At 35.6% G+C, this 144,179-nt stretch overlaps 1 protein-coding gene across 4 annotated transcripts; it reads left to right on the top strand.

The window, feature by feature from the left end:
* Positions 1-66,179: 66,179 nt before the first annotated feature.
* LOC149547986 (DNA polymerase delta small subunit-like) lies at positions 66,180-119,049 on the top strand. Of its 4 annotated transcripts, none has more exons than XM_089792015.1 (13): positions 66,185-66,452; positions 66,654-66,740; positions 115,839-115,965; positions 116,068-116,169; positions 116,626-116,738; positions 116,848-116,931; positions 117,079-117,147; positions 117,367-117,438; positions 117,586-117,677; positions 117,785-117,912; positions 118,168-118,269; positions 118,363-118,430; positions 118,614-119,049. In XM_089792015.1, exons 2-13 carry the CDS (start codon positions 66,672-66,674, stop codon positions 118,674-118,676), a joined length of 1,089 nt encoding a protein of 362 aa, XP_089648141.1. In that variant the 5' UTR covers positions 66,185-66,452; positions 66,654-66,671; the 3' UTR covers positions 118,677-119,049. The 4 variants fall into 4 exon arrangements, 3 of the variants coding, with proteins under 3 accessions (XP_089648141.1, XP_089648142.1, XP_089648143.1); XM_089792016.1 differs by having other exon boundaries at positions 66,185-66,456; XM_089792017.1 differs by lacking the exon at positions 66,654-66,740.
* The last annotated feature ends 25,130 nt before the right edge of the window (positions 119,050-144,179 follow it).

Here is a 144,179-nt window from a genome sequence, read left to right as displayed (position 1 = left end):
CATGACCAACTATAAAGAAGACAATTACACCAGTTAGAAACAACTTATATATATTGATGATGGATAAGAATTGTTAAATTACAAAAAAAAACTTATAATTACATATCACCCTCCTCAATCTACCTTTCCCTGTCAGGTACTCCCCTTTGAATTTTTCATTACAATTGGGATCCCAAATGCAATCTACATGGATACCTGCTGCAAACTTTGGAAGATATTCACTGATATACACCATGGTCTGGTATATCATATATCCCTCTATCATATAACCCTTAGGATGTGATCTTTGTCGAACCAAGCCCTTCATAAATTTCAAGTGCCTCTCAACCATCCACATTGATCTAGCTTGTACAGGTCCACACAATTCAATCTCCTCAACTTGATGTATGAGGTAGTGTTCTTGAGCATTGAAAAATGTTGGAAGTAAACACTTTTTCATTTCACACATAAGCTATGGAATTTTTGTCTTTCAATATTTTATATCTTTTTTATCAATTTCTTTAGATGATAACCACCTAAAAGAGATTCAACACGCAAAAACACATAGAGGAGATTTCAAATAAAAAGCTACAAATCTAAGAAAAAACCACTCTTCTAACCTCATTTATTTTCCAAGATCATATATAACTTGTTTAATACTATTGTCAAACTGTTGTGGAAGGGATAGAGGTAGGATGAACTGCAATCATTAAAAAATGATCATTTTAATATATTATTAAATAATGCAACTGGTACTACATTCAATCTTACAAATATATTGTAAATAGAAAACATGACTTACCTTGAGGAAGGTATGCCAATCATGTGTCTTCAACCCTGGCCCAAAATCACCTTTCTTTGATAGAAGAGTGCTTATATTTGCAGCAAATCCTGTTGGAAATTTTGTTTTTTTTATGACTTCTTTTAATGCATCACTTTGTTGCTCTGTTAATAACTAAGGAAGGGCACTTGTATTAATGTGGTCCCCATTCCTATTTGATTCAATGAAAACTTTTAGTGCATGATTAGATTCATGAATGTCAGTACAAATTTTAGCAATTTGTTCTCTATCACACCTTCCATCCAACATTTTCCATAGTGTCTCTGTTACATTCTTTCCAATACGCATAGCATCAAACAAATGAGGGATTGGGAGATCCTTGTAGTATGGTAACCTACTAAATTGAGTAGGATAACTTTTCATTCCTCTAGGAAGTTGGTCATTGATGCCTTGACGACCTTCACGAGCATCAGTTATAGCATTAGTAAATATAAGACAATATCAAAATACAAATTGTAAACTTTGAACGATCAGTTGGACATTACCTTGACAATTTAGTCAATCGTATTCCAACTTCCATAAATGAGGTGTCATTCTTCATGGCCTTGATGATGTCTTTTCTTTCCCATTGAAAAGATGTTTTTTGGCAATTCAATACTTATGATTATGGTGGAGAAAGTGTCTAAACTCATCAAACACTTGCTTTTCTAAACTTCTCAAATGACGACATTTCATCTTCGGACCACAAACTGGACATGCAAATTTTCCTTTTTTCTGAAGACTTAAAAGATCATGTATAATTGGATCATGTACAATGATCACGCACAACTTAAGCATTCGATAGTAATGTGTAACCACTATAACATACCAAAAATATGTGATCTTAACAATATAACATACCACAAAAATGAGTTAGCCCAAGGGCATCATGTATTGTCCATACAAGCATTGCATGGAATTGAAATTGTCGATGTCCTATCAGTCCATAGATTTCATACATAGTGATGCCATTCCATAACTTCAACAACTCATCAATTAGGGGCTCAATATACACATTCATATCTTTAACTTGGTATTTACCTAGCAATTGAATGAACATAAACATTACGTAATTATTATAACCATTTTCATGCACTATTTATAAATTAATTTAGATAACTATAAAATAAAATAAAAACTTGGCACAATCATTGACAACATTATGTGCTCCCTCTTTATGGACATCCAAGGAGGAATGTTATTGTTAATAACAAAAATAGGCCATACTGAGTAAACAGATCTCATATCTCCATATGGATTGACATCGTCCACTGCCAGTGAAAGTTTTAGATTACGAGGTTCTTCTTTAAATTGTGACCATGTTTGTTCTATCTCTTTAAATGCAGAACCATCGGTAGGCATTTGCATAATGTCATCCTAACTTCTATTATGTGCATGGTAATCCATAAATTGTGCCAAGCTAGTGCACTTGAATAACCGTTCAAGATGTGGAATAATGGGAATGTACCGAAGAACCTTGTGAGTCACTTTTTTTGTTATTTGATCTAACCGATATCTACTAACATGACAATCAGGGCATTCTGTTGCAAATTCATGTTGTTTATGATATAGAATGTGATCATTGGGACATGCATGTATTGTCTGATACTTCATTCCAATCTGATCCATAATGTTAGATAATTCTCGGTATGAACAAGGCAAAATGTTTGATGGTGGTAACAAAAACTCACTAATCAACCTACAACAACAAATATGCATTGTTAATATAATGAATAGTAATTGTATGCTAACATTGAAGATGAAAAAAATGACATACCTTAGCATACGTGACATTGCTACATTGGATATACTATTCATAACCTTTAAGTTCACCAACAACATTATAGCCGACAGTAGAGTTGTTTGGGAGCCTTCGTATAAGGGCTCGTGTGCCTTCTCAAGTAAAGGTATATCAAGACCATCTTCATCATTATTATCAGATTTGCTAGTACCATCATTGTGAGCCTCTTCATCACTTGCCTCAATACCATCTTCTTCAATCATGTCCTCTGGCACATTATCATCTTCTTCCATGGGAGTGTTATCCTCAGCTTGGATATTCACACCTCCATGTTCCTCCAGTAGGAAATCCACATTCAGCAATGGATGAAAATTGTGGCCTTCTTCAACATGACCATATTGCCTACAATGACTCTGGGCTATTGTGATTAGAATTCTTTGATTCTTTAAGCCCTTACACTTTTTGCGAGGACAATAACATTTATCAGGTTTTCTTCGGAACTGATTCCACAACGTAGCCATTGTCTCATTATTTTTTTCTGGGTTCATATTGTCAGGCATGGTCTTTCTTCACAAGAAAATATACCTACAAATAAATTGGACATGTTGTGATTAATGTTTATATCTGCACATATGGTTTCTATTAATTAATGTTTTCAAATGTAACTAAAATGATTACAAACATATCAAAAAGGACTTTCACAGGGTCTTATTACATCAATTGTTCTAACATGGTCATGTTGTTTATCTTGAGACCTTAATTTCTTCTCATGCCTTCAACCTTGACCTTGATGCTCCTCCATCATTCTCCCAAGGATCAAGGAAAGTTAGATCATCATGGAATTGAGTAGGCAGACATTCTAGGAAGTTGCAATACTTCAACCTTGTAAGTGTCACGTCAATGCAATGGGTACTAAACAAACAATTCAAGTTGATGAGAAATAGTTGTTATGAATTCAAATTGTAAGCATCACCTCAATGCATTGGGTATTAAACAAACAATTCAAGCTGATGAGTATGGGTTTTTATGAACCACAACTCATGAAATATGCATTAAGTCCATACCTATTGTTTACAATGAGTATGGGTTATTTTTCTAAGAACATACCTATTGTTTATAGTCAGTAAGTTTCTATATCCTCTAAGAAATTTATTATGTCAAATCAACATACCCAACATCTAGCAGATAAATGTGCAATACAATTTGTGTGCTATTCACATTAAATTGTACAAAAATGATCCCTCAATTGAGGACAAAGTATCTTTTAATGAGTACATTAGATATGTTGGTCTGATATTTTGCGAATCAAATTTTCTTAGGATCATAAAAAAAATTAGATGAGAATTTTTTGATAAGTCATAGGGCTTTAGGTTTTGGCATAGTATATTTCGATACCTTTGAAAAATCTGTGAAAAGCTTTAGGTATGTCCTTTTAAGTTTTTCCTAGCATGAAAACTTTTTTTTTAAAAAGAAAAAACAAACAACAAGGAGTGAATATTCTTGAGCGAATATTCTTGTCCCGCATGCTTGATCGCCATTGTTAAGTCTTTTGAAAAAGGGGTTTTAATCTTGTTGTTTGATCTGATTTGAATCTACGGTTGTCGCATGTTCGCTATGGCAAGATGCTCATATGTTATGCATAGCAAGGTAGCGACCATCGGAGAATTATGTGATACTGAAAAGTGGAGTCTGGTGCCACAAAATGTGTTGGCGAGAAGATCTATTGACCATGTATTATGTCCCAGACTAGTCAATTTCAAGAAGAAAGGCATGTGGAAATATTTGCATGTGGTGTCACTGTAGTTTAATTTTATCTGGCAATTCGCCAAGTCGCTAACTGAAAACACTTGCGACTTGTCGGTGGCGATATAGTGAATGCTCGAATTTTCCAAAGATGGCATCTTTCTGAGATAAGAAGTAATTTTGAGGATCTCGAGGAAGATATGCTGCACATTTCACTTTTGTCCCTCTATAGGTTATTGTCTTTTGTAGTTTCTTTTTCTAGGCATTGTTTTTAAAGTGCTTACTGGAACTCGCCATATCGCTAGCCAGATTTGTGGTTTTTATGTCAGTAGCAATGTAGCAATTGCTCGAAAAATGGTAATGTAACTAAAAAATCCTCAAAGGTGGGCCCTGATAAGGCTGAGATATGCAGATCAAATTACATGGTGGCATACTGTTGAAATATCTTTGAGCCGAAAAACTTTGATTCGTTAGAGCTCGCCATGTCGCTAGTCGGGTTGTTGTTTTTTTGCTAGTAGCAACATAGAAACCCACTTGAAAGTCATAAACAAGGCAAGGCCCAAGACATGTGATGTCATCAAGAGATTTAAAATATATATATATGTGCCAGCATGTTGAGCCAGCTCAGCAACAGTGGTATCATGGACCCACTTCCCGTATATAAAGTACAAAGATTTATGATCATGAGATCGAGCCAAGATCAAAGGCCATCATTAGCTCGCTATGAAGAAGTGCTTGGAAGTTATGTATAGCAAGTTTGTGAGTGGTGGCCCACCACTATTGCAATAAATTATTGATTGCAAGATCAAATCTAGATCGACGATGCTTGTTAACTCGCTATGAGGAGATGTGCAATAAATAAGTATAGCGAGTTAACAAGCAAGGGACCCACCATTATGTTCTTAAAGGTTGTTTCAATTATCTGCCACATGATTAAAGTAAGATCGGTGGTTATCGCTAGCTCACTGTGGAAAGGTGCTCGAGAGTTATGTATAACAAGTCAGCGAGTTGATGACACATGTCTGTGGTCATCCGTGGGCCCAGTTTGAAGCACCAACCTTGAAGGAAAGGTACAGATGGAGGTATTTCATTGGTTTGACTACCAATGTGTTAAGAAGAAAGTTGAGTCAGCCTAGTTGTCATTCCCAGGTCATAGGATTTTTCATGGATCAACGGTGCAAGTTTAAAAAAGGAAATGCGACGTCACTCTATTTTTCTGTCTTGCGCATTTATGATAAATGAAAGCTTCGCGTGTGGAAAAAATAGAGTATAATACAGGAGATTTTCATTAATTCCAGTCCCACGCAAACAAAGATTGCAGATATTCTAAGCATAAGAGCCTATTGATTTCATCATGTTAAGCTTGGTAAGAATGTGAAAACTATTCCTCAGTTGTTCGAGATCAATTACAGAGGTTTAGAGAAGAACAAGTTCAGCAAGTCAAGTAAGTACTCATACTATAACCTCTATGGCATTCCAATTCTCTCAATACTATCAAAATGCCCCTTAAGAAGCCATTTTCTGGGCAAATTAACTATATGGATAGGAGTGTCCATGATGATTTATTAAAATTACTCCCAGAGTCTACTATAGAGCCTGCACAAGTTTAAAATTTGATTTCCTTAAACCCTAGGCTTAAAATTGCGGATGGTTTGTATGACAAGGGGAATTGGGTAAGGGATGCAACAACTACTCAAACTGGTCTTATCTTGTTTAAAAAGGGGTTTTCAAAAAGGAAGTTGTTTGCCTCGCATGCTAATGTCTGGAATTTTGATTTGGGAAAGTTAGTAGTCCCAAGTGTTTTCATGGATTATGATTTGCTTGAAGCCATTGCTAAGAATTATGACCAAGCCATTAGGATTGTAAGAAGAAAGGATGGTGTGCCTATGGTCTTGATTACTCCCAAAGAAATTAGAGAGGTTTTTCACCTGGAACCATTATCAGACTACCATGTGCAAATCAATCTACTAGAATTAGAGAATGAATATAAAGCAAAGAAGGATGTAATCAGGGGAGGTGCACTGAGGGCACATATTTGTATAATAGGAAATTTTCCAGTACTTACTGCAAGCTCTAGAGAGCCTTTTAAGAAGAGTCTTTTTACTTCCAGGGCTATAGAGATATACATGACCTTATGCCGAGTTTTTGGTGAAGATGAGCAAGAACTTATGCCCATTGGTTTCATGTACATGATGGTTTAGATTGCTTCCTTTGGTGTAGATGTTATTTCTGATTTTGCTTCCTTTTTGGCTGAAGAAATTCACATTGGTTTAGTTGGGATTGCGAAGGGCAAGGTGGACAAAACTTTTGGTCACTACTCTCTATTAATGCATATGTTTTTGTTCAAAGGAGTGACATATTTTGGTAATGAGATGGAACTAAACAGAGAGGAGAATGGGGAAACACTGTTAGTCCAGTTGTGGAGTGTAGATATGACCTAGGATGCAAGTAATGCTAGTTTTGTCAGATTTGATAGATATTTTGCTTCTAAGCTAAGGTGCCTTATATTGAGTGACAATCCTAGAATCCCTAAAGCACTAATGAGTCTCATTAGGCCTATGGATAACCCCCATGACTTGAAAGTTTCACATAATTGGGGAGATATCATCCCTGACTCTATTTCCACTATTTTCAGAATATATGGTTTTAAAGGGAGTCCTCATGTTTTGCCTTACCAAGTACCTTTGAAGGTAGGAGTGGCTGAAGTTTTGTGGTAGTTAGGGGGAGTTGAAGAAATGTTTTTGTTGAAAAGGCAATTAGGGTCAATTTTCCCTACCTACACAATGGCCCATCAGTTTGTGATTACAAAAGGGGGATAGCTCTTTTTGCATAAAATTTTGGAGCAGTATATGATGGCTGTCTCTCATCCCTGTTTTTGTGATTCTGAGGGATTTTTCAATCAGATGTTGAGGAATAGAATCAAGTTGGGACCGGTCAAGCACGATTCTTATTATCCAGAGGATATTATAAGGAATGAATTCTCATTGTAGGAGCAGGAAACTAAAAAGGAAAAGTGGAGAGTTTATTCCTGGGTCTTAGAATTCATTCATTGTTTTGATAATAAATATGATCCTTTAGCTAATGCTGTTAAAAAGGCTGACAAAATAAGTAAACTCATGAATACCTTCCCTAAAATAATGGAAGTCATGAATGAAAAGAAACAAATCTTTATTGATTCCTATCTTGATAAGGCCAGAGAGGTCATAAGGAGATTGGCTTTCACCCCAAATGTGGGAGCTGGTAAAATAATTGTACAAAAGAGGCTTGGGTATACTATAATTCAAAATAAAAGGGTTCCTATAGATAAGGGCAAATAAATAAAAGGATCCACTAGTATAGCCCAAGAGGAGAGACCTGATGAGCCTAGTCCTAAGAGGCAGAAGGTAATAACAAAAGAAAGGCCTCAAGTTGAGGAATATTCACCCACTCAGTCCCCTCTGAGGATTCGAGAAGAACATCTCACTGGTGAACAGATCGAACAGATGGGATCACAGGGAGGTATTTTTATTACTCAAGCAGAATTAGATGAGGGTAACCCTCCAGAACCTTCCCTCCCAAGTTTGGATTGAACTGTAGCAGATTATAGTGGCAGGGAATTGGACCTTGTGTTAGAGTAGACAAGTCATACATTTTTGGCTAATGACAGTTTTGTTAAATCTAGGGCTTTTTAGCAGTTCGCATGGAGGGCAAACATGAACATTTTTTAGTAGAAATGTAAAAAGATGAAAACAGAGCATCCAGAAATGGAAGAAACTTCCATTCAGAACCAAACTAAAGAAGAAATGATAAAAGAATTGCAGAATATAAGCCCTGAGGAAGGGAGGAAAATGGTCAAGGCATCTAAAATTTTATTGTTGCCAAATTGGGATATTGCTGATGCTTTAGTTTTTAGTTCTGTTTCAAATAAATTGACTTTGCAAGACCAGAATAAAGAGAACTTTCAAGGCACTGCATTCGTTGAAGATCAAGCTATATTGGTCAATTGGTCACTGAGAAGAGGATCCAGAGCCACATCATCATAGTCAGATGACTCTGGCTTGATGGGAAGCTTAATTGTGAGGAGAGTTGTTGATACCTCACATGTGCAGGCAGCATCTTGGAATGTGGAATCTTCCAAGTTTCTTTTGGAAACTGCAAAGGAGGAACAGGTCATGTCTGAGTTACAAGGTAAATATGAAACACTTCTTGAGGCCTATAATAGGGAGGTAAAAAGGAGAATTGAACTTGAAAACAAGGTAATGGGGAAGTCCACAAGGCCAAGAATAACATACCCCCATCCTCCAGTGGAACCTTTTAAATCCACCCCCCTTGTAGAACTACCAAACACACCTCAAAGGCCAGAATATTATACAGCTGAAGATTTTGAAGAAGAAAAAAATAAGCTATGTGCTTTAGATGTAGAGTTAAATATGCAATATGAGGATAAGCTTAGAAAGGCCCTAATGTATTTGGTAGATAAGATTGAATGGCCCTTGTTTTTTGATCAGTTGGCAAGAGTAATAAGTATATGGGAGCAACTAAAAACCCACGATGAAATCCTCAAGCCTATTGTTAACAAGTGGGGAAAAAGAAATAACCCTTTAATGTTATTCAGTTATAAGGTCTTCAAATGACCATATTGAAAAATTATATGATATTGCTAATGACTTGACAGATTTTGATCACAGGAGAGTTGCTTTGCAACTGAAAATTGTTTCTTATTTGAATAAATACAAGAATAAATTTTTTTATCTATTTCCTTGTGCTTTGGATAGAAAGAACCAATTGAAAAATAAGGATGAATGGAGTAAAGAACTGGATGACCTTTTCTACATAAGGATAAATAAAGTTGTTAATGAAAAGGGGCATGCCTGGTGGGCCACCACGACAGAGGAATTGGTTAAAGTCTGGTTTTTTTTTTATTCTTTGAGGCAAGAATTTGTTGATTTTGAAAAGGAGGTTGATTATTTATTAAAGAAACAAGATGATATCCTGTGGTTCAGCTGGCCGAATGACATACAGTTTAACACCTGGATGGCAGATATTCCTTCGGACCAGCAGTTGGAGGAAGGCAGTTCAGATAATGATAGGGAACAGGAAGATGAGGTTCAAGTCATTGACACATCAGCACCAGAATCGAAGGAAGAAGAAAGTGAAAAGGAAATAGTGTATGCTCAATGTAAAAGCAGTGAAAACCCATAGGAACAAACTGATCTGAAGGCATCACAAGATCACCCCTCATTGGCTAGCCTAGCAGCCACGTATTCTGAGGATCGGGAACAATGAGAGACAAATCAGAAGTTGATAAGTATAGTAGTTACAGGAACGGGCCTACCTAAAAGAATATTTGATACACCTGGCATTCTGTTGTGACCTTTTTGTCTTTTGTGTAATGTTTTGTTCCTCTGACACCTCTCAATCACATTTGCCCTTTGCTTTTTGCAACTCATATCTATATAAATGAGTTTTCAAGGCATTGTGATGGTCTGATACTTGTGTAATTTTTTGTTTTCTTCCAAGAAGAGTACATATACAGTCGGTCCAATAGTATGCAGGGCTTTTGAGTTTGCTTCCATTGTACTTTCTGATAAGCAAATTGAAATGACAGAAATGGCAATTTATTCTCGACATTCAATTGGTTTTCTATTGGTTTTTGTATTAGCCATATGAAAAGGATAATACAACAGGGTATTTACACTATATATGTGTGCTAAAAGGAAGTATTATGTGTATGATCAAGAGTTGTATTCTATTGTTAAAGCCTTGAAGAAGTAGAGACATTATTTGATTCCTAAGGAGTTTATGCGGTATATTGATCATAAAGCTTTATAGTATTTGGGAAGTCAATATATGTTGAATCAAAGACATCTGAAGTGGGTTGAATACTTGCAGATTTTTACATTTGTGATCAAGCATAGGAGTGGAGTTAGTAATCGAGTTGCTAATGCATTGAGCATAAGATGTTCTTTGATGATCGAGATGAAGGTCAAAGTTATTGGTTTTGATGAAATGAAGGAATTTTTTGATACTACCCCTATTTTTCTAAGGTGTGGAGAGAGTCTGGAGCACCAAATCTATAAAATCAAATAAGTAAGTATGATGAGTATTTCATTCAAGAAAGCATATTGTTCAAAGATAATTAGTTGTGTATACCAAGAAGTCCTATGAGAGTTAATTTGATTAACAAAAACATTGTGGTGGTTTGGATGGACATTTTGGAATTGATAAGACATTGAGTTTTCTTTTGCTTAAGGATAAGTTATATCAACAAAATATGTATAATGATGTTTAGAATTTTGTAAGGATTTGTGGAATTTGTCAAGTTGCAAAAGGAGTAAGTTAGAATACTAGTTTTTATATACCTATTTTTCTTCTTGAGAAAGCTTGGAGTGACATTAGTATGAATTTTGTTCTTATATTACCTAAGATAGCAAGAGGGTATGATTCCATATTTGTTGTTTTGGATAGATTTTCTAAGATGGAAAATTTCATACCATGTAAGAAGACATGAGATGTTGTGCATATTGCTAAGATTTTCTTCAAATATATTGTTAGATTGCATGGATTCCCAAAAAGTGTTATTTCTAACAGAGACTGTAAGTTTGTTGGTTACTTTTGGAGGACATTGTGGAAGAAGATGGGTACTGAGTTGAGATTTAGTTCTACATTCCATCTACAGATAGATGGAAAGACAAAGGTTGTAAATAGAAGCTTGGGCAATTTTTTGAGATGTTTATTTGGAGATAAGCCAAGCGATTGGGATATTGTATTGGCACAAGATGAGTTTGCATATAATAATTTTGTGAATAGGAGTAAAAAAAAAACATGTTTTGAGATTGTTATTAGAATGTAACCTAGAGGTATATCAGATTTGAGGGATGTTGCTAGTGAAGAGAAGAGAAAAGGGGAAGAATTTTTTGATTTTATGAAGTCTTTTCATGAAGAAGTGAAGTTGAACTTGGAAAAAAGTAATCAAAAGTATACAATGAATGTTGATAAGTCTAAGAGACATCATGTTTTTGAAGTTGGTGATGAGGTGATGATTCATTTTGTTAAGGTTGTAGCTTCTATCAGATTGATTTGATGGTAAAACATCTTTAAGACAAATATCCTATATATTTTATATGTAATGTAATATATTTTTTATATAATATACATTATATATTATTATATAATAATATAATAACATATTACATATATGCTTAAAGATGAGTTATACATATAGTTATTTATATTATTAATATAATGATGATTAACTATAGAGACATGTCTCCTCCTCTCATATTTATATGAGATCCAAATCTGCATTTTGAAATCATTAATAACATTGGCAATGTTATTACATTTATAGAAAATGATCCATGTTACTCAACATGGTATCAAAGCCTAACTATAAATGCAAGAAAATAAAAGAATACCTTGAATATTCTAAGCATCCTTTCTAGACTTCCCATCCAACTCACAAGTGTGTGAACTCAAGGATGCTTAGGAGTGCTTCACTACAAACTACCTTAAAGGATGTTCAATGCAATATTCTATATGAAGAACAAACCCATTTTTTTCAATACAGATCTCTAATAAATGGATGGATAATGAACCACTTTCTTGTCCCTCTAAGAAGAGGGTTCCTTTAATATATTTTTTAATGAATGATATTGGATCTCTACAATTGAGGTCCACAAAGGTCTATCTCCAACATTTACAAAGAGTATTGTGGCAGCGTTGATGTGTTGCAACTTGACATTATGCATCATAATGTGGGTTAGAAACAAATGAATACTCATACCAAATGAATCCCAGTAGAAGATTGACACCAAATGGATTGCAGTGAAAGACTCTCACCTAATGATCGTGATGGGGTGTGAAATGAATAAGGGATTAACAATATGGTTCTCTGCTAATCACACACACTGGTAGTAGATGTAGATTAACAATATGTAGAGTGGAAAGCAATAAGAATCACTTTAAAAACTCTACAAATTTTCTCTATTCTATATAAACCAAGATGATGCCTCTACATAAAGATTATCATGCTCTCTGATTGAATACGATGCAGAAAATCTTTATTTCATGCACTCCTATCACTCATTTAGATGATGTATTAGTTCCTCCTATATTATGAGAGACACATAAGGATGAATCACTTTACTCTCTGGCTAGTTATAAAATAAGTGACGTTTCATCATTAATCTTTTTAGTAAAGACAAGGGGAGGCCTTCTAACTATAATAATTGATATTGATGGTGAAAATCAAGGCACATTAAGGCACTTGGATTGGACCCATTTAAGGGTTTGGTGTTATATTCACATCATGTACATCATTCAAGTTTGCATGTTTGACTGGTCCTTATCACCTAGAATATAAGCATTCGGGCATATAAATTAAAAAAAGGTAGACCATTCTAAAAGTGATCTAAGTGTATATATGTTAGTAGAAAAGTACACTAGGTGTTTAACTAGGTGGTGTGGTCATACATGAGAAGGAAATAAGTTAGACACATTAAAGGTAGGTAGGTATAAATGCATAATTTATTGCTAATGATCATTCCCATTCCTTATTTCTATTTAAATTTTTGCTAATTCATGTGTGGGAGTATATATATTAACATATATATCTTGTGTTTAATATATTCTATATATTAATGAGAATGGAATATATGCATATCTATTCAAAGTATATATTCTTATTTATGTTTTTGGAAAGATCTTTATTATGCTAGAAATATATAATACTGAGAGGGGGGGTGGTGAATCAATAGTCTACAAACTTTTGCGCACAATGGGATATTGTTAATTACTTTCTAACTTGCATATGGAGGTAAACCATAATTGTTGAATAGTAAATATAAACATGCATATAGAGAATTTGTAACACCATTATTTGTTAACTAGGGAAACCCTGGCCAAGGGAAAACTCTGGTGGGGATGGTACCCACTAGATGATTCACTAAACAATAGGATCCTATTAAGGGTATTGACCCTATTAGGACTCTATGAAGTACATATATTATTTCAAGTCCTTGATAGAGGACTAGGCCTTGTTAGAAGCCTCAACCCTATTAGGAGTTTCTACAACCTTGTTAGGAGTTGGTATAACTATTACACGCAAGAATATCTCACTTCCCTAACATGCAATTATACAATTCAATTCCTTCACAAAATAGGTATACATACAATAGTTTCTTGGCTACTATAACTCAAAATTGCTTCGATCTTACATCAGATTTCACAACACATAAAACTTGTAGATATTTCTCATAATAGTTTGCATGTCACATCTAATCACACAAGTTCCTCCTTCTCTATGCAATATAAGATCTTTACTTATACCTTTCACATTAACAAAACTCTGCACTAGCAACCTTCATGTCTTCACATGCTTGACGTAATATAAAATAACTTATGGAATAATATCCACATAGTCAGCTCAACATAACTTAGTAATTATTTTGTAACCAAAATAATTTCTTAAGTCATACAACTTTGTTTACTGCTATGCTATGTTTTGCACTATTAAATACCCACACTTTTAATCTTACTATAACTTGTGTCGTATTGTTCATACACATCTATGCAATGGAACACATCATCATGATAGTTTCATTAAGCTTTCCTCAACTACACATAAGATAACTCTCAACGCACCATACATACTCTTCAGATCTATTCTCTAAATTGCTGCAAACTATTTAATACTTAAACAATTTCTATCTTTAAATGCATAAATGAAATGTTGAATGTATGTTTCCATAAATGAAAACCATCAAGACATATAGCTGACCATATTTCGAATAATCTCCTCCTTTGGCATCAATAGAAACATTTGGGAAAAAATTTCTAAGTCCCAAAATGATATCATACATAACAAAAACAAATAAAAGTAACTATACAAAAATTGCCTTCAGAACATAACAATTTTAGCTCTCTCTCTCTCTCTCTCTCCTATAATAAAAAACATTGGTTAGATAGTCCTGTGGCTACTTATTTGGCTCTCTTCCTATTCAGTTTATAAATCTAGCAATCGTATTCATCCTATGTCTATGGATAAATGTTAGAAAACCTTAGTACCTTTGGATTAAAGTTATATCCTATCATTAAATTCATTTAAAATATATAAATGATGGAGCTATACCTCTTAATTTATAGGATAGTTATCAATCAATGATAACTGATCCAACTATTAGTGTATTTTGTCTTTCATAGTTAGGTATGTTGAGTTCTCTTCTATTTTTCTATCCAAAGGAAAAATCTGTTTACTAACAAGGTGCAAGCATGAAGCTCAAAGAATGATAAATGTAAGTGGATACTATGCAAAGGTGTAATCTAAGTCATGCCAAGCATTCCTAAGGTTACAAGTCTCCATATTTTCAAGGTTTCAAGTGTTTTGGACCAAAGTTTACAATGTCTTGACAATGTTGAAATTTTTTGACAAGTGTTTGAATATTATCCAAGGTGTAAATTTGCAATTTTTTCTTTATCTTGATTATTGTTTTACACACACACAAGGGACAATAAGACAAGAATAGTTTTACATCACAACCTAGGATTTAAGACTATATATTCCATTGAATTCCCACTTGAACCTAAGTTCATCCATGCTTATCTAGAGTGGACAACTTAGAATCTTGGCACCATAGGCTCTCCCTTATAGTGAACTCACTTCTTGGGGCTACCAAGCTTTGGTTCCCAAGGGGCATTACTTCCCTAGGGACTATTGTCTCTACTAAGGATGTGAGAATATGGGATGTCTTCATGGGCATTAGTGACCCCTTGAGCTAGTGGGTAGAAAGGATTTTGGTCTCTAAAACAAGGTATTTAGTGTGGTCATTTCATTTGGAAAGTGAATGATAAACTTCCTTAGAAGGTCTCCGAGCCCTAAGAACTAGGGTTTGATACACCACACAGATACTAGAGGAGAGCTATCACACAACAATACCATTGACATGACATTAATTGTATCAAGTCTATTATAGTGGTTGGAATGTTGAAACCTAGTTTTGGCCCATCACCACTTCAAGGTCGCTCCCTGGGGCTCACCAAGTGATGAGTCTTGTGTCCAAGATAGGCCTCTCTATAGAAATTGCACAAATTTCTCTTGCACCCAAGATCTATGAATAACGAGGGGAGATGATATGTCTATGCAACTCCTAGGGTTCTAAACAATGCATAAACACCAAGTAGTATAGAAAGTTAATTTTAGTGAACCAAATAAAGTGTTATCTAATCTACAAAAACCATGCATAGAGTTTGAACAAGCACACAAGTCTTCAACAACATCTTGCAAACAAGCATTAGTAGTTTTTCAATGAATGTGTTCTCCCAATGATTGTCACATATTGTAAATAGACCATCAGTAACAAAAAGTCATCTACTCTAGGTCCTAACATGAAATTGAAAACCTAGATGTGAATTTTGATCAAAATAGGTGCTTTCTATGAACCAAATGAGCTCTAATGGAGTAGATTACACCCCAAAAGACCAAAATGACTCAAGATGCCCCCAATTGTGCTTAGACAATTAATATTACATCCATAGTGTAGTTGGGGTCCTAAAGGGTGCAGTTGGTAGTTTTTAGGTGCAATTGGGAGAGTGGAAGTAGGCTATGGGGAAATGGTGTCAAATAAATACCTAGAAACTTAAATCTTGAAGCTTGAATAATTCATCAATTTCTGTCTCCAGTTTATGTGTTTATGTGTTTGTTTACTTTGAAGTCATTTAAATAAGGTTTATTTGGTTGAATGCAGTTTGGATGGGTTGTATGCTAGTTTTATTGTTGCTTTTAATTCAAGCAATTATATAAATGCTTCAGTAAATCAATAGGGCTTATGAGTTCATAAAAGGGATATTGCATAAGAATGGAGATGGGTGATTGTAGTTGATTAATTCTTATACAAGTCATTTGAATTAGATCTCCCACTAATAGTCAATTTCTTGCCCAATGGATAAGGCATTGGTCCTATAAATTAGAAGTAAACAAGGATGAATTCTGCTACTGCATATCAAGTCATCTTATAAAATCAAAATTATTTCATTCCTATTCAAGAATTATGAATGCTGGTCTCAACTAATTTATATCTAATTCCTGAGTCTTAGGTAGCTATTATTTCTAGGAATATTTGTAAATTTTAGAAGAATTGTGACCAAATCTGCTGATAAGGGATGTGTATAAGTTTGAGAGCATTGAAGAATTGAAGTGAGCTGTGTATGTATGTGAAGGTAACAGATGAGAATTAGAATGAAACTAAGATAATTTCATATACAGTTGCATTAGAATTATCCCTAGGTATACCCGCCTTGGTTTAGCAGAGCCAAAAGAGTAGGAAACAATCCTTTGGTTTTGTTTAATTTGGGTTATAGTGATTCATTCATATAGTTGATATTGGGAATTGGCTAATCCCTAGATTGTGTGAGTCATTTCACTATGATATTAAGCATTTTGTTGCTTGATAGTTTTAGCAGTTTGAAACACCAACAAGATACACACTACTTCTAATCATTCAAAGCACAAGCATGAGGGAAAAAATGAATAATTATTTATAGCAGGACTATCTATGAGAGCACAGCTTCAAGAGTATGAGCTGCATCTTTAGCCAGAGATGATAAAGAAAATTGCTTCTTTTCTTCTTCTTTTTTCTCCCACACAAGCATACCCATCTGCACGTCATCTACTAGAATCACTACATTATATTTTCTATTTTGGAGAAACAGTTCCTTAAAATGGTACTTCTAGATTGCACCAAGAAAGCTTCTATAACTTATAACAATGCATCTCGTATAGTTTCCTCATAGTATTTACATTGCTGGGGCTCCAAACTCTACAATGAAGTTCTTTTGAAAACTTGCAAGCTAAGCTTCCTTTCTTCTTTAAATAAAGTAGTGAAAAAGACTCCTGACTCAACAAGGTCATGTTGTGGATGCAAACCATATAGAAAGATGAAAATAAACTACAAGAATCGAGAGGAAAGGAATGCAGATACAAATGTTCTACAATATATCAATCCTCCCAAAGATTGAGTTCTTGTTTAATGTCTTCCAAAGAAATCTACAGTAAAATAGCCACAAACCTATGTGAATGGGTCTGGATCAAATTCTGTCAGAGGTAATGCTGCTAATTTGAGTGAAAAAGAAAATGGGAGCAGCTATGGCATATTACATTCTTTGTTTCCGATCCAGAGTTTTCCAACACCAAGACATCTCAAGATTCCTTGCATGCAAAAGAAATACAAAAAATGAATAGTGCATTATATCATAAATATAAATTTTCCACAGCTTTATCCTTGCACTTAAATATATGCTAACCCTGAACCTAAACATCATCTATAAAACAACTTTGTGACCTGAAAGAATTAACAGTGGCTCTATTTTTTAAATTGTGATGAGTAGAAGAGAAAGATAAAATGTAAAAGCATTGAATAGCTTTGGAATCTGCCTCTGCAACTTTCTAATAGATAACAAACTTGGAATGATATCTAATGACCAGATTCTTACCTCCTTTCTCCTCTCCTGTTGACCATGCACCAAACTCCCACCCATTGCAGTCACGGTGCATTCCAAAACAAAATTAACACGGTCGTGACCTTTTTTCTTATGTTCTGAAGATCAAAATTTAAACAATTTTACCATAGTCAAAATTTGGTCAAAATTTTGACCATATCGGGCCCATTTTTTCAAAAAAATGAATTTAACAACCCAAATAGGCCTTTGGTCAAAAATGGGGGCCTAATGTACTAGTGCTAGAGTGAGATGGTTAAGGCCATTAGGATATGAGATAAATGTGGATGAGGCCTCTATAGAAATCACAACATTACTTGCAGAAGAAGTGGACAAAGAAGCTAAAGCTTTTGGTAACTATGAATTGGCCAAATCTAAAATTGCTATGGAGTTGAAGATGACCTCTGTAATAAAAAAGAAGAACAAATTAATGAAGAAACTGAAAGAGAAATTTGGTGAAGGACTCAAGGAAGAAGAAGAAGCATAGGCTCAAGCACCACTAGCACTAACACAAGGTCAAGGAGAGGATCAATAAGAGGAGAAGATAGAAATTGTAGAAGGTGTTGAGGGAGAAGAAGTCAAGGAAGCACCTACTCCTACTGACAAGAAGAAAAGAAAGGAACCTGCAGTGACAAAACCAAAGAAGGTTACAAAACCAAGTCAACCCAAACCTACAACACCTGCCAGAAGGTCTAGTACAAGAGTCATTGCACAAAAGACTAAAGAGGTAGCCAATACTAAAGAGAAAGAAGGTGGACCACAAAAAAGACTAAGAAGGAAGTATGTTGCTTGGGTTGAATTTGATGAGGAGAAGATTGAATCTGATGATAATAGCCAATTCCAAGTGGTGAGTCATAGCCCCTCCTCAAACTTAGATAACTTATGTGAGAACATTAGAAGCAATGTTGACTTGTCAAGTCTCTCTCACATTGAATTTGATAACCTTGGAAAGATGGAAAAGAATAGAGTAGAGGAGGCAATATATGTCAAGATGCCTACTTTTAAGAAAACTCCTCTAGAAATTTCCAACGCCATACCTAAGAGTTTATATGATAGAGTTTAATAGAAATGACACTATTGTTTAGATACAAAAAAGAAAATTAGGGAGATAGCCCTTGCTCAAGTTATTTCAGAACTTAGCAAGGCACAAATGTCTAAAGCTATAAAGAAATATTCTACAAGATTTGTACCTAAATATAGGGCATTCATCATATTAAAGAACAACATAGAGGATGTTGTACTAAATTCCAAAGAAATGTGGAAGATTACATATGGACTAGCCACAACCAAAGAAGATGAACAAGAACCTATTGAGGTAAAAGATGAGGAGGAATATGACAATATAGAAGACACAATTGAGGGAGGCACTAATATGGATGTTGATAATCAGGCAACAACTGAGGAAGAGTAGCAATCAGATCAGAGTGTACAAGATACACAAATGTCGAGTATCAATCCTCCACAAGTAATAAGTGCAAGTACTAAAACTATAACAATAAAGGATTTTTATGATCCTATTGATCAGAACATTAACCCCCTAACAAAGGAAGATTTGAAAAGAATACTTGATCAATCCACACTACATGCCAAATTATGTGATAATCATGTATTGGTAATTGTTGATGAAATTTAGAAGGCAGAGTCTATGACTATAGGGGAGGAAGTGAAAACACAAGAAACATCTCCAATCACTCCGCAAGTCACAAGTGTACAACCTTCACCACATTTAGTTGTTTATGAAAGGAAGGAGACAATAGGATGCACTGTCAATACACCTACGGATAGCACTCCAGTCTTAGAAAATGCACAAGAACCTAAAAAAGACAAGGTTGAGATAGTTGGAGTAGATAAGATGGAGACACAAGTCAATGGTGAGACACCAAGTCAAATAGGTCAAGTAGATGTACCTGCACTTCTAGCACAAGACCAAGATGCAATTGAAATCAGAGAGGCAGAAAAGGACAAGCCTAGAGAGACAAATCTAGTAACTAAGCCAAAGGACCTAGAAGAAATTCAAGAATTGGTAACATTACCAAAATTAGGAACTCCTTCTATTCAAACTCTTTAGAGGTCGAGCATAGATGCAACACCATTACAATTCTCAGTATTGAGTCCTAGCTCATCTAAGACATAAGAGGTAATAACTTATAGTTATGTTAGCCTAGATGAAGAAATTGTATTGCCTAGTTTTGATTATGTAGCAATAACAATTGAGCATATGGGTATACTTCAAGAGGCCCTAGCTAGAAAGAAACATCAAGAACTGCTCAGAAGGGAGCATAGGCAGAAGCAAGCTTTGATTGAGATCAAAGATATTTTCTTAGATGCATTCAATCTACCTACTCTAGATGAATCAAAGCCAATCATTGAACAATTGACCAACATAGTAGAAAAAGTAAGTAATATAGACCTAAATACTAATGTCAAATTGTTAGAATGGTCTGCAAAGAAGTTTCAAACTAGAGTAAATGAAAAGATATCTAGGGAAATTGCACTCACACAAGTTGCATTGGCAACTAAGATATACCATGTAAAGAAGGTACTAGAGAACATTTTCTCTTTGTACACCAAATTGTGTAATCCTACACTCTTCACACAGGAGATAAGGATTCACATCCTGAGCTTGGAAAGTCAAATGAAGTCATTCAGAGAAAAATTGCCCATGAATCCAGCTCAAAGTGAGAAACATTTTAGGACTCTTGCAAACCTAGAGCCAGTTAGTGACTTTACAAGCAGATGAAGCCAATATTAGGGCTAAATTGATTAGCATCTAGTCTACATTAACTCCTCATATGGACATTCTACACATGGAGTTAGGCTATTTAGAAACTCTTATGAAGAAAGACCCCAATCTTTCTACATTAGATGGCCTAGTACACCTTGTTGTCGAGCTGGCCATTCAAATTAAGTCTTTGGAGGTCGCATGTGATAATTGGGGTGCAACTCTTAAAATAATACTTGATGTTCATAAATCCATTTTTGACAAATATACTATTCATGTATAACCCATTGAATAGAATATAGTACAGAATAGATCAAACAATTTAGCGGGAGTTATAAGATTTTGAGGTATAAGTCATATTGCAAAATTTTGATATTTTGAAATTTTGTATAGAAGCCGAATAGTTATTTATGTTATGCCCATAAGAATAAGAGTATTACTGAATGCTAAAGTGTTTTTGACACTCATGTCAAAGAGGGAGATTGTTGATCTCAGAATGGTTTTGACTAGTGAGTGTCTATACACTTAAGTCATTTACTTAGTTCATGTTGAACAAGTAACATATGTCGAGCACAACATATAAGATTAGAGCATGCCGAGTAAATAGTGAGTGTTGAGTCACTCATATGCCGAATCACTCAATTGTCAAGTAGATAGTATGTGCCAAGTGATTTAGGAGTTAACCAAGCAGTGCATGTTGAGTCATTCAGATGCCAAGTGACAGCATGTGTCGAGCACCAATGACTTCAAAAGCTAAGTAACATAGTTTTATCATAGTTGTTTGTATTGGCACAAACTACTATGTAAACCATTTTTGAGCTAACTTAGAGATTGAATTACAATATTTTGGTGATAAGGATGAATCTTAAGTTAGAATCCCTATGTATAACATGCATCCAATCATGTAAAGGGAAGGTTTAAGTGGAAATATGGATGAATCACAATTGTTGATTCATACCTAACCCTAAGTTAGCTAGATCTTCTTAAGAAGGAAAAACCCTAAACTTTATATGAGTGTGAAAGGGAATGAATGAATGATCAAGGAGAGTTTTTCATGCACAAACCAAGATATTCATGGTGACCAAGATATTATGCTCTGAATTGTATTGCAAAATTAGTTAAAGGAGAACAAAGGAAGGAAACAATGAAAGGCAAAAAGTCATTTGATCAAGAAGGATCAAGTACATAGTAGGATAGAGCTAATTTGTCATCAAGCATCAGAATGCTAACTATAGGATCAATGCAAAGACATTCTAATAGGTGAAATAGTTAAATATTTAACAGAGTAATTGTAACAGGCTATCTTGAAATCCTCTAATAAGGTGCTTACTTAATTATGAGTTGAAGTCCTTTAATTAGGCACACTTCTAATAGGGTGTTGAAATCCTTTAACCTAGGGTGAGACCTAACAGTCTTTTTAAGCCTTTAACAAGGTAGACCTTTCATAGGGTAGATCATGGTTCATGATCAAACATTGTAACCTTCATTGGATATACTTTATTACTGCAGTAGTGAAGATTTGTATGTGTCATCCCCACCCCAATTATACCTTCTCACTAGAGGATTTCTGGGTAATTATATTTGGTGTCATATATGTGTGAATTCTTACTTAAATACATGCTTTAGATGTATACACTTTACATGGTATTTTAGTTTACATGTTGAATATGTGAGATGGATATGTGGTGAATATTTTATGGGTCAAAATTTAAAGGACTGATTCACCCCCCCGCCAAAAGTTTACCTTTCCTATTGTAATTCCAACATCGCATCCTTATTTACTTTCTTTTTTACCTTTTTTAAGGCTAACCCGTCTGTAGGTTGAGTTAAAGGCAAAACCCTAGGGTACTAAAAGAATTGATCATATCTTACAAAAGGCTTAGAATATATTTTTTTGAAATTGTTTTTGCAAGTTTCAAATGGAGCAAAGATGTCTTAGTCTGAAAATCAGATTTTTTATCATTTTTCAGTGGATTATAATTTTACAATGATTTTTCATGAAAAATCTTTGAAAATCTTTTTTTTTTTGCATATCAACAATTTTTTAAGATAAAATTATAGTTTTGGAGATCTAATAATTCTACAAGGGGTTGATTTTTATGTTATTTTTAGTTTGGATGAACAAACATGGCTCAAAATGTCACTTAATGAAAATTGGTCTACTTTGGTAAGTTAGGTTTCTATGAAAAAAATTAAGAGATACTACTAAAATTCTTACATTTTTTGAAAGCTCTATGATTTTTTATTTGGATATCTTCTTTGCATTTCTATTTTTGGGGCCAAAATTATAGCAAACAAATCATATATTGTTAACTAGGTCAGAAACAAAAAAGGTATTTTGTAATGATTTTGTACTTTATTTGCACATAGTTCAATGCATGATAAATCAATTAATTGTGAGTTGTCATTTCATGTGTAGTTATTTTGAATCATATTATTTCTTCAAGATTTTTCACACTTGATTGGATTTTATGAAGGCAACTTGGAGCTCATTGATACAAAGTGCACAACTAGAAAAGTTCAAATAGGCTTTCCCACACTATCACCAAACCAGAAAGCTTCCAAATCCTCAACCTTTGAACAAGGTTATAACAATTATTAATCCTCCAAATTCTGAGAGAAACAATACAACCAACTTCACCAAGAATCCAAGAACAAAGAACAAAGTTCATCCAATGTATGGCTTCTGGACCTAATTCCCACAACTAGGCCAATATGAGAAAAACACCATAAATGTTTTCTCCAAGGGTTCTAAGGTATGAAATGGACTTTGAGCACTTACATAACCCAAACTACACCACTAGTTTGATTCCCAAACTTCCACAATCTATCAAATCCCAATTTCAGCTAGTAACCCTATTCGCCCTATTAGCCCTCCTTAAGAGGTTTATGAAGTATAAATTCCAAAAGTCTCAAAAAATATCTAATTTTTTTTTAGGGTTATAGATACCCTTTTTAGAGTTGTAACAAATCCCAAAGCATTAAGGTTCTACCCCACTCCAACACTCCCTTTCCTTCACTAAGCAACGCAATCCTAATTGGCCAAATTAGGCTTGGTTTACAAAGCAATCATGGAGAAATGGGTTCATGGAAACACACCTAATAATTAGGAATTATTTTATACCCTACTTCAACTTATTCCCAAACACTTAGCTCTCCAACATGTCTCTTTCTCTTGGTATACTCCAAACAACATGCTTATAAGGTTAAATCCTCTTAGGTACTTGACCTAGGACTGGTTAGGAAAAATAGCAATACATCTTGCCTAGTCTTGAAAACTTGGAATCATTTAGAGGAACCAACTAACTTCCATTCCACAAGAGGCTATGAAAAACCAACCATAGGAATCATAGTTATGGGTCCATTTCTTGGAATTTACACAAAATTGTTGTCCTACAAACCCTCTTGCACCAAAATTTGAATAACTCAAGGAAAAATCCACATAAAAGGATGTAACCAAAAGAAATAGAAAGCTAGATCCAAAATATTCTTCATAAAAACATTAGATCAAACCTACCAATCTGTATAGTAAAAACAAAGTACATAAAATAGTGAAAAATGCTTCAAAATTAAAAATTTCTTATTGCAACTTCTCCCAATCTGTACAATATGCCCTTCGTGACCTCACAAATGAGATATTTATCAATCCTACATCTATCCCAATGGTTATAACCATTATTTGAATAGTTATAACTCATTTTCAACCAAGTTGTATTTTTAAGCAACTTTTGCAATTTTGTAATTTTGCACAAAAAGTGCCACTTTTGTAATGTTCACCATATTTCACTTCTAGGACTTGGAAAAGGTTCCAACTTATTCAAAACAAAAAAAAAAAACCTAATCCTAGGCTATCTTGAACAAAAACTCAAAAAGATCCAATTTTGCCTAATTAGCAACTTTTTCTTATAACTTGCACAAAGTGGGCTAGGCATACATGAAGGTGTCTTTTGATTACAACCATGGACTTTTCATCTAAGACTTACTTATTCTAGCCTAATTAGGTAAGAAAAAAAAAATTAAACTAAAACCCACACTAGTGCATTGGTGCTCTACACCATACTCACCAAGTGAAAAGGAACTCAAGTCCCTTGAGTTCGGATATCCTCAAGTCTACTCTGAAGCTTGATGATGTCCTTCTCTGAGAGCCATCTTGCATCCTCTAATGGTTTGTTCCTCCACTTGACTAGATAATGAAAGTACCTTTTCCTCCTTGTCTTTTATGTCTACTATTTTCCCAAAATGGCTTCAATAGTGGGTTTGAAGACTTATGGTAGTTCTTGCAACAAGTTAGCTTGTTCTTGTTGTTGCACTACCTCAACTTCTCCAGTCTCCCTTGGACCTTTGAAAGCATAAATATGTGCTACATTAAATATAGGATAAATCCCTAAATCATTAGGTAGATAAATGTGATAGGCATTGTTGCCATATTTCCTTAAAATTATGAATGGGCCTCTCTTTTTCATCATCAGTTTAGTATATTTCTCCCTAGGCATCCTTTCTTTCCTTAGGTGAATCATGACTAGATCCCCTACTTGAAAATGTAACTCTCTCCACTTTTTATCAGCATGTGCTTTATATTAACTTGCTATAAGGTCCAATCTATCCTTGACCTATCAGTTATCTCTTTTATTACCTCTGCAAAGTCTATAGCTTGGGCACTCCTCTTGTTATTGTCTCCCAAATCTCTCAACTCCAAGACTCTGCTTGGGTGATCTCCATACACAATCTGAAAGGGTGTCAAACATGTACTTGTATTAACTAAATCATTATAGGAGAACTCTACCAGTGGAAGGACAGCATCCCAAGCAACTCCATGCTCCTTAGTTAGATATCTCAATAGGTTTCCCAATAATCTATTAATTGCCTCAGTCTGGCCATCTGATTAGGGATGATATGTTGATAAAAAGGACAATTGTGTACCTAGTATTTTCCACAAAGTTCTCCAAATATGTCCAAGAAATTTGAAGTCCCTATCAGACACAATGTTTAATGGAAATCCATGAAGTCTAACTACTTTCAAAAAAATACCAGCTATATGGGAAGCATCATGAATTTTCTTGCAAGGTAAACAATGAGCTATTTTAGAGAACCTGTCAACACCAACAAATATACTATCAAATACACTCTTAGTCCTAGGTAACCCCATTACAAATTCCATGTTGATGGAGTCTCATGGCTTAGTGGATGTAGGAAAAGGTGTATACAATATAGCATTGGATGACTTTCCCTTGGCTTTCTGACAGACCAAGCAACATTCCACATATCTTCTTACATCTGCTTGCATTTTTGGCCAATAGAAGAGCCTCCTAACCTACTCTAAAGTATTGTCAATTCTAAAGTGTCCTACAAGACTTCCACAATGTTTCTCCTTGACAATATTCTCCTTTACTGATCCCTTAGGAACACAAAGTTGGTTACCTTTAAAAATTAGCCCATCTTGTAAGATAAATTTAGGAAAATCAGTATGATACCTTTCATTCATAGCTTGAGAAACCTCATATGCCTCATTGAAGTCTTCATCTACTGCATACATGCTCTTCATAGCATCCACACCTATGCTACTCATTTGAATTTCTTTGAGTATGCTACCTATTTAAGAAGATAAGAGCTTGATTATCAGTAAAAACAATAAACTCCTTGGGCAATAAATAATGCCTCCATTTTCTCAGAGATTGTACTAAAGCATCCATCTCTAAATCATAGGTAGAATATTTTTGCTTAGCTTCATTTGGTTTTTCACTAAAGAAAGCTATAGGCCTCCCTTCCTAGCTTAATACACCTCCTATTGCCTTGTTGATAGCATCACATTCCACTGTAAAAACCTTGTGGAAATCTAGTAATGCTAAGATAGGTTGTTCTACAACTCTTCTCTTGAGGTATTCAAATGACTTATATGCCTCACTATTCCACGTGAATTTACATTGTCTTCCCTCTTTTATAGTATCAATCATAGGGGCACAAGAACCACTAAAATTATTCACAAATTTTCTATAAAAACTTACAAGGCCATGAATTTTTTTAACCTTTGTGGCAGTCCTAGGTGTAGGCCAATTCAAGATTGCTTCCACCTTGGATGGATCCATCTTCAACTGATTTTTGGAAATAATAAACCCAAAAAACACCAATTCTTCTTACAGAAATGAGCACTTCTCCAAGTTTATCTTCAATTGCTCCTTATGAAACCTTTCAAGGACTAAATCCAAGTGCTTTAGGTGCTCCTCCCTACTCCTACTGAAAAAAAGAATTTCATTCAAATAAACAACACAAAACTTGTTAATAAAAGGTTTTAAAACTTCATTCATGAGTCTCATGAATGTGCTAGGTGCATTAGATAGACCAAATGGCATCACAATACATTCATACAACCCCTTATTTATCTTCAAGTTTATCTTACATTCATCACCTTCCCTTACCTAATGTGATGGTAACCACTCTTTAGGTCCATCTTGGAATAATGACTTGCACCTGCTAAACAATCTAATAGATCCTCAATCCCTGGCATGGGGAAACTATATCTAATAGTTATCGTATTGATGGCCTTGGAATCCATACATAGCCTCTATGTACCTTCCTTTTTAGGAGCTAGTACTATTGGTACAACACAAGGACTAGCACTCTTCCTTATAAAGCCTTTGGCCAACAACTCTTTAATTTGTCTTGTTGACTCTGAATTTTGTTTAGGGGTAAGCTTGTAGGCTACTTTATTGGGTACTATAGCACCTGGTATCAAGTCTATACAATGGCTTATCTCCCTCTATGGTGGAAAAATCTTTAGTTCCCTACCTACAACAACACTTTTATATTGTTCCAATAATTCCCTGACCTCTCTAGGTCCTACTTGATGTTCCACATTCTTGGCTTGGGGAATACTTTTGACTTCTTTCTTAGGTCTGACTATGATGGAAAAGCATGGTGTTTTCTCTTCCATAATGGTCTATAAAAATTCTTTACTTCCAACCATCATGACACTAGTCACCCTATGGCTTCCATCATCATGGAGGGGCCTCGTAGTGAAATTTTCTCCATCCTTAAGTATGCTAGAGACATTTTGTTTCCCATCATGCCTCGCATCTACATCATATTGCCAAGGCCTCTCTAAGAGTAAATGGCATGCATCCATCTTAGTCACATCATACAAAATTTTATCTCTATAATCCCCAATATTAAATTCTACCCATACTTGCTCACAAATTAAGGCATGTTGCTCCTTGTTCAACCAAGATACTCTATAGGGGTAAGGGTGAGGAATTGTTTGCAATCCTAACTTGTCTATCATCTCCCTGGAAGCCAGATTATCATTAGAACTAGAATCATCAATAACTCTACAAACTTTGCCACTTACCTTGCATGTGGTCTGAAACAATGACCTCCTTTGTAGTGATTCCTTATTAGTTGGTACCTTTAAGAGAGTTCTCTTGAGTAGTAGGCACTCTCCTTGCTCTGGATCTGCAATCTTAGCATGAGAGCTTGTGCTTTTCACATATTCATCTATAGAAAGTTGATTCTCCTTTCATTCGTGTGGATAATAGATCCTTGCTTCTCTAGACATCTAGAAGATTGGTGACCCACTTGATTCCAATTATAACATTTCCCTATAAAGACACCAGGACTTCTGACACTAAATCTTCCTCTTCCATTAGGACTTCTTCCTCTAAAGCCTCCTCTACTTCCTGCATCAAATTCTTGCTCAAGACCTCTTGTCTCTCCTTGAGGTTTGAATGAGGTACCTCTTCTTGTAAACCTTCCTCTACCCATAAAGTTTCCTCCCTTGCTCTTACCTTGCTGATCACTTTTCCTCTTTTTTCTTTCTTCCACCTTGAGTGCTAACCATAACACTTGTGAATACTATCAAGTTCAAACAAATTTACTTCACCTTGGATGTTGTATCTTAGTTAATTGAGATACCTTGCCAACTTTTGAGTCTCACTTTCAATCACCTTGGACTTCAACTTTAATTTTTTGAATTCCTCTATATAGGTAGCCACATCAAGGTCCTTTTTCTCAAGTTATGCAACTACTTGTGCACCATAACCTCATAGTTCTATGGTACACATTGCCTCTTCACTTTTGTAGGCATTATCTTCCAACTACTTATATGCCTCTTATTATTCTCTAGCCTTTCATTCTACATGTAATTCCACCAAGGGTTGATCCCTTCATCTTCAACTTTGTAATCTTCAACCTCTCATCATTAGTGGTTTCTTCACAATCAAAATAATTATCTAAGGCCTCTATCTAATCAACAATTCCATCAATATCCATTTTACTTGTCAAGATAGGTAAATATTCCTTATTGTCTCTCTTTCCTACCCTTTCAAGGGCTTCTACGAGTGGCCTCTGATCTACAGGTATCTCTAGCCTTGGGTTCTATTCACCCTTTTCATGTTCAGAGTCTTCAACAACCACCCTCTTGCCTTTCTCCTTCAACTTGGCAATTTCTTCTTCCATTTTTTTTGTTTTTTTCATATGGTCTCGTAAGAGTCTAGATAATTCAACATTAGTGACCTTAGGAGGGACCTCCTCCTCTTCTTCACCCCTTGATATATTGTCGAACTCCAGATCCATTTGTGCTCCAATACCAGCTGATGCAGAGTGCACAACTGGAAAGGTTCAAATGGGCTTTCCACTCTATCATCAAACCAAAAATCTTCCAAATCCTCAACCTTTACACAAGGTTATAACCAGTCTCAATCCTCCAAATGCTAAGAGAAACAAGATGTTGGTGTAAATAAGTATATACTATTTAAACTTTACTTAAGTTTACTTAGGTTAATGCATTATTTAATTATTTTGCATTATTTTATTATTTATTTAGGTGAGACACTTAGGAGTTTGTGTACTTTCATGAGTTGTCATGTTGACAACACAGAAGTATGCAACTCTATTTCAGCACATGGTGTCTACAACACTAGATTTTGCATCATTCACTAAGTTGTCATATAGACAACATGGTTATTCACACTCCTAATTTAGCACATGTTGTCTACAACACTAATTTGTCTGATGCACCATTGTAGGTTTATCCTCACATCACCACACTTACTTTCGTGTTTAATGGAGGATAACCCATATTTGGTGGACATGTACCCGGTTGTATGACTTATCATGATATTGACTTCTATGCACTCTAGAAGCTCTTTAGAGGCCTTTATATATAGGCACTCCTAGTGTACTTGATATGGCATATTGAATGAATATATCATCATTCTGATCATACTCTCTCTTTGGTCTATTGTTGTGCTTGTTTTTGAGTTCCTTGGTCTTGGGTGAATTCTGGCCTAAGCCAAATTCTTACATGGTATCAGAGCTCTCAGGGAGATTCTCTACACATAGCCGTTTGAGATCATTCATGCTTTTGCACCTCAACCTGAATCCAAAGTATCAACACAAATTGGGAGCATTTAAAGCTACATCTGACCTCGCCATTGCATCTGGAGCATTAATTCGTTGAAGATCAACTCTAAATTTGCCTATGCTAGGTGAAAGTTGATCACAAGGCAAAAAAAATTGCAAATTGGAACCTAGAGGCCCCCGATTTGCAGTTCAGGTATGGTCATTTTTAAATCTATTTAATTGTTATTTTCAGATCTAAATCAATTGTATTCTCTGCATTAGTATTTTCAAAAAAAAAATTGGAAATCTTTTATGCCCAAATGGGCTGTCAGAGAAATTTTTTTTGCAGAACCAAGCTGTCAGATCCTGGCCTTACAAATTTGGGAGAATATTTTTTTATTTTGCAAGTATTATTAAATCTAACCATATACATGACTGGTGCCTAGTCTCTCAACTCCCACTAGCTGCTCATTGTAACTGTTTGTGTGGGAGCTAAGTTTTATAAACTATTGAACTCCAACCTGTAGGCAATGTGGGACTAATGTCCCTATCGTAAATTAAATTTGGCATTGTGAAATCAAAGTTCAGCCCCACAAGTTGGAAAATCAGTGTCCCAATCCAATTTTTGGCAATAGAATCTCCAACCTCTGGCCATACACACCAACTATGTCTCCCGCCCAGTGGCCACTATTTTATTTAAACATTGGGCGGTCTTGCTTTTATAAAGCATTGTAACTACTACTCCCACGCATGTGGGATAAAACCCATAATTTCCAGTAAATGTCAAACTAAAACTTAGCACTATGATAATTTTTGGCAATGCCAAAAAGTTTCTCGGCCATGAGAATCAATTCCCCTGCACGTAGGTTGCAACCCTACAACACGCGTCACTCCTGTAATAGGATACATAGCTTCTCTTCTAGTTGGACACATCATCCAAGTCCTACATGTGCACAGTCCATGTGGCACCATTTTATTGGCTCACACAAGCAGACCTCGCCAATGCCAACATGTAGTCCAATCAGTGATCCAGCTTGGTGACAAATAAGTGCACATGGTGGACATAGCATCCAATCTCAGCTTGACACATGGAAAACTGCCACCTGTGTAGTGACACATCATTTTTTTTCCACGCCTATCTGTACAATCGGTATAGTACATTCGTACAGATCCATACATCATGACATCATGCTAATGTCATCACAGGCTGAGTGTATGCTGATGTCATCAATCTATGAGCCTAAATTTGACGATCATCTAACCATCATTCCAAGCCAAATTTGAACTGTTACAATGAACGTATGACTATCAAATTTAACCCCATCTTTTGCTAATGCAACCCCTCTCCAGATTGATTTTTGATTTTGTAGTCAAACTTTGGGAGGTCATATCTCAGTCATCTGGACTCCAAATCAAGTGTTTTTTTTTTTTGAAATTGGGTAGTATTTCCTAAATTTTTTAGTAGTGCAACTTGTTTCTAGTTTTGGTGCACAGATTTGTTAGAATTTGCATTTTTTGGTGACTATATTTGCATAAGCCTGCATTTTGCAACTTCAAACGCTCCGTACGAGCACATCTAGACTCGAAAATAGGTTCCATTTTTTTTGAAAGTGCATTATTTTTTGTCTACTTTCTAGATCTATAGTCAAATTGTAGGGTTGTGTGGACAAAAGTGTCACTTTCAAAAAAAGGGCCTTTCTTTGCTTTGTAATGCTTTAGAATTGTAGCACATTGTAAAATTCCAAATTTGTAATCTAGTAATAGGTTGTAACAAGCAAAATCAAAAGTATGTGAAGGCCAAAATTGGCAAGTGGCCATTGTAATTGCACTACTGATAAAGTGCCCAAAGCATCTCTTTTGGGGGGGTTTTCTTGATTTAGTGAAAGGGGGGGTGTTCTTGGTGTTGTGTTCTCTCTTTTCTGCACTTTTCTTTCATTTTCTGCATTATGGGCAACTTTAAGTTTCCTAAATTAACTCCTCATAACTATGCTACATGGTCCATCAAAATGTGGTATCACTTAATGCATACTGGAGTTTCTCAATATGTAGATGGTACTCTTCCTAAACCAACAGGTGATAAAGTATCAACAAGTGATATTTTAGCTTGGGTAGCAATGGATAGGAAAGCCCTAGGTGATATATGTTTGGGGGTTGATGATAAGATCATGTATCAAATTAAGAAGTGTTCTACATCCAAGGAAGCTTGGGATATCCTCGAAAGCCTATATGGTAAAGTGTCTGAAGAGGATGTTTTCAAAATTGAAGATGAGTTTGTCTCCTTAGATCCTAATTCATTTGATTCTATATAGGATTTCATCATCAAGGTGAATGAACTAAGGACAACACTTACTGATTGTGGGAGTTCTATCAAAGATGACAGATTGATCTATCTCATACATAACAAGCTACCATCGGAGTATTCCACATTTGTATCTTCTTTTAGAAAGTCCCTTTTGATGAATATGGTGATATGTTAGATACAGAAGAAAAGAAGTTGAAATCAATGGGGATTCTCATATCACCTAAGTCTAAAGCATTGTGGCCAACAATGAGGGATCTCAAAATTCAGCTGGACAACTTCAAATAAAGGAAAGGGTAAGAATAAAAAGTAGAAGAAGGACAAATCAAAGGATGTAGAAAAGACAACACCATCATCCAATCAACAAGGCAAGTCTTCCTCAAATTCAAACAAGAAGGGGGACAACAACAATAAGGAGAAGAAAAAGTGTGCTTATTGCAAGAGAATGGGTCATGAAGAGCATGATTGTTATCTAAAGAAGATTGATGAGTTGACCAACATCATGAAAAAATATAATGTTCCATTGCCTAATGCTTATAAGGATAAAGGGTCTTCTTTAGATTCAAAGGGCAAAGGGCAAGCACTCATGGAAAATTCAAACTCTTCAAAGGAATGGATACTTGATTCAGGTGCCTCATATCGCATGGGTTCTTCAAAAGAGGATTTTTCTTCAATGAAGCAATCAAAGGTACCACACATCTTCATGGGAGATGATACCAAAATGGAAGTTGAAGGGAAAGGAAATGTGGAGATGGAAAATGGAGAGTTTCAAGATGTTCTCTATGTTCCAAACCTAAGTTCAAATCTCCTATCAATCTACCAAATCACTTACCTTGGAGATGGACATAGAGTTGAGTTCCTTCCAGACTCAGTAAAGGCGCACAGTCTTAAAGATGATTCATTGATTGCAGTGGGGAAAGTGAATCATAACAAAAGGTTGTACTCTTTCTCCCATTTTGTGCCCAGGTCTCAAAGGCCTTATTATCTCAATCAAATTCAACAATGCAATTATGGCATCAGTGATATGGACATCTTGCCTTTCACTACCTTCAGCAACTTTGCACATACATAATGGTCAAAGGTCTACCTCAAATCAACTTTTCCCATGATGAATGTTCAACAGATTCAGTGGATATGCATCCAGAGGGGAAGTTATAGAGAGGGAAGTCTTCAAGAGCACTATGTGTTCTACAGATGGTTCATGTGGTATTAGTAGGTCCTTATGTAACAAGCCAGGGTCGCTACATACTGACTTTCATTGATGACTTTTCAAGATACACTTGGGTCTACTTTCTTTGTAATAAGAATGAAGTGTTGGACAAATTTCTAGCCTTCAAAACTCATGTTGAACAGAAGTAGAGGAAAGCCATCAAAGTTCTAAGAATGGACAATGGAAGCATGTATGTAAACAAAATACTAAAAGACTTTTTCCAACTTGAGGAAATTGATCTTCAGACCCCACCAACATTCAGTCTGCACAAGATAGATGTTGTAGCACTGAGGATTAGGACTCTCAAATCTATGGCAAGTTGCATGATAGAATCTAAGTCTCTAGATCCATCACTTGAAGTCAAAGAAATTAGTAGTGCCACTCACATTCTTAATAGGTCTCCTCATCCAGCCTTAGATGGAAAGACTCCTTTTGAAGCATGGTGCGGCAGAAAACCTATTATGACACACTTTAGAGTCTTTGGTTGTCCTACATGGGAAAATACATCTTCTAGGGGATGCAAGGCACAATCATCTCAGCCTTGTACTTTCATTGGTAATGAAGATGGTGTGAAGGCATACAGACTATTGGATCTAGAGACACATTAGATTTTTGTGAAGGATGTACATTTTGAGGAAAGTCCACCAAGCTTTTCCTCTAATCCTCTTCGTACATCATACCATGTGGAAACTAATAGTGACACCAGTGATAGTACTTCAACAGATTCAAACACATGGGTTTCTATCAACAATTGCAATGAGAGGTCACTACATCAATTTAGTCCACATGCATATATTGCCACAGTGATAGGTCTAGCATAGCAGGGTACATCCAGTCTTCCAGGTCTAGCATCAGTGATAAATTTGAGGGACAATATTGATGATCTGCCTCTTCTTCTTGATGCAGCTGTACACTCGAAAGTGTCTCACTCTAAACCCTTCTATCCAAACAATTCCATGAGTTGGAATGCTTAGATGCCGGCTTAGAGCTCCCTATCCATGGAGTGCAAGAGAGTATATTTCAAGAATAAAAAGGCTCTCAGATGAGCCTTAGAGATACTCTTCTTGCTAGTAAACCATGCAATGGGAGGTTCCAAAGACAAGATGCAAGAATGCAAATGTCCCAAGGAGTTCCTCAAGGATGCAATGCAAATGAAAATTAAGCTAGAATGAGAATGTCAAATGCAGCTATGCTAGAATATGAATGAGAGTGTTACAATCCAAATATTAAGTTATGTGAGAGATTATTGCAAAATAGAAGCTAAACTAACATGCAACATGAATCTAAGCTAAAATGCCATGGATGAGAGAATGTAGACAAGGAAGAGAAGTTCTCCACAAAGCTCCAAAGAAAACCTATTAGAAAACCTGCAGCATAACAATGTTCAAAAGATGGATTGGATTGAGGGGGAAAGCTCTCTCCCTTTTAAAGATGTATGGACGGTAGAGATCAAGATGAAGATGGTGGATGATCAACGGTGGAATTCGAAAATAGGAGTGATCCATGTGCACACACAAATCAACCAATAGGAGATAAGTTAACTTGTCATATAAGACAAAAGTCACAAAGCCTTTTCTTTTAATTGCAAAATAGAAAAAGGACTTTATGTGTGCACTTTAAGTGGGTTAGAAGAATGGGGTCTTTTATTTAATTAAAAGGGGACATGTTCTTTTAATCAAATAATGAACTTAGGATAGCATAGTCAAACTATAGGTTATAATCAAATAAATTGATTATTTGCAATTTGGCTTAGGTAAGTGATTAAATTAATTTAGCCAAAATGTTGAAAAGGGGGCTAATAGTCTAGATGACCATTTTTAGGTGATTACAGCAGCAACACCTTCTTCAGTTGTCACAAGGGCTCCATCCGACCCTCTTTTTCATTCTCTACATGATTGATCGTCACAGGTTGAAGTGATTATGGATACTTATGATTAGCAATTGCAAAGGTCTTCTTCATTAGTTGAGCAGATAGATAGTTCTTTGAGACAGGTTCTTTAGCCAATTGAGCAGGTTTCAGAGACATCACTTATCAATGGGATTATTTCCACGCACAACAGAAGTGTCTCACTTGTACCTCTAGCCTTGTTTCTTCCTAAGGGGAGGAACACCATTCTATAGTCATGGATCAACTTCTTCATTAGAGCAGTCACTGGCATGCATTCTTCTTTCGAAGGGGGAACCTATCCTATCTCTCTTCCTCTTCTCACCATTCTCTTATGTATATACTAGATGTATGTTGTAATGGGGGGTCTTGATTACTCCATCCATCAATGCATCCCCTTTATCTCTCTTTTTGGTGTAGGGTTTTTCCCTTGAGGTTTTCCCTCTTTCTCCACTTTATGAGAGATTGCATTTCATTATTTCCATGGGTACCTAACATGGCCTAGTAGCTAGGACCCATCATGCATTGCATCCTAGATTTTGTAAGCTTAAGGGCATCCCCCTAAGTTGCACTTAAGGGGGGGTGTTGGCGTAAAAAAGTATTTACTATTTACACTTTACTTAAGTTTACTTAGTTTAATGCATTATTTAATTATTTTGCATTATTTTATTATTTATTTAGGTGAGACACTTAGGAGTTTGTGTACTCTCATGAGTTGTCATGTTGACAATGCAGAAGTATGCAACTTTATTTTAACACATGTTGTCTACAACACTAGAGTTTGCATCATTCACTGAGTTTTCATATAGACAACATAGTTATTTGCACTCCTAATTTAGCACATGTTGTCTACAACACTGATTTGCATGATGCACCATTGTAGGCTTATCCTCACATCATCACACTTACTTCCATGCTTAAAGGAGGATAACCCATATCTGGTGGACATGTGCCTAGTTGTATGACTTATCATGATGTTGACTTCTATGCATTCTAGAAGCTCTCCAAAGGCCTTTATATACAGGCATTCCTAGTGTACTTGATATGGCATATTGAATGAATATATCATCATTCTGATCATACTCTCTCTTTGGTCTACTGTTGTGCTTGTGTTTGAGTTTCTTAGTCTTGGTTTAATTCTAGCCTAAGCCAAATTCTTACACAAGATGACCAACTTCACCAAGAATCCAAGGACAAAGAACAAATTTCACCCAATTTATGGCTTCAAGACCTAATTCCCATAACTAGGCCAATATGAGAAAAAGACCATAAATGTTTGATCCAAGGGTTCTAAGATGTGAAATGGACTTAGAGCTCTTACATAACCCAAACTACACCATTCTTTTGATTCCCACACTTCCACAATCTATCAAACCCCAATTTCACCTGGTAGCCCTATTAGCCCTCCTTAAAGGGTTTATGAGGTCTAACTTCCAAAAGTCTCAAATAAGCCCTAAAAAGAATAAGGGTTCCAAATACCCTTCTTGGAGTTGTAAAAAATCCCAAAGCATCAAGGTTCAATCCCACTCCAGCACTCCCTTTCCTTCACAAAGCGACACAGTCCTAATTGGCCAAATTTGGCTTGGTTTACAAAGCAATCATGGGGAAATGGGCTCATGGAAACACATCTAATACTCAAGAATGATTGTGTACCATACTCCAACTTATTCCCAAATGCTCAGCCCTTCAATGGGTCTCCTTCTTCTGTTATACTCCAAACGACACGCTCATAAGGTCAAATCCTCTTAGGTACTTGACCTAGGGCTGGTTAGGAAAAATAGAAATAAATCTTTCCCAGTCTTGAAACCTTGGAATCATTGAGAGGACCCAACTAACTACCATTCCCCAAGAGTCTATAAAAAACCAATCATAGGAATCACAGTTATGGGTCCATTCTTGGAATTTACACAAAATTGTTTTCTTACAAACCCTCCTACACCGAAATTTGAATAACTCAAGAAAAATTGCACATAAAAGGATGAAACCAAAAGAAATAGAAAGGTAGATCCAAACTCTTTTTCAAAAAAACATTAGATTAAGCCTATCAATCCATATAGTACAAACAAAGTATAGAAAATAGTGAAAATGCTTCAAAATTGAAAATTCCTTTTGCAACTTCTCCCAATCCATACAATATGGCCTTTGTGACCTCACAAATGAGGTATTTATCAATCCTACATCCATCCCAATGGTTATAACCATTATTTGAATAGTTATAACTCCTTTTCAACCCAGTTTCATTTTAAGCAACTTTTGCAATTTTCACCATATTAAGGTTCCAACTTATTCAAAACCAACCAAAAATACCTAATTCTAGGATATCTTGAACAAAAACTCAAAAATACCCAATTTTTCCAAATTAGCAACTTTTGTTATAGCTTGCACAAAGTGGCCTAGGCATACATGAAGGTGTCTTTTGATTACAATCATGGACTTTTCATCTAGGACTTGCTTCTTCTAGCCTGATTAGGTAAGAAACTAAAACCCACACTAGTGCCTTGGTGCACTGCACTACTCATCATGCTAGGGCAAAGTAGCATAAAATAAAATAAAATTGGAAAGATTAAAATTAAGGTGTTGTATACACTTAAAAATGGTCAATTCAATTAATTAAATATTTTAATATTTAATTAATATTCTTCTCATGTTAGCCTTAATAGACTATTTGATTTATTAAGTTAATTCACCTAGGTTATGTTCACTATCCCAAATACACTAATTATTTATATTAAGTGATTTATCTAATCACTTAATTATGCACTCATTTAGGTGACCTTCTCCTAGTCCAACTCACATGACACCTCACATTGGCACCAATAATGAATTTAAATTAATTATTATTTAAGCCTATTTTTCATCACCCATGTGTCATATTCCTAAGGGGTCAAAGAGGGATATGTGTCCTCCAAAGGAATGAATCATAGGGACACTTTCCCTTACATGACTTGGTCTTGAGGACACTTGCCTCTTTGTGAAAGAGTATTTTCCACTTCCCCTACATTCTAGTGGTTGGTCAAGCCACTTTACTTGGTCAAAGGTGACTCATAGGACACTTGTACAAAGAGTCCTAATTGAGAGTAGGGTCTCACAACCTTTCTCCCAATGATCTTTGTGAGACAAATGACATGTGTCTTCCCTCTCCCTATCAAATGCCTTTGTGTGAAGGTGAGAGGAACATGTTCCCTATTCTTCCTCTCACATCCCAACCAATTCCACCTTTCTCTCAACTCTCTCAACCATGACAATCACAACCCTAAACTTTTATAACTTTCACTCTCCATTGTTAGATGGTTCCACCTAGGCCAAGATCTTCCAAAACTCTATGAAAGGAACTCGCATTTCCATTTGCAAGATAATTAGAAACCATAAGCAATTTGATCATTTGAGAATTCTAGCATCTAAGAAATCAATTAGCAAATTTGAGAATGCTAATGGGTGGCATCACTAGGATCATAGTTTTCATCATACACTATCTCATTATTTCATCTAGTTTTTGTAGTATTATAGAATCATTTCATAGAACTAAATTTGGAATTTATAATTCCCCAACACCTTGAAGCAACTTGAAAAAGGGAGTTGGTTCAAATTTGAGAGCTCGCCAATCCAAGAACTCAAACCTAGGAGGACAATGGAGGCACAATGCATTTGGTAAGTTGAGGTAAAAGTCAAGTTTTTATTTTATTTTATTTACAATTCTTGTTTTCGTGTGCGAAATAATTAGATTATATTCAAGTAGTCATGGTCTATTTTGTATTACCACTAATTTTGCATACATATTTGGCACTTTTGTGGGGCCTAGTCCCCAAAATTTATTTTTTCTTTTGAGTTTTGCATGTCCAATTTCTTTTATAGGTTAATTTAGCACAAATGTCCTTTTATTATGCACATACATTGATTCCTCGTGCTTTTGTTTTCTAACACATGTTGGGTGGTCTTTTTGCACATGCATCCAACATAGTTGCACATACATCTTACATAGTTGTGTTTCCTTAACATTATTGCTAAGCATTATTATGTTTTTACACATTTACGTTCCATCTATATATTTGCACATCTCATATTTCTTTTTGCACTTTGGTTAAATATTGTCGTACTTCCATTAAATTTGTGTTTTCACAACATATTGTTGCACATATATTACTTTTGTTGTGCTTTTTCCTTTATTGTGCATTTATATTCTATGGTTACACTTTTATTCTCTATTCATGTGCATCTATCATTATTAATAGTTTTTCTTTTTTAAATCATTTTTTCATTTTGGTTTCTAACATCCTAACTAGTTATTTTTTCTGTTGGTAGTATCCTAGGTTGTTTTGTAGGTCATTGTGTAGAAAGCCCCTAAAAGATATTTATCTAACCTTTTTTTGTAGATTTTTCTAAATGAGGTAGTCAATTTTTTTTTTTAAACCTTCATTTGGCCTTAAATATGACTTCTTTTTTTTCCTTTCATCGATTTTCATTAGATTAGAATAGTTTGTTTGATCTGTCTTTTCTCTTAAAGCATTTTTTAACCCAAAAGTTAGTATAAAAACTATCCTCTCCCCTTACCTCATGGATTTTGAGTTTAAGAAAATTTTGCATAGAATTTTTTTTGGAGAGGCCTTCTTGAACCGAGTTGTAGTAACCCTAAGGAATAAACTTAAGCAATGCTTGCATTCAGTCCATTATAACAAGTGGGATAAGGCCAAAACTAAGTCCTAACCAATATTAGTTCTTATGATACACTACCATATTCAGATGAGGGCATACTCCTTGTGCATTCAAGGGTCTATTAGTTCCCTAGTATGTTTGTTTAGATGCTCATAACGTATTGATTCCCCAAATATTCACTAAAAAAAATTATTTTAGTTTGCCAAAATCCTTCTATCTACTAGTGTTAAGGGTTCCTAAGGACATCCCACACTACTTGTGGCTTTTTGTAGAGATATAGTTTCCTTAGGATTTCATCACTCTTTGATTTTGAAGCTTGGTGTGCCCAAGAAGAGAATGCACTTTAAGGGGAAGCAAGTGCCTCTAAGATTCTAGTATATCTACATTGATTTCATTTTTGTACATTGCATATTAGAATCAATTTAGGAATCATTTAGACCATTTTACATATGTGTATATTTTTCTTGCCAAAAATAAACAAATAAACAAAAAAGTTCAGAAATTTCAAAAATCAAAACAATAGTTTTTAGGAAAAAGTTATAAATCTGCGCATTTATTCAGTACACTTACACTTTTGTTTATTATACCTACACATTTTATGTTCCTACACTTTTATAATCACTAGATCTGCACATTTTTCCTATGTCATTGTGTATTTGCTACTTTGGTCTATGCATTTGTTTCTGCACATTTGCAATAGAGGGAACTTAGAGACATTTTGAGAAAAAAAACAAAAACATAAGTAGATACCCATTAGGGTTTTCTTTCCAATTTTGTCAACATCATAAACTTTTTGATAGTGAAAATAATAGTTTGAACATTGTTCACATTTTCATTCTTGTTATCTATCATATCCAATTCACTTATCAAAATCAAACCTTTAGTGTTGAAAAAAAAAACATCTTATTGAGTTTCCTTATCAAGATCTATCATCCTTAGCCTAGATACCTACTTAGGTCAAGCTTTCATAGTATTTGTCAATGTTATAATGAGTTACCATCTCCTATAGACTTAGATTTTTCATTATCAACCAAACACATTCAACACTTTAGAAATATTCATCTTTTTTCCTACAAGAATTCATTTGATCAACACCATCATCTTTACCTTTTATGGTTGTTCAAACTGTGGCTAAAAAATGTAAAGCACAATAAAAACAAAAATTAACAAATATGGAAGGAACAAGTGACAATGTGAATCCATGGCCAACAGAACTTGTTAGGATCTCAAGGTAATCTATGGATGATGAACCAAGTACAAATGAAATTAAAGATGCCATGAAAGACCTTAGGTTTCAAAATATAGTGGAAAAGATATTGGACCTATACAAAGAAAGGTATTTCCTTACACTTGCACAATAAGGTGTTAAACTACAAATTGATTTTGACATAACTCAACTCAAAAAAACCTTTTCTGACCAATGATCTCTTCAACAAGGTTTAACCCAATAAGGATGTCCTCAACAAGGTTTAACCCAACAAGATACTCTTCAACAAGGTTCAACCTTAGAGGTCCTCAACAAGATCCATTAAAACAAGGGTTTATCGAAAAGGATCAAAATAAATGATATCAAATAAAACAAGGTTCAATCTCACAAGATCCTATTCAACAAGGTTTTACCTCAAAAGGACCTATACAACAAAGTTCGATTTTACAAGGTCCCTTTCAACAAGGTTTAACCTCTTAAGGACTTATACAACAAAGTTCCACTTTACAAGGTCATACTCAAGGTTTGAACATATAAGGTCCTATTTAAAATTCAACTTTACAAGACCCCCTCAACAAGGTTACACCCACAAGGATCTTTTTGACAAGGTATAATCCAACAAGGTCTTATTCAATAAAGTACAACTTCAGATGGTCATTTTCAACAAGAATTAACTTAACAAGGGTTAACTTAACAAAGTCCTACTTAAGGTTATACTCAACAAATTCCTACTTAAGGATTAAACACACAAGAAAATTAATTAATTAACACCCAAGGGTTTAACTTGTAAGGAAACCAAGATTCAACTAATCAAGGAAACATTTGATATGGACCAAATCCAAGTACTTTTTGTTCGAATACTTTTAGAATAACTGAGAGGGGGGGGTGAATCAGTTATCCAAGTTCCAGATGTATAAATAAAACTCTTCACAACTTAGTGAACCCATGAAACATTCATATCCATGCATGCATCCATAAGATTATGCAATCACTAAAACTTGTAGGTTACTATCAAATCAACTTGCTGAAATGTAAAGCATGAAACATAACAGATTCATCAACACACTTGACACAATGATTTACGTGGAAACCCAATTTGGGAAAAACCACCAATAAAATGCTACTTCTTTTCACTCTTCTGAAGTGATGCCCTGTGAAAGGCCAATCCTATTAAGGGTTACAATACACACTATTAAATGTGACCTAGTTAAAGGATTTCAATCACCCTGTTAGAAGTGAGCCTTGTTAGAGGGCTTTAGGCCATTCACTTGGAATGCCACCTAGTTAAAGGATTTACAAATAATTTTTAGGTCAACCTTAATCCAAAGGATTTACCCTAGACTAATACAATTGTTAGAGAGTAACAATAGAGCTTTGATTTGATACAACTTACAACTTCTCTTGCAGATTATAGATCTCTCTTCAGTCCTCAACTTCTCTTACAGATTACATATCTCTGTTTAGTCCTCCATTTTTCTTGGCCTTCATACTTTGTAGTTCTGATAGCTTGTTCACCCTTCAAGCATTCATTTCCTTAAGCCTTCTTGCTTAACAAGCCATTGCAGACACTTCTCTTGGGTCACTTGATGAAGCAAAACCCTTAACTCCTTATTTTCCTTAGGTTCTCGCACATGACAACTTTACTTCATGACCAGACATTCCTATAAATAGGAAATTAGGATATTTTCCCACTCATTTTCCATTATCCAATTTAGGGTTCAGCTGGATTAGGCAGGATACAATGTATCTACCCTATATCTTGTATCTCTTCTAGAAACTTTTCCTAGAATCCATTTTAATTCGCCTAAAAATTGTCTACATCAAATTATGTGACATCAGCTTATCAACCTTATCTTCCTTTTGGTTCACAAGTTTCAAGAAAACAAACTTGTTAGCTTAGATTCAACAAATCTTCGATCTTTAACATAATGCAGCAGCTCGACATTATCAACCTTCCAATGCTCAGCACATACTATGTTGCTCGGCATCTACTATGAAATCACTCGACATAAACTAAAGTTTACTGATGCTTGGCATCAACTAAAGTTTACTCAGCATCAACTACCTTGCTTGACATCCATTAGAATTTGCTATTACTCAGCTCCAATTGACTTTCTACTCGGCTCCAACTGACTTTGCTCGGCTCCTACTATCCACTCGGTCAAGCTTGGTAGACAAATTTTGTGTAACTTGTTCTTCTAAACTTTCTAAGTGTAGCTAATATTTGTAACCTTAAGTAGATTATCAATACATCATGTCATCACTTTCTTAACTGATCCTTGTACTTCATTACATAATCATAACTCAACCTTTCCTCTAGGTGCTTTTGTTACATCTTATTGATCAAATCCTCTTCATCAATCAACTAAGTGATAGTACTTGAATCTTATAAGCAGTTGTCTTACCAGCAAATAATAGGTTTGACATCAGTGACAAAACAATGATTGAAGCACAGTCTTCTTCAACAATCTCCCTCTTTGGTTAATCCATTCTCAACAATGATCTTTTCAATTAGATCTCAACACTTTAACAACAAATCCAAGATATTTAAATTGGATCTTTAACCAAGAGGTACACATTAGAAGACATATGTCCATATCCATTTGAAAAGAACTTTGTGATGGTTCCATTTCCTCCTCACTTTGAGATACCTATATTTGACAAATACAAAGGAAATATGAACCTGAAAGATCATGTTAGATGATTTTTTGTTGCTATATATTAAAGTATCTCACAATGATACTTACCTTATGAGATTATTTCCAAGAAGTTTGGGAGGCCAAACTATAAAATTGTTTTCTCAGCTATCATCTAGTATTCAATCTTTCAATGAGTTGGTTGACAAGTTTGTGAAACAATATTTTCAAAACATTAGACATGAGGTAACATTGTGTGATCTTTACAATGTAAAACAAAAGAATGGGGAACCTTTTCTCACCTTCTTGCAAATATGGAATCACCTTGTATCAAAGTATTCAAGAATCATACCTAAACAAGAAAATATTAGTATCTTTGTATATAACCTCACACCTGAAATAGCTATAAAATATAACTACAATGTCCTCCAAACTTTAAAATTCTCATTATAAATAGTGTCAAAATTGATGAATCTATGGTAAGAAAAGGTGAACTAAAGCTTTATATTAAAGACAATACTAGCTCCTCCAATTCAAACAACAACTCTAATTCCAATACCAAAAATGATAGATCTAAATATTGGAATAAAAATAGAAATATTGTGAATATTGGAGTAGTGGAAAATATAAATTAGAAAACAACACAACCGATTCTAAATATTGGAAACAAGTCCAACACTCCTTACAAAAATAAAACACACACAAAATGCTCTGAATAAGCAATGAAACAACCAAGCATTTACAAGACCACCTTTTATACCAAAGAAAATAAAATTCAATCCTTTAGGCAAGTCTCTTGAATTAGCTTTGAGGAAGTTAATCACAAATAAACTTATCACACTTCCTGAAGTTAGAGATTATGAGCCAAAAGTGAAACCATCACAGTGGAATGATGATGATTATTGTTAATTTCATAGAGGCAAAGGACAAAAAATAAATGATTATCAAAGGTTTAAACATGTGATACAAGACTTGGTAGATAATGGTGAAGTCAAGATTAATAGACACAACTCTCATGAGACACGTATTGCATTCAAAGATACACTCCTAGATCACGAGAAAGGAAGTTCCTCCAATACCAAGAGTAACAATCAAGCTAGAACTTTACAATGAAATATCCTACAAGTACATTAACAAAAAACATAAATTTGAGCCCTATCAATATTATGCCAATGTAATTACCATCAATGAGATACATGAATTCAAGTCAGTTAATTTACTATTAGAGGTCAAGCCAAGGTCACTCTACAAGGTGTCTCATCTAAACCATCTACATCTTAAAACAAGGTTGTTTATATACCAAATTCCAAGTTTGGAGTGTCAAAAAAGTATAAACTTTGTATCAATTGAAGAAATCGCCAACCCAAATATCCATACTAGAGACCTTTAATAGTTGTCATAATCCCATAGAGAAATTCTTGAAAAAGCTATATTAGAAATTAGTATATCTACAAATATAGATCAAGATCAATTCCAAGCTATGGTGGGACATTTGAATACACCACAATTCATATCCTTTACTGAACATGATGATCTAACACTTCACAAACCTTATAAAACTAGTATTTGTATTGAAGTCCTTGTCCAAAGTCACAAAATCAAAAGAGTTCTCATAGATGGAGGAGATGGCTTGAATATATGTACTTTAAAGCTAGTCCTTGCAATGGGATTTTTTGAAAATGTCATAGATCCTAAGAAGCAAATCATAATAAAGCCTATGATGAGGAAGAAAGTTCATCCAAAGTATTAGTAGTGTTACCTATCGGATTTGGTCTTGTGGTCAAAGATGCACCTTGTCAAGTATAAGTGATGTGGAACTATCATAGAACATTCTCTTGGGACATCCTTAGATTCACTCTATGTAAGAGTACCATCTATATGTTAGAATTCTTTAGAATAACTGGGGGGGGGGGTGAATCAGTTATTCAAGGTCCAAATGCCCTAATAATACTTTTTTTTTACACTTTTAATAAATCCATACACTTTTTCATCCATCCAAACTTAAATCAACCATATTAGTAAGTTACAGTAAATCAACATGCAAAGATGATTCAAGATCAACACATGACACAATAATTTACATGGAAACCCAATTTGGGAAAAACCACCAGTAACATGTTACTTGATTCTCACTCTTCTAAAGTGATGCCCTATTAAAGGCCTACCCTATTAAAGGATTACAACACACTGTTAAATGTGACCTTGTTAGAGGATTTCACCAAAGTGTTAGAAATGGGCCTGGTTAAAGGACTTTAGAACATTCACTTGGAATGTCACCCTGTTAAAGGATTTATCTCATGGCTATCAAACCAACCTAAGTCCATAGGATTTAAACTAACTGTTATAATTGCTAGAAAGTAACAATAATGGCCTTTTGATCTGATATAACTTACAACATACTTTGCAAATTTCAAATCACACTTTCAGTTCAATCCTTATGCTTGGCTTCAATCACTTCAACTCTGATTGCTTGTCTTCTTATCAAGCTTCGTCTCCTTGAATCTTCTTACTCATCATGCCAATGCATCCATATCTAGGGTCTTCTTATTGAAACAGAGTAACTATATTCTCTTTCCTCCTTAGCACCTCCTTCGGCATTTTATGCTTTCATGCTTGACCACCTCTCTCTCTCTCTCTTCTTCATGAACTTATGACTCCTTAAATAAAAATCTGATTTTTCCTTTTGCCGCTCAATTCTCCTTCTCCAATTTTAGGGTTTCAAAATGGATTATGTAGGATATAATGTATCTACCTCATATCTTGTTCTCATCTAGAAACTTCGTCAGTTGTATCCTTAAAAATGTTTTACATGGTGTTCTATGCCACCAACTCATCATTCTTATCTTCCATTTAATTTACAAACTTCTAGATAACAACCTTGTCGGCTTAGATCTGGCGAATCTTCAATTTTCAAAATAATGCAGCAACTCGGCATTATTGTTTTTACTGGTGCTTGGCATCTTTGTGTTACTCAAAACTATTGGTTTTACTGGTGCACGGCATCTCTATGTTACTCGACACCTATATCTACTCGGCACTTGAAGTTTACTCGGCACTTGATAGCACTCGGCACTTGAAGTTTACTCAGCACTTGATATTACTCGGCACTTGATATCACTCGGCACTTGATATTGATCTTGCTCAGCTTCAACTAGCTTGCTCGACTCCCTCTCTCTAATGAACTTTAGTTAGGCTTTACAGATATCTTAGCTAAAAACCTTACATCTTTGATATGTTTCAGTGTGCCCATTCTCTGTGTCTTATAGTATGTCATCAACACACTTTTTCATCAATGGCTTAGTTGATCCTTGTACTTCATTACAACATCATAACTTCAACCTTTCTTTTGGTGTACTAGTTATATCTTATTGATTGCCTCCTCCTTGTCAATCAACTAATTGATTGTATTTGGATCACTAAAGCAATTGTCATTCCTGCAAATAGAAAGTTTGACATCAATGACAAAACAATGATTGAGAACATTATTTACCATTTCCATATATCATTCCAACAACTTTCCTCATGATCTTTTCAATCATATCTAACAATCTCCCTCTTCAGCATTGATGGCAAACCAAACTGATCAATTGATCAACTTAGTTACCACCAAGATTGTATACGTTATCTACTACTTTTCTTTGCTGGCTTCATCTTTACTAGCTGATCTCATATATCTCCCTCTTTCATATATATTTCCCTCTTGCTTTGTATTGATCAGGTTTCACATTTCTCCCTCTTTGACATAAATGCCAAAGATGTAGCATCTTTATTATGCAAAATATGAGATTTGGCTTCTTGTTGTTTTCTCCATCTGTCAACATGCTTGTGACTGATTTGGAGTTTCTACTCCTGTTGTTATCCTCTACATCATTCTTCTGATATTTCAATGATTCATTGCTAGTGATGCAGGGCAGCTTCTTGCTGCTTTAAACTGCTTGAGTTAGGGGTACTACCCCCAACTTGCCTCTAAGATATTCATAAGCATCCTTTGGCAATGGTTTGGTGAAGATATTTGCAGTTTGTTCCTTTGTATGAATGTATTCCAACTTCACTTGTTTGTCTTCTACTAGTTCTCTAACATAATGATACTTGATTGCGATGTGCTTGGTTTTTGCATGCATTACTGAATTTTTGGATATGTTTATAGCACTTGTGTTATCACAATACAATATCACAGGTTTTGTTACCTCTTCTTTCATTCCTTCCAATAGATGTGTGAACCACACAATGTTTGTGCAATTGACTACTGCTGCCACATATTCTGACTTTGCAGTGGACTGAGATGTGCATGTTTGTTTCTTGCTAGTCCAGGTAACTAGCCTTTTGCCTAGAAATAATGCACCTCCACTTGTGCTTTTTCTATCATCAATGTTGCCTCCCCAATCTGCATCTGTATATGCATTGAGCTCAAATTTTCCATTCTTTTTGTAGTATAGACCAAAGTTATTAGTTCCTTTAAGATATCTCATTATTCTTTTTACTGCTATGAGATGATTTTCTTTAGGATTAGCAGAGAATCTAGCCACTATTCCAACTGCTAATGCTATTTTTGGTCTACTATGTACAACATATTGTAGTTTTCCAATCATGGATTTGTACATTGTTTGATTGACTTTAGCTGATTCATCATTTTTGGACAGCTTATTTCCTGTTGCCATTGGTGTGCTGACCAGTTTGGACTCCTCTAATCCAAATGTTTTAAGAATTTCTTTTATGTACTTTGATTGTGTCACAAATCTGCCATGTTTGAGTTGATGTACTTGCAATCCAACAAAGAATTTGATTTCTCCAAACATAGACATCTCAAATTCATGTTTCATTTTGTCAACAAAGCCTTTGCAAAGCACTTCCTTTCCACCAAACACTATGTCATCCACAAAGATTTCAGATACAATAATGTCTTTACCTTCTTCTTCTTTGATGTACATGTTGTTGTTATCATCAGTTCTTTCAAATCCTATTTGTATTAGATACTTGTGAAGTCTCTCATACCATGCTCTAGGTGCTTGTTTCAAACCATAGAGTGCTTTATGTAGCTTACAAACCATATCCCTGTTGTTTTCATCAACAAATCCTTCTGGTTGTTCAATGTAGACTTCTTCTTCTAATATGCCATTTAAAAAAGTAGATTTTACATCCATTTGATAGACTTTAAAATTTTTATATGCAGCATATGCAAGTAAAGTTCTTACTCCTTCCATTCTAGCAACAGGGGCAAATGTTTCCCCATAGTCTATTCCTTCTTCTTGAGCATAACCCTTGCATACAAGTCTAGCTTTGTTTCTGGTAATCTCACCATTTTCATTTAGCTTGTTTTTGAATACCCACTTGGTGCCAATCACATTCTTGTCCACTGGTCTGGGAACCAAACTCCAGATTTTGTTCTTCTTTATTTGATCAATCTCTTCTTCCATAGCTTTGTACCAGTCATCATCTTGTAATGCACCATATACTATCTTAGGTTCAGATTTGTTGATTAGACATGATTCATGTCTTAGTTTGTTCCTTGTCATTGGTCTTGCATCTTTGTCACCAATTATCTGTTCAGCAGGGTTATGTCTTTTTACATATTTGGATAATCTTGGTTCTGTCCTTGTTTCCATGTTTGATAGTTCTGATTCAGGGTCACTATGTACTGAGTTTTTAGGTTGTTCTTCATCTCTTTCATATGTACTGACTTTAGAATCAGATTGTGCATTCTCTTCATTCTGCAACTTGGCTTCTAAATGCAACTTGGCATTCACTGGTTGTGAGTCGGCTAAAACTGAAACTTGTTGTTGAGTTTCAATTTGATTGACATCATCCTCATCAGTCATTCCTTCATAAGAATACACAAAGGTTCTATATTCATCCATTCTTTTTGGTTCTTTAGCTTGGACTTCTATATGTTCATCAAAGTTTACACTTGCACTTTCCACAATTTTATTAGTGTTAGTATTCAAACACTTGTATGCCTTACTTCTAGTGGAATAACCAAGGAATATGCCTTCATCTCTTTTTGCATCAAATTTTCCATTTCTAGCATCTTTAAGGATAAAAAATTTGCAACCAAATACTTTGAAATGTTTTACATTCGGTGAGTGACCATACCATAATTCAAAAGGTGTTGTATTTGTACCTTTCTTGACTTGTACTCGGTTCAATGTGTGAATAGCTACACTTACAGCTTCTCTCCAGTATTTTAGAGCAATACTCTTTTCCATCATTAATGTTCTGGCACAGTCAATCATAGATCTATTTCTTCTTTCAACAATTCCATTCGGTGGGGGAGTTCTAGGAGCTGACGTTTGTCTTTTGATTCCTTTATCATTACAAAATATCTCGAATTCATTTGATGTGAATTCACCACCTCTGTCTGATCTTAGGCATTTCAAGCTTTTTCCTGTTTCCTTTTCAATTCTAGCCACATACCACTTAAACATTTGAAAAGCATCAGATTTTTGTTTTAAGAACATAATAGTCATCATCTTCGAATAGTCATCAACAAACAACATTATGTATTTATCTCCTCTATAGCTTTGTACTTCCATTGGACCACATAAGTCAATATGAACTAGTTCAAGTATTTCTTTGGATGTATAGTTTTTGCTTTTGAAACTTGACTTTATCATCTTTCCTAACTAACATTGTTTGCACATCATATTATCAGGCTTCTTCAATTTTGGTAAACCTCTGACTTTCTTCATTTTACTGATCTTGACCAAATTGTCAAAGTTGACATGACATAATCTTCTATGCCACAACCATTCATCATCAAATTTTGCAATAAAACAAGAAACATCATCCATATCAAGGTAAAACAGATTACTCCTTGTTTGATCTCCTTTTCCTATTAGTTTACCATCAGTATCATAGATTTTTGCGATTTTGTTTCCAAATTCTACTTTGCATCCTATATTGCCTAACTGTGAGACACTCAACAAATTGTAGTTTAATCCTTCAACGTAGTATGCATTATCACATGAAATTTGTTCTGTGAGCTTAATGGAACCTTTTCCTTTGATTTGACATGGAGCATCATTACCAAATATAACACTATTTCCATCATACTGAGTAAAGTTAACAAACTTACTTTTGTCTCCTGTCATGTGATGTGAGCATCCACTGTCTATGATCCACCTGTCATTCTTGTTCATACATGTTACTAGTGTTGTGGGCTCTTCTTCATCAGATTGATCCTTCATGGCTACATAAACAACTTCATCATCATTGTCATCAGAATTTTCTTCAACAGTATAACACTTCTTACCATTTTCTTTGTAATCTCTCTTGTCATCATCTCTTCTGAATTTGTTTTTGTTGCCTTCCTTGTAATCCTTTTTTTGTGTACACCTAGCAGCAATATGACCTACTTCATTGCAATTGAAACAAATGATAGGCATCTTACTTTTGAATTTTCCTTTACCTCTATGAAATCTTCTAGCAAGCAATGCTTCCAATTGTTCCACATCTTCCTCATCAGTGCTACTGTCACTGTATACATACTTTATTTTTCTTCCTTTCTTTGATTTCACCTGTTTAGCATCTTTTAGTGATAACTTGGCCTTAAAGGTAGATTCAACATTCTCTAGTCTATAGTTGTCAAAATTAGATAACTCAAATGCAGTGAGTCTACCTATTATACCTTCAAAACTTAGATTGTTTCCTGGTATACATCTTAGTTCTTGTATTGCTGATACTCTAATAGCATAGATAGGGAGCAAGGTTCTTAAGAACTTACTATTAACAATATCTTCATCCAGTTGACCACTTAAGCATCTTATTGCACTTACCACTTCTTTTATTCTTGCGCCATACTGAGCAACATTCTCATTTTCCTCCATTTTTATATCATCAAACTTTCCTCTAAGACTTTCTCTTTTTGCTCTTTTTACATTCTGATCTCCTCCATAGATGTTTGCTAGGGCTTTCCACATTTTGAATGTAGCGTCACATCCTTTGATATCATCAAATTCAGCATAGTTGAGTGCAGAGGCAATCTCCAGCATTGTCTGATTGTGTTCCTGCTTGTTTTTCATGTCTTCTGCAGTAAGAGTACCAGTTGGATCTACATGTTCAATGACAATTGAATTTTGGGCATAATCTCCTATGGATCCAAGATGTAGCTTCATCAAACTTTTCCATGCAACAAAGTTGTCTTTGTTGAGCTTGGGAACTTCTCTCTTAGGCATTTTGATCTTTTCTGCTTATAGTTCCTTTAAACTGAATCAGCAGTTCTACTCTGATACCAATTGTTAGAATTCTTTAGAATAACTGAGGTGGGGGGGTGGGGGGGGTGAATCAGTTATTCAAGGTCCAAATGCCCTAATAATACTTTTTTTTTACACTTTTAATAAATCCATACACTTTTTCATCCATCCAAACTTAAATCAACCATATTAGTAAGTTATAGTAAATCAACATGTAGAGATGAAACATTCAAGATCAACACATGACACAATGATTTACGTGGAAACCCAATTTGGGAAAAACCACCAGTAACATGCTACTTGATTCTCACTCTTCTAAAGTCATGCCCTGTTAAAGGCTTACAACACACTATTAAATGTAACCTTGTTAGAGGATTTCACCAAACTATTAGGCATGGACCTGGTTAAAGGAATTTAGAATATTCACTTGGAATGTCACCCTATTAAAGGATTTATCTCATGGCTATCAAACCAATCTAAGTCCATAGGATTTAAACTAACTGTTACAATTGCTAGAAAGTAACGATAATGGCCTTTTGATCTGATATAACTTACAACATACTTTGTAGATTTTAGATCACACTTTCAATTCAATCCTTATGCTTGGCTTCAATCACTTCAGCTCTGATTGCTTGTCTTCTTATCAAGCTTTGTCTCCTTGAGTCTTCTTACTCATCATTTCAATGCATCCATATCTAGGGTCTTCTTATTGAAACAGAGTAACTATGCTCTCTTTCCTCCTTAGCACCTCCTTCAACATTTTATGCTTTCATGCTTGACCGCCTCTCTCTCTCTCTCTCTCTCTCTCTCTCTCTCTCTCTCTCTCTCTCTCTCTCTCTCTCTCTCTCTCTCTCTCTCTCTTCTTCATGAACTTATGACTCCTTAAATAGAAATCTAATTTTGCCTTTTGCCGCTCAATTCTCCTTCTCCAATTTTAGGGTTTCAAAATGGATTAGGTAGGATACAATGTATCTACCTTATATCTTGTTCTCATCTAGAAACTTCATCAGTTGTATCCTTAAAAATGTTTTACATGGTGTTCTGTGCCACCAGCTCATCATTCTTATCTTCCATTTAATTTACAAAATTCTAGATAACAACCTTATCGGCTTAGATCTGGCGAATCTTTGATTTTCAAAATAATGCAGCAACTCAGCATTATTGTTTTTATTGGTGCTCGACATCTCTATGTTACTCGACACTATTGGTTTTACTGGTGCATGGCATCTCTGTGTTACTCGGCACCTATATCTACTTGGCACTTGAAGTTTACTTGGCACTTGATATCACTCGGCACTTGAAGTTTACTCGGCACTTGATATCACTCGGCACTTGATATTGATCTTGCTTGGCTTCAACTAGCTTGCTTGGCTCCCTCTCTCTAATGAACTTTAGTTAGGCTTTACAGATATCTTAGCTAAAAACCTTACATCTTTGATATGTTTCAGTGTGCCCATTCTCTGTGTCTTATAGTATGTCATCAACACACTTTTTCATCAATGGCTTAGTTGATCCTTGTACTTCATTAAAACATCATAACTTCAACCTTTCTTTTGGTGTACTAGTTATATCTTATTGATTGCCTCCTCCTTATCAATCAACTAATTGATAGTATTTGGATCACTAAAGCAATTGTCATTCCTACAAATAGCAAGTTTGACATCAATGACAAAACAATGATTGAGAACATTCTTTACCATTTCCATATATCATTCCAACAACTTTCCTCATGACCTTTTCAATCATTTCCAACACTATATTCCATTAATGCTTGAAATTCCCTCATAATGGAAAAGAAATAACAATAAAAGGGGATCCTAATCCTTTTCAATATTGCAATATTGTGAAGACAAGACATCAACAAAATCTTTAGTACCCCATAATCAAGCTATATCTACATCTACAAGACATGACTCTAGCAATAAGGAATCCAGTTTTAAGTCATTCGATTTGAAGGCTTATATCAAGAAAAAAATCATGTGAGAATACACCTTGGGACAAAAATTTTGTATAATGAGTTACCCTTATCTCCTAGGTCTTATGAGAGATCATTGGTCACAAAACATAAATCAAAAACTCCTTCCATTACTATTTTAGATACTTTTGTTAGTGGGAGAACCTTGACCGATGAAGCAAATAATAAGAATGTTGAGCAATTCTTTTATAGAGAGAAGAAACAAGAGATTATCAAGTATGACAACATATCTCCCAAGCATTATGGCAAAGAAATACTTTATTAGCAAAAATGGGATACAAAGGAAGTACACTTGTAGGTTTGCAATGAGAAGATGTCTTACAACCTGTTTTGAAGAATCCAAATAATGAGAGAGATACCATAGGATTGGGATATAGACTAAGATCAAATCAATGAATCCAAAAGAAAAAAAAAAACTAACACTTGAATTTCTCAATCAAATTGGAGGTAAACAAGGTGATAATGAAGATGATGATTCTAATGCTTATGAGTGGAAGAAGACATCAATTATCTATGAAGAAAAGAAAATAGATGTTGTAAATACCTATAATATCTCTTACCATGGGGAGGGGGAGTTCACAATCCAAATAATTAGATTTAATCCTATATTATGGTAATTGCAAGGAAAGAGAGATTATTCATGAATAAGACATTTTAGATTAGAGTATCGAAATAGCCCTTGTTGATACATTTTTAAATCTCGACAAAATTCCTATTAATATCATTAGAGTCTTTGAAAATGACCCAAATGATCCATTTCCCCTTATACATCTTGAACATATAGATTGGGATTCACCTCTAGTTCCTAAATTGGATATTTTCATAATGATGATGTAATCATTGATTATCTTGATATCAAATATCATTCACCATTTGGAGATCATAAGACAATGTTCCCTATTGAACTCAATGACATGGCTTATTTGGGTGAGGGTGCTGATCCTTTTTAGTCGTAAAAATGTGAAAATAAAGAATAGATCTAGTGGTGCAAACCACTACGTGGTAGTATTAGATCCAAAAATAGTAAAAAGAAGAGATGCGTATAATGTTGAAAATTCTCTTAGGCAACTAAGGATGAAAGGATTGACACTCTTGCCAATTATTTTTATCAAGAACAATCAACAATACTCATTAAACTAACAATGCCTATCAACATGATAGCTCGAGGAAGTTTACTAGATCCAACATGAAGAAGAAGGACACCCTGGAACCTAACTAGGAAATCTCAAACATGAACGAGGCGGGTGGTAGATTGTCGAAGCTAGAAATTAGTGCAATAGAAAATTTGAGAGAAATCTCCTAAGCATCTTGGCTTTTTGTCTTGCCCCCCTGGCTTTTTATTGGTTTTCACCTTTTGTGTGGGGGGTTGTTTCAGCTGGTAGCTTTTAGTTTCTCTTGTTACTTTAAGTGTTCTTTTTTGTCTATTATATGTTATGTAAGGGTTTTAGGGCCCCATTAAAACCTGTTTTCCTTAATAAAAAATAATGTCTATCAACATTGGAACTGAGGAATCTCAATGTATCCTAACGGTAGCTACATCTTTGACAAAAACACAAGGTAAAGAGTTTCCCAAATTTTCTAGAGCTAAACAAATCAAATTTGCATGGTCATATGTTGATATGTCTGGTTTAGACCCTAATCTCATAATTCATCATTTGTTTGTAGCTCCAAGGGTTAAACTAGTCAAACAAAAACGGAGAAAGATGCATCCACATATTGTACTCTTAGTGAAAGCATAATCAAAGAAGTTATTGAGTCTATTAGAGTATGTGCAAATTTTAGAGATATTAACAAGGCGTGTCCTGAAGATGATTTTCCTTTAAAATTGATATCATTGTAGATCTCACAAGAGGACATGAAATGATGTCTTTAATGGAAAAATTCTCTAGTTATAACAAAATAAAGATTTCACCTAATGAATAGGAGAAGATGGCTTTTGCATGTCCTTAGGGAACATTTTGTTGAAATGTCATGCCTTTTGGACTGAAAATACCTATCGAAGGGATATGATTATTATCTTTCATGGCATGATGTATACCATAATGGAAGATTATGTAGATGACATTCTAGGTAAATAAAAAATTGGGGAATTTCATTTGCAAGTGTTAGATAAGATATTCATAGGAATGGAAAAGTATCGTGTTAGGTTAAATCCTAAGAAGTGTGCATTTGGTGCTACCTCTGGAAAATTGTTGGGATATTTGAAAAATGGATATGAGTTGATCCTGAGAAAGTGAAATAAATAATGAAGATGCCACCTCCAGAAAACATAAGTCAACTAAGATCACTACAAGGATGATTGTAATCAATAAGAAGATTTGTTTCATAGTTGGTGGACAAAATTCATCCCATTAGGCACTTGTTGCATAAAAATGTACCATTTGAATGGGATGTTGTTTGTAAAGAAACCTTTTTAAAATCAAGCAAGATTTGTAAATCCACCGACTCTAATATTGCCTATACCAAGAAAACCACTTATGTTACACATATCGGTGTATAAATATTCTTTGGGGGCCTTATTAGCACAACAAGATCAAGAAGGAAAAGAAGAGGTTATATATTATACTAGTCATACTTTAGTGGGATATGAGCTTAATTATTCATAAATTGAGTGAGCATGCCTTGCAGTAGTTTTTGCTTCAGAGAAACTTTGACATCACATGTTATCTCATATTGTCAAGACTATTACAAAGATTGATCCTGAAAATATCTACTCACTAAATCAGTCTTGATAGGAAGATTAGCAAAGTGGGTCATGGTTTTTAGTGAATTTTACAGAGTATGTGGATCAAAAAGAAATAAAAGGATAAGTCATAGTAGATCAATTAGCAGAAGCACCATTGTCAAATGAACATCCTATATATACATAATTCCCATATGCAAAAATCCTGACACTCTCTATATTAGCATGGAAAATATACTTTGATGGATTGTGTACACCCAACATGGTTCAGGAGCTAGAGTATTATTTGTTACACTATAGGAATGCACAATACCAAAGTCTTATAAGTTTTTGTTCCCTTGTATGAATAACATGGTAGAACATGGAGCACTAATGATAGGTCTCAAGATGGCGATAAAGTGGAAAATAACAAAGTTGAATGTCCATGGAGAATCTTAGTTGATCATTAATAAAGTCAATGATGATCATCAAATCAGGGATGACACGGTATTGCCATATAAACATATAGTGAATGACTTCAAACAATATTTCACAGTGATCACATTTGATCAGATTCTAAGATAGGATAAAAAAATTGTTGATGTTGTGGCAACTATTGCTATTCTTCTCGATGTTGAAGACACATAAGCTCATTTTGAGTTCTTAGTGTAACCCTTGTTCTATCCTACCTATAATTATCCTAATTCAAGAATCATATGTAATACTATGGGGCAAGATTCACCTATCTATGGAAAATTATACACCTACTTGAAAGATAACACCTTACCCCTGAACCTATCCCAAAATCAATAGTATAATTTTCTTTTCCAAATCTCCCATTACATCTTAATTGTTGAGACCTTGTATCGATGATGTTTTGATGGTACTCTCTTGTGTTGTCTCGAACATGACGAGCCTCAAACTACCTTTTGAGAAGTACATGAGGGTATATGCGGGCACACTTGAGTGGTCCCTCTTTGGCTAAGAAGCTTATGTGTATGGGTTACTATTGGCCTTCAATGGAGTTAGATTCCTTTCAATGTAATAAAAAAATTAGAAAGTACCAAATACATGGAATATTATACATGCACCTACTCAAGAACTCCATCCTTTTACAACAATATGTTCTTTCAATTAATGGGGATTCAACCTTGTGGGGAAAATTCATCCATCCTCTTCCAATGGCCATAGATACATCATAACCACAATTGAATACTTTACCAAATGGGTTGAGGCCATTTCATTGATAACTGCCAATGGAAAACAAATATCCATGTTCATCCTTAACTATATCATTTGTTAATACAATATTCCTATGTCCATAGTCACAAATCATGGAAAGAAATTTCAAAATAAGGATATTAAATAACCAATTGAGAAGTTCCACATCCCCCATCATTCATCTACCTTCTATTATCCCCAAGGAAATAGTCAAGCTAAGACATCTAATAAAACCCTTGTAAAGTTTCTTGAAAAGACTGTAAATGATGTTGGCCATGATTGGAACATCTAACTCAGTCCAACATTATGGACTTAATGTACTTCAATATAAACTCCCACTAGAGCCACATCATATTCCATTTTCTTCATTTCAAAAGCTATACTTCCCCTCGAGGTTGAATTACACTCTCTCAATGTGACATTAATAGATCTTATTCTACATGAAGAGTACATAGTATCAAGACTACAAAAACTAGAATTGTTAGATGAGAGAAGACAAAAAGCCTTTGATCATTTGAAGGCTTATCTACAAAGAATGTCCCATCAGTACAAAAATAAAGTGAAACCTAGAGACTTTCAAGTGGGTGACCTTGTCCTAAGAGAAAACCTGAGAAATCAATCATATTAGGAAAATAAAGGAAAATTTGAAGCAAATTGGCTAGGTCATTTTGTGATTACTATTGTATACGGATCTAGGGCATATCAATAATCTATATTTGAGGGTGAATTTTTGGATGAACCTATTAAAAAAATGCACCTTAATAATTTCTATGTCAAGAATTCTAATACAAGGGATGAGAAATAAAAAGAAAAATAAATAAAAATAATGAAAAAATTCAAATAAAAACAAATGGCAAAAACCCAGTAACATGCACCATTTGTGACAAGTTAGCTCCTCTATCTATTAGGATTCTTCTAAAGTCTTTTCCCATTTTACATGTCCATAATAAAATTTTGTATCATCCATCACATTGTATGTATATATCCATAATAAATTGGCTGCGTATGTGGTCTACCCTTTATATACCCATATTAAACTGCCATCATAGCTTGGGCTAGATTTTAGTCTTCATCCATGCCCATTCATGTATCTTTATCCACCCATAATAAGTCATTCCAATACCTAACTAGGGGTATGCCCTTGACCTAGTTCTTGAAGTGGATCTTTTTCATTCATAATTCAAAAGAGGATAAAGTGGACCATGCATTTACAATCTGTAGACAACAGACAACGGTTAAAATGCACTTCACTGTGATATCAAAACAATGACTTATAACTTGTGACATATCAATCAAAACAATTTTCTACATAAAAAAATCAACTTATCAAAAATCAATGCAAACAAACAACCAATAATGTGATCTTTGGTAGTAACTTTATATCTCTAGTAACAATTTTTGATTGATTGTTAGAGTATATGCATTCATCATTATGATTTCATTGCTATCATGTTCCTATGTCATTTCATGATGTCTAATTTGTACGAGTTAATCACTCCTATATGCCATGTGACTAGAATAGCCAGGACAAAACATGATATTTTTCTTTGATTGTTGTTTGTGGGGTGTTTTCTATTGAAGTTGAGTGGACAGTAATATTTGGGTGTTTGTGCGTAAATGCCTTCATATATCTAATAATCATTACATGGTGTCAACATAGTTTGTCACACCTTGCTTGGATTATGACATGTCACACCTCTTTTCTTTTCTTTTTTTCTGAGTAGAAGAAATTATTCTATGAAAAATAGGTTAAGTCTACTGACAATCAGTTTAGAATTGATCTTATAGACTATGTTTCAAAGGATGATAGGCGTGTGAAGTCTTGCATGGTAGAAGTATCATTATTCTTATGCAACACCACAAAAAGTAAAATTTAGTTGACCCAAAACTTTCTTTGTTCTTAAAAAATCTCTAGTAGCCACAATGAGATCCTCTAAAATAATCTCCCAAAATTCTTAAAAGAGGAGGGATGGAACCCATTGAGTCCCAAGGATTTGTAAGCACAAAAAAAAAAGGATAATAGAGTTGAGCTCCTCAAAAGCAATAATCTTTTGAAAATTAAAAATATCTTGATATTCACCTCCTTATTTGTTGATTGAAAAAAATCTTATTATTTCTTCCACCTTAAGTAGGTTAGAATTCTAGATTTATGTTTCCAAAATATCTCATTTTCATAACTCTATACTACTTATTTTTCATCTCTCCCTCTCCCTCTCTCTCTCTCTCTCTCTCTCTCACACACACACACACACACACACACACACACACACACACACACACACACACACACATGCATGCATGTGCGCGCGCGCACGCGCATATGCACACCAATCAACTATACCTCTCTCCATATTATCTTGAACATATTTCAATAACTTTTATTTCTTTAGAAACTTATTAAGACTTAAAGTATTAGAAGACCATTTGAACATATTATAAATATGATGTTACTATTTTACTTTGCATTTCATTGAATTTGGTTATTTATTTATTCAATTATTCACATGGTTGAATAATCTTTAATTATACCTTTCAAGAAGATCTTAAACACCTTAGTAAATCTTTTGAATAACACTTTCCTATTATACAACTTATTTTATGCTTCATTTTAATATAAATGTTTTACATAAGAATTATTTTGTCATTGATTTACATCCACTATTGTTATACACTTTTATTATTATGTCTAAATGATTATAAATTTAAAATAAAAATAAAAATTTATAATTTCAATATGGAAGCCTCTAACAAATATACTGGTTTAGAAAGATTTAATAGAAATAATCTTTTTCTAATGGAGAAGGAGGTTTGAAATGATTTAATTTTAAGCAGTTCGCTATTCTTATAATTTAAAAAGGAAAATTGGTGGTAAGTGGCGACAAGAGTTCCATATTTTCTGTTTCTTAGCCTCCTTTGCACTATCTTGTCTAAACAATCTTGGGTTTTGACTGCCAATTCTCTTGCACAATGAATAATTATGTTTTAGTATATTTTTGTTCCTCCTCCAACATTTTTTATTAAGGATTGTATTTTACAATTTTTTATGATTTTACAATGGAAGCGCATATTTTCAGGTAGTTAGAAATCTTATATTGCTCTGAGGGTTTGGAGGTAAGGTTTCATATTTCGTTTAATTTTGTAAGTGCAAATCTTAACCGAGGTTATACGTTGCATAAAATTGAGTTATTGTCTTCAATTATAAACTTGGTTTCAGAGTAATGTATCTCTCTTTTGTATGTCTTAAAAAAATGTTTTTTTTTCTTGTTCTGAGTAACTATCTTATTAGTTTCCACGATTAATGTTGGATGCTATAACTACCCAATTTTAATACTATAGCAGGTCTCATCTCTCTCACTTTAAACTTGGATTGCCATTTGAAGGCCTATTTGTCTTTGTTTTTCTATTGCTCAATGCATATTGAACTTAAGCCCTCCTAGATGGGAGTCTTTGCTGCCAACCATTGCGCTGTGGTGTTATCCCCAGAAGGCCTATTTACATTTATTACTTATGTTCATTCTATTTGAGGTATAATATGCCACATCACATTTAGGTTATTGTTTCAGAAACCTTACTGTTTAATTGCAAAAAATGTGATTGGAGTCATGTGATTCATATTTTCTCTACATAAAAAAGGATTTGAGATACCAAGATTGATTTATTTAATTGAATTATTATAAACATTTTGGATCACACTCTATTATTCATTATCAGAGTAAGCAATAGATAAAGTCTGGATTACAAGATTAGACCTATATGGTGCCAAGAGTATGTGGAAATGTTGAAAAATAATAACTGAGAGTAAACATAAATAAAGGTCAATAGGAGTTTTATATATTGTTGAAATCTACTAGGTACCTTTTTTAATATTTGTTAGTTGAGCGTTCACTCCATTTGGGTTATTAACTTATTTAGGGATTGCTAAGACCAACTTAAATAATGTACTAATGTTTGAAACACAACAATGATCATGAGATATGACTATATCAAGTTTTCTTGTTTAACTTCTTATAATATTGCTATTCATGTCTTATCACGTGTCTTTAGCTAAAATTATATAACCATATTTCCTACCATGTTGTCATCTTGTTTCTCTTCTCTTGGTTGCTGGTAACTACGCTTTTTGTGGTTAGGATACTTTGGATTTGGGTTAAACTATTATATTTTGAGTTACTAGATTCGCACCTTGGACCCTCGAACTAGATCCGAGTGTGAATTGGGTTCAGGTTCATGGAATTGTTCAGTTGGGCATGAATCGAATACAACCCTGGGCAAATTGAGTAGGGACCCGTGAGGACCCACGACATCCAGCTCAAAAAGTTGGTCCAAAAACATTTAAAAAACATATTTTTAATCTACCAACTTTTTTCCACATGTGCTCTCTTTATCTTGCTAGTTTGAAGTGTGGTGATTGTATTCGATTGTGAAGTGCCAAATACCTTCCATAAAGCAGATTTCATTTCAAGTATTTAGGTTTTTAATGTTTATCGTCAACATTTGACATTGATCAATGATCAAGCACCATAGATTCATACTATGAAATGATTTAGTTTTAAAATTATGAATGTTCCTCTTTTTATTTGTATATATAATAGCAACACATACACACATATATATAGATATATAATTATGTTGAAGGTGTTTTCTATATGAAGTTTGTGTTACTTATTTTCCCATCCAATGGTATATAACATATTAGAGGAGTAGGACGACCATAGAAATGATTTGAATTGTTCATTTCTTCTAATACACTTTACACATTTAGCTTTTGAAGACTACTTTTTCTTTGAAAAGTACTATATTGGTAATATCCTTCCTAAAGAGTATGAAACGATTGAAGAATGATCCTTCAACATTTCCAATTCCAAATCAAAGAGAAATTCTACCATAAATAGGTCAAATGTGTCTAAGGAACCCTTACTTGACAACACACTTCCACTCTAACTTCATTTTGAGAGAAATCACATGGTTTCAGCAAAAATGCAACTATATTCAAATGGCGTGCTTTTAGTCGCTTTCTGAACTATACACATTTATGAACCTTTATGGAAATTCGTTACAACTTTAATTGACTTTTTGTCAGAATTCTTAGCTATGTCCCCCTTAATTTATTTTTTCTTATTGTTGAATTTTAATATTTCAGTTTATCACAGTCATAGTCGTGCCAACTAAATCAATTCAATTTTCTACTCTCGTCGCTGGAGGACTGATAACTGGTTCAAAGTTATCCTGACTTTATGATTAAGGGTTTGGAGAGTCCTTAACAACGAACAAACACAACCTAGTTTATTGCTGTTTCATATTATTCTGCTCATTATGGGCTCTCATCGTTGTTCTTGGAAGGGATGTTGATTGCCAACGTTTCAAAGGGCCAAATTGAACAAAACCCAATGAAATGCTCAGAGACATTGGCCTAGAAGTTGTTGAATTTTCCCAGTTACTATTGCTTTGTTGGGTGTCTTGTTGTCAAGATGATGAATGAATAATCTTCATGGATTTCAAATGAGATCTCCACAACCCATCAGGTAGACTGAAAACATCTAATGGTTCCACCAGCTGTTGCAATTGGGAAAGAATCAAATGTGATACCACAAAACGTGTCATTTAATTGGATCTCCACAATCCTTTCCACAATAATTTGGAAAGGCCTTTGCAGAATTCAAGCATTGATGTTGCTTCCCAAATCCATTTGAGTTCACTTTCTATTGTAAGTAAGAAAAAGGTGATCTTTCCCACTGTTTGTTCTAAAGATGTCACAAATCTTGGATTTGAGCTACAATTATTTTAGTGGTGTTGGTGCCCCCAACAATTCGCCTTGTTGAAATATTTTTAGTATTTTAACCTGTCAAATGTTGGATTTGAGGGTAAGGTACCTAGAGAGTTGGGCAATATGTCCACGTTGCGATACTTGGATCTTTCTACCAATTCATAGATTTCCATTTCCTCCATTACAACTGATTCATTATATGATGTTTAATACAACATTCTTAATTTTAAAGATTCAGACATTTGAAACTATTTCTCTTGCTTTAATTTGCCAAACCTAGATTTGGTAGATCAAAGCAGAGTGAAAGATCTGAAAGGTAAATTCTTCACCATGGAACTAAAATATATGGGTGGCTTCATGTTTAAGAGTTTTGATGTTGCATACATGTAAGGAGACCCTCTTCTCATCATTAGCTTGGTAAATATGGTTGTGTCACACATCAAGCCTCTATTTTTCTTGAGTACCATCATAGTTATTAAGCTCTTCTATCTATTGGTCTGCTGATTCAAATGTTGTCATTCCCAACCCTTATTTTTTTTTCCATTTTATGTACAAACATCCAATTCTTATATTCTATTGGCATCTTTATCCTAACTTTCAAATACTCAATTTGGGGAGGGTTGGCCACTTCTTTAGAAGGTTTGGATGAAACAAAAATGATTGGCAAATTTATGAATGTCTTTTATATATGCAGTTGGTCACAACCCCATTAGTGAATGTATCAATTGTAGGCACATAAGAAAATACACATCTTGTTATAGTTGATTTCACATGCCATATCTATAGTAAGAGCTCATAAAAAACATCATAGAGCTTCACATTTATGCTTTGCAATATTGGTAGATCTACCTATTCTATAATATATGCATAATTGAATGAAACTATTGAGTTAAAGTTCATATAGATTAAAGTCATAATTACTAAGGGCTTTACATTAATGATAGAATGTTATGTAAATTGAGATGTACAGAAGAAAGAACGAGAGAGAAAATAGATAAAGAGACATTGATATAGAGAAAGGAAGAGATGAAGATTGAGATGGGTATGGAGGGAGAAGAAAAGGCATAGATATAGAGAAAAGAGAAAGATATAGATAGATATGGGAGAGATACATATATATAGGGGGAACACAAGGAAGGAATCAAAGGAAGAGATAGAAATATGATAAAGATAATAAGTGATATAAAAAGAGGTAAAGAGAGGGAGAGTTATAGGGATAGAGAAAGACGGAAAGGTAAAGTGTGTGTGGAGAGAGAGAGAGAGAGAGAGAGAGAGAGAGAGGGAGGTAAATACCAAGACAACACAAAGAGGGAGAGATTGAAGGAATAATATAGAGATTCTTAACAATTTCCTACTTAGAGGTTTACTTATTTCACACATTATACTTTTGTTCAACACCTTCACCTCTAAGCATGTATTATTCTTTAATCGACAAATGCAAAAAAGTCATCTTTAAAATGCTAATAATACAATCATATTGTATTTGCTAATTAAATTATTTTATCTATATAAATATAATTTAGATTCATTTATTTATTTTAGAAATGTTATTTTCATTATTAATAATATTTTGATATAGATACGACTGTAATTTTTGAGGAAAAAAAACTTTTTCTTGAGATATTAAAGACATAAATTTGTATCATAAACTTTTAATTTCTAAATTTAATTTTAAAATTAATTAAGATTAAATTAATTATATATTGGTCATAGAAATTTCATTTATATAAACTTTGTTAGAGAATGGAATTATTGTAATGTCTTGATCACATGATAGTATTGTTTATCAGAGACATTGTGCAATAAAAATTGAATGACAAGGACAATGAATAAGTAAAGTTATAGAAGTTGGGTAGTTAACAAATTTTAATAAATTTTGTAAAAAGATCATTGTAAAAATCTTTGAAACAATCAAATTGAAAAACACCATACACTTAATGATCAATGTTGTATTGATCCTCTAAAAAATGTTTTCAATTTATATTGATCTTAGTTGATACAATTGTGTGCTATAATGCACTCCTACTTTCTAATGCCCCCATACAAAATATATGATGGCGTGCAATGACTATGTTCAAATATTTTATTCTTTGTTAGGCCTATTTTTTGTTTATAAATGTATATATATATAAAACAAGAAAACTTGTACTATTATCTTATGTTAAAATATCATCTCTAATAATCAAAAGTATCTAAAAAAAGACACACATTAACTATGAATAAATTAACTATAACTATCATTTATTTCTCTTGTCTTATAATTATTGTTGAAATCTACATAAAAGAAATAAGAAATGAGAGACATGGATATACCTCACTAAAAAATGTCAGTTTATAAGTTCATTCTTATTTACCCTAAAAAAAGTTTAAACTAGCTCTAATAGTTAGCATGTAGAACCCTTTTTGATAATCCCAAGTCCTCGACAAATCACCATTTAAATGAGAATGTTATCTAAGCAGACGCTAACAAAGTTTTTAAGTAAACCTACTTAAGTCATATTCATCAAATGTACAAATACGCATAAGTATTTTTTTTAATCTCAAATTGCCTAAACAATTATTGAAACAATCATATCTATCATTTAAATATATTTTTCTTATATATTAGTCGACACGACGTACCTATTGTACTGTAACGTGCCATTGCACGTATATATTCAGAAATATACAGACGAACCCATTTGTACCCCTCTATCACACATGTTGACTAACTTAAAACTACGCTAGTTTGGTTAGCTAATGAATGCTATTCCCTCTCCACCACCTCGTCCATATCCTTCGTTCATAGGCCCGGCCCAAATACAGAGTATAGATCACTTACGCGCGCGGGCTTCCTTTTTCGGATATACCTCTGCACCTTCAACTGAATCGATTAAGTTAATTTGTTAAGCTCCCCTGATATGGGAGGATCTGGCTTTTCTTCGTTCGTGCTGCTCCGGAGAAGTGGTAGGTAAATGATGACACGCGAAGTTACCTTGTTCGCCCGCTTTCAGTTATATAGATAGGGCTGTGAAAAAAAAATTCATAAACCCATGTACGGGGGTCTCGTATCCAAACCCGTCCCCGAATCGAATGGGAAACTTAGGTTATATTTGTCTGCCATTTCATCACAAATGAAACAACAGCGGCTATGTATGTTGGCAATAGGTACTGATCTGAACAGACATGGATGCCATGGTGGTGGACTCAGATTCTTATCCTCTGCAGAGAAAACAAGCTGATTACATGTGCCAGGTTTGTTACTGTTCATCTTATCACTTGTTTTGCTTGATCTTCAAGGGCATTGTGCATTAATTTTTTGTTTATTGATTTCTAGGATGAAACATACCTATTACACATGCAGAAGTTCAAGGGGCAACAGTACAGCCACCTGTACTATTCTCGTCTTCACAAGTTTAGGAAGTTTCTAAATGGTCTTGTTAATAAACAGTGGTCTAATATACCTGGTATGGTTTATAGATATATACTTAGCTAAATTGTAATAGGTCTTTTAGATATATATATATATATATATATATATATATATATATATATATATATATATATATATATATATATAAAATTAATATTATGGAAATCATTTTTTAGCTCTTAGATACATCATAGTAATATTATGTAGCTAATAGTATAATTTTCTGTCACACAATGCTTACCAGCATTGTAAATATTTACTTCCTCACTCTTCCCCGGAGAGTATGAAATATATTCATAAATTCTCATCCTCCATCTGATCGGAAATCAGTATATATATATATCCCTAATTGAGCTCCGATATAATATTATGTAAATCATTTTTTACCTCTTAGATACATCATAGTAATATTATGTAGCTCATAGATAGGCAATAATATAATTTTCTGTCACACATCGTAAATATTTACTTCCTCACTCTTCCTCGGAGAGTATGAAACATATTCATAAATTCTAATCCTCCATCTGATCGGAAATCAGAATATATATATATATATATATATATATATATAGCTCTTAGATACATCATAGTAATATTATGTAGCTCATAGATAGGCAATAATATAATTTTCTGTCACACAATGCTTACCAGCATTGTAAATATTTACTTCCTCACTCTTCCTCGGAGAGTATGAAACATATTCATAAATTCTAATCCTCCATCTGATCGGAAATCAGTATATATATATATATATATATATATATTATAGATTATAGTGTATGATCTGATTCCTTATTGATCTTCTGATGTAATTAGTATAAATATAATATTTTGATCTCTAATCTCCTATCATCCATAATTAATACTTTCTGATTCCTCCTGTGCTATCAGTATCAGAAATATTAATTATCTCCTTTAACAATGCCTTGTAATGATCTTATTTATTTATATATTCTTCTTACATAATAAATATTAACATGCCTTACAATGATTATATACTGCAGATTGATTTCATACTGCAATGTGAATTGACAGTGTTTGAAGATTTGAGTTGTGCAATATCTTCCGTGAGGAGAATTGTACACAATAGTTTTCTCTCATTTTTCCTTTCATTTTTCTTTCCAAAGCCACGTCTATCAGCTAAGACCAGCAACTTGTGTATTAAAACATCTTATCACTGGTGTGTTCAGTCCAACTCTGTCCATTTCCTAACATTCCCTCTTCTGAGCTCACCAGATTTAAGTGTTTTCTGACTGTCTGAACTAGATGTTCTATCCTCCCTTCCAATATTTTGTCTGCCATTTGAAACTATAATTTACATCCTCGCATCATGGTTTGCAGGTAACGACTTTTGACTACCGTCAGTTCATGGACAATGGTTTTAATATTATCAACTTATGTGGAAGTTGACTGTTGTATCAGCTAAATATAGATTGATATGATATTTATTAATAGATTGATTGAATTGCATTAATTAAATATAAATTGATTGATATTATTAATAATATGGTTTAATATAATGTATATATTGATTAACAAATTATATGATTGCTTATTGATTTAATTAATTAAATATTAATACATATTGATTACTTGATTAAATACTAATCATTCTCTATTATATATTTTCTTAACAATTAATAATATTGATTAATATGTTTTTATATATAATTATATCGGTCATATGTCAATGTCGGGTTACGACATTGATCAGCACTAATACATTTGGCCAAATCGACAAGAAGTAAAGCAACGTGCACTTCCACCTCATTGTTGGCTCCTTCCTCAAGTTTCTTTGAGTTAGTTGCCAAGATATTGCCATCAGAATTGCATACAACATATTCTACCGTGGATGGACCCATATTCCCCTTTGACACCCCATTAAAATTGAGTTTGACCCACCTTTCCTCAACTTTCATCCATTGTACTTCACCCTTACGCTTGTGGATGGGATGAACCCTAGGATGCCCATTAGCGGATAGACTTGAGTTGCCAATTTTGATGACATGGCAACTAGACATACTTGGCGAGGAGGTGGACAAACAAGTAGGTGATGTAGGCAGCTGAAACAAACACCCAAGTAATGCAACCTGACAACCAAGCAGCTCATCTGGACAACCGACCAGCTCAACCAATTCTCTATTACTTGACTAATCCTCTGAAATTTATACGACCTTGATCATCAACCTTTGACATAAATGACAACATACTCAATAATGTAGGCAGGTAGGCAGCTGAAGCAAACATCCAAGTAGCCCAACTTGACAACCAACCAACTCAAACCAATTCTCAATTACTTAGAGTAATCCTCTGAAATTTATGACCTTGATCATCAACCTTCGACATCAATGACAACATATTCAACAATCACCCCCTTTGTCATTGATGACAACTCCATTTGAAATCAATTTGAAACAAAGAAGTGCTCTCAAATAAACTGAAACAATCCAACTTACTCTGGAATAAAACTGCTCCTGCTGACTGCTTTGAAATAAACTGAAACAAGCTAACTTACTCTGAAATAAAATTGCTTCTTACCGTGTCAAAGTCACATACATCCTATTGCAAATGGGGACCCCCATGTTTTTTACTTGGTAGTTTAATGGTTGGTTTAGCTTAGTCTTAGTTTGGCAACATTTTCAAACTTTCGAAGGTTGATAAGGTAGTAAGTTTGAACAAGGTCTTAGGATATGCAAGTTGATCCTTAGTTGCAAGTTGGGATCTTGGGGCAAGTTAGAATCCGGAATGTCAAGTCCTCATCCAAGTGAAATTTTGGATTGCGTTTATAGAAAATCATAAGGAACATGGAGTTCCCAATCGGTTCATAATTTATCCTTGTGCAATTTTTGAAAATGGACCTAACATTGTGACTGAATATGAAAGTGTAATTGGATGTGTGATGAAAATTTCCTAGGATACCAATACTTGTTGGTTGCCTCTAGAAACAAAGGCGGATGCGAACAGAGGCGCCGATACAGACGGAAGCCCTATCGGTGGCATCTGGGCAGCACCCACAGGGCAATCGGGTGCTTCTGGTTGCCTCCACGAGATGACGCCCAGGAAAACCAAAAAAAAAGGTCATGTCACTAAAAAACAATTTATAACATGTGCGTTTTTGCACTTTAAAACAATTTTTTTTGCCAAACCCTAAAATGGCCCTAATAGAGGCCTTTCAACCATTCAATCATCATTTTGTTTGCAGTTGGGATTGCTCTTCTCATTTGGCTTCCATTATGGTGTTTTGAAGGCAACTTGATTATTTTTGAAGAGGAACAATTGTAGGGCGAGAGTTAATTTCCACAAGTTCATTAAAACATTAAGAGTTAAGCATTTTATCCCATTCTTGAGTGTTTCAATGAATTTTTTAGAGATTTTGATGAATTTTTTCAAGTTTGTGAAGAAATATAGAAACAAGTTTTGCTATCTATTTGAATGGTTTTGTATCATTGTTTTCTACTTTTATGCTTGATATTCATAGTTTTTTTTATCGATTTAAATTTATTGAATTTCTTATAATAGAGAGAAAGTATATTGTATTGTGCAAGAATGGCCACCACCGATTGTTAGAGTTTAGTAGGAGGGCAAGGTCAGAGTTCAATGGGAGGGCAAGGAGGGGATAATTTTAAAATTGATTTAGAGTCTCCTCTATGGAGACATACAACAAGAATACAACAGGCTTTAGGAGGTGGCTCCTATATTTGGTATTGTAATTATTGTCAAAGTAACAAAGGAAAACCTTTCAATAGTCTCTTATTCCTTGGTAAAACTTCATTGCACGGGCTCTGCTAGTAGTGGTTTTGGAATGTGCAAAGGTGCAGATGGGAAGGGGTTGTCTGATGCACAGATAGCTTCGTTTGTAAAAGAACAAGAAGCTGCTGATCATTTGGTTAAAAAATTAAAAACAAGTTATTATCAACCTCCTTCCTCAAAAAAGAACAAAATGCAACCACTCGTTGAAATGGAACCAATTGTATCTTCTAAACATCCATTCATGCAATTACCTGTACTTGGAGAGAAGGAAGAAGTAGAAAATATGGTATCAACCTAGAAAAGAGGCCGATTGCACTTTGCATTTAAAATGGAGGCAAGAGACCATGCTGATGAAGCCATTGCATGTTGGCTCTATGCTAATGGCCTTCCTTTCAACCTGGTAAGATCACCATATTGGAAAGAAATTGTAAGAGCCATCAAAGGAGCACCAGATGGTTACACAAGTCCTGGGTATGTAAAGGTGCATACCATACTCTTGCAAAAGGAGAGAGTTTCTATAGAGAAATCACTTCAACCCATTAGAAATTCTTGGAAAACTTTGGGTGTGACAATTGTGTCTGATGGTTGGAAAGATAGAAGAAAAATGCCATTAATTAATGTGATTCTAGTGTCCCCCAAAGGGGCAATGTTTCCAAAGGCAGTTGATTGTCAAGGGGAGATGAAGGATTCAAAATTCATCTCTAATATTCTCATTGAGGCCATAGATATGGTGGGTAGTGAGAATGTGGTCCAGGTTGTTACAGACTATGCCAAAAATTGCAGGGGAGCTAATGCTTTGATTGAGGGTCGGTATGACCATATTTTTTGGACATCATGCACTATACACTCTATCAACTAGGTCATGCAGCAAATTGGCACTCAAATAGATTGGGCGAAGCAAATATACCAAGAGGGAGAGGACGTACAAATTTTTGTGACCAACCACAACATGTCACAATCCATTTTTAGAACATACTCAAAATTGGAGTTGCTAAAGGTAAATTAATTTTTTGTAATTATTAAATTTCATGGATTTATAATTTAGTTAATATTTATAATTTTATTGTCAATTGACATATTGTTAACATAGTCAATTGACATATTGTTAACTTAGGTTATTGAGACCCATTTTGCATCTCATACTATTGTTATGAGACAACTTCTCAAGGTGCAAGATGCTTTGAACGAAATGGTCATTTGTCCTCAGTGGGGTATGTGGAAGGCTTCAAATATAGAAAGAACCCTAAATATTAGGGCTTTGGTTTTGGATGATAATTGGTGGGCTCGTGTTGCATTATGTATTGGATTTCATTGAGCCCATCATGACCATGCTTCGCTTTGCCGATACAGATACACCTTGCTTGGGAGATGCGTATGACGGCATGGACACTATGATTGAGAAGATAAAACATTCTATGCAAGCACATGAGAGTGACTCTACATAATGTCAAGCCTTATGCAGTAAAGTGGAAGCAATAATTCTTCATTGTAGGGAGAAGATGACTACCCCATTGCACCTCCTTGCATATGCTTTATCTCTAAGGTATTATAGTAAGGCAGTACTTTCTATGCTGGATAGAATTGCACCATATGCTGATGAAGAGGTTGCTAATGGGTGCTCCAAAGCTTTTGCAGCAATCTTCCAAAATGATGACATGCATGAAAAGGTGAGGCTAGAGTTTGGCTTATTTGCTTCTAGAACAAAGCTTACTCCATTTGCAATTAAGGACCAAAATAAAATGGGAGCAATCACATTGTGGTACATGTATGGTCAGCCATACAAGAATCTACAACATCTTGCAATCAAAATCCTCTCACAAGTAAGTTTTGATTTTTGTTTTTAGATTACAACTTATATTCTACAATCTAGTGTTTAGCATCTGTCATATTGTCATTTGCTTTTCGTTTGTATGTAAAAAAATGAATTTTGTGAACACAATCCAGGTTGTAAGTTCTTTTGTTGCTGAAAGTAATTGGAGTACATACTCCTATATGTTAAAAGTAAAGGATCTTTGATAGATAAACAATTACAAATTTTTTCTATAAATTCTGAATCAAATAAGCAGAATAATTTTACTTATCTTCACTGTATTTGCAGCAGGTTCTAGAATTCTTCCTTCTACAACACTTGATTGCTTTTACTGGATCTCTGTAAGACAAATGTTGTGAATAATAATAATAGCAATTGATATTATATGTGAATATGATTTTGCAGGTACTTGTATTGCTTTTTTGTTATATGTTCATTGCAGTTGAATGATCTCAAATATATATTCAATGAACAACCATGACTCCGAAGAGTCATGCCTCTACGTGGCCCAAGGGCCACGAAGGGGCATGCCTCTTCGGAGGCATGTTCAATGTAACTGTTCCAAGTTTTTTTTTGCCCAATAACACAAGGCATAATCACTATGTCATTAATAGTTCCAAGACGTGGTTTGTAAACCCGACACAAGAAGGAATATATATATTACGCAGGTTATAGCACCCTGACAATACATCTATCGAGGGTAGCAAGAAGCCCAGTGTTAATCTTCAGTTATGAGTAATATGAAGCCCGACAGTGATATCTGTCGTGATTAATGTGAAACCCGACTGCAAGGTCTGTCAAGAGTAATATAAATCTTGACCACTTAAGTTGGTCGATAATGCATATACATACTGTCACAATTTTATATATACATAACAGGGATGTATGTATATGTACATGTATGCATACATCAATATGAATACATGTACATATATATAGGTCTCTGTCATGTGTATCAGACAGTGGTGCATAGATACTTCTCTGCAATGTAAGACAAATATCAGAGTCAGAACACAAATTGCTTATATCTCTGAAATGTAATTACAAATAATAACATCATGGAAGATTCAGAGTTACTTCTCCTGACGCTAAACATCAACATTGTATCCATTCAGGGAAGTGCAACCTTTTGGGGTCAAAGAAAGCTAAGGATTTGGTCTACATTCATACCAATTTGCGTCTTTTGTCACGTAAGGATGATGAATACATGGATGGGGCAGCCAAACTTTGGGATGTACTCCCTGAGTGTACAACCTTGGATGCAACACTACATGATCTTACTACGATGATAGATGATGGTGGTGATAGGTCCATGACACATGGTGCATCTAGCACAAGTGGAACCATTCTTGGTTCAAATGATATGGACCTTGCAGAGGTTGGACATGAGGAGGATCCAATTTTTTTTGAGAATCCTTATGATTCTGATTAGTAAACATTGAATCATGAACTATGTTTTTGATTTTGTAGTTTGGACATGGAGTCTAGAATATGAACATTTGTGCCTATGTAGTTTTAATTTGAAGTTTGAACTATTTAAATGACAGATGAAATATCTTGAATCTTGATTAGTGGTGAAGTATCATATGATACTAACAAATGTTGTATGTTTGTGTATTTCTAAGTTTCTAATTCTAACTTCTTGTATTTATAAGTTTCTTAAATTCTTTGCATGCATACACACACACACACACACACACATATACACACGTTTCCAAAAGCATCTGTACCCAAATTTGTTTTTTCTCGCATCCGGTATCTCCTTCTGGATCTGCATCTGAATTGGTAACTTAGAAAATTTCCAAACAAAGGTAAAATTCCAACTTGCATCTTGAAAGTTATTGTAATGATCTTAGACTTTCCAATCTGCTGATGAAAAAACTTGAGGATATGCAAAAATCTGATTTGCCTTGATGAAAAATTGAGAGGCTTGTCTAATTCTGATCCGCTAATCAGTAAAAAATGCTTAAGATAAAGAAGATAGCAAAGTGTCATTCCAACTTCAACTTGATTGTCATGACAAATTTTTACTTTACAACTTTCAAAAGTTTGGGCGTTTACAAGTTAAAACAGTTGTGAAATTTTGAGGTCAACCTTAGGGCAAGAGCCCAACTAAGGTCAGAAATCCGACCTTCTTGGGGCTTGGTTTCTAATCACACCTTGATTACCAACCAGTTTTTGGGGCTCAGAGCCCAAGCAGGGGGGTAATTCCAACTTGCACAGTAAGTGAGAAAACTGGAAACAAGGTTAAAACCTAGACTTATCAATAAAGTTTTGAACAAGTAGCAGGGAATTTGATTCAATCATCAGGCTTTTGCTAAAACAAACATACTTTCCACAAACATTGGAAGAAGTCAAGTCAAGGATAAAAACCTGATATACATTCCAAGTGAAAATCTGAGGGCAAGTTGGAGATTTCAACAAGCATTGCCAACACATAGCAAATTTTGTGGAGATTTAAAATAGGATGGAGCCCAAGCAAGGTCAGACGTCCTTGGGGATCCAAGCTCAACACTATGCTGATATCCACCCAACATGTAAAGGAGAACCCAAAATGCAAGATGAACTTGGTAACTGAAAGGGTGAAATCCAACCTTGGAAATGAGAAATCTGAATGTAGATGACTTGTCCAAAATCAAAATCCATACAATACAATGAGAAATCTGGGCGATTTAATGGGGAATCAAAGTAATCAACACAAGAAACTTATATAATTTGAACCAGATCTGACCTGTTTACGACAAAAACCAGAGGACTTCAGTTTGCAAAAGAAACCTCAATGCAATTTGACCTGTCAAAAATGACATAAAAAAATTGGAACAAGTTCTCAACTTTGCAAAGGCAAGTTAAAAATGTATTGATAGGAGAGCCTGTTAGTGATTCCAACTTATGTGCTAGAAAGTCCTAAGGGTTGCCATCCCCTATCCTTATACATGACTAGACTTAGAGGCTAATGAACAAGGTTAATCAACCTTCTACTTTTCAAGCATCTGCAAGACTTAGGTGGGTGTACCTTAATTCATTTTAAGACTTGGCACTTTTCGATATTCATGTAAACATGTCAGATTCCCAATGATGTTATAGAAAGGGCATGAAATTTGACCATTCTTTAGTTATTTTACTTGCTATATATCATGTATATTCAATTGGGGGCAGTTTCTAATCTTGTCCTACTCTCTTAGAATAAGAAATAAAGGTGATTTGATTTTAAGATTTTGCTTCATATATGTAACTCTAAGAGCATTTCAAGATCAATGCCTTATCAATTGGGTGGTAGACTGGAACAAATTTAATCCATATGACTTTGCCTTTGTAAATGACTGAAAGTAAAAACCAGTATATCAATTTATGCCTACATTTAATCAAGCACAAACCAGCATTATCATACCTATGAAATCCATACCCTGTTCCTATTCTCAATGTTAGTTTCAAGCATCTAATTCTTCCCTTGAAAGAAAGCGAAAAATCATTAACATAGATTAACAAAAAGTGAACAGATCAATTTAAACATACTTCATATTGAAATTCATACAAGTTATTGAATATAACATAGAGACAATAAAGCGATTCTCAGTTCTCACCGACATAGACCTTTAAGTTATATCATAAAACTTGTATAATATCAGTTGTTCTATTAAAGGCCCATAAGATGACCAACAATATTCTATTATGCTCTCCAATTATAGCTTAGAAGACTTAAAACATGATCCTGCTATTCCTTTTATGGAACAAGGAATGCAACAAGCTTCAGCTCATTTACAATATCATATTATAACAACCAAATGTTCTTTTCCTAACGAATCCCAAGCTAGGCATAAAGGCCTGGGAGATCTGTCTATTCTAGGTGTGTTTGGAGGAACAGAAAATCTGATTGCTGCAACTATTGAAGAAGTTGTCTCATCCAGTGATGCATCTTTCATGCATTGCAAAGAAAAGCAGTTGTAGAAGAACATAGGGCACTGAACCCACATAGTCACCTCCAAGTCAATGATCAGTTTCACTCCTAACTGTGTGGCACATCTATGGCATTAGCTGAGCCAGGCAAGATGTCCATTCAGATAACTGAATAGTTCCCCGTTAGTCTATTTGTGGTCCTGTAATCACAAAAATAACAAACTTCACCAAAATCCAAAATGCAATACTGTGGGTTCTCTTCATTTATTCTTTCTGTTTACCCATTTTCCTTGTAAAACTTTACCATTTTCCAACTTCCTGCTCAGTTGGCTAATCAAAACCTTTCTATTCTTCCAACTGTGTCATAACCTCCCTCCACCCTGCATTAGGGCTCAGGCATCAGAGATGAATTTTGCATCACTTCATTCAAATTTAAACATTTAATCCATGATATCGTTGAACTCATTAATTTCAATCTCCCCTTCAACAACAATCGTTCTCTCTACAAGTGGATAGACTAAATCAAATTCTCCCTATCGTCCATCTGAGCTTTTCGTGTTCCTATTCCAGGATAAGGGGATGCTTGAGGCCCAAAAATGATTGAATCTTGCTCTTGATGAACTGCTCTTTTCTATCAAAGAATGCCAATAACGAATTGACATTATCAATCTTATTTCTTGGTCTCCATAATTACAGGGGGCATGTCCTCCTTGTAAGCACCAGCAATCTCTAATTTCTCCATCAATACAGATTTATAAGACCACCCAGTATACAAGGGCTTTAGAAAGGAAACGTAATCAGAATAATTCTCTTTCAGATTATATCAAAAAGAAGTAGCCAAAATGTATAACCTACAATTTGGTTTTCAATTAATTATCCCCTCTGCTCTAGAACCTGTATCAAGACACTAACACTCTTCTTTACTACATTCTCTTCTAGTTTCTCAATCCTGCCAGCATAGTCATTTAATTGATTCACAACATCTTGAGATGCAATTGTTGTTTTTGCCACCAGTTTTCCTGAAACTTGCTTTGTACTTAGTATCAGTTGTTGGTGGGGGGTGTAACGTGACAATTGTTCTTTCAAACCTGCATTTTTATCACACCTTGTAGACATTGCAATAATGTCAGTATGCATTTCTTTGAACCTTTTCTCTTTCTCCATTGCCACTTCCTGGTTCATCATGCTAGCAATCTCCATTGCAGATGTGTTCTTCATTGTTATTATGATCGCATTACCTCTTCTTTCTTCCCCAGTGTCAATCGAATGTGGTTTTTGGGTGGCAAGGGCCAATGCCCATATTTCTAAGGTCTGAGACCTAGGATCAAACCCTGAACCTGTCATGAACTTTCCAAATTCAAATTCTGAGGAAAACACAGTATTATTCTGATTTCTAATCTAGTCAATGATGAAAGAGGACTGAAGATCCCAACCAAGAAGTTATAGCATTCCACCATCCATGACCAGTTTTCTTGCTTCTTCCACTGTCAACTTTACTTCACTTTTGTCAAAGCAATTTGGTAAGTGCAACCTGCTGTTGCTGATCAGGGTCCAAGCCCTGTCCTTCCCATTCCATTAATTTCTCCACTTCTCTTCCTTTCAATCTGATCAGAAATGTTTTGAACTCTTATGTGTTAACAAAATCATCATCTTGCCAAAATTGCTCTGCAGCAGTAACTCTTTCATCCATGAACTTACCAGTAGGCTGATCCTTGTGGAATCCCATCCCCATCACCATGCCCCTGGTTTATTTTTTCTCTCAACCTTTGATTGGGTTGATCTGCTTCAATTCCCTCTCTGTCTCTAATCTCTTCATGAATGAAATATTCAATGAGGGGCTCAACCCTTTGCTTCTTTTCAGGGGTTTCATGGGTAGGATTGGCTCCATGAATGGAGACAGCCTCTTCTCGTTGATCCCTGATCACTATCTCCTTCATCTTATGCTGCTATGGGGGTGGCACCTGTTGTAACGATTCCTCTTCAACCTGTGGCAGCTTGCCAACCAACTTGTCATAATCCTCCATCATTACTTTAATTCTTTTGATTGGGTGTAAATTTGGGTAGAAACTAGGAAAATTGTTGTCTCTCTCAATTAGTCTATCAAATTATTCCATTTCGCTCTTATGGCATGTACCTGATGCTTGTGCTTTCTAATAATATCTTCTTCATCAGTTACTTGCATCTGCTACTTGGTTTGGTTCCTCCATTAGCTTCGGAGTTTCGCGGACTCTACTAAGGGCCATGACAAGTATTTTTACCTAGCTTATTGCTCTTCCTAGGCGGTGGTGGGTGCCAATCCTATTGGTAGAGTCCGTTGTTGGTTCACCTAGGCCTCTGCTTGTCTTGGTTTGATTGGGATTTCTATGGATTGCCTTCCCCCCTTCAGTTCTCACTTGATGCCCTCGCTCGCCTCCTTCCCTCCTAGCAGGAGCTGAATGAGCACGTCAGGCTTGACATCTATGGGCAGTATATTGTCACAACATGGAGTAACCCTTCAAGGGGACTCCACCCGAGGATGACATTCTATGCCAAACAATATATGGATTTACAGGATGGGATCATTGTGCACCTGTAGTACCTCACTGCTCACTGAACTTATGCACTTTGCATCTCTTTCGGATCTTTTAGAGTGGGCTTCCACCTGTTACGTATACAGATTGATCACTAGGTTGATAGAGAGGACAAAATTCGCTGCCTTTGCCCCCTTGGGGAGGCGGAATCAGAGAAGCATTTTGTTTTCCGTTGCCCCATATACTATGATATCAGGGGGAGGTTCTATAGTTTGTTCAGATAGCGCACACCCATTTCTTTTTTCTTCTTTCTTTAAATCCACTCATCAGTAGTGCCTTGCACTTTACCTCCAGGAGGCTATGCAACTTTGTGATTACACCTTGCAGCAATAGTTTTGGATGAGACAACCTTGACCAACTCATCACCCATTTTTTCACATTTGTGTCCCTCGCCCAAGGGAGAAAGCAATTGCTTGGCCCTTCCTCTAGACACACTAGATCTGTGAGGCCTCATAGGGGACCCTCTGAGTAGCCAGTGGCTCCCTTAGATGTCCAGGGGCTCATCCTCGTCCTAGGCCTTATCCTTTTGTTTTGGACTCCTTATCTGTGAGGAGTATTTACTCTTTCCTTCTTTGTTTCTGCTTTGTTTGCTTCTTGCTTGTTCATTCCGTGGACACCGTTTGGTGCTCCTGCTGTTTGCTGTTGTCTTGTTGAATGCTTTCAGTCCCTTAGACCCTCGTGGTCTCTTGTTGAACATTATTAAATTCATCTTATCTTATCTTATCTTCATACATGGGCTCATGGGGAGACATATCCTTCTTACTAAGCGTTTTCTGAAGTGTTTGACCCATGAATCCTTCCGGGTCACAAAATCTTGGGACAACTGTATCAATTTTGTATTGCATTAGAAAAGTGTTTAGTGCATCCAGGGATCTTCCAAAAGAAAACTCACAAAGTTTGATCAGCCTAAGCAAACATGTGCCTCTTTTCTTGTTAAATAGGCATTCCTTCTCAATGAACAACAATTTCTAGAAAAAATCAATGGCTGCAGTCCTCTTAGTTACAAACAAATGCATCATGTGAGGTAGCTGAGGGCAGCCATACACACTGATCGTGTTAAAAGTTAAAACCATCAAAATAAAAATAATCACCCTAGTTGTGATCAAATGGTTCATTAGGGATTTCTTCCTTTGGCCTTAATTGTCTCTTGACCAGTTGGGGTATCCTATGATAATTCTTCTTCCCCAACAAAATTGGGGGACAAATGGTTCTTATCACATGCCCTTGTCTAACATTGTATTGGCAATTTGTTTCCATATTTAACAAACTTGTCTAACTAAAACCTTTTATTAACATGATCAGCATTGAGTTAAAGTGGTAAATGGCACAACAAAACATAATGCTTGAAATCTGTTTGTCAAGGGTTGTTCTGCATTGCTATCAACCTGCCATAACAAGATACCGCACATAGTCATCCTTTGTGTTAACATCTGGATTCTGTATGCCACCATAGTACCATACACATAACTTCAATTGGTAACCTTCGTTGATGTTTTTTAAGGTTCTGTCGGATAAATCCTATGAGACAAAACTATTGAAGATACGAAGACACACACACACACACACATATATATTTCGTATATATGAGATATGATATATATACTTACTGCATATATATATAATGATCCAAGAGATATTATCTGTATATACATGGACACACACACACACACAAACACACACATATATACACACAGAGTCATAAATTATTGTCATTATATTAATCACATAATAATGAATACACATGTCCCATGAACGAACATGTCTCTCCTTATCTCATCCACAATATAAATACAAGAGAGATCAGTCCCTTTAGAAAACACATAAATTGAAGGCAATGTTATTACATTTGCAGTGATCCTAAAATTAACATGGTATCAGGGTAGGTTCTTTCAAATTACTATTACAAACTAGAAGGTAGATCTGAAGAGAAAAGTTTAGGGGGAATAAAGATAGAGACACAACTTGAAAATAGAAAGACAATTCCAGAATAAGTTAATCACATGGAGGAGAATACAAAGGGAATTGAAAATGGAGAAATTGGGAATCAGAAAATAGTGGAATCGGCTTTGGGTAAACTTTACAGTCACTAATCTGGGAAGATGTGTATAGATCAGTCATGATCATTACGAGTAATCTTAAGTTGGCAGAGACATCGATACATAATCAAGGGACGGTCATCAACAGATAAAATGAAACAGGGAATAAAATAGTAATTGGAAGGGCCAGTCAACATTCTACACATTCATCTCAGCATCCTACTCAACAAATGAGAGAGGAAGAAGATTAATAATCAATGCAAAATGAAGGTACTAACCAGTGATAAATATTGGGAATGAATTTCATACTATTGTGAATATTTTCCTAATGTTTACAAATGAATGACTTGTAAATAATGGAAACATTGGGACAAACATGGGAGGCATGTAAGCCGTGACTCAACATTCTAATAAGTTATTATTACACGTAGCAGCTAGCATTGAAGGGGAGATAATAGACTAGGATGTGTCCATTCAACGTCAAATATGGAGAACATAAGTTGGGAAGTCTCTAAAAGAAATCCGGATGAATACAACGATGGTTTGATAAATAATTCGCATACAAAGAAAATATATCTTAGCTAAAGACATCTGCGAGACATACTCACCAGCCATGAGGTCAATATAGTCATGTAGTAGAAGCAAACAGATAGAAGTGACAAATAAGACAAAGTGTATTCATATGCAAAAAGTGTTAAGTGGGACGACAATTACTTACAAATGCAACTACTTATAATGGTTTCATGAGTCCTAAATAATGTGACAGCAGCTATCTGATGGCAAGTGATCAATAAATAATCCGTTCGACACTCTTAACTTGAAAGAGAATATACAAGAAAAGTCTATCTTTATCAACCATTGATAACAACCATAAGAAATAGCGGGGTTTTGACGAATAGTAATACATTAAAGGAGTACATTCTTATCAGTGATGATACTTCTTAGTGTTGACAGGTCAATCTCCTATGCCAAGGGAAAAGATATGGTAATTAAGTCACTGTTAGGGAAGGAACTGCGTACATCTGAGTCTAAATAGTTATCAACCTGAGAAATTGATATTGAAAGGTTATATATCAAGTTAAAATTATCTCACAAGTGAAGCTTGGGAAATAACAAACATTTTGGCCAGCATTGAGAAGACATGATATTAATAAAGAATGAAGATTTGGTTATAAAATCCTTATGGTTGGAGGGGCTGAAATTTTATATCCCAAAAGCTACGATTATGATGTAAGGAGTTTGTTATGATATAAATCTTCCTTGGTTGAAGAGCCACAACTCAAAATAAAGATAAGCTTCCATGGATATCCTATATGATGAAGCCATTTGAAACACTTGGTATAAAACAAAGCTGTGAAACCCAACTACATGCAGGAAAAAGTTATGTTTCAATTATGAGCTATAATCTGAGCGTTGAAGCAAAGAACTCAGTGATACATAGTAGATTATTATTTCTAAAAAGGTTTGACTTTGTCATATGGGTCTATCTTACATTTGCAAACTCTTATGAGCAAGGAAATAATAATTGAGCTTAGAGGTTCGAGATCATTGAGAAATGAACCAATCATTTCATAAGGGTCTTAACTTTCATTAAATGAAATAAGTGGGAATTTTACATTGTGGGGGGGAATGATAACCAATGTTCTATTCCCATTGTTTGACAAATGCTTATATGGAGGCATTTTCAAACTTGATGCATATGGACCTTCATTGGAGCAACTTGTATCAAGGGTGTTGACATACAGATAAGTATTTATTATACTTAAGTATTACATTTATCTCTCTTATTTGTATTTCTATATGTACTATAAGATTTGCCTTGATCTTTTCCTTTGTCTTCAAGGGTGTTCTTGTAGGAAAAGAAGAATGATACATTAGGCATTCTAGCAAATATTGTGCAAGACTCAATCTTATGACAATAGTTCCAAAGTGGTTTTGGATCTAGGATTCATTACTCCTATGGTGATCATGCTAGATAAAGTGAGTTTATTGGAGCAAGATACTTCTATGATTGCGTATCCTTTTATAACAAGAGGGAGCCTAACATTCCATTAGAGGAAACCTTGGGCAAAGAAGTCAAGAGGTTGATGCATGTACTTGAAGCTTCAGAAGGGAACTACATTATCTTTAATGTCTAGTATTGCCAAGATAATCCACAAGTTGAGGGCATTCACTCATGTTACTACAACTCAAGGTATGCTTTCATGACATAGGGAGCATATATAGGATATGCTTCAGACAACTTTTGAGGATCTTGATCATATTTATTCAGAGGGAATAGACCATAATGAGATGGATTCTCTAGTGATCAAGAAATTGTAGTAGTCAGAGGACTATGATTCATGAGACGAAGTTCCATATGTGCAGACTAAAAGGTCGTTATGCAATTACCTAAACCGTAGATGGATACTTGGGAAACCATTCATTTAGAGTACATTATCACTGATGATTTGACAACTGATAGTTTCTCTAAGCCTTTTGCCAAAGTGAAGTTTGTACATTATTAAAGACAAGTTTGGAGATGTGGATCAAAGCCTTTAGTGAGAGGGAGCCTCAACATCAGTGATTACTTGAGATGTATTTTAATGCATCCTTCTCTGCGAGAGAGAAGTTTGAGCTGAAAGCCTTTGCTCCACCCTCTAGAAATGTTCATGGTGGATGTCATGTGAGTTACTACATGACTTTGTGGAAACATTGTGGAAGGTGATGATCTTCCATTGATGTTTTTCTATGTGTACGATAGTAAGGTGACAATCTTAGAATAGTCTAACCTTCTATCATGATGGATATCATATGGTTGATATCTAAGCAGATCATGATAGATTGTATCTTGTAAATAATCAACTAAAATATAGATATCGTCACATAGATATCTATGAGTTGTATTGTATAAATATATTATGGTGGTTTTAATGTCTGTGGACAAGCTATGATTTTAATGTTCCTATGGTAAGTATCATGGAGTGATACATGCACACATACCTTATGGAAATTTGAGTACTTGGAGAATATCATTGGATTTGATATTCTGAGGCCATTACTCGGTGTACTCGTTGAATATCATGCAACTTGATATTCCGAGGCCATTACTCTTGATATCATGAGATGATATTTGATCAAAGATATCCATAATCATGCCATTCTTGATATTACATTGAGGTAATATCAAATCATTTGTTGATGTCTTTGTAGCTTTGGTTGGATAAATCCAATGAAACAAAACTATTGAAGATACATATATATTTAGTATATGTGAGATATATATACTTACCACATATAATATATTTATATATCTAAAATTAATATAATGATCCAAGGGATTTTATGTGCATATACATATACACACATACATAAATAAATATTTATATATACATAGTCATAAATAATTGTCATTAAATAAATCACATAATAATGAATAGACATGTCCCATGAAGGGACACGACCCTCCTTGTCTCATCCACAATATAAATACAAGAGAGATCGTTACCTTTGGAAAACACATAAATCACAGGGAGTGCTATTACATTTGTAGCAATCCTAAAATTAACACCCTTTTTTCAACATCATAGCCTAGAACATGACACTACTGGAGATTGTAGCTGCGACAGAGATCTTTATCTCTAGGCATTAATATTGTTATAGTCACCTTCAGCTGAAAAGGATATTTATTATGAAAGTGTAATATTAAATATAGAGACATGTGTCATACTTCATGTGTTTTAAGGCATGGAAATGTGAAGGGTTGTATTCGAAAATAGTCATATTTTGGAAAACTCAAGAGACCTTTGGTTGTAACGAAGAGTCTCTTTATGTATTATATATATGACATAAAGCGAAAGACATTGTATATTGAAACATTTCATTATCAATAAAGTGATCTTTTGTTGTGGGGCTGGGCTTTTCCCTTCATTCTAGAAGGGTTTTCCTAGGGTATTTCTGTGTGTCTCTTGTATCTATTTTGGCTATTCATTATTGTTGTTTATCATTGATTTTTGCGCTAAATCTAACATGCTATCAGAGTCTAGTTAGATAAGAGCAGTGAAAGAAGTGTGTATTTGTTGAATGAAGTAGTGCTCAACTCCTCTCTTGGTCAGTATCTATCTATTTGTTCGTACTTATCAAGATTGTCATTTTAATTTTTTCTTTGAATTTATCAATTTGGTTAAAGCTCGATGGTAATATTCAACATTTTGGATGGATGAATCCGATCTTGTGAACGAATGCCGATGATGGCTTCTCTAAGAGTTGAGGCTTGCAAATGATGGTGATTCAAAGGCATTTGCTGGATGACCAATAATCCTCACAATTTAGCAATCATCGTTATGCCTCTTATGCGATGGCAAAATCATTTGGTTCAAGTCTTTGGAATCCATTGATATAAATTGTAGGCCTTCGAATATTGTATTGTTCTTTGTTCAAGTATTATTGGTAGTCATTTTGTGACAAGAAGACATTATTAATGATTTTATGGTAAAAGTGTAATATTAAATATAGAGACATGTGTCATACTTCATGCATTAAGGCATGGAAATAGGAAGGGTTGTATTTGAAAAGAGTCATATTTTGGAAAAATCAAGAGACCTTCGGTTGTAATATGAAGAGTCTCTTTATGTATTAGATATATCACAACAAGCGAAAGGTGTTGTATACTGGAACATTTCATTATCAATAAAGTGATCTTTTGTTGTGTGGTTGGTTTTTTCCCTTCATTCCAGAAGGGTTTTCCTAGGGTATTTGTGTGTCACTTGTATCTATTTTGGCTATTCATTATTGTTGTTTATCATTGATTTTGGGCTTAATCTAATAGACATAACCCATATATAGTGGTTTAGACAAAGTAATAGTCAAAGGAACTAAGCTCCAAAGGCTCTTGGTTAGAACTGGAAATTGGAATCAGTTTTCTTTTTGGTCCCTTGGGCATATATCTTGGTATCTCCCTCTACCTTAGATCAGCCCTATGTACCTCATAGCTACTGATTTCTTTGGCAAAATCAATGTCTGTGCATGTTGAACCTAAAGTCATGAAGGCCTCTGTGATACTTCCATGAATGGTTACTAGGGCCTTGTCATCTCCTCTCCTATTGATCCTATATGGAGGACAATACCCTTCTAGTTTCGTCAAGAATTCCACGTCCATAAGACATCAATGACTATAAGTTTGGTCATATTCAAATCCCATGGATTACATATTGGAGGGAATTTAACCCTATTTTGGTAGAAGTGCTAGAAAAGTGCCCACCCAAATGAAGGTATATTAGGACTTCTACAAGTATGGCATTCACCCCCCCAAGAGTGTTCATTTGCTGATTGGGCAACAAAAGAATAAGGCAATGAATCAAGAAAATCCTGAAACAAAGGTCCACCCTATAGCTTTTTGGTAGTTACAGACTCAAATGGTCCTTCCCCACTCATTTTACTCAATTGACATGAAAAGGGAACAAAAATCAATTCTAAATCTTCATAGAATAACCCTATCTACAATAGATTCACTTCACAATCTACAAAAAACAAAGAAAATTTGTCTTATTGCATTCTAAATACTTTCTAACCACTTGATAATCTCTGCAATTATCTTTTGTATTCACAAGGTTCAAAACTTAACTTCTTTAATTGCAAATGTGCAAAATGAAATGATTGGACAATTGAGAGCACCATCTTTAAAATTAATTTTGCACAAGTCGAATAATCAGTTTTGACTAGCTGTGCAACCGTATAAATTTTAAATCTAGGCTGTTGATCTTCTCCGAGTCAAATAGCTTAGTGCGGTCAATAGAATTTTACTTTTTGTATCGACATCTCTTAGCCAACATGATACCACATGACAAATAATCATTTGTTCTACCCCCTAGGTTGGATGTTCATATAATCGTGTGGCCAGGCATATCGCTTTATTTTACACTAGTCGAGACACGTGTTGGCACATTGCACCTTCGAAGACCACAAAAGATGTTAGCCCTATCCATTGCGAAGTTGTGAGAGACATTTGGTGTAAGCTTTCCATGGCTTGTCGTGAGATTACAACCTTAGTTCTTAATAGCTTTGACATCTTATGATGCTACGAGATTGATCCTCCTTGACATTTGTTGAGATCTTGCATATTTGCGAGGTCCGAACATAGTTGTTCTTTATCAGTACGAAGTTGTGTCAATGTAACACTTGCTGTTCCATTTCTCTCTTCCATCTAGTGGACACATGTAAAGCTCTCATGAGTTTGCAAGGACCTCCAACAAAGTCATCAACACACTGCATTAATGTGAGTGAGAAATACCTGTCATTATTCTTCATATTTTGTGACACAACACTATCTCCCACGGTTGCAAACCATTTATATACTTCTATTCACAAGTTACGAAATCGTGGGCAACATATATACTAACCCTTAGCCTTTTTGATCGCAATTTTGTAAGTCAAGACATCATCCATACTTGACAATTGTGAATCTACAACAAGCCTTTACCTTTAATTGCTATCTGTTAATCACAACTTCGCAGCCTGAGATCGTCTTATCCCTTAAACCATTGCAAAGTCGTGCCAAGCATCTTTTTCAACCTCTAGCGGTCCTGCCACAAGGTCGCAAGGTTGAGCCACCTTCACTAATAACTGTTACAAATATGTAATTTGCATTTATCTTAACTGTCAATAGTTTGACTACAACATCTCAACTCTCACCAACAACATAGACCAACCATTGTGAATATTCAATCCAATAGTTAATAAACATATTTTTTACATCTGAAATGAGACAAAGTGGCGGTCAATCTTAGCCCCACAAATCTGACATCATAACAGATCATATACCTTTGCGAAATTGGGACTTTGCTCTTCTCTTCCTCTGTAGCCTTGGGTGTGACACATAGCAACTCTTGCTAGTTCACAATCCACTTGTTAATGTTGAATTTTTAGGATTACTTGCAGATGTAATTACAGTGCTTGTTAAGGTATGTGTTTTTCAAGTGCAACAACCTCTTGCATTTATACATGGTTTAAGACAAGAAGAGACATGTCTATTCATTAATTTAATATTTAACATTAATAATTAGACTATAGTTAGTATAAGATTATATACACACACATAAATTGTCTAATGATTAGTAATCATAATAATTAGCCATACCATTGTATCTCATGGTTAAATCAATGACTGAAGCTACAACATTAACACCTAAAAACACCTAAAACCGTCATGCATTTTATGGCCCCAACAATCCTAGCAAGATCGGATTCTGACTACTTGGGGGTGCTAAGTCTAACCACATGACATTTTCTGCTCAAAGCTTGGGGCTCCAAGTGTAATACTATGCTGATTTCTGTCTTATATTTGAGGTGAAATCAGAAATGTTAAGCCCATGTTTGACTTGGTCATGGATGAAACAAATGACGGAAAGGAAATCTGACTTTGCCATGGTGAAAATCAGAAGGTTGGTCCTTTTTGAAGCAAGTATCAACTTAGAATTTTAAGCATGCAGAAGGGATGAATTCCAAACAAGGCTGGGAGATTGGATTTGGTGTTGATAAATATCTGAACAAGGTAAGAAATGAGCACTCTTTTCATCATGTGTTTCAAGCACTTAGAAAATTTTGAAACCAACTTCAGTACAGGAGCCCAAGTTGGGCTAGTTTGCTGCCCAAGAGTTGGGGCTCCAAGCCCAAGCCAATGCTGAATTCCACCCAGCATGTAAACTGAATTCCAAAAATGAAAGGTGCCATGTCCCTTTCCCCGCACTAGTTCTTTGGGCGCTAGGTTAATCTATCTCCACATTCGGATAGATTAACGACATCACCTGTCAGGATGCTTACCAGTCACAAAGGGGAATTTACCTCAAGTCGTCACTTAATATATTAAAGGTGCTTTAGTAAAGTTACTTTATGCTTTTAAAACCATTTACTTTATTAAGAGACTTAAGTGACTAGAGGACGAAAATGAAGTTTTATCCCACATTCCTTGCTCCAATGCTCTTTCCCTCACTTCAAGGTTATTTAAAGGAGATGCAGTCTTGGAAAGAACATGCAAGTATATGATATCACCAAATTTTGAGCGGTTACTTTGTGATTGGAATTGCCATAGGACAAAATCCTTAGGCATTGAGTAGTGGGACATAGCCTTCAACTGCTCCTGATATCGACTTGCAAGGAAGGAGAATGGTTAGTGAATCTCAAATCTTTCTAGTTTGTAGTGAAATCTACATTTTTAATCCACTCGTGAGGAAGGAATAGTGGGTACAGGGAATGGGAGTTTGGACTGCTGTATAGAGCAGGATATGCGGCCCAGTTGTAATACAGAGGAGCCTGCGGATCATACTCCTCCAACGTTCTTGTCGGTGTCTGGAAAAAGGCAAAGCCAACATCAGGGAACCAACGTTAATGCGGCTCCAAGTTGAAGTGAAAGTTGTGTGTGGGTGGCATCTCCTGCAAGCACGGGAATATTGAAGACAGTCTGCAAGAAAAGTAAGGCCAATATCATGTAGAAAGGTGTGTGGCAACAGGAGTCAAGTCATTTTGGCGAGTCATGGTGGGATGTTAAGATTGGAACGATCCTCCAACTTCACTAGACATGAGCTTCTACCACGGCCTTCATCTTGAACCATTATCATTGGCAAATTGCGGGTTACTAGGTTGGGTCTATCACTGCATATTTGTGTAGTACTTGATGTAACAGAGTTCATATATCATTCTAATCCTTGTACGCCCACTGGTTTTATTTTATGTGGAATTCTGTTGATAGAGGATAATAAGAATAAGTCTGGATTTTTGAGAGCTTTGGTTTATTGTTTAAGTTTTCGGTTGAAAGCTAGAATTGTATTATGATATCTTCATAAATCCATATTGATATTTCTTGGGAAAATAAGATTATGTGGTGAATCCGTAATAATATGTCTGGATGTTATATTGAATTGTAACTGTGTGAAGAAATTACAACTGGGTCCCAAGACAAATTTTATTTCCAAAATCTCACAGGGATATTATAGTGGTATTAGAGCCACAAGACCTGTCATCTTGTGGGAAATAACAAAATTCTTGCAGATTGTTTTTATCCAAATTGACAGCTGGGAATGAGTAAAGGGTAGTATAAGTTCAATCCTCTATAGCCGAAACAAGCAGGTTCTTCAGATCACATTGAAATTGAAGATAGTTTTTCAATAGATGAGGAAGTAATATTTGGAACAGGTGAACAAACTGATATTACTAAACAGGTTGATCATTTAGAGCAGGTAAACGACATCCAAATGGCACATCTTGAAACTGAACAGGACAGGGAAGTTCGAGAAACATTGCGGGCTATCAGAGATGGACAGAACAACATTGCTAATGCTCTTCAACAACTAGCAGGTATTATGCAGTAATTGGCCCCAGCCCATAGAAGAGAACCGAGCCATCACAGTGGAGGTGGTAGTGCAGCTGGATCTCCCCGAGTTGTTAGAGATCCCACACGTAACACTAACAGGCCTTTAATGCTAGTGTTTAATGCAGAAGAAGAAACAGTACCACCAGCAACACCAAATTTATTACCAGACAATGTTATGGTAATGTTTGATGAATGGGATTTGTTTCTCGACCCTATTAAACAAAATCTGACCTTTGTCTAGTATCTAAATCAGAAAAGGGAGGCTGATAGGCAACAACAAGATAGGAGACCGAGAGCACCAAAAAGGGACCTAAAACATGCTATGAACAAGTTAACTTTCCCTACCTTTGATGGCAGCAGTCAGACATTCGCTAGAGCTTGCATTCACAAGCTTGATATCTATTTGACACTCAAACCCATGGCAGAGGCGGAAGCCATCAGGTTTGCCACAATGCACCTTGAGGGAGCAGTGTATGATTGGTGGCATCATGGTTTAGTCACCCAAGATCATGGCCTCATTTCTTCATACGAGACTTTAAGCTCCAAGCTGATTACTTGTTTTGACAAGAAAGATATTGAAGTTCACTACAAGGATTTGGCTTAGTTATGATAGAGTGGGTCCTTGGATAACTTCATTGATGAGTTCCAGCGTATATCACTGATGGTACCAGATATGACAGAGTAGCGTAAGGTGATGTTCATAGAAGGGTTACAGGACAGATTTAGGAGTTTGGTTAAGGTCTTTAAGCTAAAAACCTTAGATGATGTGATTAAGATAGCACATGATTTGGATTCACCTTCTTCACTTTTGCAGCGTCCGAAGAAAACCTATAGAGGGTCTACATCATCCCAAGGGAACAAAAACCAGCAAAAACCAAATCCTCCTATATTGGATTTTGAGACATGTAATGAACTTAGGATGAAGAAATTGTGCTTCACTTGCAGGGAACCTTGGACTTCCGATCATAGATGCCTTGGTAGAGGCAAGATTCACTATGTTGAGGTCCTTTTAAAGGATGAAGGAGAGCAACAAAACGGTAATGATGTTGAGGACAGCGAGGAGGAAGAAATTGAAGAGCAACCCATTAAAGATAAGAAGAAGAAGGTCACTACGGAATAGCCTCCTGTTATAGCCACTCTTTCTAGTGATCTAGCATGTCATCCTTTCAGAGTGAAAGGTGTTGTTTAAGGGACAGCTCATTGTTTGTCTTTTGGATACAAGAGCATCCCATAATTTCATGAGCACACAGATGGTATCTAAGAGAGGATTGCAGACAGTTAGCATACCCGAATTCGTAGCAAAGGTAGCTGGTGGTGAGGTTTTGAGTTGCACTGAGAAAGTACCCAGTCTTCAGATGCATTTTGATGATTATCTTGTAGAGACTGATTTCTATGTTGTCAATTTCGATGGGTTGGATGCCATTTTGGGTAGACAATGGTTAAGGACTCTCCATAGGTACACATTTGATCACGAGACCATGTAGTTGGAATTCTCACAGGGTGATTGGTTAGTAGTCCTAAAAGCCATACCAGATAGTGGACCCAGGTTGATAACAACTCACATGATGGAAACCATTTTGAGGTACGATGATATTGAATGGGTGACATAGTGTTTCATCTCTTCTAAGGAGACACAGGATACAAGACAACAGTACCATTGTGACATCTAGATGGTAATAGACAAGCACAGGAGGGTATTTAGGGATTTACCCCCAGGTATTCCACTAGATAGAGGGTTTGAGCATATCATTGAGCTAGAGGAGGGCCCCAAACCCGTCATTACCACTTCTTATTGTCACCCCAGGCATTACAAGGAAGAAATAAAGAAGACGATTAAGGAACTTCTAGATATGGGACATATCAGGCCCAGTTCCAGCCCTTTTTCCTCTTCAGTTGTGTTGGTTAAAAAGAAGGATGACACCTTTCGGATGTGTATAGATTACTACGCCCTTAATAAGAGAACCATTAAAAACAGGTATCCGATTCCACGCATTGATGAGTTACTGGATGAGCTTCATGGAGTTGTTTATTTTTTGAAAATAGATCTTCAATTAGGATACCATCAGATACGAGTCCGAGAGGAGGATTTGCATAAGACAACTTTCAGATGCCATTACGGACACCACGAGTTTTTGGTGATACCATTTGGGCTCACTAACGCACCAGCCACTTTTCAGTCATGCATGAACCATATCTTCAAAAAGCAACTACGAAAGAGTGTGTTGGTTTTCTTTGATGACATTAATCTTTAGCAGGACTTGGGAGGAACATTTGCAGCACCTAGTTGAAATCCTTAGCCTCATGGAAGAACACTTTTTATTCGTGAAGGAGTCTAAGTGCGAATTTGGTTTAATTGAGATTCTCTATCTAGGTCACATGATTGGTGTAGAGGGAGTCAAGGTACATCAAGAGAAGATACAAGCAATTCTGGATTGGCCACTACTGAGAGATGTATCTGAGTTGCTGGGTTTCCTTGGCCTTTGTTCTTATTACAGGCAATTCGGCAAAGGTTTTTCCCAAGTTGTGGCACCCCTTACCGATCTGACACGGAAAGGGGCATTTAGATGGACAGAGGATTCAGAGGCAATCTTTGATAAATTGAAATAGGTGATGAGCACATGTCCAGTACTAGCACTTCCTGATTTTTCTAGACCCTTTGTTTTGGAGTTTGATGCTTCAGGAAGCAGAATCGGGGCAGTTTTGATGCAGGATTGTCATCTCATAGCTTTCAAAAGCAGGAAACTTAGGGGCAGCGAGTTACTATATTCTACATATGATAAGGAGATGCTGGCCATAATGCATGCCTCAACCAAGTTTAGACAATACTTGGTGGGAAGTAAATTTACAGTGAAGACTGATCATAACAGTTTACGCTATTTCTTGGAACAGAAGGAGTTGAACGAAAGACAACAGAAATGGGTCAACAAGATCCAAGCATGCGATTTTGACATTAAATTGTCAAAGGGAAAAATAATATAGTTGCTGATGCACTTTCCCAAAGACCCCCAGTGATAGAGTGTTGTGCCATTTCCGAGATTTCAGCAGATTGGAGATCCCAGCTGTTAGTGGAATATTCTAAAAATACTCACGCATGTCAGATTATGGATGGTATGCTTTAGGATGATCAGTACAAGGTAATGAATGATATTATATATTATAAGAATAGAATCTACTTAGTACCTGAATCTAAACTTAAATATTATGCACACTATACATGATGCATCTTCAGCAGGGCACCCAGGTTTTTTCAAAATCCACATGCAGATTAGAGAGAGATTCTCTTGGAAGGGGCTAAAGGATGATGTATTGCAGCATGTTAGAGCGTGCCAAACTTGTTAGTAGAACAAGTCAGAACATGGTTTTCCCATAGGTTTACTCTAGCCTCTCCCTATTCCAGCCTAGAGGTGGGAGAGTATATCCATGGATTTTATCACAGAATTGCGGAGGGTCCAGGGCAAAGATTGTATTTTTGTGGTGGTGGACAGATTGACTAAGTTCGTGCACTTCTTTGCTATTGCTGTGGATTGGTCAACCTCTCAGGTAGCTGAGTTGTTCTTTCGAGAGGTTTTTCGTCTCCATGGATTACCCAAGACTATTGTGAGTGATAGGGACAATAGGTTTCTCAACACCTTTTGGTAGGAGATTTTCAGATTGACAGGTACAGAGTTAACTCCCAGTACTAGCTATCACCAGCAGATGGATGACCAAACCAAAATAGCGAACAAATGGGTGGAGGGGTATTTGAGAAATTACATTGCAGGTCAGCAAAGAGCATGGGTTAAGTGGAGGGATATGCATAAACAAAGCTTATGGATGGTATTTCAAAAGGACCTAAGCGGGGGTTTCGTGTGAAATGCCCCATGGTGGTAGCTATGAACACAATATATGAAGTCACAAACTGGGTGTCCTGACCGCAAAACTTGCACTGGAAGTGGAATTTTAAAAAATAAAAATAAAAATAAAAAGTGGGGCATGGGAGATTCTTATTGATGCATATGCAAGAGATGTACGTGATTGTTGGGGAATGTGCTCCATTCCTGACATGCACCTTGGAAATTGTATTTGATCCAGCTAGTTGGGAATAGTTGATTGTTTTATTGAACCTAATCTGATGTCATTTCTACAAGAGTTCTTAATCAATCTAGCTAATCAATAATTAGACCAATTCAACCGAGTTATGGTTTCAGTATGTGCTATTTCTATATACCATATGGCTAAAATGTTGGAGGTTGGATTTTTTAAAGTGGCAGCATTTAGGATCTTGATCATATTGATTTAGAGGGAGCTTAAGTAGCAAATGGAGAGTGTAAACTCATGTAGTAGTGTGACTGCTAAAAGTCCATGTTTGGTCATCATCGGAATCAACTCTACAAAATAGAATGAGTGGGAATTTTACATTTTGGGGGGTGGGGAATAATAGCCAATGTTCTATTCCCATTTGAACCATTTGTAGAAGGGAGATTTCATAGAAAGGACACCATCAAAGTTCAAATATAAACCTTTCTTCGATTTGATGCATATGGACTTTCATTGGAGCAACTGATATCAAGGATGTGATGTGCAAGGATAAGAGAAGAATGATGCATCGAGAATGTTGTTGAGGCATCTTTGTGGGTGATAACATTTGAGATTATGAAATAAAGTCAAGGTGCTCTTTCATTGAGAGGGAGCAAAATGTGATGGAATCTTGTTCAAATATAAAGTGGTCATAGTTCTTCAAATAGGAAGGATATGCGTTCTGAGGGAGCCTGAAAATCCATAACAAGCAACATTGGACGAGGATGTGAGAAGGTTGATATCTGATTTAGAGGAAGTTTAATATTTCATTAAAAGTAACTTTGGATGAAGAGGTCAAAAGGTTAGTGTTTGTTTTATGAGTTCTCCTTTCTGAAGAAAGAGTTCAAGGTGAAATCCTTCTTAATACATTCTTCTCTATGAGAGAGAAGTTTGAAGTGAAAGGTCTTATTCTAGCCTCTGGGAGTAGCTATGGTGGAGACACCCTTTGATGTGGTTCATGGTGGATGTCACACATGATGCCATGACAACACACGTGAGAGAGTCCATGGTGACTTCATGTAAACTTTTGATGTCATGTGTATGACTCCATAACTTTAATGCCTTGTCCCCTTGTGTACATTATTGAAAGGTGACAATCTTTTAAATAATGGGCACTTATATTTGACATTGTAAGGTGACGACTTGACAGTATTCACTATCATGACAAATATCACGTTGACTTGATATATATGGAAATGCCATGATAGTTAATATCTCTTGGACTTATTGATAGATATCATGCTGACTTGATATCGATTGTGTATCAATATGTTCTTTATGAGATAATCATGGTGGATATTATTTGACGTAATATCCATGCACATGCCATGATATGTTATGGTAGACATCATGTGACGTGATGTCAGTGCACATACCATAACAAGGATATACAAATGTCATGTGACTTGATGTTCTGTATACTCCTTGATATCATGAGTTAGGTGATATCTAAATCAGTTCACACTTAGTTATCTTCCGTAGCTAAGGAGTGTTAATTATTGTAGCATTAGTCAGAATTCAAGGATAGACCTGGCAACTGTATGCATACATGTGTGCATGTATGTATACCAGTTTACCATGTGAACTGATACACACACACACACACACACACACACACACACACACGCGTAGACAAACATTATTCTTTCCATCAGCGAAATCATCCTTGTAATTAACCATATTGTCCATATCATACTTAGTTTGAAATCTGATCATTCACTCTTGAATCAAGCATTGTAACCTTGCTCAACTCGATCATGCATTGGATCGAATTTATGACCTTTGCATTATTCAGATCGGTGATTATTTTTGTTTGTCTAAACAACACCTGATTAAGATCGGCGATTATGTTAAGACAGCACCCGATTAAGTTTTGGGACCTTTGGAGATTACCAATATTTATCATTCCGTCTCTTCAGCGAATAGGCATGTCCGCCTTTGCTATGGGCTATTTGTAAGAGTATTTACATGAACCAATTCAAGAGATAAGAACCATTGAAATACACAAATAGTTCTACCTGTGCAGATCAAACTTCAGATGGTACCATTAATAAAATCATTAAGACTTATCTCTCAAATCTGAATATTTATTTGGTACATATACGTTCTGAATTATTATAACCTGCAAACAACATATACAGATTAGGATTAAGAAATCAGAAATAAGTCATAACCATTATAGTCTGATCATAAGTTTAATTTTCATTTACACGAGCACCTCTTGGAAGGGGTCTCATTATATTAACATAGTCCTACAAAGAAGAATCCAAATTTGGATCTGTTCTTTTTTGTTCATTATTTGCCACAGAGGAAGAGGTATATGCCATTGTAGTTCTTATGACAAGAATTTTTATACACTTTAAAAATGAAAACAAGAGAATGGGAAAAAAAGGTAGATCTTATGGACAATTTAAGAGAAATTGAAAAAATTAAAACCTCAAACAGAAAAACTTTTTGAAATCAAACCCATTAGAAGCTTGCAAATGTGTAAGAATGTGGCACACACACTTGATGTAGATTCACAAATCAATCTTCCAGCTGCTGAATGTCTTAGCCGTCATTTTTGCAGCTGAGTTTGAGCTTGGTTTGACCAAATTCCTTTGTGGTCTGGTAGGGTTCAAACTAGGTTTGACAGCTATCAAACCACATGCTATCCAAATCAACCGAATTGGTCTTTTTATCTATGCCATTCTTATTCCAATGGGTGATCAATTTAGGCCCTGTCTTCAGTAGATGAGATTTTCAAATCTACGAGATTTCTTGTCATCCTCTCATTTGGCAACATCCTACCCAAAACCTCTGCCATAATGATTTAGAATGGCGAAACTAAATCCTCCTGCCTTAACCCTCTTGAAGGTATAAATAATGTACAAACAGAATACTTCTCTTGAACCTACTCTCTCCAAGACTTCAGAAACTAAGCATCTTATCCAATCAATTTGAACACTCCTACCATTGGCCTCTGGAATATGCATATCAAAAGCAGTCCTTTCCTTCCCCCTTCCAAAAACAGAAAGATGATTCTCATGCCCTATTTTGACACCATCTAGAATTTAATAGCATTTGACGAAGTCCCTTTCCTTTTGTACAGTGATCTTAGAGAGGAAGTCCTTCAGCCTATTAGCAATTGTTTTAGAGATCAGATTATTAACTGTGTTATAGAAGGATACCAGTTGAATCGTCGAAAATGCAGGATTCTATTCTTTTAGGGAAGATGGCAATATCTGTTGTATTCAAGATCTTGTGTGTTTCATTTGCATAGTATTTCAGTTGTTTGCTGCACAATGAAAAAAGTAATCAATTGAGTACTTGGTTTTAGCAATTTTTGTAATGACCTCATGACTTTAAGCCATGTCCACATTGGAAATAGAAAAGTTTGTAAACTCAGACTTGACGCACACTCAGTAGCCCGAAAAAGTCTCAGACTGGGCACTCAGTAAATGTTTTGGCTAGGACTCGATAAAGAAGAAAACCATAGATTTACAGAAAACAAAAAAGAAATTAATGCAGTTAGAGAACATAAGAATCATAATTCAAGCATTGCACATGTCATAGGATTTTCAAACACTCGATATTTAAAATTGCATTATTCATACCCCCAGTTTCAAATGTTCAATTGTTTAACAACACCATAAGTTTATAAATGTTTACAAATTTATATAATGACATGACCAAATGAGAAAAACAGCCAAGTAAAATCTACATCTTCTTCTTTCCTCTTTCCTCTCCTAATGTAACTCAATTTTTGAGGCCTCAAACTATCAAGTGCTGTGGTATTTAAATGATGATGGGTTGTTTCTTCTTCAAAGTCTGCATCTTCATCCAATTCTGATGCTTCAGCTTCCTCTAATTCTGCAAGATCTTCTTTAGTAAGGAGGACTTCATCACCATAATTTTGTTCATTGACAATCCATTCACCATATGGATCAATATCATCCAAGTGAATGGCCTCATGTGAAACGTCCTCCACCTTTTTAGTTGGAAGGCGAAGGTTGCACTAGACAAGGACAAGATCATTTGTGGTGCTGTTGCATCAACCTATTCCTCTTCTTTGTGCAAATGTTCTCAAATAAACTCCAATTGCATTCACACACAGAAGTGCTACATGGATAAAATTCATTTAGAAATATAAGAATTAAGTAAAAAGATTTAGCAATCAAGTTTAAATTTTTTTCTTGTAGTATTGAACTAATTGTTTTACTTGGTTGTTTTCCCCTCCTTTTGATTGCCTGAGATGAATTAAAGAGTCTCCCATTTGCACCCTCATAGACCTTGAGTAAATAAAAATGAAAATATAATGATAAATCAAATATAGAAAATTAGTTATTATGAATGTAGAATGGATATGTCTAGATAGTCAAAATTAACATTGCCATATTTATGAATATGATATAGCAAGTCTCACCTCCAACTTGTCAATAGCCTTGTTTCTCAACTCACAATCGGCACCATGTTATGAATGCATGCAATAACACCTGCCATGAGGTGGTCATCAGCCCTAAATGCATCAGATGTAGAAGTTTGGGCTCAAGAAGTAGGCCAAGACATGCATCACCTTGGGGAGTTGGTTAGTCTATCTATGATTGATGATGCACAAAATGATATCATGTTTTCTCTTATTTCTGTCTTAGTAATGTGAGATAGCCTTTTTGATCCTATCCATAGCCTCATAAATGAAACCCATTGGCATGCCTTCTCTATCTACCATATGCAGAACACTTATCAAATGTTCTGTTACATTAAAAAATGAAAATAATTTAATGTATTACAAAATTAAACCCTCAAAAAAAAAAAAAATTGACAAATAGATTATCTTGTATAAAGTTTGTGTTTGTGTTTGTTACTTACTCTGATCAACTCATCAACATTTTTGTTGAATGTTTCATAAAAAAAATACTTACAATCTTCTCCACTTCAACATTTTTGAAGAATGCTCATTCCAATCAAGCATCAGGCACAACCATTTGCTTGAGATGAGGAATGACACCTAGAATGCTTTGCAATGTGAGAGAGTGGCTTGCAAATTGTATCACTCTTGGCCATACAAGGTTCTTACTATTTGTGTGTTTCTTCATCAAAGAAAGGACCCACGCATGGTTGTAGATTAATTTGGTATCATTTTTAACATCTTTAGCACCCTTGTTACCCATCCAATCTTCCCCAATGTCCTCTAACTAGTCCAAGCAACATGCAACACAAGAACTCCATAAAATTGTAGGATGCCTCTCCATAAGCATTCTACCTGCAGCTACATATGCAACTGTGTTGTCTCTCATAATTTGGACAACATTTGCAATACCAACCCCCTTGATCACCCCATCTAATAAATTGCACAATGTCTTAGCATTTTTGACTTCATGTGAGGCATCTGTAGACTTCAAGAACACCAATGCACGATTAGAAGCCACTAAGAAGTTTAGGAGAGTCCTATTCTGTCCATCCATCCATTCAATAGGATGTTGCATCCATTTTTGTAGCAACATAAATTTCTAATACTCTCTTTTATCAAATCGAAGTAAAGCTAGCCACCCATTCACATAACAAGGTATAACAAAAATTAATTGATTAACTGGATTCTCATGATAAGATTCTAACAACCAACAGAAAGGTTTTAACTATTGTTTACCGTACAGGGTAAACAAATAATTATCGCATTAAGAGTTTAGAATGTAACACAGAACAAGATACTTTATTCATATAAGCAAATATGCAATTCCAATTACAATGATGATCCATAAATCCATTCAGACGATGTACATATACTTTGAAGTGGTGACTCTATCGTCACACAACCTTTTGGATACTAACTCATCTCGTCGGCTATAATATAGTTTTTACCGACATCATCCCCCCCAAAAGAAAAGTTGTCTCTGGACAACAAAATAGAGACAACTAACGAAGTACATCGAGACTAAAAACAAACTAAGATGAAGAGGGATGCATCCATGGTAGAGCTGGTTTCATAGATGTCCTTTGTGCCCTAAGCTCGCTCGGTTGTGCCCGCAACTCGTGCACCTCGGCATCCAAATTTAGTTTGGCTTTCATATGGAGTTCTAGTGCTCTCTTCATCAAGTCGGCTATTTTTTGGAGCTTCACCTCATTTACATCTCTTCGCATCCCCCAACTGAGGTACAACTACTGCCTTCTCAACAATGAGTGTTTCCCGCTCCTCCCAAGCTGCCTGTTGGGTGGCCAAATTCGCTTTTACTGTGGCTAATTTGGTAGCTGTCTCCTCTCTAGCCCTTACTGCTGCTATCTGATCCTCCTCACTCTTGTGTAGAGCATAGTACACCTCCTGATACACTTTCACTATCTCTCACATGCGCTGCTCAACTCTGCTCTCCACCATAGGCTCCTGAGTATTTCACTCCTGCCTTATCTTCGCGGTCTCTATGTTTGGCCATCCTCTCACCTCAAAACATATTGAGAAGTTTGTTGGACAACCAACCCAATAAATGCCAAGACCTGCTCTAACTCACATACCACTGCCTCTAAAGCATGTCTCTATTTGAGACTACTACTCGGCGATCTCGAGTCAACACATCCGCTAAGTATATCTTGATATCCTCCTCCTCTATTGCTGTTGAAGGGTTAGATGGTGTGGTGTGCTCCGTGGCCATTGCTGCCTCTACTGCTCCTAACATCCTGTTCGCAATACTCCCTGTCGGAGGTGGGGGTGGTGGTGGCTCCACTGCGACTACTGGTCTAATACTGAATCTCCTACCCAAGAACCCTCTCAAGTCCTACTCGCTTAAGTCCTCAACTGCAATATCCTCATTGGTGGCCAATAATGCATCATCTATCATGACCACTACATCGGATCCCATTACCTCCAGTTTGACCTGTGGTGTTCCTAAGTTCTCAGGAATCTCCTATGTCGGTATTTCCATCACCTCCTCTGGTAAGGCTGTTGTTGATGATGGATGTGACTTTGTCCCAACTATGGCCACGACCTTTGGAATGGTTGGGGTCTCTATAGTTAGCTGAGCCGCTACTGTGATAGGGATCATCGCCACTAACTGCCTGAACTATCCAAATCTTGGAATGTATGTACTTTGCATACCCACCAGAACCAAATGTGCTGTCATCGAAAAGTGCAGGTCATGGAAATAGTAATGTTGTTGCCGTAATACCTTCTACTCTTTGTCATCTTCCTCCTCTTTGTTAGTCCCACTCTCATCAGAAGATGTCTAGCCAGCCACTATCTGTATCTCCTGCATCCTATCTCAGTCGCTTATGCCCGATTGTGGTCTTGCTGCCAAGTGTGTCCAATACATAATAGGGGGCTTATGTGGTGCGAGCGGCCTAGGTTTGACCTCTAATCTATCAAAAGGAATTATCCACACTGTTGCATCCAAGAATAACCCGATTACGTAGTGAGGCATGTAGAAGGTCTTATGCTAAAGTGTCATGAACTCATACATTCTTTCTGCCAGTAGTGCAGCCCAATCATACACTCTCCCATTCAGGATCATGTTCATCATTGCGACCAGTGGAAATGAAATATTGGATGCGCGACTTGATCCTCTGAGCTGACTCTTCACTAAGTCCATCAGACAATGCCAATGCCCTTCCTGAATGTTGGACTTCTTTAGTCCTCTACTCTTTAAAGTGTCCATGAGTGCTTCTTTTTCTGTTTATGACAGGTCACCGTATACCAGTTGTATCAGTTGCACCTTCACCTCTCGACTTAACTTTTTCGGCTTGTCAATTTTCTTCCCCCCAGTGCATGGTCAGGTATTCCAAATACCCGTGTGAAATTTGGTGCCCTGAATGAGATTACTAGGTCACGCCCAATAAGCAAATGAACTGGTTCGAGAGAATCGATTGTAAGTCTCTATCATCGTGTGTAGAAAGTCTTCGTAATCTTGAATGCAAAACACTGGCATTTGTATCGCCCATTCCACTTGTGCCTTCCAAATGTTGTTCTTCACCAGTTCTTTCTTGGATGTATCCTGCCACCATTTCCTGCACTAGGCTCCATGCAGGGCTTCGAAAGAGATTCTGTGGCGTGAGGTGAGCGAGTGCAGCCATTGGCTGTGCTCCCTGCTTGCCGTTCATTTTACTTGTGCCTCTTGCAACACGCACATCGGAGGGTAAAGTCTTCACATTTCTATTCATGTCTATGCTAGCTATTGAATCTTTGTCTTTCTTCTTCCAAACTCTCTTCCCGGCTAACCAAAAACGGTTTGCAAAAAACGGTTGAAGCGATTGCTTCTCTTTTAGAATGCCTCTATACAACACCATACAACATATTAGAAAGCTTTGATACCATCTCTACAACGTCCATACGGCTCCTAGAGTTAACCTCACTACGTTTTTCGTTGCTGTACGATGCCTTCTCCTCAAGTATGTGTCTTCTCCCTTCAATGTTCTTGTGTGGCTACGACTAGACTGTTCTTGCTCTTATCTATGGTTTGGCACTTGTCTGTGGGATGCAAATGAATTTTCTAATGAAATTGTTGTCTGTGTTGTTTCATTCATTGGTAAAAAAGGCTACAACTCTCTCACCCTTTCGACCGTACGATCTTTGCTTGCCCCCTCTTGCTCTGCGTATTGGATACTTATCAATTTGTGAGTCTCACTTGGGCTGCCCTGCAGTCCGTACGGTATGTAATGCTACTCTTCTATATTGTCGTGTGACATTCCGTTTTGGTTGGCCTTAATGCTTGGTTTGGAGCCCCTTCAATGTTTTGCTATGATGGATTTCTCTCTCTTTCTTTGATTTGTTGTATTGTGTTCTTCTTTGGTGTGTATAGTTTCTTTTTCTTTCCCTAATTATTTATTTGGGTCCGTACGATGTTTTCTTGTACTCCCATGATAGTACGGTGTCTACCTTTACAGGCCGTACGATGTCTATCTTGTCATACTCTCTTTGAAAGGTTGTCGTATGGTGTTTGGTGTTCACATACTCCCCTTTGTTGTACGGTTTGCATAGATACATTGTTTTCCTTTCGTACGACCATACGATGTGGTCTTTACTTAGACCGTATGGTGATAGGTGGTGTTCCTGATTTGTTGCCATGGTCGTACGTTTTGATCACTTACTTTGTGTTCCTCTTATGCTTTGCATAGTTCTGTACGATGTCTTCCTTATTATCTATCATAGTTCCGTATTGTATCATCCTTCTATATAGATCATATGATGTTTTCAACATGGTCTTTTGCTTACTCTACCAATATACTACCAATGTATATTCAATGACTATAATACTCGACTTGTTTTTTTTCCACTTTGTGCCCATTTATTATAAATATTTATATTTTGTTATTATTATTTACTTTTATTATTTATTTTTCAGATTTGATTTGTCCAGGTATCATCAATTCCCTAGCCTTCATTTCTTTGATGGTAAATTTTTCAACTTCATACCATTTACGGGATTGGTCACTTCCTTCCTGTCCAGTGTCCATAGTTTGATTGCTCCGTTATCGTCCACTTCAAAAATCTTGTATGGTCCAACCCACTTTACCTTAAATTTGCCAAGTTTGATTTCATTACGCGCGTTATATTTTAATACTAATTGACTTGGTTGGAACTTGTTCAGTTTTAAGTGCTTGTCGTGTCACATCTTTCATCTACACTATGAAACTTCGGTGGACCATTGTGCTTGTAGTCGCTGTTCGTCAAGTTTATTCTAGTTATATAACCTCTCATTGAGACTTTCGATGTCTTCTAGTTTATTTTCAATCTCTATTCGTAAACTTTGTACCATGAACTCTGTCGGTACCATGACTTCCTGACCATACATCAGTTGGAACAGAGTGTGTCCCATGGTAACTTTGTAAGAGGTACGGTATGCCCATAATGTCGATGGCAACTTTTCCTCTCAGTCCTCACCTTCCATTGCGCAAGACTTGTAAATTACTGCAACCAAAAGTTTATTTGTGGCTTTTGCTTGTCCGTTTGCTCTAGGGTAATATGGGCTCGATAGGGAATGGTATAATTTGAAGTCCGTGGTGAGTAGCCAGATGACATGGTTGACAAAATGTCCCCCATGGTCACTTGTCATTTGTATCAGAATCTCATACCTTGTAATGCTCTGCTCGTAGATAAATCTTGCTGTGCTCACTATAGATTTGTCTAGTAGAGCTCGCTCTTCCACCCACTTTGTAAGGTATTCGGTTGCTACTACGATGTATCTACATCTTCGAGCTTTGCTTACCTTTAGTGGCCCGACGAATTCTAGCCACCATCATTCAAATAGTTCCTACACGTGCGAAGGGTTCAAAGGCATAAAATCCCTCTTTAGTGGCTTCCCTGCTCTCTGGCATGTATCACATGCAACAACCCACTTCTTGGCATCATTGTCCATGATTGGCCACCACAATCTTGTGAAAAGTATCTTACGCACTGTCATGTCCAACCCCACATGTCCTCTTGTAGGCCCTTCATGTGCTTCTTTCAATACTTTTGGTATTTCTTCCTCCAGAATACATTATTGTAAAATATGGTTGGGTCCCATCTTATATGGCAACCCATTGATCAATTGAAACCTTAGACTTCTCAATACTAGCTTCCTCCTCTTGCTTGGTGGCGTTTCCTTAGGAAATTGTCCTATTGAAAGATACTCTCCAATACTCGTGTACTAGGATGGTAGTACGGCAATTTGAAATAGTTGTGTCTGGAAAATCATCCTTGACTCTCTCCGGAGGTTCTCCTGATTTGATCTTGGATATATCATCCACATTGATGTTGCTTTTCCCAGGTCATATCACAATTTTAAATGTAAATTCTTGCAACAAAAGTAGTCATCTGCTTATCCATACTTGGATGATCGGTTTGTTCACGAGGTATAACAAGGCTTGATGATCTACGTAGAACAAGAATGGAGGCGCTAGTAGGTAGCGTCTAAAATTTTGTACGATTTACACCATTTTGATAGCCTCCCGCTCTATTGTGCTATAATTCTTTTCTGCCTTAGACAATAGTCTACTTGCGAAGTATATCGGGTGGTCCAATCCGTGATCACTTTTTTGTGCTAGCATTGCTCTGATTGCATAGTTTGATGCATCGATATGTACATGGAACTCCTTGTCTTAGTTTAGATAAGCCAGGATAGGTGTTGTGGCTAGTCGTGCTTTTTTAATTCCTGAAAGGCTTCATCCTATTACGTTTCCCATTTGTAGGGCTCTCCCTTGCAAGTTAGCTTGTCTAGATGATACAATATCTTGGCAAAGTTCTTAATAAACCTCCAATAATACCCTATGTATCCTAGGAATGATATTACTGCGGTCACATCTATCGAAGGCGACATTTCTAGAATTACTTGGACTTTGTTAGGATCTGTTTTTAATCTTGCTTTGCATATTATGTGTCTTGATAGTTTCCCCCGAGTTACCATAAATCTGCACTTTTTCAGGTTTAGTGCTAGTCGTGCTTGTCTACATCTTTCCATGCATTCCTTGATGTGGTTAGATTCTTGTCCTCCGCATTGAAAATTGACCAATCATTCAAGAATGCTTTGAAGTTTCCAATTGACATCTTGTCGAAGATGTGCAAGAGGATTCATTGAAACGTTGTTGGAGTGTTGCATAGTCCGAACGACATTTTGTTGTAGGCATACACTCCATCTTCTACAACGAAGGTTGTTTTGAGCTTATCTTCTTTTGCAATGGATATCTAGTTGTACTCAAAAAATCCATTCATGAATGAATATATTTCATGGCCCGCAACTTCCTCCAAAATACTATCAGTGAACGGTATCGGGAATGGATCCTTAATTTTTACCATGTTTAGATAGCGAAAGTCTACACATCCCTATTTGGGTGGTATTCTTTTATAGGATATCACAATTAGAAATACCCACTCATTTGTCTGTACCTGGAAAATAATGCTTGCCTCTAGCATCCTATTAATCTCGTTTGTAACTCGTGCAGCATAGTTTTTGTTCATGTGGGATAGTCACTTCCATACGGGTACTGCTCCTATCAGTGGGATGAAGTGGATGCACAATTTTGGTGGTACCCCTTTCAAGTCTTCGTATGTCCACGCAAAAATATCTTTATATTCCATAAATATTTTAAACACAATTGCTTTTAGAATTGGATTCTTGTCATCTCCCACAAATATGTTTTTCAGATTAGCCTCGTCCCCTAAGTTCGCCGTCTTCAGCATGGGTTCTTCGTATTTAATAGGCTCCTCGTCACTAAATGTACGTGTAGGTATTTCATCTATCTACGCCTTTCCTTTCACTTCTTTGTGTTCTATCGAAAATTCATTCTTTTCCTCTCCCTTATCTCCTTCCTCGACTCCTAACATGTGACAGCTCGAAAAGAGCTCATAGTCCTTCATTTGCCAATGGAGTAGGCCATTCACCGAATCCAAGTTGTCATTGTTGGACCCTCTTAGTTTCAGGATTCCTTCTTCATTGGATTCCATTCGTTTCTTCCCTTCGTGGTCTCCTTTATGTTCATAGCCTGACGATGCTGTCTCCTCTCTTACGAACCTACAACCTCCTCTTCTAATGGACAAATTGTTTTTTTTCTAGTCATGTTTTACTTTCGCCTACACCAGCCAACCCCTTCCGAGGATGGTGTCGTATCCTTTTCTTTTCAACGGAATGACCATGAAGTCTAGTAAGAAGGGTTGTGTCCCAATCGTTATAGGTTGCGCCATTAAAGTTCCGAGAGGTTTGATCCTGTGTTTATCGGCTACGAGCAGTTGGAGTGTAGGCGGCCATAGGGTAGGTTTCCCCAACTTCTTCCATGTTTTTCGAGCAATATATTTACTTCCGACCCTCCATCTACGATGGTGTTCGTGAGGATAGTTCGGAGGATACCCATCTCAACTACTGTCGGGTGTCTTCTTGTGTTGAGCACAAGTAGCATTGGGTCTACCATGGTCGTTTCGCTTCCACCTTGTGTGTCCTTCCCTGGCTCTTCCACCGCTTTTGGGATGGTGTCATGTTTAGGATTGCGGTCCATAACTGAGGCATTGCAAGAAGATCGTTCAACTTCATGGGAACTTTAGCTTGCATTACCTGCCGTATGATACTTTGTTCTACCTGGTTCCTCCTTGAGGTGCCGATAGTGTCCTTCATTTGTGATTTTTCAGCTTCCATCTCTTTTTCTATCTTTGCTTGCACTTGCATCCTTTTCTTTTCTTCTTTCGGATCTGGGTACGTTGTCTTCTTCGCTTGTGCATGCGTGATTGCTAATGTTTCCTTGTCACATGTTTCTATGGTTAACAGGTTCACCCCAGGTATAGGGCATTTTTAGTCATCATTGTCTCCAGGACCACACCATTTGCACAACAACTACAGTGTTCCCTTCGTAGTACAGTCTTTGGCAAAGTGGCCCCAAAGGTTGCACGCATGACATTGTATCATTGGTCGTCCACTCGGATCGTATTGTATCCGACTACAACCCCCGTTATTGTTGTTGCCGCCTCGTCCACGTTGGTTATTGTTTTGGTACTCTCGTGAGGTTGTCGCGTCATTGTTTGTATTCGTGCTCGCTCTTGAGGTGGACACTTCTTGTGTTAGTAATACTTGTTGGTGTCCCTTTGTTTTCATATTGAACGGGCATTCCTTAGTGGAATGTCCTGCAATTTGGCAGATATTGCAAAATTGGTTCTTAGGGAAGGAGCCCTTTGTGTTGCCCTCCTTGCAATTATTACAATAATGGATAAGTTGTCTATTATTAGTTAATGGTTATCTATTGTAAATATCTAGTTAGCTTTAGTTTGCTTTCGTTTTTTGCTTTCTCTAGAATAGAGTGTTTCTATTCTTTACGATTCTTTCCTAAGGAAACATCATTTTATTCTTTTGTATAAATTGACCTTTTGGTCTCTGTTAATAACAAGCAAGTATTTACCAATTGCTTCCGTAATATGGTATCAGAGCTAATACTTCAATTTTTTTCGAAAATTCTATAATTTCTTTTTGAAATTATTTGCTTCAAAATTTTTAGAATTATTTCTGTGATTTCTCCAAAAACCAGTCTAGGGTTTTCCATTTTTGTGAAGGATTAGTGTGTTTCCTATCCTTTTCTAGGGTTTTTATCAGAAGAAAACGTGTGTTGCAAATTGCAAATCCAGTGGTTTTTTTTGCAAATCACACCCTCAAACACATCTGCAAATTGCGAGCTCCAAAAATCGCATCTAAGTTCAGCACTCCTGACTTTTAGTTCAATGTTCTTTGCACACCACGGGCGTCTGTTTAACATTGTTGAAGGGTTGTCGTGCTTTCTCTGCAAACTATGGGCATCTGAAAAATGTGATTTCAGACTGCAATATCTGATGAAACTCGCATTTTCCTGCTATGAATGGTGTTGTTTTTTGCTTCATACAACCTAGCCGCCCCTCTTTGCAATCAAATCTTCCATTTTTGGGTGTTTCTTTATTAGCAATCTGCCATTTTTTTGCAACTATCGACCTCCATAGCTGTCGACTAGGGTTTTCTTCGAAACCCTAGTTTTTGACCTCAAAAAGTTTTTTGATCACAAATTCTTGGTGGGTTTTCGAGAGCTCAATAGGGTTAGATTTTTCTAGGTGCCTTGATTTTTGTGCCTCGATTTTCAAGCCATTGGATCTAGAAAACAACATATTCCTTCTAGGTTTTTCGAGCTCTCTTCTGGGTCACTGTTTGTTTTTCCATTTTTTTCCATGAAGAACGTGCTTTCATAGATTTTTACAGATTTTCATTGAAAAATGTGCCATGACATCTCTGACAAACATAGTGCTTGAGCACAACTCCAAATTCAATTGTCGAAATTATGGCACATGGAAGTTGCGGATCATCGCAATTTTTGAATATTGGAACACCGATCAACTTGTTCTAGGTGTTATGAAATGTTCGACTGCTCTTGGTTCTGATTAGGATACATGGGATCTGAATAATCAGGAGGTAGTGATGCTTCTCAAATTATTTGTGGCTGATGATCAGCGTTCTCAGATTCCATTTGGCAAGACAACTGCCAAGATTTGGACACATCTCAAAGGTCTTCATGAGACTTCTGACAAAAGCAGAGCCTTATTTTGAAAAACACTCTGTTTTCTATTGTCATGGATGAGTGCACCTCGCTCCTGGCACACCTGAATCGGATTCAAGAAATCCGCGAGCAGTTACTTGCCATCGGTCACAAGATGGAGGAAGAGGATATTGTGGTAATCACTCTTCGGAGTTTACCCGAGTCCTATGAGCATTTTAGCAAGACTCTCAACATCACATCTTCTGGTGTTGATTTGAAGTTCACTAATCTTTGCACCTTGCTGCTTCAGCATGATCAGTGGAAACAATAGTTTGATAGCAGCTCTAGTTCCACCTCCATAGAGTAAGCCTTTGTTGCGAAATCCTTCTAGAAGGATAGAGGCAAGTTTCGGCAGCCATCTCAGCAAAAGTCTTCTGCTCCAGCATCAGATGGTTCCCGAAAGAAGAACATTCAATGCAACTACTGTCACAAGTTTGGACACATGAAGGTTGAATGTCAGAAACGCTTAGTTGCACAGTCTAAGCAATCAAGTTTGCAACCCAAAGCGAACAGTGCAAAGCACATTGAGCAAGCAGAATCTGCCTTTTACGCCTTCATGGCTAAAAGACTTGTAGATCATGTCAAGTCATCTGCTTGGTACATTGATTCAAGTGCCTCTCATCATTTCATTCACTGCAGAGACTGGTTTACTAACTACCAGCCTTATTCAGACTCTGTTATTTTTGGTGGTGGAGAAGAGTACACAGTTGTCAGTAAAGGCAACATTCAGATTCAGTTTGTTGCGAGGAATCTCATATTCCTTGATGTGTACTATGTTCCAGAGATGGAACTAAATCTACTCTTAGTCAGTCAGTTGCTGCGACATTCTTTAGACTTGGCAGTCATCTTTAGTTCACATCAATGCATCATCACTGATTGGGCGACTAAGTCTACTGTTGTAGTGGGTCTTGAGGATCATGGTCTTTTCAAACTTATTGATTCTGGTGATTCTCAGGACTTACTTATGGCTGCTCGGCGGTCTTCTGTTGGCACACTTTGGCATCAACGATATGCGCACTTAAATGTGCATTCTCTCATAGCTTGCTCGGGATGAGCCTGTTCTTGGATTGCCAGAGATTCAGACTCAACAACTTGGAGTTTGTGATGCATGCCAGGCTAGGAAGCAACATCGCACACCTTTCACCAGTGGCGACTCATGGAAAGCTTCTCAGGTACTTCAACTTGTACATGTCGATATCTGTGGCCCTATGGCCACTCCTTCTGTTCTTGGGTCCAGGTATTTTCTGTTGTTTGTTGATGATTTCAATAGAAAAATGTGGGTGTATTTCCTTAAAAAGAAATTAGATGCATTTCCTATATTTCAGAAGTTTAAACCTTTAGTTGAAAAAGAGTCTGGGAAATCTATTATTACTCTTAGATTAGACAATGGGGGGGAATTTTCTTCTAATGTTTTCTTTAGCTTCTTGGATACACATGGCATTAAACGCTAGTTAACGACACCCCACATGCCACAACTAAACAATGTAGTTGAACGTCGGAACAAGACAATCACCCAGATCAGTGAACTTTAAATCAACACCAAAAGATGTGATGTTGAGAGTCTCGATCCATGCTCGAACACAGACATGTTCCGAAGCAGTTTTGGGCATAAGCAGTTAACACTGCAGTTTATTTGTTGAACTGGTCACCCACAGTGGCAGTCAAAGGTAAAACTCCAGAAGAGGCTTGATTAGGTCGCAAGCCCATAATTAGTCACCTGAAGGTTTTTGGCTCCATTTCTTTTGTTTGGATCCTTGATGCATCATGCACCAAGTTGGATGCCGAGAGTCGGAAAGTCATGCTTGCTGGGTATAGTAGTCTTCACAAAGCCTACCGCCTGATCGATGCTGAGACATCTCGTCTCATCTACAGTTGTGATGTAGTCTTTGATGAGCAGTGAGGACCTTTCATGCCTGTTTCTTCTTGTTCTTGATCCAGCAGACCAGCCTATGTAGGTTCATGATTTGGGAGTTTGGCTTCCATTAGGTCCACCTATTGAGAGGGCTCTAGTAGCTCCTGTAGCTCCCATAGCTCCATTTATACTAGTGATACCTATACACGCACCTCTGGCTTCTCCTACAAGATCACTTCACTTTGTAGATGCTTCACTTGAGTTTGATCCTGATTCTTGTGATGAGGATCCTACTAATCAAGCATCTCCTGGTACAAATGTTGGTCATTCTCCTATCCGGCCTAAGTGGTGGGCTAAGACACTTGTTGATCTTAATGATGATGAGCTCATTGATGGGAGAACTACTCGAAGTACTCGGAAGAAGAGCAAACCTATAGAGTCAGTTAACGAAATCCAGTCTTCCATGAACGAACCAAGCATGTGGATGTTCATTGTCATTACATAAGACAACTGGTTGAAGACGGGACTATAGATTTGCAGTATGTTCCTACTCTAGATCATACTACAGACATTCTCACCAAGCCTCTTGGTCTTGATAAATTTGTCAAATTCAGAGGACATCTTGGTGTTCTAGATAGATTAACCATTAAGGGAGGGTATTACAATAATAGATAAGTCATCTATTATTAGTGAATGGTTATCTATTGTAAATATCTAGTTAGCTTTAGTTAGCTTTTTTTTTGCTTTCTCTAGAAAAAAATGTTTCTATTCTTTATGATTGTTTCCTAAGGAAACTTTATTTTATTCTTTTGTATAAATTGACCTTTCGAATAAATTGACCTTTCGATCTCTGTTAATAACAATATATGCCAATTACTTTTGTAATAGCAATCTGTACACCATAGTTCCCCTTCTCTTGTTTGGCCAGGATTTTTTTTCATGTTTTTGAACTCTTTCATCATACGTAGCATGTCCTTTTTTAGTGCCCGAACCTTTTTACTCGACTCTTCATCGTTGTTGCTTTCGGAGGATGAATCTTCTGAATCCAATGATCTGTCTTTATTCATTTTGCTTGTTTTCTGTTCGCTCTCCAAGTCCATTGCGCAATTATATGCATCGATGTATGATGTTGGAGGTACAATTTTTATCTTCTTTCGAAGTGTCGCTCATAGCCCTTCGACGAACCACCTTTTCTTCAACCTGTCCACTGGTTGGCTTTCCATTTTTCCTACTAGCTCCTTCAGCCTCCTCGCATATACGCGGACTGTTTTATTCTTTCCTTGTTTGGTACTGTAGATTTCTGCTACTATCTCGTTACCATCCTTGAGTAGTCAGAACTTTGCTATAAATTATTTGTTGACGTTCGGGCATGTAGTTAACTTCTTCGTATTGATGTCTGAGAACCAATTGATCGCTACAACTTGTAGGGTAGCTGGAAACTGTCGGACCCAGTCATCTTGGTCTATTACGCCATTCACAGTCTAGATTGTTTCACATGTTTTACAATGTCGAACTGGATCGACCATTCCATCACCATTACTTTTTGGTAGTTTTTCCTTTGGTCTTGCCATTGTTAACTTATTCTGTATTTGTGGTACTTGTTCCGCACCTGCGCTGTTCTGAGCACCCGTGCTGTTCTGAACACCTGCGCTGTTCTGTGTACTCGCGTTGTTTGCTCAATTGTGCTACTTCGGACAACCACGTTGCTCTTTCTATATCCATAAGATCAGAAATAAAAGAAAAGAAAAGACTATAATTCCAAGTGGCCAGATGTACTTTCAACCATGGACCAACTTCCATAATCTCAAGGGCGTATGCATTCAATGTCACTATATTTTGGAAGCATGGATGACATGTTCAACTGATTCTTCTTGACACGATAAATAAGCTTCAGAACAACATTATAAAACAGAGACAACTATCTACCTATGACTGCTCTTGGCACGACTGGTTCATCGAACTTTACATATTGCAAACAAAAGGTTCGACTGGACCGTCTTTGAGCATGCTATACATGATAATCTATGGACCATTAACATGGAAATAAAATAAACAATCTTAGGGAGAGTAGGACTTGAATAGAGAAAATCTGATTTGTATTTCACTTGCTTCCAACTCGACTTAGCCGATGAACAATGATCTTTGGTGAATTGTATTAGGTGGTGTTGCTGTTTCTATCTTGCTAATTGTGTTTGACAAGAATATGAATGTAAACATACAAGTGCAGGAACAACTGTTATAATGGTGGAGCTGACTGATCAATGAACAGTTGTGACCTTCTATGGCAGATCCTTTGGGTTGAAATTCAACTGATAAACAGAATGCTTCTTACAAGAGGGAGGAAAACTTGTGACTTGAGAGAACGATATCCTTTTTCTCCAGCCATTGTGGAAAATGAAAGGAGAAAAGATGGAGTTACAATTTGCATGGAAGAGAAAGGGTGGTGGAAGCATGCAGCCATGTGTTACAATCTTGGCTGATGGAATAGGCAATTTTGGGAGAAATATGAAAGGCCTTAGAATAAATTTTTTATAAGAAGCCGATGGCCTTCCATGAATTAAAATTAAATTTGATATGGGAATTAAATCTTTACCCATACTATTATATTAATAGTAGTCATACTATTTATGTGTACTTGTACGTATTATTTTATCTATATATGTATACGTTATATAAAAATATTAGTATACACACATATTTATCTATTTGAATATGTACAAATACATAAGTACCATGGGTATTACTAATTTAATAATATAATAATCCGACATCAGATAATGCAGAGCATCTAGATTCCATTTTAAAGTATAGTTACCGGGAACTCCTTTGTCCCTCCTTGGGCAGGTGTATCCCCCTATCCAATTTGGAAACGTATCTAATACTGCTCGGATACACGTCGAATATTGTACCCATGCTTTCCTAATAAACTTGATTTTCCAACCGTACCAAATACTATGGGATTTGTTTTTTTTAAAGATTTGATGTAGATCTTCCCTTTAATGTTAAAAAAATATATATTAAAGCAAATTTTTTTTTAAAATAGTATTAAAAAAAGCCTCCACTAGATGAGAAAGACAAATAAAATGTTTTTTCTATTTCAGCAACCTGTTTTTGGGTTATCTTCTAATGCAACTCTACTGTGTTTACAAATTGTAAAGCATTAAATTAACTTATAAATATTTACGTAGCATTTATGTATCAATATTACTTTTGAAGTAATGAAAATCTTCTACAATAACTTAGAAAACTATGTTAAATATATGTAAATGTATTATTTATTAATGTTGTGTCTAGCCATATCCATATTGGGTGTCTAAATAAATGGTCGTATCCGTATCCAATGCCGTTTTTATATTTGTATCCGTATCTGTACCCGTGCAAAGGTAACAATTTTATTTCATTTATAATTTATATGAATATATACATGTCCTCTTAAATTAGATGACCTAGTCAGCTCAGAGTGGTAACTTGGTATTATTTAGTCTACCTTGCCTGGCCAAAGTGGTTTGGATGAATACCTGATCATACTTGGTGGCAGGTTGGTCTTTGTGCCCTGGTCCCTCTTTGTCAATGCTTCCCTCCAAGGAAAATAATGTTGTGAAAGTACACTTTTAATGCAAATAATATAATCATAATGAATAACCACCTTAACCAACCATTTCCAATTCACATGAAATATAACGAAAAACCAAATTAACTAACCATTTCCAGCTCACATGAAATCTCAATTGCTATAAGTTATATTCCGAACATTTTAAATTTAAATAAAATATGGGATGTAACATTTTCTCCAAATTTGATCCTGATCATTAACTGAAGGCCATGTATTATTTACAGCTTTCTCTAGCAATGACACACTCATGTCTTTAGCTGTTGGGGTCTTAAACCCCTTGCTTGCAACTATAAATGCTTTAACCAAATCTTCCCAATATGGGCTGTTCACAGCATTGAAAGGTAAATTCAAATTGTCCTAGTACCAAAAGTTTGCTATTTCCATCCTAGCCTTTGGAAAAATTTCCCTTTTCCTTTGGCCTGCCTATGACTTATCAAACCAAAAATCTTAACTCTGTGTAATGGCATTAATTAACTCTGTGTTTTAGTTCTTTCCAAGCATATTGTGATTAATTTGTGAATTTCTTGTTAACAGTCTCCTCTATTGGTTTGCTTGACTTGAGTTCTTTCTATAAGCTTTATAATTATAAGGATGATGGATGGGATCTTTACTTTTTTTATGGCTTGATAACTTCTTGCCACTTCTTATCCTTTGATGGATGGAATTTTTTATCTTCTTCGACTTTGTATTACCTTGTAAGGGGGTTGTAATTAAGAAATCATTTGTGTTTACCTGTTTATAATTGTACTTTTGCATTTTATTGCTAAGGACTTCTTCCCTCGGGCATATGTGTGCTGTGCTTTAGTTGTTTCAATGTTTTATACAGCTACTGTAGTTTATTTTACAATAGTACCTTTCGATTGCAATTGGATGTACTCATGAGCTCCATTCACTTAGTTTGCTTAATTGTAGGCCTTAATGTAAACTCTTTAGTTAGACCTCCTTTCACCTAATTTGGTCAATTGTATGCATCAATATAAATTCTTTCTTAGTAGACTTTTAACATTTAGTATCTTTCTGCAGAGGACAGTTGTCCCTATAGTACAACCACATAGTTTTGTGCACTCAAATGATTATCTCATTCTTGAAGATGATAGTGGAAGGGTTAAATTGACTGGAGAGGTTCTCTCTCCTTCAATGTTTGTGACAGGTAGGCATATTTGAATCAGAACAAGGTTTTTCCAGGGAACTTGATTTTATAAGCAGTTGGTTTTTTATGGTGCATATCATTTCATGTTTACTTTTTTTGCAGGTGTTGTAGTAGCTCTTCATGGTAAAGAAAACAGTGATGGTGACTTTTATGTACAGAGCATTCTAGAAGCTGGCCTACCACCTCAACAGTCTCTGCATTCTGGTACTGATTCAAGTATTTACTCAAGCTAGTCAAGTGTGTGTGTGTGTGTGTATTTGATAGGTAATGGGCTGAAGCCTAGATTATTTATTATTATTATTTATAATTAAGATTAATTATTATTATATTTTAAGCATGACTAGACTCGAACCCAAGACCTCCCAGATGAGAGGGTCACAATTTACCATTGTGTTGTAGGCTCTTGCCTAAGTTAGTCAAATATTTACTCAAGCTAGTCTCAAGGCCTTTTTTTTTGAAATCCTTGGTGCTACTTGTTTTTTAACCTCAAGGCCAGGGTCTTGTTGCATTATGGTTTTGGTTAAAATTCTAAGATTTGGTAAAATGTGAAGTTGAGCTTCAGAGTTGCAAATTCTTAAAGAAACTGTTCCAAGAATTTCTTTTAGATCATAAAGCATGGGAGTATGCTTCCAATTAATATATATTTGTTGTCTGCATAAGAGAACAAATATGTGGTTCTTGTATCTGGGCTTATGGTTGGTAGTGGCAAGTCTAATCCTCTTCAATTTCAGCTTCTTGTTGATCATTTGTCTGGTCACTCCGGTAATGAACAGGTAAGTTTGTTTAATTTTGGAAGATTATGGAATTTTTTCTTACTTGGTACCATATGCTATACTAAAAGTAAATAAGAATATTTGTGAAAATATCTATGGGATCTTGCAGGAGCAACGTATGACTTCTCAAATTGTTCGTCTTGTAATTGCGGGTGATTCAGTTGATATACAACAAGGTCTTCTAGCAGGTCAGGTAAAAAATTAAAAATGTATATAATTTGCAATTTGAGATTTTGACATGCTGTCATTCATTTTAACTGGGACAGCCTCTTCTATTTTTCAACTCTAATTTAACTGGCATATCTGCTTTATTTCTAACAATGACACACACTCTCTGCAGTCCCTTCCATCAAAAGATCAAAGTAGACTTATTGAACCAATCAAGGAACTGGACCTGGCTTTGACACAGGTAGTTAACTATGTTCTTTTGTCTGCTAGTTTGTTGGATTATTTTGACTTGGGTTAGAAAGTTTTATTGTTCCATGCATTTGGCTGATTTGATGATGTTGCCAAATGAGGAAATCTTGTTCTTAATTTTGTTTTCCTCTGTAGGGTACTTTTCGAATCTGTCTAATTTCAAGTGCATATTTAAATCTTTTCTTGTTTGGCTTGTGATGCTTCTCTGTAGCTTGCAGCGGCTATGCCGGTTGACATAATGCCAGGGCCAAATGATCCTGCAAATTTTTCTTTGCCACAGCAGGTGTTTGTGCTAATCTTACTGTGGTTAAATATTAGCCATCGTGTAGAAAATGGTTCTTATAGATCTTGTAGGGTTGACTCTTAAAATTAATTCTTCTGGATGGCAAAATAGTATATCTTCAGTTTATTGATGTGATTTGTTGACCAGCCTTTGCATAAATGCCTATTTCCTGGAGCATCAACATACAATACATTTGTTTCTGTGACAAATCCGCATCAGTTTGAACTTGATGGAGTTAGGTAAGAGGGTGACTGAAATATATTTAGTTGCTCAGGCCTTTATTCAGTTATTCAGTTATTGATAACTAATTCAAAATCTATTTCCTGCACTGGTGTGTCATATGCAGTTTTCTGGGCACTTCTGGCCAGAATATAGATGACCTGAACAAGTATTCTGAAGCAAAGGAAAACATTGATTTTATGGAAAGGACACTAAAATGGAGGCATTTAGCATCTACTGCTCCAGACACACTTGGTAAATATGTGCCTACTATGACGGGAGATTTATTGAAATATGAAAGTTTGCTTTCCTCTCTCAGGGAGTTGCTGTTTCAACTTTCAAGTGATCTACTAGATATTTTTTCAGGAACTGGAAATATTAAATATGGAGACCTATTAGTGCTAATAAGCTTAATTATGCTTAATTTTGAGTGTATCATGCCTATTTTGTAAGATAACTATATTCATATTCTGATTGAGTTGCAGAAAATTCTCTCAAATATCTTTGCAGGATGTTATCCATTTACAGACAGAGATCCTTTTGTTATTGAGGATTGTCCACATGTATATTTCTGCGGGAATCAGAAAAAATATGAATCTCGTTTAATTAAAGGTGGTCTTCTGTTTCAAAACACACTTTTCTTTTATCTCTATGCTCAGCTACTATGTTAGATATAATAGTTGATATATTTTTGGACTACAACAGGATCAGAAGGCCAGCTGGTAAGGCTCATATGCATCCCCAATTTTTGCGAGACAGGATCAGCTGTAATGGTATGTGTCAGGATTACGTGTCAAAAGATCTAATTTACTTGTTTCTTTTGTTTTCTGAATGTTTGTTACAGCGCAATTAATACAACCATTAGTTATGCTTATAAGAAGTTTGTTTAATCAAATGCTCCTATATCTTTTTCGAGAAAAAAAAAGTTTCCCAAGGAATGATTTTCTTTGCTGCAGGTGAATATGAGGAGTCTTGAATGTCATATACTGACACTTTCTACGTCATCTTTGGTTGGGTGAATAACCAAGTGATCTTGAGGGCAAATTAAATCATTCACAAGATGACAATAGAGATTGAAAAATCCTTAATGGATGCCTCTGCTGCCCAGATCCAAATGTCATGCTTGGTGTTTATCCTTAGACAACTAATTATACAGTAATCATGTCTTGTTTATGTTTACGTTGTAGATCTTTTCAGTAATTATTGTGCCAAATGTAATCATAAATTAATTCCGTCAGCTTGCGGTGAAAGCTTCCAATTGCTTTGTTGGCGTTCATCTGTAGATTGTACAATTACTTTTCCTAACTAGTGAAGTTCCTGCAATACATATCTAGGTACTTTGGTTGATCTTACGAGTTTAATGCAAGTGCAAAGACATCGATTATTGTTCAATTTTTTAGTGAGTTTAGTGGGGATGTGTCAAGTCTTCAAGAGTTTTCAACAGTTGATGAGGTCTTTGTCACGACCCCTGGGTAGACTGGATCTCAAGTTAACTGCATCTGCTGGATGATGGGAGGGCATAATATTTTGATCACTATTTTATATTTAACCAGTGAAGTCCCTGCAGTGCTTAACTAAGTATTTCAGTTTGTCTTTCTAGTTATAAAAAGTGTGAAGATGTCCGATAAGAAATCAAATTTTTAGTGAGTTTTTTTTGCAGGGATGTGCCAAGTTTTGAAGACTACGCCAAACGGTGAAGATATGCTTGTCACAATCCCTTGTCCAACTGTGGATCTCAAGTTAACTGCATGCTGGTGGATGTAAGTAGGCATAGCATTTGTAATAATGACTATTTATTCTTAAGTACAAATAATGAATATTAATGTGCATCCAATAAAGGGAAAATGGTTATCAAACAGGTAATTTCCAAAGTTGAAAATTGGCAGTTAAGAAATTTGGTTTGCACCGGAAGATATTAATTATTTTATATGGTATAGTAGTATTTGCATTGCCAAGATAACTGAATTTCATATTCTTTGCATGTTGGTTCCATTTCAACAAATGGTTCAAATCACATGCGATCTTGAATTAATTGTCACTTGGAACAGGTATTGATGAGAAAAAATGTTTTCTACATGGAACTATTGTTTGAAAGCTTATCAACTGTAACATTGCTACCAGAATTCAACTGTGTAGTTTTTTGAGTCAAACTCATTGGCCCATATTTCATGAGAAGTGGTTCACACGAACCCATTTCTCATGAAAACGAATGGAACACTTAGCACTCATTGGATCTAGGTGATGCTCACAGAGATGAAGCACTGAGACTTCCTGGTAGGTCACCCATCCTTGTACTACTGCAACTTGAACTTATCTAACTTATCTACCGTCAAGTATTATAGTCTACATGCTCAAGAAACTCTAATTAATCAGGATATGAGGAAAAGAAATAATTGGTTTGAGGGAAACAACCATTCAAGAAAAGAAAGTGGGCAATACTGAGTGTCACCATTTACTTATTACATTTTTGTAGGGCCCTAAACATCTTTTTTTGATGTTGAGTAGTCACCCACTCCTTAAAAAGGAACAAATGACATCTTATTACGAAACAAGAAGATACTACAACATATTTGACATTTTGTAATCATAATAATAATGTATAATTGATCTGTAAATTTGGGGCAGCTAAGGTGCATTCTAGTACATCACTTATGCATACTATAATGGGATATCTAAGTCACCCTTACACACATTTAACCATTTGTAATGGCTGCTTATGGTAAATGCATTAAATAATTATTAAGCCGATAGGCTTTCTCCCTATGGGACTTTACCCGGAATTTTCCGAGTTTCCGAGTTGTCGGATGCTGGAAAAAGAGATATTGGTAGTGTCGGATGCCGTTTATTCAATACGGCCTGCGAAACATTCCCCTGGTTTGACATGGCGCTTCTAGTTGTCATTTTAATAAATAAATACACACTTCGAAGGAAGAGGTGTATTAAAAAATGACTGCACTCCCCAATGACGGAGTAAATAGATGTATAAAAGAGGGTGAGAGGAGGTGAGGGAGACAGAAAACGCAGTTGAATTAGAATCAGTGGTGAGGGAGGGAAAGCAGTTGAAAGCATGGCGACTGCAGAAATGTTGTTGTTGCTTGAATTAATAATTCAATATGAATGATTCTTTTATTAGAAAAATATATATTTAAACTATGTATCAAGATATATCTTATAAAACTATCCAAACTATCTCCTCAGGTCAATAAAACAAAGCAACTCTTCTATTTAACAACCTAATCGCCATCCGAGTGCTGAGTTCACAAGAATCTGTCATACTCAAACAGGGTTGATGCAAACTTTCCTTGATACCATGACAATTGTAAGTTGAAATGTTTATACATCAGCCAGCTAGGAAAAGCACAACAAATAGCGTGTTTTGGGATCTAGAATAATCTGAAACAGCCATGCACAACAACATGGAAGTTCATAGAATGCCCCACCATTGCAACGTCCAAGTTATAAAGGTACCAACACACATAATCGTCTCCATTCATTCCTCCCAAATCTCCTCGACAGATTTGTTGCGATTAGGTAAGTTATATGCTTGGTCAGAGCTTCCTACATATTTGTTCTCTAATTTGGTTATAATCCTCTCTAAATAGAATGTTCTCTTCATCTTGTTTGTCATGTTGTTTGTTTAGTTCACGAGACTGTATTAATAAGTATATCCATTCCTCCCAGATCTCCTGACGGATTTGCTATGACTGCATAAGTTCTATGTTTCATTAGAGCTTCCTGCTTATTTGTTCTAGAGTAGTGTTCAGTTAAGAACCTTATGAACAGGAAAGACAAAAATGGCTCTTTTGAAAGAATTTGAGGTAAGGTATCATGAATTTTTGTATTAAAAGAGAGTTTGGCATTCGTATAAACAACTAAATTTTATTAACCCTTAGAGACATTCAATGGATTTCTCAAAAAACATTATTACCTTGTTGCATGGGACCATTGATATAAAGCAAGGAAATTATTGACATTGAAAACATGAATGCAGATATAATATTGCCAAACATGATGAAAATATTGCTTTTTAGTGGACATAATTCACTAGATTTTCTTTAATTCCTTCTATAAATCATGAAAATTTGTGGCTTGGTTTTACCTTGATCATCGAATTTAGAATTGCAGAGGGAATTATGCATAGTATCTTCAAACTATAACTTCTTTTCAAAATCTTTTTTATTCAAATGAATTCGTATATATCTTAAAACTTACATGGTTGACTATGCTGAAAATTAGTGATGGCAGAGCTCTGACATAATTTATGTTCAAGGCTTTTTTAAATGTGTTTTATTCTTCAATGGCTACATTCTCTTCCCAAATTTATTCGTAATCTCCATCTCTTAATCCAAGAATGAAGTCAAAAGTACAATCAAATAAAACAATCAATGTGTTATTGATTTCAAAAATACATGTGCATTTTGTGAAGCATTTAGTTCCAAGCCTTTGATGTATATGTACTTGTAAAGCTATGAAGATTCCACAGGCTAGCAATTAGTGATAAAAATTAGACTTTCATGTTTTATTTATAATAGGAAAGCATTTAACCTTAATCAAAAAGCTCAAATAATTAAGCAAATATTTAGATTTATTTATAGTAAATAGGCTATTGTAGAATTTGCTCTTCATTATTCTACTTGACATTGAAAGTTGTAACCACAGAACATATAACATGTTGCAAAACCACAAGGACCTGTAGCAATGTCACAGAAATCTAATTTTAAAGTTCTTGGGGGAGAGTTACTTGAAAGATTATGTGAGGATTGTTGTTTCCTTAAGACTCATGCAATCCTTATACTCGTAAATTTGCACAGTTCTTTGAAGGATTTGATATACCATAGGGCAGGTAATACAAGAGGTGCTAAATTAGTAGTATCAAGAACATCATTAGTTACTGCGTTCACAACTGTTAAGTTGGGATCAATACCTTCATTCCTCGCATAACTTTTATGATATTCTTGTAACATGTCTAGTCAAATTGTATATTTTAATTTTAGGGTTTGTCTTATAACATTAAAATTAGGTTTTTATTTTTATTTTAAAAGTTTAGAAATATAAAATAAAACTCTTTTAATTGTAAATATCATAGTTCAAATAGATTATGCATATAATAGAAACACACAGTCATTACACAAACTTTTTCTCTATCATCTTTGTATAGTATCATCGTCCACGAAAAATATGTTAGCTGCCTACAATCAAATCCACTCAATTATTTGATATGCATAAATAGCCCAAGTAGGAATACATTTTTACAAAACTTCTAGAGAGAATAGTGACATCAACATGCAAATTATATGAATAAAAAAATGAGAAAATCCCATGAAATCAAAATGGTAATTATTTATATAGAGATTTGTACTGAAATCAAAGTGCTAAGTACGCCCCATTCCTACTTCACTTCTATGCCCCATTCTCGGTCATCACTGTAGAGGTAGGACCAATCACCCTATCTCTAGAAATGAATGGGTTGGTCCAGCTAGGCACTGAAAGCTTCCTGATAAGAGGTTTCGATGAAAAAACAAAATCTGCAGTTATTACAAAGCCAAATTTTCCTCTTACATACTATAGTAGTAAAGGACTATCGCAAGCCCTATTAGAGATTTGAGTACAATACAATGTAGGGAAATTAATGTACTATTAAAACCCTAGAGTCAATTTATGCCAATACTTTAACAACATATGTATCGTTGGTGATTTGGAAACATGGAAATAAGATTCTCCTCAAAGAAGAAATCCATATGTCAATGATTGTGGTTGTGTTCATAGGGTTAGAATCACTTTATGCCTCTCATTAAGATTTAGGTTTATGTTTTGCTCCATGCAAAAACTTTAATGTTATACATTTCTATCATATTTTATAGATAGAATATTTAGAGTTTGGCTTATGTTTCGCTCCATAAGGTATGACTATATGCTATGATTATGATTAGAGTTAGGGTTTTAGGTACAATTAGTGCAAGACTTGTAAATGATATTAGGGTTAGATTTAGAATCATTGTCCGGTTAAGGATAGAATTATGCTTATGATTAACAATATTAGGGTTATTGTTTAGTCATAATAGGCTTCCAATATGCTCGGCTACAAAGACAATGTAATCAACCTATAAGCAACTCGGTGGCAAATTTCCTAGCATAGGCTCAGTTTTTTGTGGTTTCAAGGAAGATAATTTTAAGTATGAGTGACTTACATAATGAAATCAAACAATAGGAGAATTAAACATAGAGTTGGAAAGCTAAATAACTATTCTTCAAATAAACATATCAATATTTATGTTTTTATTTATTAAAATCAACTACTAGAATCATTTTTTTAACATAAATGCTTCCATTTATTGTAATATAAAATATAGTAGAAGATCGAGTTCCCATGGTTGGTAATAAATATAAAATTAGATTATATAGTAAATGTAAATTATTAAATTTGTAGATTAATATAAAATATAATCGGTGGCAAATTTCCTAGCATAGGCTCAGTTTTTTTATAGTTGCAAGGAAGATAATTTTAAGTATGGGTTGATGGAGCCCATAAATTCGTTATTCTATTTATGTGAACAATGTTGTGGAAAGGTTTCTTTCTTATATTTTGATGAAGCAATGATGTGTAAAAGAAGCAAGTTATTGATCTTTGGTTAGCACATCACAAATGGAGGAATTAATGCAACATTTTACATCTTTAAGGGGACTTGGCATAGATGTTATTATTAAAATTCTTAAGAGAATTGCCACAATGGAAATAGTAGGTTTGAAATCAAAAGAAATAAAGGATTATCCTGTTCCAATGGAAGTAGATTCTGAGGATAAGCGTTATGGAGGGGTTGTAGTCATTGGTGCAACTGCTCAAAATATGGCAAATGAGCATTTTTCTACAGTTGTGCATTTTCCTATAAAATGGTTTTTGTGCATCAAGCAATAGAAATTTTTTGACATTTATAGAATATTTGTTAAGAAGAAGGGCACTGCAAACTTGGATACTGCACTTTTACCAGATGACAAAGAGAGAACGTTCACAGATTATGTGATCAGCCACAACAAGAAAACTGCCAAGAAAACTGCCAAGATTCAACAGAGCTCCTCCTTGCAGCATGTTGAATATGGTCAACTTCTTGATACTTTGGGGTGAGGATTTATGTTCCCAAAATATAAATATTGCAAACTCTCTTGTCAGTAGCACAAATTTGGGCTCAATTAATAATGAGAAGGGTGGTTTGGCTGAATAATCAATCATATGTTGTGATAAGGTTAATACTGATGTAGCTTTATCAAATGTTGGTATCCAAGTTAATTATGATTCAAACTGTGGTTCATCTCACGAAACATAATGTTTGATGTCGGCATGTAATAGTCATGTATTGTGCAAATTTGATTCAACAAGTGTGGAGGAAGACGTGAAACAGATGGGTTCTTCTCCAAAGTCTATTATTTGTCAGAAGGGCAAGGAGGATGCAGTGCTTCTTTTCAGAGACTGTAAAAGCTTTGCTGGTTTGGTTGAAGCATTAAAAAATAATAGTCATTGTGGCAAAATGCCTACTATTGCTACTGACCTCAGTTACCATGTGCATCATGGGAAACAGAGAAAAGATTTTACGGACTTGGCAAATTCCTTCAAATTAGATATTGATGACTCGGATGAAGAGTTAGATGACAACTTGCAGAGAATGATATTGCTGACGTCCTTTGCAATAAACTTGAGGCTTTTAGACTAACCTGCAAGTCCAACCTTGTGCGACGAAGGATACGACCTATGTGAAGGAAGTTCATTGCAGAATATTGCACTCACCATTGTGTCGGAAATGGCCTTTTTTGTGTATATTGTGGAGACATATGATTCATATTGGCTCGGAATGGTGTGTAATGTAGTCTTAGAACTGTCATTTGTGAAAACATTAATCTCTACAAGGGGAAAAATGGAGCAGGAGGATTCAAAAGCAAGTCGTAGGCATATAGATGAGTCTCGAAAGACAGACTAGGTGCAACTTGGAGATGCTTTCTTTGCTGTAGAAGTTTGGAAGTCCTCACACGCAAGGTGCCTGCGTGGATACATAATAAGCGAAACATTTGTGATGCATATCTTACATGTCCATTTTTTGTTGCAGGTTGATGAGGATTCGCGTGAACCAACAAGCGCAAAGCATTCGTGGGTTGAAACTCAAGCAAGCCGCCAAACACATGCTCGAACAAATGCTCATGCAATGACAAGTGATTCAAGAAACAAACTGGATATTAACACTAATGTAGATGCGACCATGAGGAAAAAGCGAACGTTGGAGTCTATTATCCTAGACGGGATGCTCCTGTTCAATCTCTAATGGCTTGATTAGCAGTCGATTATTGTGAGAAGTTTTAAAAAGGATTTTTTTTTAAAGAATTGTCAAAAAGTCATTAGTTTTGAAAAGACGTGTCATTAGAATATGACTTTTCAAAGGGACACGACCTTTCAAAACATGACTATTTGTGGTCTATATATAACATGAAATGTAAATCAATCAGGAATCATCGAATCATCAAAAGAAATTTGTCATTATTCAGTAGAAATATTAGTGAAGTTCTTATCTTCTAAAGGAGAAACTAGAGTTATGAACTAAGCAGAGAGTTTTGTAAATTTTATGAGCATTAATTCAAGCATTGTGTGGTTTGAACTATGTTGAATAGAGCATCAGAAGGTTGAGTGTCTTCAACACGATTTGTCCAACAATTAAATCAATAAGTGTGAAAAATCAACCTATTGCAGTCACTGATTATTAATCTCCTATCGTAAACGATTATTAAACTGCTGAAAACAAATTTTCAACTAATATTGAAAAATAACACAACTGCAATTTCACTTATAATACGGAAAGAGATGCACAACACAATGAACACAATATTTTTGGACAAATTGTCCCTGGAAAAACCCCTAAGGGAAAACCAGTTCTACAGATGAGGAATTATATTAAACTTCAGCAAATCAAGAGATACAAAATTCCTTGCCTCTCACTGGCAGAACTCCGACAACCTCCTAATTTCTCTTGCTGATATTCCCCACTGCTATCTCCACGCTAACACTGCGCCCTTGCTAACACTGCAAGACTGTTTGCTAACACTGCAAACGTTTTTCCAAAACTTCTTGATCCAAATGACCCAATGACCCCTTTTTATACTACTCCTGTTGGTAAACCAACGACCGAGATTAAATCAAACCAACGGCTGAGATTAAGACAACTCGACAGCCAATAATAGAATTGGTTGCAAGGTGTCCAAAAGGGAATCTCTAAAATTAGTAAATAATAACCATTTACTAATTTTTGGCAAGTGGACAAACAACTGTCCAAACCACCCATAAATACAACATCTATTCATAGATAAGGACAAACAACTGTCCAAGCTACCCATAAATACTACTGCTATTTCTGGGTCAAAAATAACAGCTGTCCAACTAACAATAATTAACACTCCCTCTTAGCGAGGAAGCTGTTCTGCATGACACACATCTTATCTCTGAAAAAGATAAATTTGGCCTTTCCCAAAGCCTTCGTTAGAATGTCTGCTACCTGCTCCTCTGTAGGTATGTACTGTAGCTGAACAACTTTCCTTTTCACACAATCTCTGATGAAGTGATATCTGATATCTATATGTTTAGACCTATCATGAAACACTGGATTCTCAGACAACTTGATGCAACTCTGACTGTCACAATGTATCACAGTAGTCTCAACCTTCTGACCAAACAAGGCTACTAACAACTTCCGAAGCCATATAGCTTCACATGTCGCCATGCTAGCTGTTATGTATTCTGCTTCTGCTGAACTTAGAGCCACAGACTTCTGCTTCCTGCTGAACCAAGATATAACTCCTGATCCCAAGCTGAAACAGCACCCTGAAGTGCTCCTTTTGTCTGTTGTACTTCCTGCCCAATCTGCGTCAGTATAGCCTATCAACCTGATACCTTCACCTCGAACATATCTGATCCCATACTCGACTGTACCACGCAAGTAACGTAGCACATGCTTAGCGGCTATCCAATGCATTCTCTTTGGTTCAACCATGAACTAACTAAGAGAGTTTACTGCAAATGCTATATCTGGTCTAGTGTTGACCAAATACATAAGCAAACCAATCAACTGTCTATATAAAGTGGGATCTACATCTTTCTCCTTAGATGTATCTACCTTCCTCTAATTCGTGATCATGGGTGTAGACATGGCTTTGCAATCCTCCATCTCAAATTTCTTCAAGATTTCAATGCAATATTTCCCTTGACCAAGGAAAATCTCCCCATCTGTCTGCCACACTTCCATGCCTAGAAAGTAGTGCATAAGTCCTAAATCCTTCATCTCGAACTCTTCTGCAAGGTTCCTCTTGCAATCCACTATGAGCCCTAGTGAACCTGTAAGAAATAGGTCGTCCACATAAAGAACAAGAATGAGAATCTCACCCCTAACCATCACGTAGTAGAGGTTAGCATCTGCTTCACTCTTCACAAAGCCCATTTTCTACAAGTATGTATCAATGTGCTCATACCACACTCTAGGAGCCTGCTTGAGTCCATACAATGCTTTCTTCAATCTGCACACGTGGGTCTCTTTGTTGTGTGCTACAAAGCCTTCTGGTTGTTCTATGTATACCTCCTCCTTCAACTCACCATTGAGGAATGCTGTCTTGACATCCATTTGATGGATTTGCCATCCCATCTGTGCTGCAAGTGAGATTACAGCTCATATAGAAGTATACCTGGCAACTGGAGCAAATGTCTCCTCATAGTCTATTCCCTCCTTCTGAGAGAACCCCTTTGCCACGAACCTAGCCTTGTATTTCTCGATGCTACCATCTGCACCGTGCTTTATCTTATAGATCTAGCGTGATCCAACTACAACCCTATCTGTTGGTCTAGGTACTACCTCCCACACATCATTCTGCATTATTGAAGAATATTCCTCAACCATAGCATCTCGCCATACCTGATGTTCTGCAGCTTCCTGATAGCTAGAAGGCTCACTATCTACCAACTGACTAACTAATGCCACATAGTCATTGAACTTGGCTGGTTGTCTTCGCTGTCTAGTACTCTTCCTAGGAGCTCCCACAAACTCCTGAGTATCCCTTTGTGTATCTGGAACCACATGGTTCCTGCTACCAACTGTAGAGGATGAAATGTCAACCTCTAAGTCTTCTAGATGCATTTCCTGTTGCACCTGTTGCTCCATACTTTGTGAATCTTCACTAACCGAGTCTTCATTCGTATTGGTAACTATACTTGAGCTTTGCTGCCCTTGACTTGGTCTTGGAGCTTCTGTTGGCTGCTCACTCTGATCATCTGCTGGCAAATCTCTGAATCTCCTGAATGCCTTGTCCTCCATGAACTTGACATCCCGTCTGACAATAATTCTTTTAGTCCTTGGAATGAAAATCCTATATGCCTTTGAGGTCTCACTGTACCCAACAAAGTACCCCCTCTCTGCAGTCTGATCTAACTTTGTATGTGTATCTCTAGGAATATGACAATATGCCAAACTCCCGAATATCCTGAAGTGACTAACATCTAGCTTCTTCTGGTGTCATCTTCCCTAGCACCTTGTGTGGAACTCTATTCTGAATGTAGATTGCTGTATTACACGCCTCTGCCCATAAGTAACGGGGCATGTCCTAGTCATGTAGCATAGCTCTTGCTGCCTCCGATATAGAACGGTTCTTCCTCTCAGCAACTCCATTCTGCTGTGGATTGTAAGGAACAGTCCATTCTCTCTTGATTCCTTCTCTGGTGCAGAACTCCTGGAAAACATTTCCTTTGTACTCACCTCCATTGTCTGACCGAAGAACCTTTATCTTCTTTCCTGTCGAGTTCTCCACAAGAGCCTTGAACTCTTGGAATCGACTGAAAACCCCATCCTTAGTCTTCAAGAAGTATATCTAGGTCTTTCTAGAGAAATCATCAATAAAAGTAACATAGTACTCATATCCTTTGAGAGATTTTGTCGACATTGGTCCACAAACATTTGAATGTACTAGATCAAGAACACCCTTAGATCTGGTGTCACTCCTTGGAAAAGATGCTTTCGCAAACTTCCCCAACACACATCCCTTACATACATCGTCATGCTCTGTGCTCACCTCTGGAACACCTGTCACGGTCTCACGAAGCAATCTAAGTGCTCCATGATGAATATGGCCCATCCTCCTATGCCATAGCTCTCCAAGATCTCTAGGATTACTGTTGCTCATAAGTGCCTTAGGAGTATCAAACTGCAATCTATAAAGGCGACCACTCCTAACTCCAATAGTTATGGGTGATTTCCAATCCTTGTGCTTAATCAACACATGTGTCCCTCTAAAGAGTACATTATACCCCCTATCTTGAAGAACAGATACAAAAATCAAATTCATACCTAAGCTTGAAACATATAACACATCATGAAGAGGAATTATCTTTCCATTCTCCCTCTGAAACTGAACAATCCCTTTCCCAACAGGGTTGAGTTTGGACAAGTTTCCCATAGAAATCTGGATGTTGGTGTCCTCCTCCTTGTAACTGGAGAAGTACTCTCTAACTCCTGTCATATGAAATGATGCCCCACTATCTATATACCAAACACACTGTGAGGTTGAGCTAACCATACAAGTTATGAGTGCAAACTCATCTTCCATTTTGTTGGAGAGTTCTTCTGCACTTGCTGAAGCTGCCACCTGCTTCTTACCCTTTTTCCTCTCTGGGAAATCACTGACATAGTGGCCAAACTCGTGACATCCAAAGCACTTGACCTTAGAAAGGTCCTTCTTCTTCTTTTCACTTTGTGAATTTGATCCTTTGCTAGATCCCTTCTTTGCTTTTCCTTTACCCACTAGGGCAACCTTCTCTTGTTCCACCTCATTTTTCTGACTCTTATTGGCCCCATTGACAAGACTTAGTCTAAACTCCTCCTGAGTGAAATCAATCCATAGTCGATCCCAACTCGGTAAAGTATCTCGTCCACTGACAACTTGAACAAAGACACTCCATTGTTTAGTAAACCCATTTAGGGCTATTCTCACTAGCTCATCATCACTAGGGCTATCTCCAACAGCTGCTAACTCATCCTTGACAAGTCTGAGCCTGGTGAGGTAACTTTGATGTCTTCTCCCTGATTCATCCGGGTATTCTTTAGCTTCTCTTTGAGAATCAACTTCTTGTTGGTGGTAGCATTCTGGTACAGATTTAGAATGGCGTCCCACATCTTCTTTGCTGTATCTAGCTTCGAGATATGTGGAACAATATGATCCTTGACACCATCAAGGATAATCCTCTTCGCTTTGGCATCGTCCTTCCTATATGCTGCAAGCTGTGTTGCATCCGTTGGTACAGGTACACCACTGGTAGCATAATCCTTGATACCATTCTCTTCCAACAATAAAGAAATTCTGGCCTTCCAGACACCAAAATTTGAGGCACCATCCAATCTATCCTGATCTCTCAAACCAGCTGAAGCCATCTCAAGGGTTTAACGCAATAATAAATCTAAAGAGATCAAAATTTCTTTCCTAGGGCAAAACTCTTCTACCCTTAACAATGCAATGATACCATGTGAAAATCCAACCTATTACAGTCACTGATTATTAATCTCCTATCGTAAACGATTATTAAACTGCTGAAAACAAATTTCCAGCTAATATTGAAAAATAACACAACTGCAATTTCACTTATAATACAGAAAGAAATGCACAACACAATGAACACAATATTTTTGGACAAATTGTCCCTGGAAAAACCCCTAAGGGAAAACCAGTTCTACAGATGAGGAATTATATTAAACTTCAGCAAATCAAGAGATACAAAATTCCTTGCCTCTCACTGGCTAAACTCCGACAACCTCCTAATTTCTCCTACTAATATTCCCCACTGCTATCTCCACGCTAACACTGTGCCCTTGCTAACACTACAAGACTGTTTGCTAACACTGCAAATGTTTTTCTAAAACTTCTTGATCCAAATGACCCAATGACCCCTTTTTATACTACTCCTGTTGGTAAACCAACGACCGAGATTAAATCAAACCAACGGCTGAGATTAAGACAACTCGATAGCCAATAATAGAATTGGTTGCAAGGTGTCCAAAAGGGAATCTCTAAAATTAATAAATAATAACCATTTACTAATTTTTGGCAAGTGGACAAACAGCTATCCAAACCACCCATAAATACAACAACTATTCATAGATAAGGACGAACATCTGTCCAAGCTACCCATAAATACTATTGCTATTTTCGGATCAGAAATAACAGCTGTCCAACTAACAATAATTAACAATAAGAAATTCTATTTATTTTAGAGTTGAAATATATAGAACTCCTCCTTTATTGTTTTATTGTCCATTTGTTTGTAATTTATCAATTAGATAAGTACATTAAATTGTTTGTTGTTACTCAGATTTGATCAATACAAATAGTGTAGGATATAATTTCAATCCCATTGTTTGTAGCTATTGTGTCTGCACAATGGTTAAACCATAATAGACTAGTTTGAATACGTTACAGTGTGACAATTTGTGACATCAAATTGATTAAGCTATTAACAAATACTTTATCATCAATACTATAAAGTTGTATGTAAGGAATATATGTTTGACTCTATCACCCAATTAGAATTCAACATTGATCATAAACCTACTCATTAATTTTGAATCCAATGTTGGTGTATCTCTATCCTTTTTCTTTGAAGATTTGATTTCATATAATAATTTTTTTTAACTTTTCTATTTCAGCATACAACTCTTATAAATAATCAAAGTTTGAAGTTATTAATCGCAATTTGAAGTCTTCCTTGATGCTTGCCAATTGAGGAGTTCATTTGATTGCAATAATCCGCTATAAATCATCTTGGAATTAAGTTTTTCCATCGAGGATTTAGGTAAATAGGCCTCGGTCCAGCGGAACCAAAAGTGCAGAGGATTGGAATCAATCCTGTCAAGTTGGCCAAAATCAGTTAGATATCCAGCATTGAGCAGGCAAGGCTTGTAGGTTTCTAATCGGTGATTTTGATAACCAATAGATTGGTGACTTTACTGGGGAAGTCGTGAGTAAGATTTATTTACTCCAGGACCAGTTTAGAGTTTCATTTAGGCATAAGCCTTGAGGTCAGTTCTCTGATTTTGTTTTCTTTCACTACAAGCGTGAACACATTAGTGAGCTTTCTTTTTCCATTTGTTGTTTATAATTTTCAGATTTCTAATCAGCATTTGGATAAAATTTACAAATCTTTTTTTAAAATTTCAAGTTGTGTTCAAAAAATCTTAAAGTTTGGCTTGAATCTTAGTTGTAAATATTTCACATAAACACTAATTAGCAACTAAAGAGAATTTTTTTTTCTTATTTTCAGCAAATTGTTCTCAAGTTATTGGCATTAATTCTGTTGGATAAAGAACCTAAATCTTTTCTTCTTTCTGTTTAAAAGAAAGTGGCGACTCTATAATATGTTTTGATAAGCATTTGTTTAATTTTGAAGTGTATGTGGGGTAGAAGATCAGTAAATCCCCAACCTAAAAGACTCGAACAATTAACTTTTGATAAGAAACCAAGAAATAAGAAAGGAAAAAATCAAAAGGCAAAAATGTTTTACATAGGACATAGAAACTTCCAGGAAAGAACCAACAAACAACCTGAAGTATGTGAATCAAGTCATAACAGTCTGAAAAAGGATGAGGAAAATCCATTCTTTCATATTCCTAAGATTGATGAAGAACCTCAATATGAAATAACTCATATTGAGGATGATGACGAACAGGAACAAATAATGCAATGGGACATGATAATAAAGAAGATGGTTGAAACTACAAATGGTAATAGCGCAATATTGGAAAAAACATAAAAAATGCAGCCTGATGACATCTTTGCAAAAATAAGAATATCAAAAGATTTTATCAGTTCCTCGCCTAAAGTTGGTAATGAACAAAGGTCTAATAGATGGAGGGAAGAAAAGTCAGATCAAAACACACCACCAAAGTACAATCCTCCTCATAGAAAGAATTTGGAAGCACAAAATGCTACTAGTCATGATAATCCACTATATGAGAACAGAAGAGATAGAAATCAAAATAATAATTTCAATAGACATAATAATCAATGGACTTGGAACAATGGACAACATAATAGAGGGATTCAACAAAATGGTGGAAATATTAGGCAACCTTATGGGCTGAATCAGAATAACAATAATCAAAGTATCCAAGGACATGTGATGCAAAATCAAGGCAATAGAAATCAAATGATAAGGCAACCTATGGCAATTGAACGCTATAGACAACTTGATTTCAATGGGATTCAAGGATATCTGAATCCTATATCCAATGACTTAAGGAATGCCATCTAAAATTTTTTAGAAAATGGAATTGAATCAGATGAAAGACATGTTATTAACCTAAAGAATGTGATTGAAGATTTTGAGGAAGATCATGAAGATGTATTCATGAAATTGTTTGTTCAATCATTAACCAAGGATATTGTGGAATGGTGTAGAAGTTTTCTAGATGGATCCATCTCTAGATGGTGTAATTTCACAGTTCAATTTATCAAGCAATTTGGAGATCACATTGATACATCTTTTGTGTCACATGAATTAACATCATAAAAAGAGAATTCAAATGAATCGGTGTCAGAATTCAACAAAAGGTTTAATAAAGTTCTCAACAGGATTCCAAGGGAAACTAGGTTGGTGGATTCATTCTTGATTGATTTTTACTTAAGTGCTTTCGATAGCAAAACTCACTATGAAATAAGATCTTAAGGACCTTCTTCGCTGCCCCAAGCTTTCAAAATTGCCATGACTATTGAGAATGATAGGAAGGCAACAAGAAGAGTTAATAAGAGGGATGAGCCAAAACTATATAATCCAAAAAACCCTAAGAAGGAAGAACTTAAAGAAATAATGGATATGTTGAAGGAGATAAAAGTCAAACAAAGCAGATATGAGAGGCCACCCTTTAATAGAAATGACAGGGTAAGATTGCATGATATGCCTTATAACATGAATTGGAAAGATGGAAAATCAGAAAAATAGACTCATACTAAAGATACTCCTAACCCTTTGAAGAAGGTAAATATCATTGATGATGGCCCATGGTGCGATGCTTATAGGCTGCCCCATGACCCTAATCATTGTATTGTTGCGCAAGCTATTTTTGAAGAAGAAACTCAGGAAAGTGAAGAAAAATCCATAGTCAACACAATATCATCCGAACTATTATGGGGGAGAGATGAAAACGATTCTGCGGATGAAGATCAAAACATTGATTATTATTATAGGGGTTCTAACTAGCAGCGATGTACTCAACAAGCATTTTCAGATGAGGAAGATAATCCTACCTTTCACAGATTAACACCAGAAGAAAGTAGAGCCTATAATATTGCAGTAGTTGAGCACACTAAGCATACATACCAAAGAAGGAATAAAGATAATAATGCCAATCAAGGAAGTCCCGTTGGTATATTTGTGAGGAATCAACAATAGATAGACTGAAGCATCCAAAAAGCTTGGTAATCAAACCCAAACCAAACAAAAGGAAGGTAATCAATCTTATAGGATGACCAAGCAACCAATCATGCAAACTAATGGTAAGAAAATATCTAATTGTCATAGTTTTATGAGTCATGCTTTATTTCAATTAAAAATTGTTGTGCCTCTAATGGAGATGACGAATTTTTTTGATTATAGGGACGAGACTATGAAGATATTGTCTAGTGTGCAAGATATTAACAATAAGGATGATGTTAAAAATAATGAAGAAACACCTATTGCATATTTAGGAACAACATTAAATAAAAGGTCAAATCAAGTATACCCATTCTATTTAACACTGTTGATAAACAATAAATTGGTAAAAAATTGTATGATTGATTCTGGCGTAGTAGTCAATATCATGTTTGCTGATGTAATGAAAGAAATAGGTCTTAAAGTTGATACTCCTTTTGGAAAATGTTATGCCATGGATAACAAATTTGTACCTGTAGTTGGAATCATTAAAAATGTTGAATTTCATTTTCCATCATTTCCACATATATCATACAGAACTGACATTACAGTAGTTGAAATATCAACAAGTTATGGTATGTTGTTATCTAGGCAATGGCCAAATTTGGTTGGAGGTCATATAAAGTTAGATCTATCTTACAGTACCATACCTATGGGAGGCAAGGAAATCTGAATTGAAAGGGAACCCCAGTCATATTATTTGGTTGAGGATTATATTTTGGATCCTGAGGTTAACTTTTGTCATTCAGACATGGACAATTTCCAGGTAAGCATAACTAAACCTACTTCTAAGATTGTTGATCCAATTTCAATTTATGTAAAAGAAAATTGTAATGATATTTGGAAAATATTTTTTGATGGCGCGTGTAGTAAGGAAGGAAATGGGGCTGGCATTATTTTTGTTTCACCATTAGGGAATTTTTTTAAATTTTCTTTCTTACTAAATTTTGAATGTACTAATAATATTGCTGAATATGAGGCATTAATCACTAGTCTTGGTATTGCAAAAGCATATGGGATTAAAATGCTCACTGTTTTAGGGGATTCAGATTTAATTGTTTCACAAATTAGGCATAAATTTTCAACTAGGAACCCGAGATTGAAACAATATTAGAACTATGTGTGGGATTTGATAGAATTCTTTGATGCCTTTTCAGTCAAATGGGTTGATAGATTGATATAATGGCTAACCTCACAATTAGACAAATAGATATCCCTTTTGATGAGGTCATTTAGGTTGAAATGAAAAATAGACCTTCAATACCAGACAATGTTCAAAACTGGCAAGTTTTTGAAGACGATAAGGATATCATTAAATTTTTTACTTTTTAGGAAGATTATGAAAATCAATTCATTGATTGGAATGGGTGTGTAGAAGAAAAAGATGGTAAGGAAACATTGTTTGGAAAGGAAACAATGCAATTAAAAACTAATAAAATACCAAAGGGTCTAGTTGCTTTAGAACAAATTTTTGATGAAAAGGAAAGTCCAAAAAACAACAAATCTACTAAGATCCAAAATGAAATTGAGGAAATAAATTTGGGAAGTGAAAGTTCTCCCAAAAGGGTTTACATAGGAAAGAAATTTTCATAAAAAATAAGGACTGACCTAATTGCTTTATTAAGAAAATATAGGCACATCTTTGCTTGGATTTATGACGAGATTAAAACATATAGGGAAGATTTGTTTCAGCATGAAATACCTCTAAAACCTAATGCCAAACAATTTAGACAAAGAAAACCTCCTATAAATCCAACCTTAGCTCCAAAAATGAAAGACGAACTCATCAAATTAAGAGATGCTGGAATTATAAAACCTATAAGGCACTCCACATGGGTTTCGAATTTAGTCCTAGTAAGAAAGAAGAACAGGGATATATGGTTATGCATAGATTTTAGAAATTTGAATATATCTTCCCTTAAGGACAATTATGCATTACCTAACATGGAAATTTTATTACAAAAAGTAACTGGTAATGAATTACTATCTATGATGGACGAATTCTCAGGTTTATAATCAAGTCAAAGTTAAAGAATCCAAACAATATAAGACTACTTTTATGACACCTTAGGGCACCTATGTCTATGCTAGGATGCCTTTTGGGCTAACAAATGCGGGAGCTACCTTTCAAAGGGCAATGGATGTTGCTTGCGATGGATTAATTGACTTAATCATGGTTGTTTACCAAGATGACCTTATTGCTTACTCTAAGAAAGCAGAAGACCATTGTAAGCATCTTGAGAAGATCTTCATAAGAGCCCTTGAATTTGGAATTTATTTGAATCCTAAAAAATATCAATTTGGGGTAACTGAAGGAAAGTTGTTAGGCCATATCGTTTCCAAGGAGGGGGTAAGAATTGATCCCGAAAGGGTAGCAACTATCGACAACATTCAGATACCTAAAACAACTAAGGGAATCCAATCTTTCTTTGGGAAAATCAATTTCGTGAGGAGATTCGTTTCGAATTTGGTTGAAATTGTTAAACCTATCGCTAAGATGCTTAAGAAGGGTGCGAAAATTGCTTGGGATAGTGAGGCTGTAGGGGCATTCGCTAAGATAAAGCAAGCTATAAAAGAAGCCCCGATTCTGAAATCTCCTAACTTTAAGAAGTTGTTCCAATTATTTTCATTTGCCTCTTACCATACCATAGCCATAGTTATGCTACAAAAGAATGATGAAGGATATGAACAACCAATTGTGTTCTTTAGCAAGAGTTTACAAGCCACTGAATTAAATTATGATATAAATGAAAAATAGGCTTATGCACTTGTTAGGGCAGTGAAATCTTTTCGACCTTATTTAGTAGGAGCTGAGTTTATCGCTTATGTGCCTAATGCTTCCATTAAGGACATATTTAGACAATTTGAAACTATTGGGAGACGATGTCGTTGGGTAAATCAAATCCAAGAATTCAATATAGATATTCATATTACAAAATTAGTTAGAGGGCAGGGATTGGCCAATCTTGTGGCAGAATCAAATTTGGAAGCCATACAAGTTAACCAAGTGGATGGTGATCAAAATGTTAGCATTGAGATGTGCCCTTGGTATACAGATATAGTGTATTATTTGTAGCATACTAAATGTAGAGATAATTTGAATGAAAATTAGAAAAGGACTATTAAGTTATAGGCTACGAAATATGTTTTAATTTAGGGTGATTTGTATTGGAAAAATCAGGATGGGATTCTATTATTTTGTTTAGATATTGCACAGTCAGAGGTTATTCTCAAGGAAATGCATGAAGGGGTTTGCGATGGTCATTTTTCAAAAAAGATTACATCACATAAGATATTGCAAGTAGGTTACTATTGGCCCCAACTTTTCAAGGATTGCCATGCATATATTCGAAAGTGCAAAGCTTGTCAAAAATTCTCTGGTAAGTTAAAGTATGATGGCACACTCCCATTAAGGAAAATGCAGGCAGAAGAACCTTTCCAAATGTGGGGACTTGATTTTATAGGAGAGATTAGTTGAAAGTCAAGTGGTGGACATAGCTGGATTTTAGTAGCCACCGATTACTTTACCAAATGGGTAGAGTCTATACCTACTCGACAATCAACAAGTAAAGTGGTTATTAAATTTCTTACCGAGAACATCTTGGCTAGATTTAGAGTACCCCAAAAGATCATAGCAGACAATGGTATGTGTTTTAGATCTAATGAATTTAACAAGTTTTGCAGGAAATATGGTATTGCAGTTTCATATTCATCTCCATATCACCCCTAGGGTAATGGACAAGCGAAGTCTAGCAACAAGAACATCTTGAGGATCATCAGAAGAATGTTGGATAACAACAAACGTGCTTGGGATTTGAAGTTGAATCTAGCGTTATGGGCGGACAGAATCATGGTAAAGAAGTTAATAGGTTTCTCTCCATTCAACTTAGTTTATGGGACAGAAGCAAAAATTCCATTGAATAATTTATTGCCTGTTTACAAATTTGTTATTGAAGAACAATTAGAAGATATAAATTTTATGGAAAATAGGCTAAATGCATTGATTGAGCTAGATGGGGTAAGAAGGTTAGCACAGGAGCAAACTATAGATAAACAACAACATGTCAAGTTCCTTCACGACAAGAAATCTTCTAAGTGATCTTTTAAAGCAGGTGATTGGGTCTTGAAATGGAATGCTAAGGATCAAGACAAAGGTAAGCATGGAAAGTTCAAAGCCCTATGGCTCAGACCATTTATTATTTTTGATAAAGCAGAAGAACAATCTTACTTTTTGCAGGATACAGAGGGTCATATACAAGATTTTCTAGTTCATGGGCAATATCTCAAACCATTTTTTCAGTAAGCTTGAAAGGCAAGTTATTCTACTTGTCTTTATTTTCTTTTTATTTCTTTCTTTTATTTTAGTGTTTAGAATTTTATTTGCATTATTTTACAATCTGATTGGTCCTAGTCATTTGCCAGGTCTGCTCTACCAGAGATAGCTGAGATCTCGCTATACCCGTAAGAGGTATACGTCCCTAGCAAGAACCACTGATGGAGCCCATGAATTTGTTGTTCTATTTATGTGAACAATGTTGTGGAAAGGTTTCTTTCTTATATTTTGATGAAGCAATGATGTGTAAAAGAAGCAAGTTATTGATCTTTAGTCAGCACATCACAAATGGAGGAATTAACGTAGCATGTTACATTTTTAAGGGGACCTGGTATAGATGTTATTATTAAAATTCTTAAGAGAATTGCCACAATGGAAATTGTAGGTCTGAAATCAAAAGATATAAAGGATTGTCCTGTTCCAATGGAAGCAGATTTTGAGGATAAGCATTATGCAGGGGTTGTAGTCACTGGTGCAACTACTCATAATATGGCAAATGAACATTTTTCTACAGTTGTGCATTTTCCTATAAAATGGTTTTTGTGCATCAAGCAATAGAAATTTTTTGACATTTATAGAATATTTGTTAAGAAGAAGGGCACTGCAAACTTGGATACTGCACTTTTACCAGATGACAAAGAAAGAACGTTCACAAATTATGTGATCAACCACAACAAGCAAAGTACCAAGATTCAACAGAGCTCCTCCTTGCAGCATGTTGAATATGGTCAACTTCTTGATACTTTGGGGTGAGGATTTATGTTCCCAAAATATAAATATTGCAAAATTTCTTGTTAGTAGCACAAATTTGGGCTTAGTTGATAATGAGAAAGGTGGTTTGGCTGAATAATCAATCATATGTTGTGATAAGGTTAATACTGATGTAGCTTTATCAAATGTTGGTATCCAAGTTAATTATGATTCAAACTGTGGTTCATCTCATGAAACATAATGTTTAATGTTGGCATGTAATAGTCATGTATTGTGCAAATCTGATTCATCAAGTGTGGAGGAAGACGTGAAACAGATGGGTTCTTCTCCAAAGTCTATTATTTGTTAGAAGGGCAAGGAGGATGTAATGCTTCTTTTGAGAGACTATAAAAGCTTTGCTGGTTTGGTTGAACCATTAAAAAATAATAGTCATTGTGGCAGAATGCCTACTTCTGCTACTGACCTCAGTTACCATGTGCATCATGGGAAACAGAGAAAATATTTTATGGACCTGACAAAGTCCTTCAAATTAGATATTGATGACTCGGATGAAGAGTTAGATGACAACGTGCAGAGAATGATATTGCTGACATCCTTTGCAATAAACTTGAGGCTTTTAGAGTAGTCTGCAGGTCCAAGCCTGTACGATGAAGGATACGACCTATGTGAAGGAAGTTCCTTGCAGAATATTGCACTCACCATTGTGTTAGAAATGGCCTTTTTTGTGTATATTGTGGAGACATATGATTCATATTGGCTCGGAATGGTGTGCAATGTAGTCTCAGAACTGTCATTTGCGAAAGCATTAATCTCTACATGGGGAAAAATGGAGCAGGAGGATTCAAAAACAAGTTGCAGGCATATAGATGAGTCCTGACAGATAGACTAGGTGCAACTTGGAGATGCTCTCTTCGCTGTAGAAGTCTGGAAGTCCTCACGCACAAGGCGCCCACATGGATACATAATAAGCGAAACATTTGTGATGCGTATCTTATGTTTGTCCATTTTTTGTTGCAGGTTGATGAGGATTCGTGTGAACCAGGAAGCACAAAGCATTCGTAGGTTGAAAATCAAGCAAGCTGCCAAAGACATGCTCGAACAAATGCTCACGCAATGACAAGTGATTCAAGAAACAAACCGAATATTAACACTAGTGTAGATGTGACCATGAGGAAAAAGCAAATGCTAGAGTTTATTACCCTGGATGGGATGCTCTTGTTCAATCTCTAATGGCTTGATTAGTAGTCGATTATTGTGAGAAGTTTAAAAAATGAAATTTTGTTTTAAGAATTGTCAAAAAGTCATTAGTTTTGAAAAGATGTGTCATTAGAATATGAATTTTTAAAGGGACACGACCTTTCAAAACATGACTACTTGTGGTCTCTATATAACATGAAATGTAAATCAATCAGGAATCATCGAATCATCAAAATAAATTTGTCATTATTTAGCAGAAATATTATTGAAGTTCTTATCTCCTAAAGGAGAAACTAGAGTTATGAACTAAGCAGAGAGAATTGTAAATTTTCTGAGCATTAATTCAAGCATTGTGTGGTTTGAGTTGTGTTGAATAGAGCATCAGAAGGTTGAGTGTCTTTAGCACAATTTGTCCAACAATTAAATCAGTAAGAAATTCTATTTATTTTAGAGTTGAAATACATAGAACTCGTCCTTCATGGTTTTATTGTCCATTTGTTTCTAATTTATCAATTTGACAAGTACATTAAATTGTTTGTTGTTATTCAGATTTGATCAATACAAATAGTGCAGGATATAATTTCAATCCCATTGTTTGTAGCTATTATGTCCGCGTAATGGTTAAACCATAATAGACTAGTCTAAATACATTATAGTGTGAAAATTTGTGGCATCAAATTGATTAAGTTATTAACAAATACTTTATCATCAATACTATAAAGTTGTATGTAAGGAGTATATGTTTGACTCTATCACCCAATTAGAATTCAACACTGATCATAAACCTGTTCATTAATTTTGAATCCAATGCTGGCGTATCTCTATCCTTTTTCTTTGAAGATTTGATTTCATATAATAATTTGTTTTAACTTTTCTATTTCAGCATAAAACTCTTATAAACAATCAAAGTTTGAAGTTATTAATCACAATTTGAAGTCTTCCTTGATGCTTGCCAATTGAGGAGTTCATTTGATTGCAATAATCTGCTATAAATTGTCTTGGAATTAAGTTTTTCCATCCACGATTTAGGTAAAGAAGCCTCGGTCCAGCGAAACCAAAAGCACAGAGGATTGGAATCAATCCTGTCAAGTTGGCCAAAATTAGTTAGATACTTAGCATCAAGTAGTCAAGGCTCGTAGGTTTCTAACCGGTGATTTTGATAACCAACACGGATGACTTACACAATGAAATCAAACAATAGGAGAACTAAACATAGAGTTGGAAAGCTAAATAACTATTTTTCAAATAAACATATAAAGATTTATGTTTTTATTTATTACAATCAACTATTAGAATCTTTTTTAACATGAATGCTTCCATTTATTGTAGTATAAAATATAGTAGAAGATAAGAGTTCCCATGGTTGGTAATAAACATACAATTACATTATATAGTAGATGTAAATTCTTAAACTTGTAGATTAATATAAAATATAGTATAAGATAGCATTCTCATGGTTGAGAATAAATGTAAAATTAGATTACATAATAGATGGAAATTATTAAACTTACTTCTAAGCTTACAAATTTGATTTAGAATATGATTATTATGTATATGAAAATAATTTCATTGGGAGTTCCCATGGTTGGTAATAAATATACAATTACATTATATAGTAGATGTAAATTCTTAAACTTGTAGATTAATATAAAATATAGTATAAGATAGCATTCTCATGGTTGAGAATAAACATAAAATTAGATTACATAATAGACATGGAAATTATTAAACTTACTTCTAAGCTTACAAATTTGATTTAGAATATGATTATTATGTATATGAAAATAATTTCATTGGGAGTTCCCATGGTTGGTAATAAATATACAATTACATTATATAGTAGATGTAAATTCTTAAACTTGTAGATTAATATAAAATATAGTATAAGATAGCATTCTCATGGTTGAGAATAAACGTAAAATTAGATTACATAATAGATGGAAATTATTAAACTTACTTCTAAGCTTACAAATTTGATTTAGAATATGATTATTATGTATATGAAAATAATTTCATTGGGCTGACATGTATATATATATATCGTGATTTCATGACATTATAAAGGCTAAAGATATATATATATATTCCTCCTACCACTTATAAACTTCAAAGACTAAATCTATATTCCTCTTATCACACAAAAACTTTGAAAAGATCAAGAAGGGAAGGATATAGGAACAAGAGATAAAAGCTTCAAGATTATAGATCTAATTGGGTTGTAATCATATTGATCATTGCATGTTATTTTTATCCTAGGAAAAATGGCGCTCAATCAGAACTCTAATGATGCGGTTACTATCTCTAACTCCACATTTATCAACATATCAACAAAATCCAATACTAACACATGACCGCAAAGTTCCACTGGCTCCATGTCGGACAAATCACCCCTTTTCATTTAAGAGAGCATGAAGGACATAACAGGTGAATTTTTAGAAGCCTGTCAAAATATCGTTGAGAAATTAAGGAAGGAATGCATAAACCTTGACCTTTTGGAAGACCATGATTTAGAGGTGCTTCATGATGCAAAGGACATATGTAATCTGACTACCTCAGTAATGAATGTATTTTATAATAATGCAAAAGAGAGCTATTATGCTAGGCTCTATGGAGTAGAGGGGATAGAGTATTTAAAGTAGTCATTTCTTAGCTACTTGAATGAATTGTGGAGGCCATGATCATTGGATACTTATTCTGGCAAGCACCAACATTGCGATGATGTGAACATGTATATAGCTTGTATTCAAACCTCTATATACATAGTGTTTTTTTGCATGATGCTTAATACATTTCCGTGAACATACATATTAT

The sequence above is a fragment of the Cupressus sempervirens genome, chromosome 7 (genome assembly GCF_028749045.1).
Source record: "Cupressus sempervirens isolate cs-2001-9-10 chromosome 7, ASM2874904v1, whole genome shotgun sequence".
In the NCBI taxonomy this organism is placed as follows: domain Eukaryota; kingdom Viridiplantae; phylum Streptophyta; class Pinopsida; order Cupressales; family Cupressaceae; genus Cupressus; species Cupressus sempervirens.
The sequence above is the reverse complement of the archived record's forward strand: the minus strand, read 5'-3'. Positions and strand labels throughout refer to the sequence as shown.

Coding starts and splice junctions, on each gene's coding strand:
- LOC149547986 (XM_089792015.1), top strand. CDS start 66,672: ATGGATGCCATGGTGGTGGACTCAGATTCTTATCCTCTGCAGAGAAAA. Junction 115,966..116,067: donor TCCTTCAATGTTTGTGACAG/GTAGGCATATTT, acceptor CTTTTTTTGCAG/GTGTTGTAGTAGCTCTTCAT. Junction 117,913..118,167: donor TACTGCTCCAGACACACTTG/GTAAATATGTGC, acceptor ATATCTTTGCAG/GATGTTATCCATTTACAGAC.